This window comes from Netta rufina (genome assembly GCF_964035555.1).
Source record: "Netta rufina genome assembly, chromosome: 13".
NCBI classification, from domain to species: domain Eukaryota; kingdom Metazoa; phylum Chordata; class Aves; order Anseriformes; family Anatidae; genus Netta; species Netta rufina.
In genome coordinates this window covers 2,302,696-2,407,176 of record NC_140136.1, presented here as the reverse complement: position 1 = coordinate 2,407,176, position 104,481 = coordinate 2,302,696, and the positions used below count along the sequence as shown (strand labels likewise).

At 51.7% G+C, this 104,481-nt stretch overlaps 2 protein-coding genes across 2 annotated transcripts; one reads left to right on the top strand and one right to left on the bottom strand.

Moving 5' to 3' along the window:
* Positions 1–17,787: 17,787 nt before the first annotated feature.
* Positions 17,788–62,970, top strand: JPH3 (junctophilin 3; the record flags this gene model as incomplete). Its single annotated transcript, XM_084294551.1, has 5 exons — positions 17,788–18,169; positions 31,455–32,232; positions 50,050–50,174; positions 54,210–55,126; positions 62,890–62,970. 5 exons carry the CDS (start codon positions 17,788–17,790, stop codon positions 62,968–62,970), a joined length of 2,283 nt encoding a protein of 760 aa, XP_084150677.1.
* Positions 62,971–69,843: 6,873 nt separating this feature from the next.
* Positions 69,844–95,507, bottom strand: KLHDC4 (kelch domain containing 4). Its single transcript, XM_084294866.1, has 12 exons — positions 95,324–95,507; positions 94,501–94,592; positions 93,531–93,609; positions 92,346–92,444; positions 89,460–89,596; positions 82,711–82,803; positions 81,601–81,760; positions 75,252–75,333; positions 72,989–73,197; positions 71,447–71,852; positions 70,636–70,752; positions 69,844–70,357 (listed from the first exon to the last, which is right to left on the bottom strand). The coding sequence occupies exons 1-12, from the start codon at positions 95,420–95,422 to the stop codon at positions 70,182–70,184; spliced, it is 1,749 nt and encodes a 582-aa protein (XP_084150992.1). The 5' UTR covers positions 95,423–95,507; the 3' UTR covers positions 69,844–70,181.
* Between the last annotated feature and the right edge of the window lie 8,974 nt (positions 95,508–104,481).

Below are 104,481 nucleotides of genomic sequence, written 5' to 3'. Positions count from 1 at the left end.
ACATGCTCTTTTCCTGACACTTTCTGTCAAAAACCACTGATTTTGGCCATGAGGAGCCACAGCACCCTGTTTCCTCATCATCCTCTTTCACGATGTCAAAATTTGGCGCATGGGGGTGGCAGGGCCGGTGCCAAAACCCCAAAAAATTTTGGCACCAGCAGTTGCCTCGCCAAACCAAGCCACCTCCACAAAGCCAGTTTGGCAGTTGACTTCAGATTGTCTCTAAACACAGTATAGAAACAAAAGAGACCATAAAGCCCTCTTAAAATGGTAATTCTTTCCCCTGTTCCCACTCTTCCAGACCAGCTTTCTGGCTGGCGGCAGCATCAGTGCATACAATGCAAAATTTGAGGCAATTTACTGCCCTCGGAGCCGGATATGCCTACAGATTGCACGGGTGGCATCCAGCAGCCGGGAGGCAGATGCATAATTTCCTTTTTTTTTTTTTCCTTTTTGTTTTCTGTGGGATTCAGTTGTGGGCCTGTTGTAGCCCCGTGGCACAGCAGCGAGATGGGTGGGGATCTTCACGTGGAGAAGCCCAGGAATAACATCTAAACGCAGCCCCAGGCAGGCAACGGCTGCTTCTAGCCCTCAATTGCATAGATTGTAATCTTGGAGGAGGGACTGGGCCTTTTATTTAATGCAGAACAGACAAACAAACGAGCTAATGTCGATATTTCCTTAAGCTCCATTACCTTGTGTCTTGAGTTGAATGCCATTAACTTTATGGGATGGACATAACACATACACGAGGGCCGCTTGCTTTTGCATGAGTTGTGCGAACGCTCCTCTTGGTATAAGAGAAAAAGGCGTCTTCCTTTGGGCGAGGGTTTATTGCAAATCTCATTATACACCTTGCCAAGACGAATTGCAAAAAATTTCCAAATACGGGTAGCTTATCCTTTTTTTATTTCCCTTCGGAATATCGTGGACCATCGGCTGCGTTTATTGAGGTCCCGCTGACATGCAGGAGTAGGCAGCCGCAGGAGGCTTACTGGGGTTGCATAATGCCCTATATTGTACAGCTACACAACCCCGCTTCTGTGTGGCAGGCTCCTGCTGTGAGAGGGTCCTTGAAAATCCCCGAGCCTCTCCCTGTGTGCTCTCCTTGTAGCGATCCATCGGGCGGTGGAAACCATCTGCACTTCCTTTTCCTGCCGTGCCCGGTATTGTCCCTCGGAGGAAGGGATATGCAAGAAAGCAGAGGAAGCGCTCTCAGTCCCTTAGGAAAGGTTTGCATTGAATCGAAGCGCAGCCCAGGCTCTCGGCCTGAGGACGCCGAGTCCTCTGGTGGCCTTGCTGCTTGGATCGACGGCTTTATCCCGGCGTTAATCCCGAAAGCACTACGCTGTGCTCAAAGTCAGCTATCTGACCATCGCCTGGTCCGTGGCAAGTTGGAGGCTTCAACCTTTCTGCCAGGGAGCGAGGTCTAAGTCTGTGCCTGAGTGCGAGTTAGATGTGAATTTTGCTGTGGTTTACAGCCAGAGCAGAAATTGCCCATCCTGATGCCAGACACGAAGGCAAACTCGAATCTGAAGCGTGGCGCATGAACTGGGAGCCTTTCCTCTGATCAGAAGTGGCTTTGGACGAAGCCCTCGGGAACCCGAAGGAAGCCTGACATATAATTCTGTCACAAGCCACCAAGAATTCCTGGCTAGCCAGCGGCGGAGCAAGGAACCACCCTCAGCAAAATAAATCAACTTTGTGGGAGCTCATGTTACCGCCTGCTCCAGGCAGCGGGGTGCGAGTGAAGGTCGTGCTGGGGTCCCTGTGCAGCCTGCGTCCTGCACCAAACCCCTCCTGTTCCCTGCACCTTCTCTTTTGGGGCAAATTCCGCTTGTGCACGCTCGAGTCAAACAGCTGGGGAAGACACCTTGTAGGAATAATTAGTAAATAACGACTGAGAGTGTGGTTATTTCCTTCTTCTCAGGTTTTCAGCACAGGGAGAAGCTGTTACTGAATGTCCTGGTCAGGCAAGGGGAGAAGGTCCATTTTTTTTTTTTTTCCAACACTGGACGCGTCTGCTTTCGTCCTCACCTGCCAGCTTAAAGGTCTGAATTCTTGTACTCAGGTTTCCTCGATCCTGCTCCACCAAGGAGCCCGGCTGAAGAGCTTCTTTTCCTTTGGCTTCAACCTCAGCCAAATCCTCCGGGATTATTTCTTCTTCTTGTGTGTTTGACCCAATGCGACATTGCTGGAATATCCAAAAACATCTAAAAATTAACAAAAATTGTTTCGTGTGAGGGAGGTGACTACACCCTGCGTAGAAGAAGCTATTTCAGAGTTTTATCCATCCAGAGAGTTAACAGGGGAGGAGAATCTCTACCCATTGAAATGAGAGGGAGAACTTCATTTGGGAGGCTGCTGGTTAAAAGTGCTGCTGAGTTACCCCGAGCTGCCTCGTGTCCGCTGCTTCCAGCCCACAGGGCTCCTCCGTGGGGGTCTTTTAGTGCATTTGTGAATCAGCTTTTAAAATCTCTCTGGTTCCCTTAGGAGGCTGTTCAATGCTCGGCAGCACATGGGCAGAAATATTTGCATGTTTGGCATTTTTAGGCATCCTAAGCGTGGCTCGAATCTTGGCCCTTCTGCCAGAAATGCAACCTGGAAGTGTTTTTGCTAAGCCTTCTAGCAAAACGCCTCGCAGAGCCGCAGAGACCTCCCTGGGTATGAGCTCGCTGTGCTGGGCATCCTGCCCTCCAGAGCCAGCTCTCCTCCTTTTGAGGGCTGTCCCGGGACAATGTGCCAAAAGAAAGCCAACTTCTGTAGGTAGACATTCCCAAAACCTGGCAGGCCAACACCGTAAGATCCCCCCCGATCTCAGCTTCAGTGAATTTTTCTGATCCCCAAGCCCTCCCCTGAACTCCCCCATCATATTTTCAGCTGGGATGCAGCGAGTGACAGCAGCCACAGCGTTGCCTGCCGCCTGCTACACGGAGGGGGGAGATGAATATTGGTGCTGCACGTCCACTCCAGCCCTTCTGTGCCCACGGGTGATTTCCTGGAAGGTTTTGCACAGATGCTGGAGTCGGAGCTCTCCGTTTTGAAAAAGAAAAGAAAAAAAAAAAACAACCAAAACCAAACAAACCCCGGCTTTGAAGCGCATAGAAAAATATCACGTGGGCTTGGGGAAAAGGAAAAAAAAATTAAAAAATAATAAAAAAAATGAGGCCAGATGTCAGGCCTGCAGCATCCCTCGTGGCCAAACGCCTTCCGAGTCCTGAAATGAGAGCGCTGGGTTCAGCCAGGGGCTGCTGGAAGGCGGCTTTGCGGGGACTGCGGTGACAGCAGGGGGATGAGGGGCTGGCGGTGATGTGCAGGGTGTGTGGCTGTGCGGGTGTGCACGAGTGTGGAAGTGGCACTGCCCTCTGCCGGATAGATTGGCAGGCACACACGTCTTCCAACAAGGATTTTGTATTTATTTTATTTTATTTTTTCCTAAGGGCTCGCCTTCCCCTAAAAAAAGCTACCCCATCCGTTGTCACCCCGTCTCATCCGTCACCTTTCACAAGACAAAATACGAGCGAGCCCTGAGCTCCCCAAACCCTGGGTCCCTTCCCCTGGCACTTCTCTGCTTGGCCCCAGGAGCCGGGCAGACCTTCTGCCTTCACGTGGCTCCCCATGGGGTTTGCCTCAGCACGAGAACCCGCAGCCCCTGGCTGCCAAAACGCTTCCCCCGGCTTCCTTCCCTTCCCTTTCTCCTCGCATTCAGCTCACAAACCGCTGCAAAAGAAACATCCTGGGGTGTCTCTGCCCCTCTCTGCCCCTGCCTCCCTGTCCTGTGGGGCTGGAAGGACGGATGGCGATGGCTCAGCCCCTGCTGAAGCTCCTGCTGCCCTGGCCAGCCTCCCTCCTCCCCGCCGTCCCAATCACTGCTATTTCCTCTGGGCTCCTGCTCCGGATTCTTCTCCGCTTTCATCTCCCCCCAGGAAAGTCACATTCGGGTGACTCTTTACAAAACGAGGTTGTGTTTTGCAATCCTTTTCAGTTCCCTTTGCCTTGAGCCAGCGCAGCTGCTGGGCTGCCGTGGGGTCCAGGCTGCAGGAGCCCCGTGGGCAGGGGGATTTGGGGGCAGGGGGCTTCACAGGAGGGACGTGCAGCTCCCAGGGCATCCCCCTGCACGGGCTGATGCCAAATCTCAGCCGTTACCCCATGTGCACGAGCTCTTTGCTGCAGCCACATAGCTTTACAGCTGGAAAAGCAAATCTGGAAGTATTTACTTGGATATCCCAGTGACATTCCTCGGGGGGGTTTCGCATCGTGGCCCTCCTGTCTCTCTGCCTCTGGTCGGAATCGCGCTGTTTAAAACGCCCGAGGAAGAAAGGAGCGTGCACAAATATTTACCGAAAACGAATGTAAAGTTCAGCGCTTCCTGGCGACTTTTGAAAGTCCTGCCACGCCGCTCGGCTACAGAAATATCAGCTCGGGGAAGAGAGGGAACGTCCTCTGCCCTACCTGCCGGCCCCACGCTGCGAACACACCAAATATTGACACGGTGCCGGGCGCTGGGGGTTGTTTCCTGCAGAAGCCCACAAATAACTCCGGAACGACGAGCAAAATGGGAAAACTGGGATTGGTTCGCGGGCAATTCATGAATAGAAAAAGAGATGAAATTAGCTGAATGAACTGTTCATTATGCATTATTCAGCCAGCTGTACTAATTAGTGCCTTAAGGACTGTTCCTGTTCCCGCTGCAGCCAACTCCAGATCTCCTTTTGATTTTAGTGGGAGCAGGACAGAGCCCCCAGAGAGTGGGCCTGGTGCCTGCTTCCTCTGCAATTCTTTATTTATTAATTTTAAAAAATTATTTATTTTTACTATTGCTTATCAATTCCAGCTTTCGGTATTTTTTATTAAAAGGTCTAATTCCAAAATGTCTTGCATGAGGATCACTTAATTGCAGTAAAGAAAAGCAGCAGCAGTCCCATGTGTCTTGTGCCTGATGTGTTTTCTGAAGGTTTTTATGTCCTTGGCTTTGCTTTTACCCAGGCTAGGTGGTACTGAGGGGCACAAAATCTTGAAAACCCTTTGGAAATCACGAATCAACCCAGAAATGTCACTAGGGCAGGAGGTGCAGCAATTAAATATTTGCGTTCTGAGCCCAGAACTTGCAGCCAGCCATTTATTTTTTTATTTTTATTCATTTTTTCTGCACAAGGATAACGTTTGTGGTGTCGCTTTCCCACCAAAACCTTCTCCCGGTGCAGTTTTGCTCTGAATGCAGCACGTTTGGGTCCGAAGGGATGGCACCGAAGTGAATTTCCCCCATCCCATGTCCCCCCAGCCCCAGGCAGACGTGACTTCTCCGGGCAGAGAACTGCCACACATTTACACGCAGGCACGTGTAGGATCCCCTGGATTTTGCCCAAGCCCATATTTGTGCCAAAACACTTTTCCTCCCGGTCCTTCTGCTGAGTGAGCAGCAGCAGGGCAGCTCCTCGGGGCTGGAGGTGGGTTTCTGCCCCAGCCGAGGTGGAGCTGCTGCTGGGTTCCCTCCCAGCGATGCCCTAAAATCCCCTAGCGGGGAGGGAGCAGAGGATGCTCCACCAGCTCAGCCTGGAGGAATCTCCTCAGCCCCACTCCTTGGGCTTCTCTCCACAGACTGCCTAAAATGGATATGAAAGAGCCTCGGAGAGGAATTTATTTTCTTCCTAAGACCATCCTTAAAATAACAAACAGAAGAAAACTGGTGACATGCAGTACATCTGTTTGAATAACACGGACCTTCTGTCTGCAGCAGAGGAAACTCCAAATAACTCTTTGATTTGTGTTTCCTTTCTTCTCCTTCCTCATCTCCTCCTCCTCACTACTGTATACAAATCTGTTCCGCGAGCTCAAAGCCACCACTTCTTTCTCCCCTGACAAGCCTGTTTTTATGCCATGTGATAGTTATTTAATTTCCTCCCTGCTTCGAGCACAGCTAATATTTATCTTCCCTTGTGGGATTGTGTCTCTGCTCGGAGGCGGATGTCAGGGGGTAAGGACAGCCCTGCCTTGGATCCGAATTCCTGCCCTCTGACTGTGTCTCGGGGAATAGCATCGTCCCCTGCAGGCAGCGGGCCTGGTTCAGAGAAGGGAGTAGGATTTAGGTCTGTGTTTAAAGTTAGCAGGCGTAGAAACCCCTTTTTTAAATAGGGGCAGCACCTAAAACCAAGGCAGCGCAGCCGCTGGTGTGCCAGGCGACGTTCAACAGGGATAAGGCCATTGAGGTCTGGCCTTTTGCTGGCTGCTTTTTTGCTCCCCCAGAAGCAGCGAAACGATGGCTAGAGGCCACTTCTTGTTTTTAAGAAACCCATTTGGGGGGCAGAGGTGAAGCCCGAGTAAGGCAGAGATTGCAAGGCGCCGCTCCCACCAATTCTGAAACCACGCGAACAGGCAGGATCTCACCGCGTGGCTTTTCCTTTGTTCAAAGCTGCCGTGTGTGCCGAGCGAGGAGCCACATTTTCCTCATTAAATGTGCTTCCTTTCGGCACCGATCCTTTCCCTTCCTTACCACGAGGCGGTTTTTTTTTCAGGCCCTCAGAGCTAATATCACAACTATGGATCTGGGGTTTATTTATAGCCCTCGGCTCCGCGGAGCGCTGTGTGTCTTGTTGCTGTGGAAACTGGGATTCTCAAAGTAAAAGGCTTTTAAAGGGATTTTTCAGAAGCGACCTGCTGAATTCGAGTACTAGCTTTCACCTCCAGAGCTCTGTGTTCGACTGTGCCTCAAAGTTACCAGCAAAACACGTCCCGTGCGCTCCCCTGGGGACGCCAGTCCCCTGCTGCGCGCTCAGATCCGGCACTTGGCCCTGGTTTGTGCTCTCTGCTGTAAGGCAGATGTGCGAGGAGCCACGGGCACGTTAAAACCTGCTGCCAGCAATGGCACATTCACCAGGCTCGGGGCACTTTGCTTTTTTCTTTCCCTGTCGATGTTTTCCTGGAGCTTTTTTTGCCAAGAGAAATTCCGCCTTACGCGCGGCTACGTCTGTAAACCTCTCACAGCAAGCTTTGAGACCGCTGAGGGTTGGTGTTTCTTGGAAATTAGATTTTACTGCATTAAACAGTGATCTACCTTATATTATTTATCTCCGGGCATGGTGTGAAAAGGCTGCAGTCCTACTGATGCTCTGCATCCTCTCTCGGCAGGGCAGCAGCGCGCAGAGCTGCACTTGGCCAGGCTTTGCTGGGCAGGGCGCTGGCTGAGCGCTGAGATTAAAAAAAAATAAAGAAAATTCAAGCAGTAATTCTGTTTAGAGCCCAGTTCAACATGGGCAGAGATATGAGGTGCATCCAGGATGCCAAGCTTGGAAAACCAACCCCAAAAATGCCACCCTACTGATGCGGCGAGGGAAGGGGGGGGAAGACGGGAAGGCCGGGGCACGTGTCTTAAATTCACAAACCAGGCACAAAATGTCAGAGATGATCAGCTATCGCCTCGCATTTCCATAAGTAAAGCAGCAATCCCAATGTGTGCTGGCTGCCGGGGCTGGGGACTGGCACAGGGCAGCCTCTCCTTCCCCTGTGCAGCCCTGACATTTGCTCAGCACATCTTACGGGTCCGTGCTGCCGTGGGGTGCATCGAGCTCCCTAGGAGCTCTTACCGGGATATTCGATTAAAAATAGAAAGGCAGGAGCCAAGAATACTCACAGGCCGGAGGAATGGCAATTCAGTGACTTGTCTTTTCCATTAGAGGGTGCCAGGAACCTACTGTTGCTGCACACCCCAGAAATCATGGGGAACGTGACTTTGCCCTGTACATTGCGGGACCAGGCAAATCCGTGCCCTTTTTGGGACCCGCTCCTCGTGCTGCCCGGCCAGGCCAACTAAAGTAATTCAACTTCCAGGGTGAAATGCAGGCAGGGAACAGCTGATGGGACAGCTCTAATGTGAAATAAATGCAACAAGAAGCCCTTCTTGCACAGCCATGTGTGACTGGGGCATCAGGGGGGTCCTTAATGGGCTTCGTTTGGGGCTGGAAAAAATTGGTTGAAGTCCAGGAGGCCCCATTTAAGACTGTCCCTGTGTAGGAGAAAAGGATGGGGGTGCAAAGAGCTGGCTTTGCCCAGCCTGGAAATGAGGGGTCTTGCTGGAGCTGGAGATGGGCGGGAGGTGGAGGGTGTTCTGGGGAGCTGCGGGGGCTCTCCACCCTGCCCAGTGTGCGAAAGGGAAATCATTAAAATAATAAAATAAAATAAAATAAAATAAAATAAAATAAAATAAAATAAAATAAAATAAAATAAAATAAAATAAAATAAAATAAAATAAAATAAAATAAAATAAAATAAAATAAAATAAATAAAGTAAGAGGGGATTTTAATCTTGAGGTTTCAAAAAGGAGTGCTGACTTAGGGACAGAGCGCAGTAGGGATGGCTGAAAGACGCCTTTTTGGTTTTGAACCTGTTGAAACGTGATCCCAAGATCTGAATATTTGTGGAAAAAAAAAAAAAAAGTAAGAAAAGAAAGAAAAGAAAGAAAAAAAAAAAAAGAAAAAAAAAAAAAAAGAAAAAGATTTTGGTGAAACTATTCAGATCATTTGGTTACTTCCAGCAGCCTGGCACTGGGAGATGAGGCACCTTCATCCTCCACGTGCCTCTGCAGGGATTCGTGGTGTGGTGCTGGACACATCCGTCCCGTGGACAAGTTAACTGGGGGCTACCCGACCGGGGGTACCAACTTTGGGGTTGGTGGCTGGGAAATGATGGGAGCTGCGATGGGAAGGAAAGGCTGGTGTGGCTGGATCCCAAAGCCTGGTGTGGCTCGGCTCCGTGTCACACCCTGACAGCTTTTCCTGGGGATTTCTGCCAACATTTGGAGCCGCCTGGTCCTGTCCCAGCCCCAGTGGGCAGCTCGGAGCAGATGGGATGAGTGGCCAACCCTGGGCCCCATAAACAAGCCCGATTTCTGCTCTTTTTTCCCCAGCCCTGGGAGGAGGCTGGTCCTGCAGGACCTGTAAGCTGGTATCACATGCCAGGAATTATTTCTGGCCGACAGACGATGAAATGGGTGGTGGAAGAGCAAGTGACTTGTCTGAGACAGCGATTTTTCAGCAGAACCACACGTGGCTGAGGGCTGGTGCTTTATGAGGCCATGCGGTGATTTCCTCGGGGTCACAAGGGTGCAGCTGCCTGGCTGGGGTTTGTGCAGAGCCCCCGGTGGCTACGGTCCCGTGGTGGCCGAGGGGCAAGAAGAAACCTCCCATGTGGGGATGGGAGCATGGGGAAGGAGCTTGGCAGTGTGGGACAGGGGACAGGGAGGGAAAATCCCCACCACCTCGGACGAAACCAGAGGGTGCGCGGGCCGGCAGCGTGTGCTGTGCAGCGCTCGGCAAACCTGGGGCCTGGCCAAGAAAACAAACATAGGAAACACTCGAGACAGATGAAAGCCATGGGCAGCGTGCTCTGGTTTGCAGAGGTCTTTTTGGGACACCGGAACAGGCGCCTGTTGCTGGCAGAGCACCGAGCGTGATCCCAACCCTGCTCAAACCCAGGGCAAAGCCTTCACTGACCTCCGCTGTGCCCAGATTTTATTCCAGCTGGTTCAAGTTTTTCCCCAGATGGGATTTTTTACTGGGACGTGCCCCTCTGCTGCCCTCCCCGCGAGCTATTGCTGTTTTGGAGATTTGCACGTAGATTTAGGGATGGATCCTGTGTGGGGCCGAGCACCTCCAGCCCAGCAGGGGATGCAGAGGATGCTCTGCAGCATCCAGAGCCAAGGGCAGCATGTCGGATCAATGCTTTCAGAGCTGAAGACCAAAACCGAGTGCTCAGCAGCTCTGGAAATCGACTGGGGGGCCTGCAGGTGGCCTTAAAGCCAGTTTCCTCCAAATCTTCAATTTTAGGAAACAACTCCAAGGCTTTTCACTCCAGAGTTTGTCTTGAGCCCTCACTTTAAAAACCCAGACCCCTGCGTGGTCTTCGGTTCACTAAGAAAGGTGCCAGGCCTGGGATGTGGGAGATAAGGCAGGAATTGCATTTGTTTGGCACTAACTTTCAGTCTGAGACCCTTCTCCATCCAAAAGGCTCATGGAAATCCCCTAACCCCAAAGGGAGGCGAAGGGAAGGGAAGCTCCCAGCAGGGATTTCTCAGCACTTGGTGCTGACGGGATCCCCGGTGTCGGCAGGACCAAGGTGTGTGTTTGATCCCAGTGGAAAGTGAAACATCCTTTTCTTCTTCATCCATGCTCTTTGACAGTGACAGCCGCGTTAATCTGGTGTTTTCAGATTCTTGTGGCTTGATTTCTGCACGTCTCGCTGTTCTAGGGCGACGTTCCTTTATCCCTCGCCCTTTCTTTTCCTGGTGGATAATCCCACGTTGATAGGTACCGTGTAATACAGCCAGTTGTTAACTACTCCTGAATCCTGCGTGCTGATTCCTTAAGCAAACTTGAAACCCCACAAACCTGGCTTTGAGTTTTGTGGAAGTTTGTTTGTTTTTTAAACACAACTTATGAGGTATGTAGGGTAGCTTTTACTCCAGGTTTTTTGGAAAGCAAGGGAGTTTCGTGTATTTAGGCAGTCTAAATACACTAGTCCAGATTGCAAAGTGCAGGCTGCATCTGCTTAAATGCCCTAAAAAGGGGGATGTAAAAAAGAAACCTTGTTTGCGAAGTGACATCAAATATGGAACAAATCCCTACATAGCTGTTTATCTGCTCAGAAAAAAAAAAAAAAAAAAAAAAAAAAGGAAAAAAGAAAAAAAAAAGATCCTCAGACACTCTGGCATGACAGTATTTCATAAGAATAGAGTATGAGTTACGTCAGCTCTTCTACATTGCCGTGCCTTCGTGCTTCAATGAAAGACATTTCTCTTTGTTATGAATTATAAATCTCTGTTGCAAGAGTCCAAACAGTTCTGGGAAACTGCTGCCACTGGCTGTCTGAGCGCGGTGAAGTGCCCTGTCCTTACCGTTCCCGTTGCTCAAAGCGTTTCCAAACATTCATTATTCACATCGAAGTAAGCACATCAGCCTCTCCATTAAACCGAAAACCATCCCAGCTTTCTAATCAGGTGCCAAACTACCTCGGTGCTTGGTTGATTTCTGGGTGTCTGTGGTTTTTGGCCGCACGCTTGGATTTGCTGAGGAGGGCGAGGGGCAGGGAGGAGAGGAGAGCCCTGCCTAAAGCCCTGCATGTCCGAGCGGGGACAGATGCTGAAGGGGCAGAGCAGAGGACCAAGGGCTTCACCAATGTCCCTGCCTCAGTTTCCCCATCTGAAAAAATAGGTAATATTCTTTAGCCCACTGGAGCCTGGGAAAAAGAGGAAGACATTTGGAGAGAAAGCCAATGCATACAACCCTCAGCTCCTGAAGGCAGGGAGTTTAATGAGAGCTTTCAGAATTAAAAAAATAAAAAAATAAAAAAATGACTTTGTGTCTTTTGGTAAAAATAAGTTCTTTCCAGAAAACAGCCCCAAACAAAAAAATTCTCCAAGTTGTGTATTGTTTTAAAATCCCACACATGTTGAAGCCCTTCTCAGGACCGTGGTGGGACAGAGGGAGCGGGCACAGCTTTGGCCATTGGATTTGGGAAAGCCATGAGACACAAGGTGCCCCAGGTCCACGCTGGCTTCTTGGGCCACCACCGCCAGGCGGGAGCAGCCTGTGCACATTGCAGCGAGGAAGATGAAAAGCAGCACGCCAAGTCGTTTTCCGAAGCAGGTTTCTTCTCGTCACATTATGTCAGCCGCATTTCCTGACAAAACCAGCAGGAACGCGCGGGTGACAGATGTCCCGTAATTATCGGCAGCGCTCCCGCTCCTTGGTCTCCGACATCAAACCCAAAGGCTTGAAACGAAGGCCGTGATTTGTTTGGTTAAGGCCGGCTACTTTGCTTTTATTTACGAGCTGCTTTCAGCTCTGCAGAAAATTCATCGTCTTGAGGTTTCTGCCGTGCCAAGGTGGATGCCAGACCTCGGCGAGAACGGTGCGAGCGCCAGGCGGAATAGCGGGATGGGAAACACGGAGGGGAAGCCGAGTCCTGTGGGATAAATTATGCTGTTTTTTTTGGCTTGCAGAGGTTTTCTGCAGTGGGAAGGGCAAGGCAGGCTGGTCCTGCAAAGCGGGGACCACGAGAAGGGTCTGGGCTTGGTAGCGAACAAGCAGCTCGACGTATATTTGTAGTAGGGTGATATGGTGGCATAAAAGAGCGAACGAGACTTGTGGGCTTGAAAACAGGAGGGAAATCACACTTTTCTCTTCGCTTTATTTTTTGGCTCCCCAGCTCCCAGCTCTATGGCCTCCCCAGCTCCTTCCAGCACCGTGGCTGCCCGGTGGAGAGATTTGGCTGGCCGGGAGGAGGAAAGCCTGGCACCATGATTCGTGCTGCCGGCGCTGGGATTCCTCCCTCCCATGTGTTCGGTTGATCAGGATCAGCTTCTTTGCTGCCGTTTTTGTGCCTCTTGACTTCCACGCGGAAACTGGCTCTATTTTTACCCAGCTAAAGCTGATTAGATTTGCAGTAATTGGCAGGATAAACAGACACATACTGTATGCAGCAGGTTAATGCGATACATTCGGTGACCAGCAAATGCACTTAGCCCATGCCCAGCACAAAGAAGACAATCAAAGTAATTTATTGCCCACATGCCTGTAACATGCCCATTAGCCATCCCTGTCCTTCCTCTCTCGGCAAACCTATTTCCCCTGTGAGACGATGAGTGTTATTGCAGAATGCAAAACATTTCATCGTTTTCTCCTGAGCTCTTCGCAAACCCGTATTAAACCCAAGGACACGCAGGAGTTTCTCTTTCTGGTTAACCCAGGTCTTGACTTTTGTTGACCTGTGAGAGATGATTAGCACTGAAGCGGCCACATATTAAAAAAGAAAAATGCTACTTACAACTGGAAGGCTGACCCCCTTCAAGTAATGTAATTTCCAACCATTTCAATCACTTTTATAAGCTGCAACCTACCGGAAGATTAGCAACAGTCCTGCTTGCTGCAATATCATTCCGTTCTTTAATTGGTTTGGGGGTAATTTAGCTGGAGACTGAGTAGATAAGAGAAAATTTGGGGACAACTTCAGGTGACGGAATACTCCTGGAATTCAATTAACAGGAGGAGGAAATGAGCAGGAAGCAAAAATGAAAACCAAGCAAGTTCCCAAGGCTGCGTATTTCAACCCAGAGTCATCGGACCTTGGGAATACGGCTGCTTGGTCTGGGAGAGGTGGTGGCTGTGACCCATCCAAGCCAGGAGAGACATGCAGCAATCCTCAAAAAACTTGGGAGCCAAGGTGGGAGCCCCATCAGTTACGCAGTTTCAATCTATTTAATGCAGGCCCTGTTGATTTTGTGCCGCTTCCCAATCAGCCTGTTGTGTGGGACCGAGCCAAGGGCTGTGCAGAAGGCTGGCAGTACCTTGGGTACGATTATCTCTACCAAACAAACCTCTAACCTCATCAGCGAGCTTATCACCATCAATTTTCCCTAAGCTCCCCTTCACCATTCACCGTGTTGCTCTCTTTGAATTCTTCATCTACCAAGCTGTGTGGTAGCGCTTTCATTAATTGTCGGAGGTCCCTCCCGAGCTAAAAGCCCTAAAATCCTCCAGCATTTTCGGTGGCTGTTCCAAGACCTACTGAAAATCCCCTTTAACCCTCCGGACAGCTCTTTGTTCACCCCCTGTACTCCTTTAGTTACTACCAGTAGTTATTACTACTGAATAACCCCCTGAGTTATTCAGATCTGCTGGTTTAACAGCATCAAACTCGATGTTATGAATTTATTAGCACTTCTTTCAGCCAGATACCAGGAAGAAACTTGCACCAAACATTTCTGCCTTTTCTACGTTATTGATAAACCTCCCATTTCTGTGTAATATTGGCCCGATGCTACCGCAAGGCTCCTTTTCTAGGAATTTTTCCTTCTGTCTTTAATTTCCCCAGCATCTGAGGTTTATTAATTACTACCAGTTTCCCCTTTCTTCTTTTTCCATGTTTATGTTTTATGTGTTAGTCTTGGCGGCTCTTTCACTTCCTTTCCAAGCCATGTTGTTTCTCTTAACAAAGATTTCTGTCTGCGTTACTGCTTTGGGGGTTAAATATCCTTAAAGGCTTCTCCCTTTTCAACACATTTTTCATCTAAATTCTTTTCCCAAATTGATTTGACTTGTAATTATTTTCTGCTTTGTGAAACGGGACCTTTTAAAGTGCCAAGTATATATAAATATAACCGCTTTGAGCTTTGCTTCATTTGCACATAGCAAATATAATCAAGCCATGATTTTTGCGCCTCGTTCAGTGCGAAATTCATCTTCACCTGTCAGGGCAAGGTCTAACGGGGAATTCCCTCGTGTTGGAGGCAATATTTTTTGCATTAGGAAATTATATTTTTTTCCGAAATTCTAAGGACATTCTAATACCATCAGCTGGAGACCTCCCGTGCACATCGCTCCATCTGAAGTCCCTGGTGGTCACCAGGATTTTATTAGACACCACAGCCATGGCTGTTTAAAGAAGCAGATCTCATTGAGCCCCTGCTGCAGCACAGTCTGTTGCAGACACCCCTTGCCTTGTCCTTTCTCACCCATCATATTGATCCAGAAACGCTCCAGATCATTTATTTCCATGTCGCTCATGACTTGAGGCCAGCTTTCGGTGCCGCTTCCCCCCTGCTCTGCCAGGTTTGGCGTGGAGCATCCCTCCTGGCTCAGGGGGTGGCCTCGGAGATGGAGATGCCCTTGGAGGAGGAGATACCCTTGGGAGGAGATACCCTTGGAGAAGGAGGTCTGAGCCATTCAGAAATTCCCCCCTCTGCTGGGTCTTGTTGCTCTGCTGATGCAGATAATTCTCTTTGCATCCTTTGATTTAAAAAATATATATTTTATTTCAAAAAACTTGCCAGTCCTATTTAATGCTGCCTGTACCCTCCAGGGAAATGTCTCCAGAGCTCGGCAGAGGTACTGGGCGATTCCTGCTGCTGTGGCAGGGCAGCCTGGCCCCAGGCACAGCGGCTGCGGAGATGAATTTGGCACTTGCTGGTGGTCAGAGCATCTTTGAGAGGGAAAATCCTGCTGGTATTTGGGGCTGGTGTGAAATCTAACCTTGAATTTCCTCTCCCTTAGCCTCCGCACACCAGCGGCACACAGGAGATACTAACTGGTCTGGAAAGGACTCCCCAGGGCAGTAAAACTGCAGATAACGTGGCGAGAGATTTTATTTTAAACCGATTCCTGGCCTCTGGGTATATTCTGGGAAAACCAGATGTATTGGGGGGATAGGGTTGGAACCACAGCATGGCTGTGCCATATTCCACCACCATACCCTGGTGTCTGCACCCACCCACCCAGACCCTTCCCCTGGCATTCCCATGGCCTCCTTCTGTATTTGGCTGCCAGCAGGGCTATATATATATATTTTTTAAACCATGAACCATCCTGGTAGCCGCTGGTGATTTCTTTTTAGCAAAGCGCCATTAAACATCCTCGTGCCTTACACCCCTATTTCATTAGGAGCAGCCCCCGCACTGGTCAGGGATGGAGAGCACGTGGGCGAGTGCACCGGCACAGCCTCTGGTCTCTCTACCTTGTGCTCCACAGAAGGAATAGCTGGTTATTAATTAACATGCCAATTAACATGTAGAACTACTATAACCATGTAAAAAAATCAGTCCAACAAACAAAAGCAGAGAAAACAACAGAAAGGGGTTGGAAGTTCTTTTTTTTGCTCAGACAAAAATGTTATCTGCATTGAAGTAATTTCCCTGGTAGCGTTTTTCTTGGAGAGTTTGGAGGTTTCCACCCAGCGTCTTTCTTCATGAAAAAAATGGGAGTTTGCAGCTGTCAAAAAATGCAGTACCTGAAGTGTGGGATTTTGGGGAAAAAAAACAAAAACAAAAACAAAAACAAAAACAAACACAATATATACAGAGCACAGTTACTGCATTCATGAAGGACTCAGTGTAGTTTGAGAAGACATTTTCCACTGAAAAAAGGCTTCAGTGGGAGAATTTCCACCCACTCTGGTCGCATCCCTCCAGCTCTGGCAAAGCCTTTCCCCCAGACGAGGGAGGTTTTGTGCTTCAGCAACTGGACAAGGAAAAAGCATTGAGACAGAAAAACACCTGCGTGGGAGGCTGGAGCTGGAGAGGTCCCCGTAGGTGGGCACGGGAGGCAGGTGCCCACCCGGCCCCTTCTGCTGGGGGATTTTTGTGGGCTGAAATCCCACGGGGTTCATCGCCAGGGCTGTTTTCCTGGCCTTCTTGCCCAGCCAGGTCTCAAATCCGAGTCTGGGCTGAGAACTAGCACCAGGAACAGCAGTGGGGCTTGCAGGACGCAGCCACGAGCCGCTGCATGCGAGGCGGGGATATTTTTCCAGAAGCACCACGTTTTTGGACAAGTCACAGATTTCGCTTTGCCGGCGCGTGTGCGCGTCGGTTGAATTTCTGCCCAGCGCAGCTCCCCCCTTTCATCCCCGAGCCTCGCCGCACTCATGCGTTGATGCAAACACGCCGACACACGGACAAACTCGTGGCGTGCTCTGCCAGCAGCATGTGCGCTGCGGGACGGGGACCCCATGCGCCCCAGAAGCGCGAGGCGCGCTACACCTCCTGCCTCCTCCTCCTCCTCCTCCTCCTCCTCCCAGCCCCAAAAACACTCCTGGGATTTGACCACCGTGGGCTTTCTGCTGCCTCGCTCCTTCCAGCCCAAGGCCGGGGACCCTCGCGCGATGCCGCAGGGAGAGGGCAGCTGAATTAATTTGGGATCCGCGCTGCGGCGCGCACCGCCCCGGGGAGCCCCTGGCCCCACAGCGGGGTCCGGCCGCCCCCTTCGCGTCCCGGCCACGAGTGGGGAAGGCTCGGAGGGAGACGGGAGAGAGGAATAAAGCCGGGGGAGGGGGGAGAGGAGGGGGGCAGGAGGCTGTGGCGACGCAGCCGCTGTCTCTTTAAATCCACCCGGAGCCTGGCGATGAGGCAGAGCGGAGAGCCCAGGATCCCCGCTCGCTCCTAAGCAGGATTTAGCCCCGCGGGAGGGAAAGGAAGGGAAGGGAAGGCGAAGGAAGGAAGGGGGAGGCCGTGGGGCGAGCGGAGACCCTCTCCCCTTCCACCCCAAGCCCCCCGGGGGGGCGGCATGCGGGCTGGGCTGGGCTGGGCCAGCGGCCACCGCAGCAGCAGCAGCAGCAGAAGCAGCAGCAGCAGCAGCAGCAGCAATAGCAGCAGTAGCAGCAGTAGCAGCAGCAGCAGCAGCCGCAGCCAGGTTTGCCGGGGAGCGCAGGAGGCGCCGGGCTTTTAGGGGCGGGGGGCTGCGGTCGCCACCCCCGCAGTGCCGCTGCCAGCCGCCCGCGGGGCCCCCCCAGGCCGGGCCGGGGGGCGAGGGGGTCCCGGGGGGGGGCGGCCCTGCCCCGCGGGGGGCGCCGGGCTCCGCAGCCGGCCGGGGCATCAATTCGCTCTCTTGGCATTTGGCCTCTTTTTTTTTTATACATATATATATTTTTTTTTCCTTCCCCCCCCCCCTTTTTTTATTTTTTTTTTCCTGCCCCCACCCCCGTTCCCTGCCGTGGATGGTTTTTAGGTGGAGTCGTTTGCACCAAAACCCAATAGCTGCTGCTGTTCTTGCTGCTATTTTTTTTTAATGATCCTGTTTCCACAGCAGGGGAAGAGAGAACTGATCCCGAACATACTCCCAGAGAATGAATAATCACAAGAAACTGGCTTAAGCAGCTGCCTGGATCTGGTGCATGATTTCGATCTGATCTGATCTGATTTGAATATTTTTTATTTTTTTTTTCCAAGTCATCGTTCCCGTTTTATTTCCTGCATTCTTTTTTTTTTTTTTTCACCTTTTGGGGGATTTGCAAACCGAATTACATGCATGTCCAGTGGGGGAAGGTTTAATTTTGACGATGGAGGGTCGTACTGTGGAGGCTGGGAGGACGGAAAGGCTCATGGCCACGGAATCTGTACCGGCCCGAAGGGTCAAGGTGAATATTCGGGCTCCTGGAGTCACGGCTTTGAGGTGCTGGGGGTCTACACTTGGCCCAGCGGCAACACTTACCAGGGCACCTGGGCGCAGGGCAAGCGCCATGGCATTGGCATGGAGAGCAAGGGGAAGTGGGTGTACAAAGGCGAGTGGACCCATGGATTTAAGGGACGGTACGGGGTCCGAGAATGCACTGGAAACGGGGCCAAGTACGAAGGCACCTGGAGCAATGGATTACAGGATGGCTACGGGACAGAGACCTACTCGGATGGAGGTAGGTGATGCATTGGTCCTTTCCGAGCCGGGGCGGGATGTGGTGTGTGGGTACCGGCCCTTGGGAGTTTGCAGCCTGCCCTCCTGGAGCCAGGGGTGCTCGGATGCTCGCACCCCATGGGAGATGAGGAACCAGCCCCATGTGGCACCTCTTTGCCACAGGTAGCCCCAAATGTCCTCCGAGCACCAGGCCCTCTTCCCTGACGCTGGCGAGGCTTTTTTGGGGTGCTGGCCTTGGGGCACGGGGGATGCCCAGCCCTCGCCCATGGGGTGGGAGGATGGGGTGGGCCAAGCTGCTGGGAGACGACCCGAGTTGCACATGGGATTCGCAGTGATGACTGCACCACTGTAACCTGTAGGATTGGCATGGAGTGGTTGGAGCAAACCAGAGGGGACTGGAGCGAGCAGGGGGAGCAGCTCCTTTGCTGCAAATGCTTTTGGCGAGGGGTCGAGGTCGTTGCGTGCACCCCCTGCCTTGCAGCCCCTCCAAACGCAGCCCCCCAACTTAATAAATCATACCAGGCAAAAGACTTTAATTCAGACAAGAGTCTTACATTCCTAGTTTACGGCTTAATGCTTAGCGTAGGGGCTCAGAGGGATCACAAAAGCTATTCTCTGCCGTCAACACGGCTTAACGAGACGTGGAGGGGAAGCGAGGATTAAAGGAAAAACATGAAAACCCAATTGGAGTGATCAAAAATTGCTGGCCTAACAAGCTTTAAGGCCAAACTAGGAAAACCAGCTGGTGCTGTGCCGTAAGTGGCTGTATCATCCTCCCTGATGTTTTGTGGCTACTTCCATCTGAACTGCCTCCATAATACGAGCTGGGCCTACCTGCCGGCAGCCGGGGGCTCTCAGCAGTGCTGCCCCGTTGTTTTTTGGGTGAGCGTGTTCATCTAAAGCTGGCTCCTTTTTTTTTTATTTGTTTTTAAGGCGTTATCGTTTTCCAGGAGGGCCACGTTCAGGAAATTGCAGTGTTGCTGAGCTCCATCGCAGCCTTCCTGAAAGGTGCTGCAAGAGCTTTCTCTAGAAAACCCCAGTGTGCTGCTCGGTGCTGGTACAGGGAGGCGAGATTAAATGGCACCTGCAGCTGCCCTTTTCTGCTCCCTGAGGGAAAGGTGGAACGAGCTCTTTATTTTTAAGGATAATTTCGTACCGGTGGCTGCAACAGAGCCGCAACCTTTTGTTTCAGACGCCTGGAATAATGCTGGGGGTTTAGCTGGAAGCCGGTGGGTTTGTCTTTGCGAGTCATCTCGAAATCCTGGCAGCCCTTCGGCTGGGAAGAAAGCTCGCTGGGAGCACAGTCACGGTCTCTCGCCTTCGGCAGGGTCAGGAGGGGATATGGGGGATTTTCTGCGTGCCCTGAACTCGCGTGCCGCCTCGCTGCGCCCCCGCCGGCACCCAGCCCCTGCCAGGGACATTTGCAGGAAGGCGGGCAGGAGCTGCACGAACCACAGGTCTCCGAGGGCTGGCTGTCGCGGGGCTGGCCCCGTCCCCATGTCCCCACGCGCGCTCTTGTCCCCACCCAGGGCTCAGCCCTGCTCGCTCCTCGTCGGCCGCAGCACGGCAGCGATTTGGGAAGCCTGGGGAGCATCCCCAGCGTGGGGTGAACGAGCTGTTCCTGGTTTCTGAGAAGCTACCAGAAGCTAAGAGCTTCTTCCATCTTGTCAGGCCAGGCTGGCTTCTCCGCGGTTGGGACAGAAAATGTCTAGTGCACGCCTGTCATTTTAGGAGGAGGTGTAAGATCTGCAGGAGAAGAGGTCTGTAGCAAAATGCTGTCCCCTGAGGACTCTGCAAAGCAGTCTAGGATGAAGAGATGGTGGTGCTGGGGCAATTTGGAGCCGTGGTGCTTGTGCCCAGGCTGCTGGCACCAGGGATGGATGCTGCACACCCCGGCCGGGCTCCTGCTCGCCCCGATGCCCGCGGTCCCCACTTTTGTGCCAGCAGCCACCGCAGCGCAGCGGAGCCCGGCCGAGGATGCACTTTCATGAACTTGGTTGCAAGTAGCCAGGGAGCTTTCCTCAATTTTGGGTGGAAATCTCCAGCCTTTTGGACACCGAACCGTAATGAACTTTGTGCGTTTGGGTACAAGAAGCCGATGTGTGCAGCCAGGGCAACTGCATAGGGATTGCACAGAGGAGGCAACTATTGGGAAGGATGTTTCTCATTAATCTGCTCGAGTTATTACCTCCATCAAACTGAAGCATCCTAGAATCCTCGCCCCAGCATCTGTCACTTGCCACCCACAGATAAATATTCATCCCTTGCATTTTTATTTTTTTTTAGCACATCCACCAGGGCTAGGGGATGGGTCCCGAAATGCGCAGCACGGCTTAGGAAGCAAGATGCCATGGAATTTGTGGTTTTCACTCCAATTTTACCATTTCCTGCATGATAGTGGGTAAGGGCCAATCCCGAAACTCCACCAGCCATTGCCGGTGCTGTTGGGGAAACAATATTTGGCGTGCCCCATGCACACACGTCGACGCGTTTGGCTTGGCTATGGCAAGCGGTGTCCCCCCCGGCCACCCACCACCACCCAGGCTCCTCTGGCAGCCCCAGGCGCCGCCCCCCCACGCCGGGTGCTGGCGCCCGCACGCACGCTGCCCCCGCGTGCAGCTTGCCGAGCTCACACCTCCCACGCCGACACACTCATCGCCGTGCACGCACGCCTCTCCTCCCCACGCCGCGACGCCGCTTCGCCCCTCCGTGCGCGCACGTGCTCTGCCCAAAGCGCACCGCCGGGGCTCTCGGACCCCTGCCCGCCATCCGCCTGCCCCCAGCCATGTGGTTGCTTATGAACATAATGTACCGGGCATAAATAAAGCCCCTCTGCTCTTTTAGGAAGCCAGCTCTGTGCCAAATCTCCATGGCATCGCTGCACGCCCGACCTATGTCTGTGCACCTGTGGCACAGGCGTGCGCCGTCCTTTCCCATCCATGCAGCCTCGTTCTTCTGCCAAAAATGCCCAACGCCTCCTGCCCCATCCAGCAGCAGGCTGGTATTACATAAAACAGGCTTCTGAGGATTGCCTCGGCCGGGTGCTGGAGCTGCAAGGCTCGTTTGGTGGGCTGGATTCAGCCTGGCCACAGGTCGGCAGCTGCACGGGTCCCTTGATTCCGGCGACAGGGAGCAGGATGAGCAGCGATGGAGCTGGTGGTGGGGAAGCTCTCCGGAGCCAAGGTGTGGAGGCCTCCTGTTGGAGGCTCTCTCAGGAGACATCTCGGCTGGTTCTGGCCTCGTGATACCTTTCTGTAACTCCATGGCACTTTGGAAACACTCCGTGATTTTACCCTGGGGGAGAGCGAGAGGAACCTTGAAGGCATGGTTTGATTCTTGACCACAGGCTTGAAACAGAAATCCCTGAGAAAGCCTTGGGCCGTGCGTTGGGTGTGGGTTTAGCTGCTGAAACAGTGGTGGGGGAGTGGAAGAGATGGGGCTGAGGGTGAGGAGGAAGCCCCAAACCTGCTTTCACCCATTCCAGCCCTGACAAAGCCGTTGTCCCCTCCGTGCCCATCCCAGCTGAGCGTTTGGCATCCAGGACCGGGAGCAGCCCCTCTCCGGGGTCCCTGCTGCCTGCCAGCCCCTGGGGAGCAGATCCTTAGCCTGGAGGTGTCCTGGTTCATTGGGGCTGTGCCCCTTCTCCTCTCAGCCCACCCCACCCCATGGGCTCCGTGCAGCACCACTTTTCGGGAGGGCCACCCCGAAGGGACGGGCGGTCGCACCTCGGCGCTCGTCTTGTGTAATCCTGCGTGCCCACTCACCTCCATGAATCATCCCTTTGATAGGTGAGTGAAATATAATTAGTGTTTTCATTGTTAGCACCGTGTGAGTAGGCAAGTGGGTTTTCTTGGCCCGGGCTGGCAAATCTTCGTGCTTTGCAAGCGGTGGGGAGCGGGGAGCGGTGCGGTGGGAGCAGCCGGGCAGGAGCCGTGCTGGCTCTGTGCCCCGTGTCCCCCAGTGTCACCAGTGCCCCTGCAGCGGCACCAGTGACCCCTCCAGCCGCTCACAGCACTGGGAGCCACAAACTGAATGGTTTTCAAGTGGTTGATGGGATGAAAATATGAGTTTTTTCTGCAAAAGCAGGTGGCATAAAGGGCTGCTCAGGGGGGATGACCTGGGGATGCTGCAGGGTCACCTGCATGTCTGGGGAGGGGACACAGCCCCCTTGCCTTAGCCCAGAGGTCATTTTGGGCTGACCACCGCCCCCCGTACCGGGGTTTGTCACAGGTTTCTCTACAGCTGCAGGGAAGCAGCTAGCGAGGGCGAATTTCCACGCGATCTATTCATAGCGTGGATGTCAGAATTACCTTAAAAGTATCGGCTCTCGTCTTATTTTGCTGCTGGGAGCGAATTGTTGATGCGCTTCAAGTAGTGGGCGGCAGCAAGCAAATACAAATGTGCCCCGGTCCTCCATCCTCCGGGTTCCTGCAGAACCCAGACATGGACCTAGCCGGTCCTATTGACCCCCCAGGAGCTTGGTAATTAAAGGAAAGCTGTGCAATTCGTTTGTAAAGCATCCTGCCATCTGCATTTGGTACTGAGGATGCTCGCAAGGCAGCGGTGACACCAGGAGAGCAACGACTGAGACATCAGGACGTGCCGAATGTGGAGAAACGAATCGAAATGCTAAATGAAGCTCCTGACCGGCTTCATTAAAAATAAATGCTATGAACTCATGTTAATTACTTATCTCACTGGAACATGCTGCTTAGCTTCAGGTACAGCTCAGGACAGAAGAAGAAGGATTTTGACCCCAGGGAAATGTACAGGACATAAAAATTGCCAGGCGGGCTGAGACCCACGGTGGTATTTTGTCTGGCACGTGGTGCCCCGGGGACAACGTGGGACCCCCACCTTGGGGCACTGCCCCCCTTACCCATCTCTGCCCGGCTGCTAATGCTGAGTCCTGAAGCCCAATTCTAAAATCATTTCACAAATTTGTGTTCATGGTCTCTGACAACTCATGACAGCCAGATAAACTCTTGTTGCTTTTTTAATTCAGATTGCCCCGTAGGAACAATTCGGAAAATTCCCCATCTGAGTATTTCAGGCTGCTTGGGAACATTTTCCTCTCCTGTTAGCAAGAGGGCTTGACCTGAGCCAAAGGGCAGGGAAAATGCGAGGACCTTTTATTTGCTTGGTGGTGGTTTAGGGCCTCATCCTGCTCCAGTAGGGTCAGCGTGAGCCTTGCTGGGGATGGAGCTTCGTCACTGGGCTCCTTTGGGGGAAAGCTGAGGTCTCCTGGCCCCGCTGGATGTTGGCTCCAGGATGCAGAAACGGGGCACACCACCACCGTGGGGATGCTGTGTGGGTTTATTCAGGGTTCCTTGTGGCTGTTAAAGCAAATTGTGGGGTATTCGGATATACCAAGGGGGAGCAGACCTGACGTCCCATGGGGCTCCTCGTGGCTGTGGGACATCTGCTCCTGTAGCAGCACATTTCTTCCCTGAAGCTCCAGCTTGCGGGATCATGTGATTTTTGCAAGATTTTCAGCTTCAGTTTTTTGAAAGAAGGTTCCCACCCAGACTATTGCAGAAAAGTCATTCTTACAGGCTCGGGAGCCAGCAGACAGGAGCTAAAAATGCCTTCTGTTTAAAAAAGCCTCGATTTTAAAATTAACCTGATTAATTTTGAATGCCTTGAGTCAGGTAGCGCTGATGCAGGGGGATGATCTGTGTCACCGTAGGCATGAACGTGTAGAAGCCGGGCAGGATGGTGCTGGTGCTGGTCCTGTAGGGGACAGAGCTGGTCTGGGGTGAGATTTGGCAGCTTTTGGGGTCTGGCTGTGGCACTTTTTTGCCGCTCCAGTACGTTGTTTAAGATACAATCCGAGTATTTAACTTTTTTTTTTATGGAAAAGGAAAGGAATGGAAAATGTTTGTATTTTGGGGCTTAATACTGGCTTCTCCTCCCAGACTCTGGCCTTTGAATGAAAAGCCTTAAAAGTTGCAATCGATGCGTGATCATTCCCCTAGAACAGTCACTCCTTTCCTGGGATTATCCCCTGAAGAGCTTCCACTTGCTCCTCTCGCACAGCACAGCATCAGGAATATTCATGAATGAGCGAGCGGCGAGCACGGCACCTAAATTTGCCAATATTCACACAAAAACGATCGCAACAAGGACACGAGTCAATCAAACCGGACAGCTGGGATAAACCAAGGACCCTTTTTGTGCCCTGCCTTGCACGATGAGAAGTTGTTGAACAATTGTGGCATTTTGGGGATTCCTGGTGCACGTCCTGCTGCCCGACCCCGACAACAGCCCAGTGTTTGGCACAGACACAGATTTTTCCAATAAATTGCAACTTTTAGGATAATGGGCAGCTTCTTCCCCTGCCCTGCTGGGTCCCGCTCAGCATCTCCCGCACCTCGCAGGGATGCAGCCCCCAAAAAACCCCAGCACCAGCACGCAGCACCCATCCCGGGTGCCGAGGAATTAACCCTAACCCCTGCGAGCCCTGCTGAGAAATGGGGTGAGATCAGAGAGTTTGTGAGGAGGATTAGAGCGCCGGGGGATTAACGGGCTAAGCATTAGCCCGATTTCCCTCTGCTCTGTGAGAGGAGCACATTTGCTGCAATAAAGGTGCTGGGTGCGATGGTGGCGGGGTTGCCATCCCTCCTGCGACATCCAGCCCCGCTCAGGCCCCCGGAAAATAAATTCAGGTTGCAGCAGCCCCAGTGCCTCAATTTCCCAGCCACGAGTGCAGAAAGCAGCAGTCGGTGCTCCGTCACCGTGCGCATTAATGCTGCGAGGGGAGCAGCCTCATCCAGCCCATCTCTGAGCTGTTGGCAAAGGACCTTTGGGGTGGGTGAAGATAAAGGGCTGGCCAGGTTTTGGATGGGGCTGATAGCCTCAGATAATGCATTCCCACCACGTGAGGCTGCATTTCCGATGAATCTCCCAGTGGGCCCATTGAGCAGTCCCGTTCAGCGGGGTTTCAGCCAGAGTTGTCTCTGTTTGCATCCAGCAAGGAGGAGGCAGGCGCCCTTGCCTTTCCTTGCCTTCCCTACCCTTTCCTACTCTTCCCTACTCTTTTCTACCCTTCCCTGCCCTTCCTTACCCTTTTCTACCCTTCCCATCCCTCATCCCTTCCCATCTTATCCCCCATCCACCCCTCTCTCCCCCCAGACCTCCCTGCCCATGGTGCCTGCCTGCGTGCAGCCTGGCATTAGGCAGTGACTAACATCCATCACGTGTCTGTGCCTGCAGATCAGATTTGCATACTCAAAAATCCATACCTTGTATCCTCTCCCCTGTGTGAGCACTTACCAGAGCGTATTTTTGGCAAACAAGCGGCCAGGCTGCCCCAGCAGAAACATCTCCAGGTTTTCAGCAGGGCCTGGAGATGGCCAAGGCACGGGGACCCTCGGCAGGGCTGGGGGCAGGCAATTTGCAGGCGTTTCACGCATTCCCCACCCCTCAGCCCACCCTTCTCCACGGGCAATGCTGCTGGCAAGTCCTAGCCCTCTGTATGGTGCCTGTGGGATTTAGGTTGGTGTTTTGGGGGAGCAAAAACATTTCGGGATATGCAAGTCACCGCCGTGCGGCGCGGCGCCTTGTCCCTGCAGGACAGGCGGCTCTGGGGTGCGCTGGCAGCAAACGCACCCACGTGCGTGCTCAGGAGGAGCAGGCAGCACATTTTGGTTCCAGTTTTTCACCAGCAAGGCCCTTTGGTTGTTGAGGTGGCCAAAGAGGATGTCCCCATCACCACCCCACCGGTCCTGGGGCTGTGCCAACACAAGAGGAGAAGGGCGCGCGGCTGCCGGCGTCCTCCAGCCCTCTTTTCTTCCATGTTTCTGCAAGGCTCTTTGGGCAGCTTGCATGAATCCTGCCCCAGACCCAGCTCCCGGATATCTGTACAACCTGCTCCTGGTGTGGCAGTTCGGGATCGGCCTCATTATTGCCGTCGCATGTCTTTAATTAATGCGTGGCGGGGCTCAGCGATAAGCGAGGAGGTGAGCGTCGCAGGAAGGATCCTCCGCGAGATAAACCAGCAATTTGCAAGGCCTAATTGCTTCTGCTGGGTTGCGAACAGCAGACGGGTGCTTCGGACAGCTCAGACCTCATTTCCGAATTTTGCTGAGTTGCACGGGCAAGCTGGGAGTTTTGGATGGCTGCCTCTGCTGAACACGGCCACCACACCGAGCGGCACTGGCCGAGCTTCAAGGAAGGGGCAGAGGCTGCAGAGACACCTGCCTGCTGAAGCCTGCTGCTCCGTGGTCTGTGACCAACCACCCGGGCAGCCACATCTGATCCGAGCTCACCTGGAAATCCCCTGCACTGATCCTAACCCTATATTTCTTAACTCAGCCTTAAAGTCTGCCCCATGGTGCGTGAGCCTCCAAATTTCTTGGTGCAAGGAAGCGAAGCGGAGCAAGGCCAGGCGGATCCTCCCGTGTGCTGTGCCCCTGCCGGGGCTCTGTCCCATGGGACACCAAGCTGGCTACCGGGGTTAGGGACGAGCCGGGGAGCAGGCTTCAATCCCGACAGCTCCGACTTAATGATTTTCCTGGAGTGGAGCCAAAGGACTCAGCAGCAGCCTGCAAAATGCCAGCGCCTTGGATAGGGGGGAGGGAGAGAAGAAAATTCAGCCACTGCGGCCCCCAAAGTCCTGATGTCCTGCCCCCTTCTAGCACCGTTTTGGAGGCAGGACGTGTTTCTGTACAAGCTGCTGATCCCACCTTTGGCCAAGGGAAGCCCCATGGGTGCCACTGGGCTGCAGACAGCCCATCTTACCCCCTGCGTCCTTCAAAATCTCCCTGTTGGTCTGGTGTGCCCTAAGGAACCCCCTTATGCTGCACATTAGTCTAAAATTTGGACTCCCTTGGGTGTCCTCGTTGGTTTTCATGAGCTCACCATAAGCAGGATGGGTGGAAGGCAGCCCCTGGGCTCAGGGCAGCAAGCAGCAAAGCCACTTTCCACCCCATGAGGTTCCTCACCATCACCTGCTGGGTGCAGTGCTGTGGGTTGTCCCCATCTGGGCCAAAAAAAGGCCATTTTGGAGGCATTTTGGTTCTCTGTTCCCTCTCATGTCACCTTGCTAAAGGTACCTGGCACAAACTGCATCAATGAGGCGAGGTCCCAGGCTGGTGTGCTCTGCGTGGACAGACCGAGCCGTGCTCTGGTTGCCACTTCCCATCCTCAACCAGACCTCGTGCCAGCCCCCTCTGCGTCCCCACAGTCCTCAGCCCTCGGGCACCCACACAAACCCTGCTGCAGGAGGTGCAGGAGAGGAGGTGGAGACGGGGACGGGTCTCCTCCTCCAGCCAAAAACCCCAAAACTCCTTGGCAAAGCTGGGGAAGGGAGCGGAGACACGCCGTTCTTCCTGGTGTCTGCAGATCCTCGCTGTGCAAACAGGAGGTAATTACTGCCCGATTCCTGGCTGAGCTGCTGGAGTGCTGCTGCATGATCCCTGTTTCCAGCAGGGAACACAGAGGCTTTGCTCAGGGTCCTGCTCACCTCCCCAAAAGGCGCCCATCCTTCACCCCTGCCGTGGTGCAAACCCGCTGTCGGGGCTGGTGGCGTTATGGGGACAACGGGAGCGGCCCCGTGGGCTCCCTGCGCTCTTCCCAGAATGGATTTTCGCTTCCTGAGCCAAATGCTGAGAGAGCGCTGAATAGCTGCAACAAATTAGATTACCCTTCGGTGCTTGTCAGTTCTCAAGAACTTACAAGCTGCCCGAGACTTGGGGACGAGGCTTGGGAGCCGGCGACTTCTCCCTTCCTGCTTTTGGCCCTGCCAGCTCTGGCTGAGGACGGGGCTCTGCGTGGTCCTGAGGGCGATGGAAACTCCTGCAGGAGCTTGAAAAGCCATTTGAAAACCACCCAGCCCTGCTCCAACGGGAGGGAGCCAAAATAAATAAATAAATAGAGAAGGACAGGCTACAAACCACAAGTGGAAGTGGCCAGCAACGGCATCGCCCGTTTTCTTCTCCCCACGTTTCCATCCCCTCCTGACTTTCCTCGTCTTCCCTACAATCCCATTTCCTTTCTCATGCTCCATCTGCTGTTTTCTGGAAGTTTTCTTGCTGAGCAGTCATTCAGGAAAACTTGATTTGTGTTCCCCTAGGCTCAGGTTATCCCTTCCCCTCCTGTCCGGGCATGTGTGTGCCCGCACCCCAGCTTTTCTTGGCGTCACCTTGTTCTTGGCCAAATCCCTCTGGAGTGGTTACACCAGGAGGGCAGGATCCGTCCCTCTTTCCAGCAGGATGGTGGGGCTGAGATGTTTTACCTTGGCTGCTCAGCGCTCTCCTGTTGTGCTTCTGGTCCCATCTGCACCTTGCACCCAGCTCTTGGGATGCAGCACTTTCCCCACTGTGGCCCCACTTCACTTTGCAGCTCCCTGGCTCTGAAACAGCCACAGCCTGTCCATCGTGGGGCACGGAGAGTCATAAAATCCTGTTTCCTCTGCAGGGAGAAGGAGTCTCTGGGTTCCTTGCGAGATCAGGCCTTGTGCACAGATCTGCAAATGTGAGAGGGCAGAGGTTAAGCCGAGCAGTGCAAGGGGAGGAGGTGACGGTGCTTAGCAATGCAGATCAGATGGCTCGCAGTGCTTCCAGCACTCGTGGCCAAATCCTGGGCTATTTAGGGGTTTGATAAAGGTAACAAAGTCAGATGAAGGAAGGAATGCTGATAGGAGAGGGAGGAAGGGGGGAACTCCAAGAACTCAGCTCCTGGGAAGGAAGCACCTTCAGCTGGCGCTGCCCACGGAGGTGGCCAGATGTCCTGAAGGGTGCTGGGGAGGTGAGCTGGGGAAGTGCTCAGGAGAGCAAAAACGGCCACAGAAACAAAATCTGGGGCTTGGGAACGCTCCATGGGGAGCTGCTCCGTGGCCGGGAGAAGGATGGGGTGGCTCTCCTCGCATCTTGTGCTTAGAAAACTCCCCCTTGCCAAGCAGCTGCAGCACTTGCTGCTGGCAGCCGCGCAATCCTCAGAGTAGGTTGTGAGGCCGTGCAAAGACGGCAGCTTCCCCGGGCACCTCGGCCTTGCTGGGGAGGCACGCAGGCACTCGCTGCAGCTGGGACCTGCTGGGACCAATTTGCTGCCTCTGCTCCAGCTGCGCCGCGCTGTCGCGCCTGCTCCGAGCCGGCTTTGTTCTGCTCCCTGCCGCTGCCTCTGCTTTGCAGCACGGGGCCTTGCCTGTTTTACGATGCCTCCTTTTCCTCTGGTTCCCCAGCTGGGGATTTGCCCGGAGGTGGAGGGGTCCCAGGGCCTGCCCGGGGCTGGGGAGCAGGGCCAGGGGGTCACCGAGGAAAACTGGGGCAGGATTTGGTGAGGGCAGCTCCGACAGACCCCAAGCAGGGTTTTTTCTCGCTGCCCCCTTACCCACAGGCTCAATCCCAACCCGAGGACATGCCCAGCATCCCCTCTGTGCTCTCTGCTGTCCGTCCCACTGTCTGTCCCCCATCCTTCTCCCCATGGCCAAGCACCCTGCTCCTCGCCCTGCCCTGCTGGTGCCGCCGTAATCCCAACTGCTCCCTCCCCAGCACTAATCCTATAAACCCTCCGTAAATCCTGCCTGCCTGGCCCTGCCTCCCTTCTCCAGGGCAGTCTTTGCTTGGAGCCAGCATTTTTGGGGGTAGGCAGGGATAATATCAGAGCACGAGGAGTGGGTGCCTGAGCCTCTGGGTGCTGGTCCTTGGGGCCAGCTCACCACGGGGCCCTAGGAACCATAGTCAGCACTGGGGAAAACAGCAACCCTCATCTCTTTCTACCTCTCCCCATGTATAAATTGAGAGTGAAGCGCATTTAAACACACAGAAGGATGGTAAAAATTCCCATTTTGTTGGAAATGGCAAGCAGCAGTGAGTGATAACCCCTGCTAAGGGAGCCCTGGGGTAAGATGAGGGTGAGGAATTAAAAGGAGCATCGGGATGCCCCGGCTCCAGTGCTGGGGTCGCTCCTTGCAGTGGGTTTCTCCAGGGTGGCAATGTGGACAGCCAGCACTGCCCGTTTTATTAAACCTTTCTGCTGGGCTGTTGGAAATTGCCGGGAGGGAAATCGCTGCAGCAAGGCGGGGATGTCTCAGGGAACAATATTTTCGCTGCCAGAAGAGACAGCTCAGGTGGATCTGATGGGTGCTGATTGCTAAGGGCAAAGATCATCCCGTGCGGAGAAGGGCTGGAAAGTCGCTATCGGACTGAGCCAGAGGTGATCTGCTGGGCTGTTCTTATCAGGGCCGTCTCGGTCTGATTCACACGAGGTTCACTATTTTAAGACTGTTTAAGACTCCCTTGCCCTGACACTGCGTGGTGCTGGCAGCTTCCAGCCCTGCTCCAGCATCGCCCCGGGCTGGACTCAGAAGCACGGGCCAGGCAAGGAGCCTGCTTGGGGCTTGAAATCCTCCCTGCGAGGGCTCAGCCGGGCGGTGCATCACCGCATCGTGAGACAGCCCCTAAAAGATTAAGCTGACCTGAGAATACAAACGAGCTCCGCAGTTCAACTGCCTGAGATAAAATGACAAAGCGTGCCAATCGCCGTGCTGCGGGATGGGAAGGGATTATAAACCCGGGGCAGGGACAGCTGATTACCACCACGCATTTCGGTGGGCAGGGCAGGGATGGCTCCCGGGTCGTGTTTTCCCACCCGGACTGGTTTCTTCTGGCCCCATTTTCCAGCACGGCAGCTCTGGGGCAGGCACAGCCCTCGGCACGCCGGAGCAGCGGCGTCGCGGCGAGGAGCTGCGTGCGTCCCAGCCCGCTAACTGCCGGTTAAGTAACTCAGCGAGTGCCCACGCAAATGGAGGAGTTCAAGCAGGGGCACGTTTCTGAGGATAATAACCACATGGATGTCTCCCCGTGAGGCCTTTATTTCTATAGAGCCGCTCCCTCCTGCTACACGCTGGCTGAAAGGCGCTGTGTGTATAAATAAACGCACGGTAATATGCCATCCGTTCGGATCACTGCTGGCAGCCGACGGGGCTGGACTCTGCTCCTGGTTACAATTCCCATCTCCCTGCCTGATCCCTTTGCAAATTCAGGCTGGATCTAAGGGGCAGGCCCTTTAGGGAAGGCTCCGTGTGCCCCGGTGCCCTGGCTGGTTCCTAACATCCCTGTGCTGCAGCTGTGGTGTGTGCTGCAGTCCCACCCTGAGTTTCTTTTCCCCTCTTACAATGTGACATTACAACCACGGTGATGGGGTGGGATCTAGTGCTGCCGTTGGGACTCCAAATTCTCCCAATAATAATGGGTTTTGGGGGGATATTGGGGGGCTGATGCTTCTACCGACCCGCAGGATGCCTCGCCATGAACCCCCTCTTTGCTTTCGCCTCCTCTCCGCAGGGACATACCAGGGCCAGTGGGTCGGAGGGATGCGCCAGGGGTACGGCGTCCGGCAGAGCGTTCCCTACGGCATGGCTGCGGTCATCAGGTCACCCCTGAGGACGTCCATCAACTCCCTGCGCAGCGAGCACACCAACGGCACGGCGCTGCACCCCGACTCCTCGCCGGCGGTGGCCGGCAGCCCCGCCGTGTCCCGGGGCGGCTTTGTCCTCATGGCCCACAGCGACGCCGAGATCCTCAAGAGCAAGAAGAAGGGCATCTTCCGACGGTCGCTGCTGAGCGGGCTCAAGCTCCGTAAGTCCGAGTCCAAGAGCTCCTTGGCCAGCCAGCGGAGCAAGCAGAGCTCGTTCCGGAGCGAGGCCGGGATGAGCACGGTCAGCTCCACCGCCAGCGACATCAACTCCACCATCAGCCTGGGCGAAGGGGAGGCCGAGCTCTCCGTCATCGAGGACGACATCGACGCCACCACCACTGAGATCTACGTGGGCGAGTGGAAGAACGACAAGCGGTCGGGCTTCGGGGTGAGCCAGCGCTCGGACGGGCTGAAGTACGAGGGCGAGTGGGCCAACAACAAGCGCCACGGCTACGGCTGCATGACCTTCCCCGACGGCACCAAGGAGGAGGGCAAGTACAAGCAGAACGTCCTGGTCAGCGGCAAGAGGAAGAACCTCATCCCGCTGCGGGCCAGCAAGATCCGCGAGAAGGTGGATCGGGCCGTGGAGGCGGCCGAGCGGGCGGCCACCATCGCCAAGCAGAAAGCGGAGATCGCGGCCTCCAGGTAAGGTGGCAGCTGGGTCCCGATGGCTGCGGCTTTTGGGGAGGCGTGGTGTGTTGGAGGTGCTCGGGGGATGTTTGGTGGGAGCTGCTGGAGGCACACAGGTGTTGTGGTGGGGGTCTGCTGGTGGTCGGTGCGATGTGGACTGTGCCGTTGGGCTGCTTCTTGGAGCCATACATACTTTGCCTGGACCTGGTGGGTGTTGCTTAAAATGGGGTGAAGCATCCCTCCTGCTCACCTCAAGCAGGCTGCGGGTGCACAACCCTCCCAAAACAGCTGGCAAGGCAATGGAGGGGCGCCCAGAGCAGTGCGTGCGCTGGGGACTGTGCGTCAGGGTGGCTGCAGCGCGGTGGGATGGCACTTTGGGATCACCCTGTGGCACACGTGGTCACTTGTGATGTGCTGGGTTATTTACCTGTTATTCCCTAGCCTCTTTAATAGGCAGGACGATGCCCTAGGCAGAAAAGCTCCTGTGATGCTGTTTCCCCATAGCCTCTGTCTGACACAGCCCAAAGAAACCACCCCAAGTCCTGCACCGAGAGGATTCCCTGCCATTTCTGTTCCTGAAAGGGGTTTTGGGTGGGAAAGCAGTCAAATTGCTGGCTGCAGCTGATGCTTGGGGAGGATGTTCTGCTAGAAAGCAGCAGGTCCGAATGCCCCGACAATCCCTACAACCCCCAGGAAGCCCCCCAGTACCCCAGTACCCCACCAGATCCAGCTGAAAACCATCAGAAGAGGGAAAAAAAATAGGGTGATGTCTAATTTCAGTTGCAATAGGGTCCAACTCAAGTGCCTGGCTCCCAAACTGTGCCTGGAGCTTGGTGACCTGCAGTGAGTAACCAGAAGAGAGGTGAGCCAAAAAGGACAGGCTTTTTTGCTGAGATCAGGGCCCTTTGCATCACTTTTTGGGGATGGTTTGTTAAAGCAAGGCCTTTTCTTTTTGCTTTCTGAGCAAGCGCTATGTGGTTGGGGAAAAAGGGCTGGGGCTGGGGAAAAACTCAGGCAGCTCCTCAGCCTCCTGTGCCGGATTAATTGTTGGGTCTGGATCATTTGTATTCAGAGTCACACTTGAAATCTTTATCAGCATGTCTGCTGATGACTGATCTGCAATGTGAATGAGACTCCCAGGCCTGCTCTGGGAGGATATTTTGGCTTGATGATGTTTTCTAGCTGATGTTGTACCAAATTGTTGTCAAAGCTTTAAAAAAAAAAAAAAAAAAAAACACCCAAAAAAACCTCACTAGAATGCCAGGTAGGAAACAGACTGCAGAGCAGCAGAAAGAGCAGATATTTCCATGTGATATGGGGATGCAAACACCTCTGAATACCCTGGAAATGAGGAGCTCTAATGTGCTGTGGGATGCAGGCTCTGAGACCCTGAGCATCCGCCGTCCCCAGGCGGTACCGGTCCTGGAAAGCCACAGGAGCAGGAGCTGGAAGGGACATGACCCCCCTGCACTGGAAATGCTTTAATGAGCTCCTGGCATATAATGTTCCACCTCCTAATTATGAAAGAGGAGGAGAAGGGGAAAAAAAAATCAAATCTGACAGCAATGCCAGGGCACAAATACCTTGTGCCCCTGTAGCAGACAGGGAGGATGCAGCTGTGGCCATGGGCGTGCACAGGGAAAACAAAACAAAAAAACTAAAAATGGTATTTAATCATCAATGAAGATGCAAAGAAATAAGTGAATGGGAGCACAATGCTTCGAGGATGCTCCAGCAGAGACCGAGTGCTAGAGAAGCAGCCCAAGTTTAGCATCGCCCCGAGGGCTGCTGCCAGCAGATGCTTGTGAGCATCCTGCCCTGTGCATCCTGCAGCCCTGCTCCTCTCCGTCCAACCCTGGAATAGGCACACAGGGAAGGGAGACAGCTCAGCCACGCCAGGATTTGCTCTTTTCACGGCACAGACCTTGCCTCTGGTGCACGAGGGCTGCTGGTGGTGTGCTGAAAAGCCCCGTATCGATCCTCAGAGCAGTGCAGCCCTTGCTGGGCGAGCTGGGGACAGCCAGGCTCCAACGTGACGCACGCTGTGCATTAGCTGAACGAGCATCCGCGGGTGACACCCATCCCGGGAGGTTTTGCTGCCTGTGTTCATGGCTTATGTCGAAGCCCCAGCACTCAGCAGCAGAGAGCAAAGCCGTTGGGCTAAGTTCAGGCAGTGCTGCAGCGTGTAGGGTGTGCTGGAGACATGGGGACGGTGCAGGATCAGCCCCAAGGTCTGGGAGACTTTTGTGTTTGCAAAGGAGATGCCCAAGGACCTTGAAATGGAAAGTGGGGAGAGTGTCTGCAACCCACAGCCTTTCAGTTCAAGTTCTTCCCCATTGTTTATTTTATTTTATTTTATTTTATTTTATTTTATTTTATTTTATTTTATTTTTATTTTATTTTATTTTATTTTATTTTATTTTATTTTATTTTATTTTATTTTTAACATTTTTTTTTGCATGGACAGTCTCTCGGCTGCATCCCAGCACGCAGAAGCAGAAGACAGCAAGGTTTTACAAACCTACAACCAGCTCTCAAGGCCTTCACATAATTAATATGATTAATTTTAAAGCTTAACACTCTCCTGCAGTGCCCACACCAAGCTGCATCGTCCGAATTGAGACAAATGCAAAAAAAATAGGCAGTAGAGGCATCGACAGAGGAATCCTGATGCTCGTTTCATGCTTTGGGGCTCACAGGTGCAATGTCCCACATCTGAGACCAACAAGAGCCCTGGCTTACCAGCCACCGGGGGGTTTATGGCAGCCCTGTGTGTGTGTATTCTCTTCTGTCTAATAATATGGCTGAGTTCACTGTGCAGCCTTTCCCTTGGTGGGGGAAAATATGTGCCCACCCACGTATTTCATTAAATTTGTAAGAATTCAGTATTTTTGAAAACTCTGCTGCTCTGTCAAATTTGGTTGGAATTGGCCAACACGTTCAAAAGTTATTAGTGTGGGAGTGATGGCATATAGATATATAAACAGCACAATCACATAAGTAAGCCCCATTTCCTGAGGAAAGTAGGCTAAAAACACAGTGTACTGAAGACAAGTAAATTGGATTCTGGAAGTTGTTTTAGTCTGAACAAAGCACAATGCTATCTGTGGCACAGAAAGTAAGCTCATTTAAGAAGTAGTCTTTAGGTTTGGTAGGTGATTCTCCAAAATTTCCTTCGGTGCAATTAAAATGAAAAAATATTATCTCTCCTCTTACATCGCCCGCTCGCTGAAATTGTTCCTGTAAAACAAATGGGTGAGAAGAGCCGCAGATCAGGCCTGAAAAACAAATACTGGTATTAACCACCAGTTTTTAGAGACAGATTGGGAAGGAGCCTGGTTTTTCCCTGTTTAAAATGAACGTGCTGCGGGGTGCTGCGTTCCCAGCTCATGAGGCAAGAGCCCACCTGGAAGGGGAAGGATGCACTGAAGACACCAGATCCCATCTCAGTAGCAATAATAGTGATACCTAAATTGTCCCTAGGCACTGGAAATAATAATAATAATACCCAGCCAGGACAAGTGCCTTGATTTTTGGTACAGCTGCTGGGCAAGGATGGATACACGTGGCCGCAGAGGACTTCAGGGGTTTTAATACAAGGCAACGGGTCTGTCTGCTCTCACGGGTCAGGGTTTTGGGATCATGGATGGAAGGGCCATTGGTGATGCTATGGGTGTGATGGGTGGCGTTTGAGCTGCTCTCAGCTCTGCTCTCAGCACAGGGTTCATGGGTCCCGTCGTGAGCTGCCGGTCCCTTGCACCCCGGAGGGGATGCGGCTTTTGGGTTAGTCCTAAGTAACGCGCTTCCAGGCGTAATTATAGCTGAGCCATTCACCAACGATGAGAAAAATATAATTAAGCTCGATATTCTCAGGAGGAACCAGGCTGCAAATTAGCACGGTGTCATTTAACTTCTGGAAGAGAAACTGGAGAGAAAAAAAAAAAAGAGAGAGAGAGAGAAAGGGAAGGAAGGAAGGAAGGAAGGAAGGAAGGAAGGAAGGAAGGAAGGAAGGAAGGAAGGAAGGAAGGAAGGAAGGAAGGAAGGAAGGAAGGAAGGAAGGAAGGAAGGAAGGAAGGGAAGGAAGGGAAGGAAGGAAGGAAGGAAGGAAGGAAGGAAGGAAGGAAGGAAGGAAGGAAGGAAGGAAGGAAGGAAGGAAGGAAGGAAGGAAGGAAGGAAGGAAGGAAGGAAGGAAGGTGGGTGAATAAAGATGACTTGGCAGCAAGGCTGTGTAAAGGAACACGTTTTGAAGCTCCTTCAGGATGCTGCGGTGGGGGCGCAGCCGCCCTCCCCGCCTGGCACACAAAGGGAAGCAGGAAGGCAAGAAAAGCCCTGGAGAGCTGAACAGCAAAGTGCAAGAGGTTGTGTTTGAGCCAAGCAGGTATCTTCCTTCAGCAAATGGAAACGCAGCCCAGGCAGAAGCCACAGCAAAGAACAGACTCCGCAGTTCGGGTCCCAAAGATTTTGAGTTGCGGTAATGCCACTACCGGCAGTACGCCGAGCCAGCATAATGCTGCTTAATGCTCTCCCAGGCCTGTGCCTGCAGCGTTGTGATTGTACTTGGCTGCCTTTGATTTCAGGTTTCTGCTGCTGCGGGGGGTGGCCGCGGGGCGCCTGCATCCGTCTCCCCCCCTCGTGCCGCCGGCGGGGTTTTTGTTGCAGATGGAGCCAGGGAGGATGAGGGGTGTGGGGTAAGGGGAGCACTGCGGCCCCCCCGAGGGTTGTGTGTCCCCTTCCTCCAGGTGGGATATTGGGGATGAGCCAGCAGCTGAAACAGGGGGCAGTTGTGGGAAGGGGCTGCCTGGGAGAGGACATCACCACCACCCATTTATTTGGGACCGATGGGGTCACCGGTGGCATCTTGTGGTAGCCACCAGGACAGCGTGAACCCTCCATCCCTTATCTCCATCCTTTCCTTGAGGACATCACGACAGGGAGAAAAGCACAGAGGGAACGTTTTGGAGGCTGAGGGCAGCCTAAGCAGGGGTAAATCCCTTCACAGCAGGCTGGGTTTTCGCTTCCTCTGCCCCAAACAACCCCTGTGCCACACAGAGGGGGGCAAGCACAAGTGGCAGTGATCAGGATCAGGATCAGGATCAGGATCAGCTGCTGTTCCTCCCGCTGTCAGCCAGGACCACACGGGTACCTCTGACTCACTTCTGATCACAATTCCCACCTCGGGACCAGGGCATTCGAGGAACAGAGGAGCCCTGGAGCTTCCCGGAGCATCCCGTCCCTCCCAATTCCGGCTCGTGCGGGCCCTGCTGGCCGCAGCGTGAGTGTTGAAATAAGTCCTCCTGCAACGCCGATGTAATAACTTCCTGCTCAGACAGGACTTAGGGCGTTAAGCCCTTTTGTGGCCGTGTCAGAAGTCAGGACTAGCTGGCACGCTCGTGCAGGGCTGGCCCTGTGTGTCCCCAGCTGCCACCGCGCTGCCTGGGCAGAGGGATGCTGCATGGGGACACGGGCGGGATGGAAAGTTGGGTGCCTTTGGGGAAAGCAATGCTCTGAAAAATAATCCCATTTAAAAAAAAACTCAGCAGGGTCCTTCTGTGAGTCCAGCAGAGCAGCTTGCTGTGGGTTTTGCCAGCTGCCCTCTAATCGCTCCCAGTTTCGCCCAGTAACGTGGGCAGAGTGGTGATGAGGAGCCCAGCGGGTCAGCCACAGGCCCTGCAGGGGCTGCGATAGCCTGGGGGGAGCAGGAGAGGGGCTTGGGGGATGCAGGAGGAAGGAAACACCCCGGGATGGGAGAGATGGATGTGCTGGTGCCTTTACAGTGGGACCAGATGGAAAGGGGCCGGGACAAATGTGCGGCCAGCATCCCCAAGGAGCAGGGCAGGAAGCGGGGGGCAGCTGTGGGGAGCCCAAATTGGTGTCTGCCTCCTCCTCATCTTCCTCCTCCTCCTCCTCGTCCAGGCGCAGCAGCCCGGATCGTCTGCCCGGTTTCTAATCCAGGACTTTTACCAGCTTAGCTGGGCTGAGCTGCGGGGCAGAACCAGCCCAGTGCAGGGGGTTTTCAGCCTCCCCAGCAGCGTGTTAGGGGCAGGCAGGAGCTCCTGGGGCAGCGTGGGGCAGGCAGGAGCATCCTGCAGCTCGGGATGGGGGAAGGAGGAGAAGGGGAGGATGGTGAGGCCTCTTGGTGCTGATGTGGGGGGAGCAGGGTGCTGCCACCCCATAGGTGTGACAGGTGAAGCAGCCCTTCATAAGAGGGGGAAAAAAAAAAAAGAAAGAAAGAAAAAGCCAGCAACAAGGAAAAAAAAATAATAAAGAAACCCATCCTCTGCTTTTCCTTCCTGCTGCTTTGCCTATTCAACGAGCAGAAACTGCAGCGTTGCTGTTCTCCACGATCTTCAGGAGGGAAGGGAGGAATCCTCCCCCAGCCTGCGCAGCTGCCTGGCTCGCAGCCCCGTCGCCTTCCTCCCTCCTCATCCTCACCCCGGTAGCTGGTGGGGGCAGACAGAAACCTGCAGCAGGGCCCGAGCAGGGGATGCTGATGTAGCATCACCCCACCATCACCCCGCTGATGCTGCGCACCCAGGCTTTCAGGGGAAGGTTTGGGGTCCCTGTGCTGCACCAAGCCCTGGTGCTGCTTTCCCATCTCGTGAGAGGCCGCCTTGCTTTTTTTCCTCTCCCAGCTCCCATTTTCGGTTCCCTGGCATGCGCTCCTGCCGGCTGCGCTGCTCCCGCCCCAGCTTCCCACCCACCTCCTTCCCTGCAGCAACCACCCCAAAATCTCCGTGCGCCCGTCCCCCCCGGTCCTCCTTTCCTTCCCCTCTCTGGAGAGAGGCAAAAGCAGCATCGAGAGCACAACTGAGATGAAAATGCAGAGCTGGGTGAAAATATTGAATGTTTTCCTTGGTGTTGTTGAGCATCACTCTGCCAAGGCCAGAAATTTGGAGATGCTGATGGTGAGGGGACTGGCACTGCTGGGGGGGGTCACAGAGGCTGGGCTGGGGGCTCCTCGTCCCTTGGTGCTCTTGCAGAGAGTTTGGAAAGCCTTGAACAATGGGGTTTCTGTCACCTCCTCCGTGCAGGACAAATGACAAGCTGTCCTGGCTTCCTAATCCAGGAAATTAAAGGATTTGACCGCGTACCCTGCTAAGCGAATTCCCCCCTGAAAATCCCGGGGAGATTTAACCCCTGGATCCGACTGATTATCCCTTTAAAGTCGTGACTAAGGAAGGTCCCGATTCTTCGGGGTGCTGAGCACCCTAAAATCCCCTCGCAGCAGTGACACGGCCGTGCCCCGCGCTCTGCTGTGGTTTTGGCTTCGCCTCCACCCCACCTCCGCTGCCCCTTCCAGGGACGTGACCCTCACTGCAGCCACAGCCCAGATCGACCTCGTCCCATCCATGCCCCCACACAGCTCCTGTGGGTGCTCCACCCCATGGAGGCCCTTTCCCAAGGGGAGAGGGGCAGGGCAGGATTTGGGCAGGGGTCTGCAGCCCTCCAGCTCACCCGAATCCTACAAATGGCTTCTCTGGGGAAGGAGGCTGCAGCCTGCTCCCTGCTATCTGTCTGTCTGCTCTGTCTCTCATCACCATAGCACGGAGGTGAAGCATAAATAATTAAAACCCCAGATTCTCTCCTGGCAGAGCCGGGCTCTGAAATCCTTTCCCTGTTGTGCTGCTGGTTGCTTAAGTGGAAATTTTCACGGGCTCTGCCTCAGACCTGCAAACCTGGGGCTGCCTGCCATCCCCGGAGCACGCTGGACTTCGGGAACTGGAAAGGATTCCTGCTGGAGAGGCTGCATCCCATCCAGGGGATGCTGCAGGATGCTTGGGACGCACAGCACCCGCATCCGTGGAGCAAAGCCAGGAGCAGGCAGGCTTCGAGGCGCCTCGGGAGGAGTGGGGTTTTTGGGGGGCGCAGCTCCTCTGTGGGCTCCCAGCCTCTGCCCAGGCACCGGGGAGGAGGAACCCATGCGGGCAGCAGGGAAGCGGAGGTGAGGAAAGCATCTTCTGGGTGGGCTCTGAAGTTTGAGGCAGGCAGGAGCTGCTCGTTGCTGTGGCAACGCAGAAGATGTATTTTTTTTTTCTCCCACAGCCCTTGGGGCTGCAGCCAGCAGCGCTCACACTGCACGGGGGTCCGACCAGCAGGGCTTTGAACCCCAGTCCTTGTCCCTGCTTGGTGCCTTCCAGAATGGCATTAAGCATTTATTTTTTTTTGAGGGGGGGAGCATTTTTCCTCTAGGTTGGCATTTTTGTGTGTTTCCAGTTCTCTGGTACAACATGCATGGTGCCTGCCTGCACGGCCAGCGATGCAGGAGCTGGATGTGGCAGCAGGGATGGAGACAGCGCTGCCACATCCCACACAGGGCTGGCTCTGCCTTCCCCCAGCTCCGTCCCGGTGAGGCTGAACATGATAAAAGGCACCAGGAGCTGTGCCCGTGGCTGGTGCCTGACTCCAGGAGGAGGCAGGGAATCATCCAGTGCCTGGCTGCGTGGAGCAAGGCGCAAATTTTTGGTTTCTGCGCATCCCTTGCAGCCCTGCTGGCAGAAACGATGGTTTCCATCACCCAGAGGGCTGGACCGTCCAGCCCATCCCTTAGTCCCTTGTCCCACCACCCAGAAAGGAGCGGCTGGGGGCCACCACCCAGGGCTGGAGGTGGCTGAGGAATCCCAGAGGGTGAGGGTGGACATCTCACACTCCTCCAACAGCTGGAGAGCATCCGTCAGCGCTCTGAGGCCATGCCCTGGCCTGGCTCCAGGCCGTGCTGGAAATAAAATACTAAGCTCAGTTAAACAAGTCCCTCGCTGGCTCTGGACTAGTTTTATTTTTTTTCCAGTTTGTTCTGAAATGGGGATGGTGGTGGTGCTGGTGAGTGTTGGCGGGTTAAAGGTGTGTGTGGCCAGCGGCACGCCACGGATCACCCGTCTCCATCGGAGTTACCCTTCCTCATTCAGGCTTCTGTGGCTCCCAAAGCAGGAAAAAAAAAAAAAAAAAGTAAAAAAAAATTGCCTGGGAAGTTTGTTTGCCAAACGTCTGTTTTGCTTGAGGTGACCAAAACTTGTGAAACTGCCAGAACGTTGCAGCCAAAACACGAAAGGGGTGAAGGGTTAGGGAAAGAAAAAAGACTTTTCCCTGTGGTTCTGTTGTTTTGCTTCAGGATTCGGGTTGACTCATTCTTTTTTAGACATCGAAATGAAACTGAAATTAAACTGGTGGATCTGCCCTGCTTGCCTGCTTTCTTCACCTGGAGGTTTTTGGGGGAATTCCCCAAATTCCCTTACTCCAAGTGGTTCTCCCTCAGCTGTAGGGAAAGATCCCTCCATTTCCCAAAGGGCCAGGCTGTGCCTGGAGGAGGCTCCCCGGCTCCCTTCGCCCTGGTTGAGTTTCTCTCTGTGCTGTTTGGCACCCCTGGCATTGACATTTCCACCCCACACCATCCCATGCATGGCAGCCACCAGCTGAGGAGGTCGGTGTGGAAATTTGGGAGGAACGGGCTGTTTTGGGGAGCCCGATGGCTTTGGATGCTGATGGCCCACCAAACCCTCCAGCTTTGGTCCTGCAGCACGGGGCAGGCCCTGCCAAGCAAAGGCATCCTCCGGGTCTCACCAAACCAGGCTTTGCCCACCAGCCTCCACCCATCCCAAGAAGCTCGGCCCCAATTAGTGGCTGGGGGTGATCCCCATCAAACCCCTTCCCTCCTCCCCTTGGTAAATCGAGGTGGATGGATAGCGTCAGACAGGGCGATGCGATGGGGAAGCAGGATGCAGCCCGGAGCCATCTCAGGCAGCAGCGTGTACAGCCAAACCGAAGGCTCCACGTGTCCAAGCAGGCTGAGTTACGGCTGCTGTGGGAGCTGTAACTTGGCCTGTTGTGCATTTAAAAATCTCCACCCGCATGCGGCATTGATGGAGGGCTTTTCTGCCGTGCTGCTTTTGCTCTTAGTACAGGCGGTATAGATCTGCAGTGTGCAGAGCATCCAGCTCTGCCCAGGTTCCTTGGAGATTTTGTGCCTTCGTTTGCTTTTTCTTGGGCTTTTTCTTCTTCTCCTTTTTTTTTTTTTTTTTTTTTTTTTTTTTTTCCCCCAAAGGTTGTTGGAGATTTCTTCCAAACTGTTTTGCCTCCTGCCTGGAAGTGGCAGGATCGTTTGTAACGTGCTATTTTTTGCCCGGGGTTGGAGGAGCGTTTGTGGCGTGTTCGTGCCTTTGGGACGTGTGCGAGGAGGGCTGTCTGCTGGCGCCCGGCGAGCGCAGGGGATGGGGAGGGACGTCAGCGTTTCCCATTTCCTCTCGCACTCTCCAAATGGGCAGTCGCCTTTTCCGTTATGTACATGACAATTATCCAGCAAAAACATGGAAACCTGCCCCATCCAAACCACAGCAGCTGGAAAGAAGGAAGCATCTCCCTGCCCATTTCTTTCCCTCTCTTGGAGCTAACTCTTCCCACACTCCACTCCAAGTGGGTTCCTGCAGCTTTTGCATCACCAACCATCACTTTCCAGAAGCTAACGAAGCTCCCAGCATTGCTGCAATACCTCATCTGTTCCCGATTTATAGGAAAATGGGAAAATCCATCCCCAGAGCTGGAGTTTGTTCTCTCCATTGCTTGGTCGGTCTGGGGCAGCGGTGGGACCGTGGTCATCGTCGCTGCTGTCCTTCCTGCGAGGCAAAGCCCAGCTCCAGCACACGGCTCCGTGGCAGGGACCGAAGCACCGGGATGGGCAGGTGCTGCCTGGCATCACTCACCCGCATCCTCCGGAGCTTCATTACAAGTGACAGATGGCAGGAGATGAGCCTCCCTCTCCAGATGTTAATTATCTCACGAGCTGTAAATAACGTCTCGCGGCAGCTTGCGCACCGGCTCCGGTGTGAAAGACCCATCAGCTTTGCCCTTGCCAGGGGGCAAAAGGTGAAAAGGAAGGAGAGCCACGGGGAGGGGGATCCATGGGTCTGCCTGGCTCTGCACACCCCATCACCGGGGGGATGCTGGAGAACGTCCTGGCCAGCGGTGGCACATTTGCCTTTGGGTACCCAAATCATCCACCAGCCCCTTTAGGTCAGTTTGGTTGTGCTGGGCACATTTTGTTTAGCAATGATAGGGATAAAAATATAAATACAAGCATCCCCATGGCCAATTTGGGAGGATGGCAAGGAGAACACAAGAGGAAGGTGGTGTTACAGCCTTCAGGGGCTCTCGTCCCCCACCGGGGAGGACCCAGCTCAGGATCCCAGGCGCTGCATGGGCAAATGATGCCTCGGTGAATTCGCTCTCCATTCCTAAGCTCCAAAACCACAAGGGTAGAAGAGAGCTGGCGCGGGAGCCTGGAGCGAGAGGCTAAATGGGAGCTGGCCCCATCCCCATTCCCATGAATTTGGGAGAGCCCCAAGCTGGGGCACGGGCTCCCCACGATGCTGGGTGGGAACGGCTTCCCCACGCGGCGCTACATCCCCTGTGTCAAACCACAGGGAGGATCGGATCTGGGCTTTTGACCAAGGTATTTTCCACATCGGGCTGTATTTCTTGGGCAACATCAAACGGCTGCATCGAGTATTTTTTCAGGCTTCAGCAGCTCGAATATTTTTTTTTTTTTTTTTGAACTTTTCGCTTGAAATGTGATTTCGGGGCAGCTTTTCAGAGCCCTCAGGCTGGAGCACTTCGCTCCCTCACCCCAAATCGCCATCCTGGGGCCGGATCCAGGCTGCCTGGCCGTGGAGCAGGGCAGCCAGGCGCTCTCCTTGCTATGCACGGCACCTGCTCGCTGTCTGGCTGCACAGAGCAGACGTTTTTGGCTGCATTACGTCATGTCAGAGGTCACATTAGCTGCTTTCTGCCTCTTGATTAGGGATTCCAGCAAGAGGGGAGGGGTGGGAAAGGGAAAAGCAGACGGAGGAAGTGGGCAAGGGAAATATGCTGGCGATAAGCAGGTAAATGGGGATTTATGCACAGATAGCTAATTGGTGTGTCTAATATTCCACCCCCTGAGTGCCGGCACTGTATTACTGCCTTCACAAATCACTCAAGGCAAGCCTAGCGCAATAACAACCAAGCCAGGAGAGCCGTGAAAAGAGTCGAGCTGGAATTGAGAGTGGGTTTTATCAGGGCAATAAACGGCAGATAGGGAAAATAACAAACAGGTTGTTAATTGCTGCCATCTCCCAACTCCCCCAAGGAAGCGTCTAGACAGAGCCCAGCCCTGGGTGGCAGCTACCACGGGTATCGAGCCGGCCTTTTGGGGCCAGAAGGGTGCTGGCTGCGGGCTGGCATGCCTGTTGAAGGATGCTGAGCCGAAGCCCGGGGGCAGAGGGATGCAGGACGGGCTCTGCAGCCCTCCCCAGCAGCATCGCGCGGCCGCGCTCTGCCCTAAATCAGCGCTGCTCCCGCAGAGGTAGAAGCCAGACAGTCTGCAGCAGCTATTAATAATTCAGGCCCGGTTTGTCCCACCGAGGAGAGCAGGAAAAGCAGCCAAACCTCAGGGCTGGAGGCAGCCCCGGGGCTGGTCGCAGCCGTGGATCCCACGCAGGGGGTGCTATGGGGTGGCCATGGCAGGGGCTCGCACCAGCACTCGCCCTCTTCCCCTCAGCTCTGGGGTTTGCTTACCAGCATCGATCACTCGGGGACTTTTGCTTTATGTCCCTTGGTGCATCTCAGCTTGCTGCAATTAGGGCCAGATCCTGCTCCCAGCTGTGTTGGTGGGAGTGCAAAACAACCCTGGCCAAGTCAACGCAGCTGTGTGCATTGCGCTCACATGAGCCTGGTTTTTCACATGGGTGGCCGACCCCATTGTGGCCACCACGGCCACCGAGTGCCAAAAAGAGGTGGTCACCAGGGCCAGAGGGGCAAGCAAAGCCCCGAGACTTCAATGCCCGGAGGAATGCTCTCACTGAATTTTTTCCTGAAGTATTTTCTTGCGGCTAGCGTGTGTTAATTGGATTTTGCCATTTGAAAAATACATGACCCTCTGTAACGGAGGGAGAAAACATGCCTCCTGTAGGAAGATAAAGATGCATTTAGAGGGGAAAAAAAAAAAAAAGCCTGATTACATATTGACCTGAGAGACAAAGTGAATTCAATGGAGCCAGCCCGGCCCCTTAGGAGAACTCGAGGCCGTTTGTTGTGTCCTGGGATGAGCTCAGCGGGTGCTTAACTCCATCCTCACTGAGGATGCTGACAGGTGAGCAGTGCTGCTCTGCAGGGTCCCCAGATTGTGTCCCCAGTGAGGACCAGGACCCCTGGCACATCACCAAAGAGTGCATGTGAGGGGATTTGCAGTGATGGGTGCAGGATCCGGGCTGTCCTGCCACCCCTGGGTGCCAGAGCCAAACTCAGCCCATTTCTTGGCTTCTGTTACCCATAGCAATAATAATTTGGGTGCCCATCTCCGTGCGCCTGGATGTATAGGCTATTTTTCCCAAAAACACGGAAGGCAGGGTTTGCTCCTTTTTGCATTGCAAGGGGAGGTCTCGTTAAAAGAGAAAGCTGCACAGAAGAAGGCTTCGAGAGCCGTTTCAATCATCTTTTAATTAATCATTCCATTCAGCTGATCACTGCACCGTCGGATGTTGCGACAAAGCTGTGCTGGAGAGCCAGGCAGCGGAGGGGCTGCGGAGGGGACGCCGATGGGAGCTGAGCTCCCTCGCACGCAGTGAAATTGAGATTTCTGCCACGGGGGAATTTCTTGCAGAGCTTTGTGTCCCGAAGGAGCTTGGTTTCGGCTTCCTTCCTCCATTTCTAAGGGCTGGACACTTAGCTCGGGCTGTCTGCCCCTTCACCTGAGCCAAGCAAATGCAAAACAAGGGGGAGAAGCCAGGGGACTTAGGGGTCTCCAGTAGTTCCCAGTATGGGATGGGGGAGAGCTGGGGATCTCCATCCCCACAGCAGGATCCCAGCAAGCAGGAGCAGGAGAGCAGCAGTTTTGTAATTCCCTGGCAAGCCTGAATCCCACTGAGCAGGGGACACCTTCACTTGCGGAATGGAAATCCCCCAGCTAGAGCTGCCACATGAATTTTGGGAATCAGATCTCCTTGTCCAGAAATATTGCCTGTATCATGCTTTTTTTTTTTCTTTTTTCACATTTAAACCATGAATAATGCAAATTTCCCCCTGCTTCCAGCACTCAATTGCCTTTGGCCCAGGACATACATTTTCTCGAAAAGTCTGTTACTTATTTTTCTCGGGAAAAAAAAAAAAAAAAAGCCTGGTTTTCATCAAGAACATGAGAAAAAGGAGCAAGGAGGACGAGCCTCTTGTCAGCTCACCCTTCTTGTGACACCAGGTCACCACTACCCTGCAATTACAGGCATCACCTTTACCACTTCACCAGACCCGACTCCATTCCAGAAATATTCCCGATGGTCCACAAACTTGCTCTAATTTCCAGCCTAATTTTTTAAGCGTTGTAACCGTTTGTTCTCCTACCAAAGCTCTCTGTTAGCCCTGACCCCACTCGAGCCTCGCCTGGTCTCGATTTTACTGTGTTTTCCTCCTGAAACTGCTGGGGGCCACAAACGGTGCCATCGGTTTTGCAGCAAAAGCCCTTTGTGCACGCAAAGCCCGGCTGGCATTCCTGAAAAGCCAGCTCCTTCCTTTCCGATCACTTTATTCCAGCCTCGTATAGATTAGCCGGAGCTGATAAACTTGGCATTACGAGCCGCTCGCAGGTCTTATCCCTTCCCCTGTCGCTTCTGGCTGAATCGCAGGAGATCTGCAAAGGGTTGCAGAAATCTCCGCGCTTGCGGTTTCCCCCTGCCTTCTGCCAGTTCCTGCTGCCAGTTTGACCACTCGCCCGGCCGTCCTCGTGGCACAGTGAGTCAGCTTGGCACAAAAGGATGAAGGAAAATTGCCCAAACCAGCCGTGGACCGAACGGCACCGCGGGTTTGGTAGCTACAAACCACCCCCAGCATCGCCCCTCTTGCTCTTCCCAGCCCCGTCCTCACCAAAATGCCTCCAGTATGGGTCGGTTGGCGTGCTGAAATGGGATTTAGGGGTTGTAGCCATCCTCAGAAGTCCTTTTGCCTTTGTGTGCATGATTTGGGTGCTGCCCTATGGATGGTGGAGGAAACCCAGCAGAGCATCTTCCAGCACGACTTTCGGACAGCTAAAACGGGGCACAAAGGGCACCATGTCCCCACAGACAACAACAGCACTTGTCCAGTGGGCTCCCTACAGGATTGGAGACGCCTTGGGTAAAAAAATGGACAGCTTCAACCTCATTTTGACCCTGCGTTCTAGGATTTAGCTCCTCTGACCCGCTGTCCAGTTTCAGACTTGGCCAAAATCCCACAGAAATCCTCGTTTGTGACAGCGAAGCGCGAGTAGATCAGGGCTCTCTGTGTGCCGTGGAGAAAGACCCGCTTTACACCAAAAGAAAGTCAAGCAATTAGCTGGGGAATTAAGATTTAGTGCACGCCATGAGCAGCAGGCATATAGAAAGGAGACAGCTGTTAAATTTAGTATGTGACAAAGTCATGCGAGCACTAACTGGATTACTTGCATTTATTTGGGAATACTTATGTATTTTATTATGCAATGTATAGATCATCATAATTCTGCTTTTCACTCCAACGGCGCCTCTCCTGCAAGCATCTTAGAGAGCATTACAAACAATTAAGCCTGCCTGCGCCTCTGCGCCGTGCTCCGAGTTGTATCAGCTTTGTGGGCATTGAGAGCATCTCAGATCGGGGATGGTTTAATTCAGGGGGTTGGGTTTAACTCTGCCTGGGCCGAACCCCCAAACTGCTGCTTGTCCTGGGCTGATCCACGGGGATGAAGTCACCAGAATGAGTTTTCCGGAGATGGATATGCGTCTTCCCCAAAGGGATGGATTTTTTGGCCCATTTTGGTGGAGAAATGGGAATCCCCAGGTCCAGGAGAGGGGAGCGTGGTGAGGATGCTCCCCGTGTGCTCTTCCAGCGTGCCCTCCTGCCTCGCCTGTCCCCAGGTCTGCTCGCGGGCAGCACACGCTGCTTCCAGCCTGGAAGAAGTGACGGATCGCTGCCTCCAGCTGCCTCCCCAGGGAGGAGATTCGGGAGGCGGCGTGTAATCCTGCCTGCTGAGCTCGGTCCAGACACCACCAGACGTTATTAATCCTTCGGAGCAGGCCAGCGGGGACGGGCAGCCTGCCGTACGAATGTGCTGCGGCACGGGAGGGACGGGCCCTTCCCCAGCAGCTCCCAAACCGGGGAGAAAACAGAGGCAGAGATGGGTGGGGGATCATCAGGAGCCAACAGCCAGACCACTGGGAAGCCCCCACGGAAAAAAACAGGCCCTGTAGCAACCTCAGAGAGCCAGCATCCAAATTTCAAGCCTCAGCTGGCACTGCTCTTGGCTCTGGGGTGGTTTCATCGATGGGACTGGCACCCCAGCCTTTTGCACCGACCACATCCATGTCAAACACTTTGCATCCCCCCTCTTCCAGATGCTCAGAGCTCAAAGGGCTGATCTGGTGTATCTGCCAAGGGATGGGCCAGTGACATGCTCCTCCACCCCTCCATCCCTGCAGGAGCATGGAGAAGAGCTGGAAATGCCCTGGCTGTCCCCTCACAGCCCAGGTTTTGAACCATTTTCAACCAATTTTTCATTGCGTTGGTTGGGGAGACCTGCACCTCTGTGAGAAGGGGCTGTATGCATACCCAGCCACCGCAGAGCAGCCCATTTATATACATAAAACACTTCCCGGAGCAAAAACAACTTGCCAGCACTTAAAAACAAGGGACAGGGTGGCTCTGGGGGCAGGGGTTGATGGCATCCTGCCTGGGTTTGAAGAAGCGGCAGGGCACAGACGTGCACCTCCCCGGCTTGTGCGGCGCGGTGCGGCGCGAGGCACGTTGCTGGCCCCATTTTCCATTTATAGGAGCCTGTCAGAAATGGCACTCCTCTCCGAGCAGATGTTGAAAAATTAGAGGGAATTCAGAGAGCAGCAGAACGCAAAAAAAAAAAAAAAAAAAAAAAAAAATGATTAAAGGAGATGGAGGGCCTGCTTTTGGAGGGAAAAGAAATCAGCTGAGCTATTTATAACGCTGCCTGCACCGGGGCGGGTAGGAACAGGCAGTTTTTTAAAGTGCCTCGAGAGCTGAGTGAAGGGGAAGGGACAAACCTGCTCCGGGGGATGAGCACGGGAACGGTGCTGAGGGGCTGGGGGCGAGATTGGAGCCATCAGACACGGGCACCTGGGGGTCTGGGGGGGATGGATGAGGGCAGGGGGCAGCCGCTCGCCCCCAGCGAGGAGATCCCTGCTTGTATTTACACACTTGGCTTTACGCACAATATGTGCTGGCAGGGGTGGCAGTCTCCTTCACCCGAAAGTGAGCATTTGGGTTAAAAAATGCTGGCTGGAAATTGAGAAATTCAACCCCCGAGGCTGACGGGAGTGGCATGTTATAGAGGTAACATCACCTGTTCCCAAAGAAATCCTGCTCCCTGGGGTAGCTCCTCCACCACGGCCCTGTGGGGTTTTCTGGATGCCCTTTGGGTTACTCTGTGTTCGCTCTGACCCCTTTCTTCACCTTCAGACCATGGAGGGAGGCAGAGGTTTGGTTTAAGGCTCGGCCGAGTGATGCAGGGCGGTTTTCTTGGCAGGCTCCTTGTGCCGGGCTGCAGAAAGCCCACAGCGATGCTTGTGGATGCTTTGCAGCCCAAAGGCTTCACCATGCACCTAACACGGCCCTTTTTGCAACCACGGCACCAAAACCCCACTAAAAGTCTCCGCAATCCCTGTTCAGAGCTGAGCACCCAACGGGGCCACATGTGCCAACACCTCTGACACCCCCGGGCACAGCTCCACCAAAATCACCCTTTTTGGTGGGGATCTCTGGGGGGGGACCAGGGAAACCCCCAGGCACTGCCATGACCCCCCTTTCACACCTCCCTGTCTCTCTGTTGCCTTGCAGGACCTCCCACTCCCGGGCCAAGGCGGAGGCGGCCGTGACGGCGGCGCAGAAAGCCCAGGAGGAAGCGCGCATCGCCAGGATCACTGCCAAAGAGTTTTCGCCTTCCTTCCAGCACAGGGAAAACGGTCAGTGCACGATGCCACGCCGGCCGGCCCCACACAGCATCAGGGTTTGGAAATAATGATAAATTCTGTGATAAAACCGGCAAAGATGTGCCCGGCATGGTCTGGCTTGCAGGGGTCTATCGGCGGTCTTTCAATCCACCCTGTGCAGTCATGGCGTTGCAGGGATCTTGGTGTTTTGCACTGAAACAGCCCCATTTTTTTTTAATGTATAGGCTCTGATGGTTGCACAAAACAAACAAACAAACAAAAAAAACAACCCAAGAGCTTTGAAAGTGAAGTGCAAATACAAATGATCCTGAAGGCAGGCACAGTTTTACCCCCATGGCTTCCAGAGCCTGGTTTGTGCCTTCTGAAAGCCTGGGTTTTGTAAGTGTGCACTCTCTAATCCTTCACCTGGGTGTGCAAGCCTTCTGCACACACACAGAGGTGTCGGGGAATTCACATTCAGGGTTTGCCTGATGGCTTTTCATGCACTTGCATGTGCACAGAGCCAGGTTTGAAAGCATTTTCCTTCCCTCTGACACCTCCAAAATTTCTCTCTGGCTTGTTCAAAGCTTTTCTTCTCGAGGAACGAGGTTTTTCCCAGCTGCAGAGGAGCAGCCGGTGCCCAGAGGAGAGGTTTGGTGCCAGGACAGGCTCGGGGAGGACAAGCTGGGGAGGTGCAGCCCGGGGAGGATTTGCCCCACCAAGGCTGCACATAGCAAGGGGTAGGAGGGGAGAGATCCAAGTCCCCACGGCAATAATTAACATCGTAATTAATAAATGTGAATGGTTTTATTCAAAACTTTCCCTGCACCGATCCCTCATTAGGAGGCATCTATCATTATCCCCCCTCTCCACCTCATTAGCTGAACGTTGCTCATTCATCTTCATCTCTTGAGGGCTGCTGCTGGTGACTCGCGGCTGGGTGCTGGTCCCCGGCAGGAGCAGCGTGGCCAAGGCCGGGCAGGAGGGATGCCGAGGGATGCTGGCATCTTTTGCCAGCCCTGCACAGCCTGGTTTGGCCAGGAGAAAGTGCAGCCCTCTGCAAACACCCCTCGGCACTCCTCCCCCTGCAGACCTCCGATTTGTAGGTTGGAGATCTGAGCTCTTTCGCTGGGCTGCACGGTCCCTGGGGCTTCCTCGGCCCTGAGATATTCCTCATCTCCATTTCCTCTTTGCCGAGAGACTCGGCTGGTTTAAATCACCTCTTGAAAAAGATATTTTTAGGTGATGCATTTTTTACCAGCTGCTAGACGGGGACGCGGGGCTCGGCTTGCGGTGGGGCTCGCGTTGGCTGGGTGGGTCACGCCTGGGTGAGAGGGGGGAAGGAGCTTCCACTCAGAGCACATTAAAAAAAAAAAAAAACACTTCCATCCAAGATTTGGGAAAACCTGGGTCACTTGCTCGGCTTTGAAGGCTCCGTGGCCGGGCACGGCTGCCTCCATCCTGCTGGAAATCCAGATTTGGTGCTCCGCATCCTCCGTAGCGCTCTCACGGCGGTTCTTCCAGGAACATCACGTGTTCCCTGGCTAATTTTAGCCCGGAATAATTGTTGAACATCCTCGGGTGTCGAACGCCGGGAAGACAGCACCCTGCATCTGTCGTGTTCCTCCGCAAGGAACCGCCTGCACCCCCCTGGCGCTGCCACCCCTTGGCCCCAAGCCCCGTCTGGGGCTGCAAACCCCAGGGGATTAATTGGGTAGAGAAGGAGAGGCAGAAACAGCTCATTGCAGGTCTGGATGGGGAAGATTTAGGATGAGAGGATGCTTAATAATGCGATCTCCAGTGCAGGTCTCCAGGGTGAGGATGCTGGAGGACAGCAGGGCTTTGGGGCAGCCAGGGGATTTTGGGGTTGGTGCCAAGGGGAGGGAGCAAAGGTGGGGCCAGGCTGGGGGTGGCTGTGCCCTCAGAGGGTGGCTTTGGGGTGGTCGGAGCTGGTGGGAAGCTTTCAAGGCCCTGCACCTCCAGAGAGCCAAACAGGGGAAGATCAGTCAAAGCCTGGGATGAGCAGGGCGGCTCTGGGTGAGCCCCGTTCAGTAGCTGCCTTTATCTGAGCTATACGACCAGCTTTCTCCTCTGTAGCCATTTATTCCCTCCCTGCCTCAGTTTCCCACCTGTGAGCCAGGAGGACGGCAGGAGCAGGACCATCTCCACAACAGCCACAAGCCCACCTGTCTGTATTTTCCCCAGAAAGCTCCCAGAGAGTTATTCTGCTTGAAAACAGCGGGGCTGAGCTCCACCCTTCTCCTTCACTGCATTGTCCTACTGGTAATAGGAGTGCCCAGGGGCCCCAGATAAATCCTGGGAAATCCAGACACGCAGGGAACGAACAAGGGCCGAGCTATTTGAGCACCGTCCCAAAACACAGACAGGATTTCCCGTGGCAAATCATCCAAAAACACCTCGTCGGCCATTGGAAGCCCCTGTTTCCCATCGAGAAACTGCTTCGACGGGAAATTTCCAGGCAGCCTTGCTCCTTGTTCGCCTCCCCTGTGAGTGCCCCGATGGGGACATCCAGCCCCTCGCTGCCAGCACGTCCCAGCGGCTCCCCAAGAAGATGCACTAGAGAAAATTGCTCGGCAGAAGCGGAGAGATTAGAGCAGGCACTTCAGAGCATTTATTTTTAAACCACGGTGAGAAATTGAGTTCTTCCCTTTTTTTGAGACTCATTTCTTGTCTAGCCATAGCAATTGCAATTAGATGCATTTCAGGGGCATTAGGCAGTTAATATATTTATCAAATTATTCACATAATTTAGCATGGCTTTAGCTGGGAACAGCTATGCCTTGAGAGGGTGAAAAGAGACTTAACCAGTGGTAGCTTGCACCCCTTCAAAATAATTTGATGTCTCACGAAGGACTAATACAATGCAGATTTTTTAATTGTCCAGAGAACAATACGCCTCCCACTCATTGACCACCTCCAGCAGGAGACACTCAGCCTCTCTTCAAGTCCCCGTCCCTAAATCCCCGTCCCCCAGGGAGCAGCCCCCTGGTGTTCCCTGGGCTCAGAGAGGTCGGAGTACATTCAGTGAGGTGCACTAAGGGCTGATGGTGTTATTGGACTCGTGTCACCCCGAGCACACTGCCTCGCTCCTGTCCTCGCTCTTACCACCGTGCACACAGCCTGCAGGACCAGGATGGGCTCCACGGTGCCCAGCAAGGGGGGACATATCCATGCCCTGCTCAGCTGCACGGGGCAGGAAGGCTGTGCTGGCAAAAAGAACAAGCTGCCCATGCGTTGGCAGTCCTGCTTTAGTTGATGTGCTTTTTTTTCTTTCCTTAACTGGAGGAGCCACCAACGCAGCACATCTGCCCATGTGGGAGCATCCCCATGGGAAAACATGGAAAAAAAAATCCCCTTCTTCACCTCTTGTGCCTGAAAACTGAGCCGATGGAACAAGCTGATGGGAAAACCATCAGTGGACCCTCAGCATAACCCCTCAGCAGGACTGGAGTTAATGGGCTGTGCAAAGTGCAAGAATGGTGATCTGGGGTGCCAGGGAGTGACTGCACCATGCAAGCAGCTTCCCACCTCTCTGGGGCTGCTGGCCTGCTGTGAGTCCTTTTATTTGCAATGCCTGCACATGTCCGCAAGTGAGCAGGGATGGTGGATGGATGGAGGGCAGCAAGAGAGGCGAAAACTGTGGGTGCTAAAGGAGCAGGCATGGTTGAGCCTGCTTACATCAGCTGGAAACGGATAGTGGAGCCGGAGGGGTGTAAAAGGGTGAGAAGCACAACCCTAGTGCATAATGAAGCTGAAAAGAAGGCAAAGCCATCTCCCCCTCTCCAGAGGCTTTGCAATGCCTGCAGCCAAAGCCAAACCACTCTGCAGGTGTAAGTGGGTCTGGTGTAATGCTAGCAGTCTTTTCCCTTGGTCTGGTAGCAGGAGGATGTGCATAGCGAATGTCCTGCTCCAGCCTGCAGTTCCCCTGCCACCCAACACTCTCAGACCCCCTCTTTGACCCCAAAAACCTGGCGGGCACCCACGGAACAGAAATAATCCTCTTTCCCTTCTCTCTCTCTCTTTTCCCCCAACTCCTCCCCGAAAAAGGGCTCGAATGCCAGCGGCCCAAGCGCCAGAACTCGAGCGACGACATTGAGGTCCTCTCCACCGGCACGCCGCTGCAGCAAGAGAGCCCCGAGCTCTACAGGAAAGGGACGACGCCGTCCGACCTGACCCCCGAGGACAGCCCGCTGCAGAGCTTCCCCGCCAGCCCCTCGTCCACGCCGCCGCTGGGCTCCTGCAGGAACAAGAGCGCGCACTTCTCCCGGCAGGTCTCGGTGGACGAAGAGCGGGGTGGGGAGATCCAGATGCTGCTGGAGGGGCGCGGCGGGGACTACCTGCGCCCCAACAGCTGGGGCGAAGAGAAGGTCGGCGGGACGCGCGGCCTGCGAAGCGGGGCGCTGCGCAGCGGCCAGCTGGGGTCGGCCTCCGTCCCCGAAGACTACAGAGGCCGGAGCGGAGGACACAAACACTCGGCCTCCAACCACAAGCAAAGAGAGAGGTGGACAGATTCCCCGGCCACGGTTTCTTGGACTTCCCACCACAGGTCCCACAACCACAGCTCAGGGAGCTCCAAGCTGCTTGAGCTAGACGAGGAGAAGATGAGCAATTACGAGATGGAGATGAAGCCCCTCATGAGGATGGATTCTTATATGCAAGAGATTCACACCCAAAAAAGACACTATAGCAAAGGGGGACCCTGCAGGAGCATGGCTGATGACCACCGCGGGGAAGAGCGGGGCTTCGGGGTTCAGAGACTGAGGTCTAAGTCCCAGAACAAAGAGAATTTCAGGCCAGCTTCCTCCGCCGAGCCCACGGTGCAGAAACTGGAAAACCTGAGATTCGGGGACAAAGCTGAGCCTCGGCTACTAAGGTGGGACTTAACCTTCTCCCCGCCACAGAAATCCTTACCTGTTGCACTAGAATCTGAAGAAGACAATGGGGATGCGCTCAAATCCAGTACGGTAAGTAGGCAAAGCCGTGTGTGGAAAGCTGGCTGGGAAAACTGGTGCTGAGCTGTCGTGGGACCGCAGCGAGCGGAGAGGGAGGTGGCACTGCCAGCACAACTGAGCCCTAAAATGTCCCTGTCTGCACCTCGAGCCTCCCCTCCCTCCTCCCGTGGTGCATAGAAGTGTGTGCTGGGAGGAGATTTGGGGTGTCCTGCGCAGAGTGTCTTGGGGGAAACAGAGATTATCAGTGGGGGATTGGGGTGGAGGGCTTGGGGTGTTCGCCTGGGGGAAAGGTGGGAGCAGGCGAGGGGTTGGTGATGCTTCCTTGTGGCTGGGTGATGGCAACTGAGTGTCACGCTGGCCAGAGTGTGACAGGACCCAATATTGTGACATGACCCAGTATTGTGACTTGACCCCATAATGTGACACGACCCCATAATTCGACATGAGATCGCTGCTCAAACCCTGGCAGACAGGCATTGTGTCAACCTGTGGCATCTCCCCATCTCTCCACCTTTATGTGACTGATGCCGTGGCCTTGTCACCACCTTGTGCTGGGGACCTGAGCCACCTGGAGGAGGGTACCGTGGTCACGGAGCAGGGCACATTGCAAAGGGCTTAGGCTCAGCCTGCCTTCCTTCTTTTCCTTTGTGAAACGCAGAAGCAGGTGCAGGAGCACTCAGGGCTCCTCATTTCGGGAGAGGTGAGGGCTCGCTGGAGATTTACAGGAACAACAGGCTGCTGGGCAGAGCTGGAGTCGTTCAGGCTAGAGAAGAGGAGACAAAGCAATCTTCAAACGTGTAACACAGCTGCTGCAAAGTGGAAGGGAATAATCTGTTCTTGATGAAGGGAATTAATGGGCTTAAATTCGAGCATTAGAGGCAGTGGTTAGCTATTAGCCATCAGTGGAGAGCTGAGGGCTGGGATGAATTGCCTGGGAGGGAGGAGGTGGTGCAAAGACGGCGTGGACATCTGCAGCTCAGGTGCAACTCGAAGGGAGCTGACCCTGCCTCGGGAGGAGCCTGAGCTCCACGAATTTCCCAGCCCAGGCTGATGGTGATTGCAGGGTGCCTTGAGAGCAGCCCCCTCACCCCGTCAGGGTGGCAGAAGGAGATTTTGGCTGTTTGAGAGGGCTGATAAAAGGCGATATTCATCGGTCTCTCCAAAAGTTTGACCGTGGTGGTCTGCAGCGTCTGCTTGCTGTTTCCAGACCTCCAGCATCCCCCCCCTGCTGCCCACAGGGTAAAGGTGCTGGGTGCCTGCAGCCAGGGGGGGAGAAGCAGAAAAAGGGGGATGCAGCCGGGATGCAGGAAGGGCTCAGCTACCGAGCTGCCACAATTTCCCTGCTGTGGCTGTGGATAAATCACCCCCACACGCAGCCCTGTAGCTTGCTGGCTTCCTATTCATCCTGCAAGCTTCGGCGCAGGCTCGCAAGCACCCACACAGCATTTACCAAGCGCTGCACGCAGGGTGTCTGCTGGTGGACCAGCACCGCAGGACACATCTTGGTGGGGCGGAGAGAAACCAGAGCTCCGAGGGACCCCTGCACACATCAGCCAGCTGCAGCTTTGGAAAAACAGCCACTGAAGTGACGTCTCCTCGATGGCTACGTCCAGTGGGTGCCGGACACCACCAAACAGGCACGGGCTGCGTGTAAAAGCACCCAGAAAAGCCATTAGGCTGCACATCATCCTTTTAAGTGCTGTAGCGGCGAAGCAGCATGTTCAGTTTTCTCACATTCATAACCGAGGGTGGAACAGATGGCGAAGGTTTGGGAGGAAGCTAATGTAATACAGAGGAAGAGATAATATGTGGATTTAAATAACCTACAATGCCAGCAACAATTTGTTCTAGCAAGAGTTGCGCTGCGCTAGCAGGGGGCTGCTCCAGCGGCTGGGCGGGGAGGGGGCAGTGGCACCAGCAGGGCGAGGACCAGGAGGTGCCACCCAACGTGTCCCAGCCTCCTGCGCACCACCGTGACCTCCCCTGCACCTTCCACCCAGCACCTCTACCTCCAGGGAGTGCAGACACCCCTCTCCATGGGGGCTGCTCATCACTAACTGAAGACTCCTCTTACAAAGGTCATTTCTTGAGGCTGCTGCTCAATAACGCTGATGAAATTCAGTGCTGCTTGGTGCTCCTGTCAGGGGACGGTGGGGTTTCAGGGTCAGCAAGCCGGCGCTGCGGTCACACCAACGCTTTAAAACCACACTCGAGGGCACCTGATCTTTCCGTGTCTCCGTGTGCACTGACCCCTGTGCGCACAGAACAAACTCGCATCAATTGTCATCGCTTGGGCAGACGAAATCGGAAAGCAACGTGCCCGGACCAGTGTCGGTGTTGTTGGATTAAGGGACTCATGCGAACGTCACCGTCCTTTCTGGCCTTAAGGAACCACGAGGCAAAAAGCTCAAGCCTGTGTCTGAACACTTCACAGCCTCCTAGAGCCTTTGAGATGATCTAAAACAGGAAGGGAAAAAAGGAATTGTTGAGCCGCTGGAAGGGGAAAGAGGCTTTCTAAAATGCCAGCAGCCCTTTTATCCATCAACACGAAGCACGTCGTATTTTTAGGGTTGGGGATAAAAAGCATGTCGCCCCTTTCCTGCAGGTGCTGAACATCTGCAGTTCCCAAAAAGGAACAGAAGTGTTTCGGGCACACAGGTCCCCAGCATGCCTGAGAGAAAGGGCAGCGCTCAGGCACGCACGGAGCCTGATTCCTCTGCCTGCCCTCGTTTCAGGAGCAATCACAGGTATTCGGATGGAGACTCCTAGGGATGCTCTGTGGTCTCGCTAAAGGCAATGGGAAAACTCCCCGGGCACGCGAGCAGGCTCTGTACTCAGCTCTTTAAAATCCCCCTGTCTCATCCCACCGAGAAAGCCCGACAGCAGCCCAAAATCCCAGCCACCCCCGGCATTTTCTTCCATTGTCACATGCTGCCGGATAAAATCTCAGCGTTCTCAGCTGTTTGCTGCAAAGAACCAGAGGAAACAGCTGCGGGGTTGGGGTTGGCAATGAAGTTTGCAAGCCCTCTGCGGGGATAAGGGTGGCAGAGACCCCGCTGCGCCAGCCGGGGATGGCAGAGAGGGGCTCGGGGAGCTGCAGCATCTTCTCTCCTGCTGTCTGCGTGTTGGGTGTATTTTCCACCCAGAGATTCTGAGCAGGTTTCCCTGTCGCTGGGGAAAGCAAGGAGGAGGCAGCCAATCTGCAGCCAGCGCCGCGCTCTGCCAAGAGCCAGCCCCGGCACAGCCCCGGCACCGCAGCAGCGCAGCAAAGGAAGGGCTGGGCAGGGACCCCTGCCCCTCACCCCCATCCCATCCCCGAATTTCGGCTGGAATATAAGCTGCCCAGAGGGTCTGGAGTGCAGAAGTTCACCTGCATCTCGGGATGCTGTGTGCATGTCCTGTCTGCGTGTGGACCAGCCTGGGAAAGGTGCCTGGGGGTGCTTTTGTGGTTAGCATCCCTAGGACTAAACCCTGTGGTCCTCTCCGGCTTTCCCTTTCAGATTTTTCCTTTATTTCCCCATCAGGAGCCTTCCCCAGGTCTCCTAACACAGCTGTGCCTGGGTTTTCCTTGTTTCTCTCACCTCGTCTAAATAAACTCACAACAGGTTCACAACCCGATCCCGAGTGGCTGTGGCCCAGCACACACACACAAACAAGCTTAATTACAAGGGAATTAGGAGGAATATCAGCCCTGCCACCACCTGATCGCTGTCACCCCTTGGAGATGGGTGCCCTGCCCAGGGAGGCACCGGCACAGGGACCGCAGCGAGTGCAGGAGGAGCTGCCACGTGCACAAAGAGTTTTGGGGTCATTGCCTCTTAAATAATAACCAGAAACCGCTCTCCTTGATGTGCAGACATCTCGGCATTACTCGTAACAACACAAGGTAAATCATGCTCAGAGAGAAATGCAGGGCTGAGCTCGACAGCATCCTCTTCCAGCCCGTTTAATCTCAGGAGCCCTCTGATGTAGCAGCAGGGTGCCCCTCGCCAACTTTGTCATCCCGGATCCATTTTAGGGCTCTGAGCCCAGCCCCACGCCGCCGTCTAGCTTTGAGAAAGTTGGGCTCCATTGCCAGCTTTTGACCAAAAGAAAACCAAAACCTTAAAACCGTCGAACCCCGAGCAACACATCGGAGAAGGCGAGGCCAGTCCCTTCTGCTTCTCTTGATAAATGCTCCTTAACCGATTCGCAGCAGCCTGTTCCTGGCAATTGTGTGACAATTCAGCACAAATGTCGTGGAGCTGCGGAGTTTTCAGCACTTTCGTAGTGCTGAGCCTGGAAAACAATGCCTGTATACTTTTTGCTGATCCCAGTCCTTCGTAATTACACTTAATAGATCCCAGAGGGATTCCTAGGTAACCTGCACTCTGGTTTCCATGGCAGAGGCAGAGCTGCAGTAACAGGTAATAATGGATTGCTAATACTTAAATTAATTATGCCACAGTTTTATTTGTAAACCAGCTGTCCCCTGTATTCCCAGTCAGACTCAAGTTGCTACACAGCAGTTAAAGGAAAAAAAAAAAGAAAAGAAACACAAACAAACCAAACGGTGGGGCAGAGGTGGTGGTGCTCAGCTGCAGCCGCAGTCGGAGCTGCGAAAAGCGTGCCAGAAATGAGAGGCTGAAGGAAACCTTGGGAAAGCTCACACCGCTTCGCTGGGATGCTTCTCACTCGTTACTTCCACGGCGATGAGCACCGTTACTACTGCTGTGCCGTGACGAAGGCTTATTCACATTTTAGTGTCTCCACGGCTCTGGATCTGTGTTTCACCTCTTTCAACTTTGGAGGAAATCTTGGAGTCCTTGGAGGTTATCCCCATTTGTCCAGAAGCACCCCATCTCCTAGCGGGTACTGGTGTACCTTACCCATCCTGCAGAGGAGCCCTGGGAGCTTATTACAAAATAAACTAAAATCCCAGCCCAACCAAGCTGGGTTTAATTTTTCCTTTCCCCGAGCCAGGCTGGTCACCGTGCTGGGCGGAATTCGTCTCACGTCACTCTACAGACGGCCTCAAGGGTTAGCATAGCCTGGATATCTAAGGTTTAGAAGCTAAAATTGGGTGAGAGGACGCTACCTGCGGGCTGGGAAGGCAGGATCTGGCCCTGAAGGCTCTGTTTGGGAAATGGGCAGCATCTCGGTGCTGTGCTCCAGCTCCTGCATGGCACGCAGGGCTGGCTGAACAGCCCCCAGCAGCTCCTGGCTAAAAAAGGTGCTGTATCTTCAACAAAAACAATGAATGAAGGAGGAAGAAAGGAAAGTTTTGCAGGCTGCTTGCTGTCTGTGGCACACGAACTTCAGGTTGGGAAAAGGCGCTCAACCTCCAGCAGCCCAGAGCCTGTGATGCCGCTGGCCTCGGGGTTTTTTCTGGGCTCCTCTAGGGCTCAGAGAGGCCAAAGATGAGGTAAAGCACCCCTGAGCTATGAAAGCAGCGTGCAAAGTTGCAAATCAAGGGCGATTTCTCTCATTCCTGTATGTCGGTGGCTCATAGGTGGCATAGCATCGTAAGGGCTGCGAGGTCCAAAACGTTGGCTGCAGCTCCAGGAAAAGGCAGCTCACTGACCTCTTGCAGGGCTGGGATCAGCAGAAGCCCTCTGTCAAAGCAGAAAAGCAGAAGGGATTCGTCTTGTCACCAAGAAGTGCAGCAGGATTTGTAACTGGATCTAAACCAGAAGCTTCAGAGGCCCAAAGCTGTTTATGTGACCGGCTGCATGGGAACCCAGTTGCTGTGAGCGTGCGCACGGTGCTCGGTTTGTTGACTCCCCTATTTTTCTGGCTGAGGGCACAATTTTGGCGTATAAATCGGTGTATAAATCCCACCCCATCACCATCCACAGGTACCAAAGGGTTGTGATCTTGGTCAGGCCTGCAGGTCCATCCCAAAGCGTCCGTGTTTGTGAGGGCAAAGCTCAAACGCCAGGGAGTTATGGGGCAGCCAGCCCGGTTACAACCTCCAGAGCATCCCAGGCTCGTGCCAGCTGGTGGATAAGTTTGTGTGCTGCTTGTTACTGAGACCATTAAGTGTCAGAGCAGAGCAAGGGCAGAAATGGTCACTGCCTCTTGGGCAGGGGAAATCAAGCTGCGAGTGGACCGAGGCTGATGGAAAGACGAGAGCAGCTCCGTCCTCCCCTGGCTGCGAGGTGGAAGGAACCAAACGCCTTTTGTGCCTCGGCGGTGCCCTGCCAACAGAAACAATGACAGCGATAATCGCTCGCAATCTGGTATTGCATTAACACGGGCTCAAAAATCGTAAAACCCGCTAATCTTCTGAAATGAAGCTAAAACCCCCCCCGAAAGTAAATAACAGAGCGCATCGCAGCGCTTGGCAACCCTGGGGCTGGGGAGGAGGGGAGGAGTGGCAGCAGGGGGGTGCTTTCTGCCTTGGAAAGGCTTGGCGTGGTGCAGGCGGAGAGGTTTGCTGGAAGCAGCCAGGCGTGGATACCTGGCTGCCAGGAGCAGCTCCCTGCAATCCCCGCATTTGGTTGGCTTCCCCTGACCCTGTTGCTAAGCTACAAATATGCCTTGCCAGCAAGCTCCAGCATCCGCGCTCCCACCCACTCCCAAATGCGAACTGAATCAGCCTGCTCAGAGCAGAAACCAGCCCCGGCCAGCAAGGATCCCTTCTTTTTTATTTTTATTTTTTTAATTTCCAGCAGCGCTGCAGGCTGGCGCAAGGACTGGCTCGCAAAGATCACCCACCCTGCTACCCCCCAAAAAAAAAAAGCAAGAGGCGCAGGGCAGGAGCGAGGTGCTGAGCACCATTGCAGTGGGTTAAGGCTGGCACAGCTCCATGGCAGGGGGAATAGCCGAGGATCCCAGCTGCGCCGAGAAATAGCTGCCACCTACCTGCACGCTCACCCCGCCGCGAGCCACGTCGACGCTTTAGGACAGCAAATGTTTTAGGGCAGGGTGGGTGTTTTCTGCAATCCTGGCGCTGCGTGGTGGTTTCCATCATTCCTGGGGTGCTCAGGGGGTCTGGCACATCCTCATCAGCTGCGATGGGAGCTCAGGGAAGCAGCCCACAGGGAACTGGATAATATTGGGTGAGATAATGCCAGGGCAGAAAGGTATCACAAGCTTGGCGATGTGGTTTAGGGGAGGTTTAGTGTTAGGTCAGAGGTTGGACTAGGCGATCCTGGAGGTCTTTTCCAACCTAGGTGATTCTGTGTCCGCCAGAGGCAGGTGCTCCCACACCGACGCCTTGCTGGGATGTTTCCTATGTAGACCCCAAGAGTGGAATTTGGTCCATATCAACCTCAGAAAAAGTTATAAAATATCCTGCAATGTACTAAAACGTTGCCTTATAGGGGACCACCAGTGGCCTGCCCTTTGCCATCAGCAGGTTACCTGCTCAATCAATCACATTTATTGGAAAGGGTCCTTTGGGGCCACCTCCAAACCATCCCCAAGGAACCATCAAATCCCATATTATTATTACTTTTTCTTTTCGTTGACCACCTCGGCTAAGCAAGCGATTTTGGCCATTAATTAAGGCCAGATTTCCCATGTGCACGACATGGGGGCCTCCATGAGCTGTCTCACTGGATGGATGCGGTGGGTGTAGGTCTGGGGGTCTGCCTGGCAGGCAGGGGGTCCGGAGCTCACATGGGGACCCCCACCCCACTTTGGCTAATGCGTGGCACCAGCGTCTGCCCCAGTAGTGGCCCTGAGGCCCTGCAGGTGCTTTGGGGTCAGGCGCTATGGGGTGCACATCCCCGGCCGTGGGCAGACCTTCGGGGCACCTCCTAACTCGTCTCCTTCTCTTTCTCTTGCAGGGCTCAGCTCCCATTCTGGTAGTCATGGTGATCTTACTAAATATCGGAGTCGCCATTTTGTTTATTAACTTTTTCATCTAACTCAAGACTGTCTTGTTTGCAAAAATAACAGTTACATGTATGAATGGGGGAAAAAAAACAACAAAAAAAAACCATAAAACCAAACAACAACAACAACAACAAAAAAGGGAAAAAAATCATAACTCGAACTGTCCTACGACGATTTCCAAGTCTTTTCACAGAAGAACAACAAACGATCGAGTCTCACTCACAGTTTGCCTTTTTTCCTGGGTAATGTTTTTTGGATTTTAGCCAAAATTCTTTGCTTGTATAACACTATGCTGTGTGGCATGGCAAAATGCTATCAACACTCTGCCCCCCCAACACTGGAAAGGATGAGAAGGAATCCCAACAAAATAAAACCTCATTTCCCTTCCCCTCACCCCCCCAAAAAAAAAAAATGATAATAATATATTTGTAACAACGGCAACCAACCCAAAACGGAGACTAGACGAGGGGACCGTGGGGAGATTTCGTGTCACGTGTGTACGGGTCCTGGGATGCTCCAGGCTGAGCGTCCCAGGGAAATCCACAACAGCTTTAACGATTAAAGTAAATGGGAGAGAAAAGCAAAATCAGGCAGCCGGTGCTTTTCTTCCCTCCTCCCGTCACGAATGGAGAAGAGTCGGTGGAAGAAGGAGGCGAGAAGGAGCGCGGGGAAGGCACGAGCCCTGCCTGGATGTGATGGACGGGAGGAGGGCGCCCGGCCCCATTTTATTTGTTTTTAAAACCAAGCCGCGAGGGGTGTTCTGCAAAACCCCATGGGGCAGGGGGGGAATGGGGGAAGGTGCAAGCGGCGGCCCCACCACCCTCCTGCCTTCAATCCTCCTCCCGGGCTGCTCCCCCTCACAGCAGGGCTGGAAAACCACCCCAGGCTGCTTTCTGTTCACTTTTTCCTGGGTCAGAATTTGTGCCCAGATCCCCCCCAACCCCGAGCCCACGCCGACCCGCGAGGAGCAGCACAGCTCCGCGCTGAGCATCCCATCCCAAAACACGTCCACGCACAGAGGTGCCAGGGAGCAGGTTGGCGGGGAGAGAGGGCTCGATTCCGACCCACCTAGTATAACGTAAAACGAAGCGAAATAAGATTTAAAAATAATAAATTAAAAAAAAAAAGTTTTTCAAAAGGCATCTGGGGAGGAGCACTGGAGCATGTCCCAGAGAGGAGGGAGAGGGTGGTGGGTTTGTCTCTTACATCTTGCTGTGGACTGTTTCAGACATCATGCTTGGGCTCTGAGCATGTAGTATTTTGCACTTTGTAATGCAGGATGTATATTCCAGCTTCCAACATGTCCCTGTAAAAAAAAAAAAAAAAAAAAAAAAGAAAAAAAAAGAAAAAAAGAGGAAAAAAAAAAAGGAAAAACAAAAAACAAACGTCATTGGCAATGGCAGCCTCTAAGGATGTATTCTTTTCTTTTTTTTTTTTTTTTTCTATGTCACTTAATTTGTTCGTTTCTACCATCTTTGTAATATGCCTGCCTTGATTTTCTCCTCTCCCCTGTCTCCCCCCTGATAATATGCATACTCATTAAAGATGCCGTATCCCTGTTCTGAGCTGTTCTGGTCCCAATCACCGGGGCGCCTACGGCCGGCGTCCCGGCGCCTTCCCAACCCTCCCGCAGGGTTTTCTCCCCTGCCCTGGCACCACGAGCGCCGTCTCGCCCTGCCTGGGAGCTCGGCGAGCTGCTCCCTTCGTGTTGGGGACCAAATTCCCCCCGGGTGTCCCCGCCGGGGGTCCGCAGCAGGACGCAGCCCCTGCACAGCGGGGTGGGCTGTGGGGGGGACCCTGCCCGGCATTTCCCACCCAGAGCTGTGGGATCAGCCCTGAACGCGGCCTCAGCTTTGCTTTGCTTCTGTTTTAGCTGTTTCTCTGCTACCTTTTCAGCAGATTTCTTATTACACTGCACTGGATTGCTATATTTTTAACCAGAAATAAACTAAGGATTAGAGCATGTGCCAGTTAAATTCAGTTCTTTGCCTTACATGGTCTTTCTCCCTCCCTGTCGCAGTTTTTCTTCCTTCCCCTTGCAGGCAGAGGGCGATGGGTGGACAGGGCAGATGACACCGATGTACCTCCTGTCACTCCATGATAAGTCTCCATCCTCTTGGTACCTCATTGATTTTTTTTGGTGTTTCTGTTTTGGTCCTCAGTCACCTTTTTATGCTCTCGAATGGTTGCTGCGTGCCTGAGATGAACCCAATAATGCCACAGTGGGGCTGCAGCCCCAGGAACTCTGCAATGTGTTCTGTAATTTTGGTCTCAGGTCTTCATTACGACTCTGAAGAAGGATTTTTGTGCATTTTGGTTGACTGCATGACACAACAGTCCTGCCAGGAGCAGGTTGAATAGCTACATGCAAACATGGTATGATATTTAGATGTGTCTCATTATCAATTATCAACGCCTCTCGTTATCAATCAAGGACAGGTACTGGGGATTTCACGGCTAGCTTCTTCACACTGGTGGCCAACTAGTTACTCCTGCTCTTGCCCACGTACCAGCAGTTATGTGCAGACACAGCACAGCAAACGCAACTCAGATTTTTCATCTCTTTATTCCTTGGGATAAATCGTTGGTCGAGCTGAGGCCTGTTCAGCATGAGAGATAGCCGAAGACTAATATTAATTGGCTCCCACATCATGTGTTTAAAAATAACAGCACCTTTATTAATCACGGGGAGCCGAGCAATTTATCTTAGTCCTGGGTTTTTCACATTTGCCCAAGGCCAGAAATATTCTTGAGAAGTAGCCCGGGGAGAGAGGTAATTCAGCATATTTCCCTGTCTTATGAGCCCCGGACTCACGCATATCTACCTAAGGCACATTAAAACATCCGTCACTGTGGCGTATAAATCTGTGCAAAGTGTCCATCCCTGCTGTTTTATGTCCATGCCGGCAGATGCACGGGAACAGCTGAAGGTTTATCTCCTCTTGTAGGCTGCAGCGGTGATTTTATGCTCCTGCAGCGGAGGGGCTGGAGGAAGCAGCCCACCAGCCGCTCCTCCTGCCCTGTGCTGAGTGCAGGAGCTGACACGAGGGCTGCACGTCCCTCGTGGGGACCCTCCAGCCAGGACACCCCTGTGAACAAGCTGGTTTGACACCACAGCTTTGGGGAAAGCAAGAAGGGAGGAACAAAGCCCCTCTGCCCACCTGCACGTTGGTTTCTCACCAGCCCATCTGGCGTCTGCTTCGCTTGCACCCGAGCCCTGGCTGCTGCGAGCGGTGAGCCTCCTGGGCCTGATCTTGCAGAAATAGCGAGCTGTTGCTGCAGCTAGTTCTCTTGTGCTGAGTTATAAAGCCTTGGTACTGCTAAAAAAAATAAGTAACTCGAGGCTGCGACAGAAAGAGAGAGGAAAAATAATGTTGTATTGATGATGAAGGGCTTAACTGAAACCCACAGACTATTGGGATGTCCTGATAGGCTTTGGCAAGTTAAACGAGGAAAAGTAGGAATTTTTTAGAACTGTCTTTGGCTGTCATCTGCCTTCCAGCCCCAGTTTGGGTACCCTGTTAACAGCACTGAGCCTAGCAGGACTCAGGCTCCCTGCCAGGCTCACTTCTTTTAACAGGGCGAGGACCCCAACACCCCAGCCCCTTCCTTCCTGCAGAAAAGCAGCCGCCACCCGCCCCAGCAGCAGCTGCATTTTGGTGTCAGGTCCCAGGTCTTGTCAGAAGGGCAAGCTGTGAGAATTACCTGTTTAAGCTGCAGCACTGCTCCTCAGCCCCTTCAGCACAGACCACGACCCCAAGCTCTTTTCTTGGTCGCCCATCACACGAAGTCACCCTGGGTTCCTGGTGAAGGATGCTGCAGCTGTTGGCCCAACAGCTGGTTCCCAGCAGAAGCAAAATTTCTTGCAGTGTTCCCTGTCCCACTTCGCACCTACAAAGAGCATTCTCACCTTTGGGCCAGCCCAGTTACCCTGGCTGCTCCCTGGCACACGCCACAGCAAGGTTCATGTGCTTCCACACCCACACTGATGTGGGGAGAAGCAATCCCATGTGCTGCGAGCTGAGCTTGAGCTAGACGTGAAACCACTCACCTTCTCCTGCAGCCTTTGCTTCTCCTGCAGCTCCTGAAGTAAAATGCATTCCAGCTGGCACTCTCCCTGTTCTCGTTTCTCCTTTCTAGCTGTGCATGTAAATGGGATAGAAAAATCTGATTTCACTGTGTCACTTACAATGCAGTTACAGGATGCGTGTGGCCCAAAAGAAAAGGAATTACTGAATAGTTTCCTCAAAAAGGTAAAAAAAAATAACTTTCAGCCTTCTTTTGGCTGAAAAAAAAAAATGTTTTCAGATATAATAAATTGAGATCTCTTTTTGCTATGTAAATGTTTACATCTTCACCCCTTTACAACAAGGCGGGCAAATGTAATGCTCTGAAGGATGCCAAAGGAATAATTGAATTTTATCTGGGTGTTCATACATTTATAAAAAAAAAAAAAAAAAGCACAAGCTGTTCTTTGCACATATCAGACAAGAATAACTATTCCTATGACAGACACTGCTGGAGTTTCTCAGCTCCTCGTTTTCCACCAAGTTCTAGGCCCAGCCCTTCCCTTGGGTATCATTTTAGGCAAGTCATTTCACTGATGCTCGCCTGCAGAATACTTCCCTCCTTCTTTAAGGTACCTTTGGTCCTAATATATGAAAACTTACTGGCTATCTGACCCAGCAACAGGCTTCGGTGGACTTTCAGTCAATGTCCAGAAGACCAAAGTACCATTACAGCTTGGTATCAAAGCATCATAGCTTAAATTTAAGTCCAGGGCAGAGCCTCCCCTGTAGGCACTTAGGATGGTAGTAATAATCAGGTTTCCCTGCTTAGCTTTCCACCACGGAAGTCTTTTACCTTTTATCAGAGGTTTTATTTGCTGAATCAACACGTGACAGCTTCCAAGGCTTCCACGGTTACACCAGCACGAGATGGGCCAGCGCGCCCAGACATCTTGCGGCTGTCGCTGGCTGCACGGCTCCAAGGGAGTGCTGCATTTGTCTCGTCTGTTCTGCTGAGCAGTGGCTGCAGATGCACCAGAATTAATTTCTGTCTCAAGTCCAACGGCTGCAAATGCTCCAGAGAGAGCGGACGCTGTGTGGGATTCAGTCCCCACGCAGGCTGTTCCAATTACGGCGCTACAGGCTCATTTTGTCAGAAATGACAACTGAGCCTCAATTTTCAGGCCGGGCCAGCATCCTCCCGTCACGCAGCCTAAGGATGGCCACCAGCACCTCCTGCACCAGGCTGTATGACCAACCTCCACCTGTGCTGGCTCACCCAAAACCCCAGAACCAGGAGAAACTGAACCCAACTTCACTCCTGGGTCAGTCCAATCTCACTGCTCAGCCACGACAGCCCCAGGAAGCCAACATCTCCTCTCCAAACCACCCCAAAGCCTCCTCTCCTTGTGCTCTGCGAGGCCAGTGGTGTGCAGGGAGCAGGACAGCTGGCCCAACCTGCCTCCTGTTCCTCGGGAGCCTGTCACTTCCACTCTGTGCCTTCCCCAGTCATCCTTAGCTTGGCACTGAGCACAACCAGGACTATGTTCCAGAGCCCTTGAGCGAAAGATGAAAGGAAAAACCTCAGACTATCGCTGCACAGACTGCAGCTCGTCTGATGCATCTGCTTCCCTCATCCAACTCTCTGTACTGGAGAAGGGCGGAGGGAGAATTTTTTCCCCGTGGCTGCAGTAGCAGTAGCAGTGTTCAGAACTATTCTTCAGCCCTGGCACAGCGCTACCAGGTTTCAGCGAAGGGGAAAAATTCTTTCCAGGCATGTATCTGTATTAGAAATAATCAAAAGGGGAAAAAAAAATTATAAAGTAGATCTGGCAAAAAGTGCACATTCCTTTCTCTGGTGGGGCCTTTGGACTGGAGCCCTGTGCGCAGATGCTGTGATTTTAAACCCACTAGTTTCAAACAAGAGAGGAAAGGAAAAAAGTCAAATGCAACTCAGTGGCAGATTCCCCAAAACTTTGCACAGAAACCCATGGATGTCACACACACAAAGATGCTGTCAGCCAAGTGAGCACTACAGAGTCTTTCTTAAGTTATAAATTAGTTGTTTGCACCTCTCCCATTATTTTTTCATGCAAGGCTCCTCCCTATCAAACATGTTTTTACCTTGACAATTAAATCACATGGCAGCCTGCTCTACTTAGTCTTTATTACATTCTAATTAGCCATGTAGGACCTAGTACTGCTCTCCTGAGAGCTGGCTCCCTGGTGATGCCCCTGCTAAAAGAATACCCATGGCACCCTGGATTTCTCTGCACAAGGACAGCCAGTGCCTTCTGGTGTCAACTTAAGTCATCACTTGCCTGCTGCAACAGACACGCTCGTATCCCATCTGGTGTCTCTATGGGCGAATGGCACAGCTCTGCTGCAAAGAAAGAGATGCTTTGAGAAGGGCTGAGTCAAGGAAGAAGGGATGAAAAAATCCGTGGAGTGTGAGCCCACTTCCTCCTGGCCTCAAAATGCCATCAGGTCTCAAGGCAGGACGTTTCACTGGTCATAAAGGGTTTACTTGTAGGACAACTGCTTCTTGGCTAACGTGAGAAACTGAAGTGGGGGATTCCACAAGCAAAAGAAAAACCTGTTACAGCTAATGCTAGAAAGCAAGACACTTCTGTAATTTCTATCAGGATTTACAGTGGCTCTCATACAGACAACCTATGGAAGGATTCCCAGGTTTCTCCAGACGGTGCAGCCACACCTCAGGGCTGCTGGCGCATCTTATTACCACTACCTGCATATTTCACAGAGGAGGCAGCAATCCCTCTTCCACAAGCTGGCAGAAAGGAGAAAAAAAAATAGATGGGACTGAGAAAACCAAGTTGGTGTAACAAACCAAAGAAGTTTATTATAAACATCCTTGGGGACAAGTTCTGGCCCCAGTAAGGGGTGGGAATTTGGGACTAGAGAACCATTGTAACGTGCAGTTTGTCTTCACAGCCTCCAAACAACTTTTGAACAAATGATGACAGTATTATATACCCCAGTCTCAGAAGAACAAGTGCTTGGACAGCAATCCTGTTCCTCAAGATCCTCCCATAACTTCCAGGGGCATAACAGCACATTGACCATTAACCAACCAGGCATATTGAGACAAAGCCCTGAGGAGTTCCAGGGAGCCTTCTGGATACGCTGCCTGCCTGCCACATCGGGCTGATCTCAGTGAGGCTAACCACTGCTCCCAGCACGTTTCTGCACTCACAGAACAGCCTCAACACCGTCTAGACTGAATCTTCATAGAATGTCTTTGCCATGGCGTGTGCCACTTTCACCACCTTCTTCTCCTTGGCATCTGGGCCCATGTTGCTCCGGGCTAGCTTAATCCAATACTGCTCCGTCCTGGACAGATAGTCTGCGTGCTTCTCATCAGGCTGAACAGATGGGTGCTGCTCCTCTCCTGGTACACAACGGGAGGAAGAGAGAAAGAGAGGTCACAAACAGCTAATGAAGTCAATCTGCTCTCCCATGTGCCAACCCGTCCGAGGCTACGCTTCAGTTTACGTGTTTAAATGTAATAACCTAAAAACCTCTCAGTAGCCAAAGAAACTTCTCCTATCCCCTTTGAGAACTATGTACTATGAAAACTTTGCTGAAAATCTGACCTGGATGCCAGCAAGTTTTGTACCAAAACACGCTTTATGTTAGTATGAAGTAAACATTCATCTTAATCATTACCTTCCTCATCTTCACTCTCTTCTTCAGAGCTCTCTTCTTCCTCTTCCCCGCCTTCTGCACCTTCCGTATCATCCTCCTCTTCATCCGACTCTGACTCCTCCAGCCATTCTTGTGCTTCTTTGTTTAGAAAGAAAAGAGAAGAAATAAATAACAACCTGCTTCCTACACCCAGAAATGTCACGGAGGGAGCCAGGGCAAGGTCAGACATGCTCCTTAAGAGTCCTGCTGTATTCATTTCCCTTGCAGACCCACACACTGTACAGGGCCTGGATCTGACAGGCAGCAGGGGACGGCAGGAAGAAACCTAATAGAGTCAGGAAGAATTAAACAGCACAGGACAGCTGCAGAAAACAAGCTGGTTAATGCCAATGCTGACAAGAGTCAAGTCTCCTCCCAAGCACTTTACAGGTCCACAATTACGAGATTCCTTCCTTTCTGCCCTTTGCCTGCTACACACATGTGGACTGCGAGCTTCCAGGGCAGGGAGAAGGTTAGAACTTGCCCCCAGTGAACAAAGATGCTCTGTTTACATGCCCTGGTTTTCAAAGCAGACAGACCAGAGCTCACTCTCTGAAGTCATTGCAAATCTCTGGACAAGACAGGTTTCTGCAGTGGTACTAATTATAAGACACTGCATATCCTGTAATTCCAAGCTATTTCTTATCTAGAAAGAACCACTGTTCATATCTCATCACCATCCCTTAAGGAAACTCCACAGGTCCTTTTTTTTCTAAAATACAGCACTGCCGGAAACCACACCCTGGGCTTTGCTACACTAAAGGCATACAGACATCCCACCACCAGAGCTTACTTGGATCCATCTCCACTAGCACTTTCCATTCTTCCATCTTGTGCAGGTCGATGCTGTAGAGGTCACTGAGGGTGAACTGGCGATCGCCCACCTCAAACATTCCCCCGTACACATAGAGAACCCCGTGCTTCACCGCCAGCATGGCATTCGAACGTGGGCACGGCTCTACTTGTGGGCTCAAGGCTCCATCTTCCTCCTCCTCCTCCTCCGATTCAGACCTCTCCTTCTCTCCTGCAGGCCCAGAGATCACCTGCTTGATCGTCATGACAGTCCCATCTTCTGCCACCACTTCTTTGACTATCTCCACTGGGCCTTGCGGGGCTTGCTTCTCCACTTCTTCATCTCCAGCTCCCTCTGCCTCAGCTTGTCTGCCACGTCTTCGCTTCCTCTTCTCTGACTTGGGTCCCTGTTAATAGGAACAAGGAGCAGAGGGAGACTGCACGTGAACTGTGTGCAGCTAACAGCTCATACAGCAGTTAATACAACACTGTGGATGCTGTTGGGAGGGAGGGGGGTGAATTCAATTATTTTTCACTAGAACTGTAAGTCTCAGGTGAGAGTTACAACCTTCCACTCAGCATGAACTTCTACCAGCCATAAAACAAACAGCAGTGAAACCCCTGGAGAACCCATGGCGTGGAGTTGCTGCTTCTATCAACAGCAGCACTGCTAGAAAGAGGGAAAACAACATTTTTGCTCTCTCTCTTGCAGCTGGGCACACACGTGCACGTGCACACACACAGTCCACTGTTCTATGACAGGAGCAAGAGAAAATAAGCCACCATTTTGTGAAATCGAAACAATTGCTGGGTGCTAAATTACAGTGCATTATCAGGAAGCACTCCAGGTCTTCAAAGTACCGTACGAAAAGGCTAGAAAACAGTCAGCTAGGAAAGCAGAAGCAAACATCTGAGTGGATGTTTGCCTGTTATTATGTGATTGACTTCTCCTTTTTGAGGACAAAGCCAGAAACAGTGGGGGTGGATAGAAAGAAGTTCAACCACGTCGTTTGCACCTTGCTTCCCCCCTGAGAGTGGTTCAAACAAAGCTGAAGATCTGAGGGCCGCATTTCTGAAGTACCTATGAGCCAAGGGTTAATATTCCATCCCTTTCGGCAGCTCATCAACAATGGAGAAAAGGGGGAGGCCATTATCTCAGTGCAGCACAAGATCTTTTCAGAATAGCTTTTACTGAACTAGCTCGCGTCAGACTTACACACGTGACTGGGAGCCGGCCTCTAGTAAAACACTGGAACTATGTTTTCATGCTGCTTTGCTTCATTTTGCATTACACAACAAGAGGGCACATGCAGCCTGACTCTCAGAGGAACAGGGCTGCCTCCTGAACCACTCTCACTCACAGCACAAGCATCAGGGCTCACCGGTTCCCTCTGTCCCCAGAAGTGTGAAAGCAGGGCATGGAAAACCCAAGGGGCTATGTGGTGGGGAAGGACTGCGAGGAAGTTGCATGGGGCCAAAAAAGATGCTACAAATGATGGAGGAGAAAGAACTGAAGACATCTGTATTATTTTTAAAACAAGACCTTTAGCTGTCCAGGAAACCAGCGGTTTTTCCCAATGTCATAGAAATAAATATCATTGAAGAAGTCCCCTTCAATGCTCTCCTCCTCTTCCTCATCGTGCACACCTCCAAACAGGAGGGAGCGGTTATTGGGACCCACTGCCACGGAGAAGCCAGACCTGGGAGTGGGTTTCACTCCAGACGGGTTGAGCCGACTCCATGCCCACTTCTCTGGTAACAGATAAAAACAAACATGAGCATCAGTAAATGGAGAAACACGACCATTTTCACATCTTTGGAGACCCTTCAGTTCTCCAGCAATCTTTGCAAGCATCTCCCTGATCCATTTCAGACACTCAGAACCGCACTGTGCATGCTCAACAATAACGTTAATCAGAACACCACTTGCATTTCCACTTCAATCACCCAACTAATCCTCACTTTTCTCCTACTCTTAAGAAGTAGTTATGTTTCCAATAAAAGCAAGCTCAGAGAGCTATCTTTACGGTGCGCTTCTGGAATAAAGGGGCTATTGAAAGGCATGTACACCTTTACAGGAAGGTGGACTTCAAACCAGGATTGATTAGAGCCCTGGATACCAAGGAAAGGTACCTCAGTTACCCCATGGGGATCACATCACACCAATTTTTTCCACAGGCCCCTTCTACTACAGTACCTTACCTGCCAACTTGCATCACTGCTCCCCAAGAACAAGCACAGTTCATTGTAAGGAGACCCAAAGTTTAAAAAAAGTACTCAGAAGAAGGCTTGTGCTCCAAGCCCTTTGCTTTTGCTCCAATCCTTTCTACCGTGGATTTAGAGTAAATCCCTAAAATGCAGGCTGGCAGAAGCATATGCACTGGCTAGGCACTGCATTTCTGAAGGAACCACAATTTCAAAAAGCTAAACTATAAATAGGACATAATGCAAGCAGGGTCTGGAATCCAGACAATATATGTGACCAACCTGCCTCCCCGAGTCCCACTTCAAGCTGGTTGGGTTTACAAAAATCAGCCACAGCTTTAACATTTTAGAAAATCAGCCCAAAGAAGATTGTTCTACTCCTTTAGCCTAGGACAGAATACTCCCTCTCCTAAGGGAAATTATGGAATTCCTATTTCTGAGCACACTCACAGATAGATGGGAGAAAACCACCAACCAACCAAGCACTACCCTTGGTGGTACGAGTATCCCTGTACTCAGTAATCTCACGAGATCATATCCTAATCTTCTTTCTTAAGAGTTTATAGATGGCCCATAACTACTAAGAAGAGCTTCTCAAAAGCAGGAATTTCCAGTGGGAAAAGTTCTGGAATTCCACGGATTTTCTGCCGAGAAACAGAAGAGCAGTGTTCAAAATGTCCCAGAGAACAAGAATTTCAAAATGTTGTTTTAATTCCCTCCCACACGCAAACCAAAAAAAGTCCCTAAAATATCTTTCCTTGTAGTTTTTCCTGAAGCTGCCTGTGCAGGCCAGAGCTTCTCACATCGTTACGCAAGGAGCCTGGAGACCCTCCAGTCCATCTCAGACTATTCCGGGGCCAATTGGGAAATGTCAACACAGACGATGCTGCGAGCTAGAAGTGATTCTCCAAGCAAAAGTACACCCCAACCTCCCTCCGCTAACTCTGCCAGTTCCTCACAGAAGTTTCTCAAGCAGCTCCAATCCCCGAGCTGTTGCACAGTGCCAGTGCTCCCATTTACATCAGCTCTGGAACCAAGTCACCTGGAGATGAGAACCGTGACTCCCTGCAGCCTTCGGTCAGCCAGCAAGCTTTGCTCAGCAGAGACAACACAGCCTCATCTTTTCAGGCTGTAAAACGGACTGGGAGAAGGGGACAGAAGAGTTGCGTGGCCTGCAGTCTGCAGAGGAATGAGGGGATCTCCCATTTCCCTCTGCAGAGCACAGTGGTGGGGAATGGCAGCCTGTATGTGTGATGGCCCACCCTCCTTCTGCAGCACACATGCAAAAAAGGAGGATGTAACTTCTCTAAACTCTCTCAGTAACTCCCGTTTCTTCCACTCTAGCTCTTCTTTTTTAAGCTAGAGTCACGGTATATAAATGCACTTAACTACTCCTGGGAAAAAAGAAATACTTAAATCAACTCATCTGCTGTGTTTAGCCCCAAAGCAAATACTGGGGCATAGTGCTCTTAATTAAAAGGGAAATTTTGTCCTGGGTTTGGGGCTTTTGGCCTCTTATTCAACGGAAGAGAGAGAATTTGCATTCACAGTCCTGCAGCATCACTTCCAGCACAGCCCTCCTAGCTGGAGCAGCAGCTTACCTTCCTCCTTGCCTGAACCTTCAGCCTTCAGCAGGAACATATCTGTATGCAGGGTGCCTTTGTCAACATCTTTCTTAATTCTCTGCAGAGAAGGGAAAGACAGGGACGTTCAGCAAAACAATTTCAATGCCCAAAACCGCAGAAGGCCCAACTCTTCAAGGCCTGGACAGTCACACAAATCAGGACTTGCCTTTCTGAGCTCACCACCCCACAGAAAAGCCCAAACACAGCCTGAATTTGTGTGTTCCTATATATCCCCACACTGACAAAGCACACATTGTGATAGGGTCAACGAGAAGCCACACAGGTAGTCACGCTGTGCCTCCAGAGCTCACAGCTTTAGCATTCAAACCAGGGCTACTTTCTGTGATGAGCAGCAGCAATGTGAATGCCTCAGGAGGGAAGGGAGGCAGGCAGAAGGGACAAACGGAGGCTGGTGTCTCATGACTTCAAGCACGCCTCACTCAGTCCCATCCTACAAGCAAGCAGTGGGAGACGTGTAACAAACCACAGGCACCTCCTGCCTGTGCCAACCGGAGCCTCCCTCTGCTCTGTGCTCACCAGGCTGCGACACATCCTGGGGTCTGTGGGCTCAAAGTCTGCAGGATGCGATGTGAGGGCAGGAATTTGGGCACCCAGGAAAATAATTATCACAGGGGATGATTTTACAGAAGAAAGGAAGGATGGGCAGCACCAAGGAAACCCGAGATCCTGCCTTTTACTCTGCCGCAGCCAGCATCAGGTGCTCTCGAGGGAGTAATTTAACATCTGTGCCTCTGCTCCTCTAGCTGTAAGGGAGAGCAGATACCTGCTCCAAAGTGCCACACACAACTTGCAGCAGGGCTCGTAGGCCCTCTGGGATGCTGAGCAAGAAGCTCCGAGCGTTTGTGCCACATCATTTGCACACTGAAGTTTAAGAACAGATCTGTGACCAGCAGAGCCCAGTATCCATCCCACTCCAACAAGAGGTGACAGCTCTGCCCCACAGCACGACTGCTGCTGTCATTAACAGTATTTGAGGCAGAAAAAGAAAAAGAAGCCCCACTTCCAGCCCTACTACAGGCAACACCAGCCAGAGCAGGATCAAGCCCCAGGTGAAGTAATTAAAGGCATCATTTAAAATGCAGCTTTCCCTTGCTCCTCTCACTGGAAGCCCCTGCACTCCAGTGCTCATACCAACGTGCACCATTTGAAAGCAGCGCTGTGCAACACCACCCTAGGAGGTAATTTCATAACGTCATTACCCACCCATCCTTCATGCACAGCTCCTGCCTCCTTGTCATTCCCTTCCTCCTGGGGGCGATGGCATTGCTGGGCTGGATGCAGGCAGCGGATCCTGGCAGAAGCTGGGAGGGTTGAGACCAGTGCTCCAGAAGGAGCAGAGCTTTGGGTGCATGCCACGGTGTCATCTTGTTCGTGCTGTACCCAACCCAGCGCCCTGCACTCAGCAGGTTTTGTTACTGCAGGCTACGTTGTGCTGTTATTACACAGCCCCCTGCTCCAGAAAGCACACCCTGAAGAAGGCTCTTAGGAACAGCATTCGGTTCTTAGAAAGGCAGAGAGGGAAGGGGAACAAAGTGTGTTTGAGGCACTGCACAGCAACGCTGTAACTCGGGTGATGTTGAAAAGCCCTGGGGAAGGCTGATAACGAAGCGCTGTGAGAAACAGAACGCTACTCACAGCGCAGCAAAAGGGAAGCTTCACTTAAACTCAAGCACCAGGGTCTGTCAGGGGAAATTTGTTGGGTCTTCTTGCTCTCTGCGTGCACATAAGCATCCCATCAGCACGCTGAAAGACTCAGTCTCCACGACAGGGTATCTGTGCTGGAGAGATCCTCTTCTCTGCAGTCACATCAATGAAGTCAACAACTGCTCTGTTCTGCCTCCCATCCCGCAGCCACAGAACACCAGGCACACCAGGGACAGGAAGCCTGCAGGATGAAGCATCAGTGACAGGCCTGTTTTCTGAGGAAGGACACACACAGTGACAACTCCTGCTGCTGCTGCCACTTTTTTAGCACATGGAAAACAAGCAAGGCAAGGTTTTGCATTGGTCAGTAGTCCTGATGCATCCCTAGAGGAGCTGGGGACACAGCTGGAGGGGCTCAGAGCCACCCACTTTGAGCAAAACCTTGAGAGCAGGCTGCCAGGGCAAGAAGGCATTAAAACACCTTCCAGGAACAGTGCTCTACGTACACCAATTTCACGGACTGGCAGTGCATGAATTGTGGCATCTACAGTAGTAGTTCTCAAGTTCCAGGGGCTGTGAGTCACTGCACAGAGCAGACACCAGGCTCTGACAATGTCACAGCTTTGCTGTCTCCGTCACGCAGGTCTTGAGCGGCAGAAGTCACCAGCGAGCTGCAGGCTGTGGACAGCTGAGCTACAGCAACCTTTTTAGTCTGACCCTTGCTTAAACACCTTTCCAAGCCTCACCTGAGCAAAGAGCTGTGAGAGATGGGTGGAAGGAGGAGAGGAGAAGGGAGAGATGGGCAGAGGGGCTCACAGCTTGCAGCACTGAAGCACAGCACAGCGACTGCGAAGTGCATGTCTGCTAACAGGCACGGAAATGGCCTTTTTTGTCTATTCCAATCCCAAGTAGGCTGCTGTTTGTCCTCAAATACGAAGCACAGATCAAGTTCTCATGTGTAGGGGCCACACAGGCTGAGGGGTGTAGATGCACAGCTGTCAAGCACAGCAAGATGAGCACTGCCTGCACGGAAGAAGGGGAAACAACATCTATTGAGAGAGCTGTTGGCTTCACTATCCTACAGGCTGCGCAGGAAAACTGCATCATTTTTCTCCCGAAAACCACACGGCTCCCTGTAGTAAACACACTGCGTATGCAACATGACAAAGCTTCTTGGGCTGAGAAAACCCCAATGAGGTGGAGTGGGAGTTAGTTATTTGTTGTCAAAGCGATGCCTGTTCTCCCCAGCTCACACTGGCTCCAAAGCAGACGCTCCAGCAGCAAGCAGTACGCTGCTACTGGAGAGATCAATCCCCTCGCAACCAGGACACCCACTTGTTTGCACATACAGGTAAATTAGCAAGTTAAAAGAGCTTTATGGGCTTTAGCTAAAAACCTCCACCTCCCGTAACAGCAAGAGCCATGCCTATCCCCCTTCAAAGAGCAGGGAAACTGAAGCACGGAGAGATGTTCGTGAGCAGACTGGGACTTGGGATTCCCCGTGTATAACCTGCTAAACATGGCTAATAAAAAGAGATCAACGGTGGCAAAATACATCCAATTAAGAGAAGCCCTTAGCAGGCAGAACTGCAGAGGGAACGCTTCCCACAAGACCTTGCCGTTCAGTCTCCAGCCCTGCCACGAGCAATCTCCCAGCAGAATCCACTTCAGCTTTGCAGAGCTCACCACTAAAAGAAGAAAAAAAACACATACTAGCCTACTTTGGCATCCAAAAGCCCTGCACACACGCAGTGCCAGCCCCCCCGTGGCTCGTAGGCTGCTTCCACCTGCAAGGTAGAGCAGCGTTAGCCTCCACCACCTCCCGGCTGCATTCGCCGTGCCAGTCAGGCACAGTGTGCTCACGTTGCCTAGCAATAGAGAGGTCTCGCTGCTTTATTCAGCCAAAAATGCAGCTTGCTGCAGCAAGCCCCGTTCCCAGCAAGGGAAACAGGCGAGGACATCTTTAAGATCAGCAGACGAGCGAGGCTGAGCATCTCAGGGGCTTCTGGGGTACGTTTCGGCAGGGCTGCCACCACCTTCAGCAATCCTGTAAGTGACCACAGGAGTTGTCTTTAATATTCAGTCTAGAAGTGATAAACATGAACACAAGGACACCGTTGTGCTAAGGATGGTGTTCTGAAAGTCTCAGGCGTGCTCTCGTTCAATTTGTGCACCAACATCTCACCTCAGCAGCACTCAGGGTTGCCCAGCTCGCATTTCCTTTTTCCCCACTTGCGCCCTGGATATTCACTGTTTGAACATTCAAGGACAGCAAAATCGAGTGGCTGGCACAGGCAAACATGTCTGGGTACCAGGGCTCTTGTCCTGCCTCTGTCCACGAGTACCAGAGTGCCTCACACACACCCCGTTTGATCTTTTCTGCTTCCATTTCCCCAGCCAGGGATGATTCAGGTCACATCACGGGAATTTAGCAACACAGTAATGCCAGTAAAAGGCATTACTGAAAACCAACCCTCCGTGGTCAGTTCTTTGACCAATTCCAGCATAGGAAGGCATGGACCAAACCTCTCTGCTTTTCCCTTCCTAGCTCACAGCGCCTGCTGCCCTGACTGAAGATGGGCAGATTGATGACTTGACCGGGGAAACATTCTGGGCTGCAAGCCAACAGTGGTTCTCGGGCTTTATAGGGCCCTGACAGCCAGCCTGGTACACAGATACCTACAATTCCACCCATAACTACGAATCTCCTGGGCTTACGTCTCTTTTTGTTTTGGCAACACGCATTATTCCCCACCACACAGCTATTTTGGTACAGCACTTCAAAGCAGATTTACAAGGGCTAATGGGACCACGGGATATAGTGCACCAGAACTGCCCACCGCAGTTTGGTGCCTTTGCATCTCAAGAAAGCTACAGAGAAAATTCTGTCCAGTGCTTGGGTCGGTCTGTAGCTTGGCTGCACCGTTCCTGCCCCAAAATTCACCTGGGCTGCAGAAGACACAAGCAAAGTCTTTGTTAGGAATGGCACGGCAGAGAGCAGCAGACTCAGCTCGCTACATTACAAAGGAAGGAGATGCATAACGAGTGCTTGTTATCATCTAAAAGCTGTTCTCCAAGCTGGAGAGGAACTGCATCCAGCTCTTATCCTCGCACAGTGCCCTGCATAAAGGCTGAGTGCTTATTTGTCACAGCAAAAGGCTGAGGGCAGCTCTGCACTCCCCTATCCCTTCTACTTCATTTTTATAAGCTCAGAACTACCCAGAGCTGTGCAACAGAGCCCACCCTCGTAAAGCAGAGCAGAACCGCAAACATGCGTCAACTTTTGTGTTTCCACAGGGCTCGGTATGCACCTGAAACCCAGCTACTGCCAGGAGCCGTAAGAGATCCACACCTGGCAGAGCATGCAAGCTTCCCCCAGCCTCGAGAGTGAGGGAACGAGTCAGAGACAGGAAGCAGACAAAGCCCTTTTGGGTAGAAAATGCCTTCGTATTGTTACTGCTATTTAATCAAATGCGCCTCTGAGGAGTTAGAGCCCTAAGCGCAGGCCGTGAGGAGGCACAAATGCTTCTAAATATACAGACAGACTACTCTCCTCTTCCCCTGCTTTTCTTCTTTGTTCATTTATTCACATCAGAAGAACAACGCGTCCTCCTCCCCCAGCGATGCACTGCTGGAAGCGATGCCTTTCCACGGAGACAGCAGCAGCAGGATCCGGGTCTTCAGTCTGCGTTCCTAACATTAAAAGCTTTCGCAGGAGCCTTTTGCTCAATGAAATATTTACTTCCTCCATCCCAGCATGGAGACAGGGATACTTGGTCAATGAGGACATATGGTCTAAAGGCCTACCCGGTATAAATTACCGTGATTAACAAAGCAAGAAGCAGAGCAGAGGAAGCCTGGTGCTCATCAAAAGTCTTCTTTGGCTTATTGAGTTTGCTAACTAGTGCTGCAGCCTTAACTCTTTCCCTGATCCAAGAAAATGCGAGGCTCCTGCAGTGCTGCCACACAGATGAGTACTGCCCAAGAATGCCTTAAGTTGGCAATAACCACTACCATTGTCAAAAAATGCTGTTTCTTCCAGTTGCTTATTCCTACCTCCGTAACATCACCTCCTCATGCTGGATTAGATTAGAAGGAAAACTATGTTAGTTTTAATCAAGGTCGGCTCCTCGGTCAGGACAACTGAATGAACAAAGGGACAGTTAGAAGACAAGAGGCCACTTTTGGTAGCAGTACTGGCTCACAACAGCCTGAACAACCCTGTGTATGAACACTGCAAGGGCACAATTGCACAATTGCTCCAAGCTGGCACACCCACAGGCTAACTTGCACTAATTACCAGTGGTTTTTGGACATCTGGCAGCTGCCTAAGGAAATATCATCAGCCAAAGCAGCAGCAAGTTATGCAATGTGATCACCAAACCTTGCACTGGAGACAACACTTGTGAAACAGAGCAGAGGGAAGAAGCAGAAGAGATTTGAATTCCACTCTCCCACACGCTAAGCCCACTGCTCTCTCCTAGCACTCAAAGCACAGAACCCTGCAACCACCACAGGTCAAGACCATCGCTTTGGCCCTAATTAGGCAATTTGAATTTGTCACATTTCAGTTTTCATTTTAGCCCTTTAGCTTTTCCACCAACTGTTCTGTTTGGTGTTTGGGAAGCGCTGCACTGCCTTACCACAAAGTCCCTCCTACCTGTTTGGAGTAGCCTCCGTAGATGATGACGCTGCCCTCAGGAGTGGTAGCCATTTGACATCCCGATCTAGGAGCAGGCGCAATCCCTGATGGAGACAGCTTGCTCCAGGTGAAGGAGTCCAAGTTGAAGGCATATACATCATTATAATAGATGTAGTCTCTGCAGAGGGCAAATTGGCACACCGTGAGGTTTTGCAATAGCCATCATTTAGGACAGGATAAAACATCACTTCAGGAACAGCACCAGGAACCTCTGAAGAGGTGCAACACCTTATTCAATTCTTTGCATTTATGGCTTTTTCTCCTGCTGTAGCCATGGCAATACACAGAAGATTTGTTCAGTTGAAGGTTACTATTTCAGTGCAACAATACGCGTTTAACAAAGCTCCTTTAAGCAAGACCTCTCTGGGTTCTTTTTTTACCTATGTTATTCCTTACTACAACAGAGCTTTCATCAACTCTTTCCAGGAAACACAAACCAAGGTGACTTAAACCAGAACACAAAAAGATCAAAACAGATTAATGCTATGTCTGTCTAGGGGGTGAGGGAAACAGTAAATATGTATATACACACACACACACGCTCTCTTTCAACTAGCCAACTCACATACTGCTAGTGGAAAATGCCCTGCACCAGTTAAACTGCCAAGCACTTAGCCAAATCTAGGATAGGCTTTACAACTTGTGCTGTGCTCCCAGGGACTGCACTTATGCAGCTTAGCATCTCTGAGAAAATATGTAGCTCAGCTCTCTTCCCAGTCCCCATGACAGAGTAGCTGTGACCTCACACGGTATGCTAGAGCTTACTGGGGAAGATGCTTCTAGGAAGAGAAGGCTCTTTGATGGGAGGCAGAGGCCAAAAGGGATGTACTCAGCTTTAGTTACGAGGATGAGGAGTTACTTCAGTGATTATCTAAGTGACACAGTGGTTTCTCCAACACTTGAACGTTTTAAAAACAAGATCACTTCTCTTTCTAACATAACAATACAGTTTGCTAACTATTGCTAAGGAAAATCCTTGTATTAAAGCCCAGCTTCCCGTTGCGTGTGAAATTCTGTTGTTTCTGTTGCAGAGGATTCAGTACTTCCAATCATCCCGCAGTAACCCACCTTGCACTCTCATGGAAACCTCCAAAGAGGATCAGCTGTCTTTTGCAAGCAACCATTCGATGCCCACTTCTTCCAGAGGGACCTCCTGATGCCCTGAAAGACAAAGAAATTCCACTCATCAGCAGAGTTCCCTTTCCTCTTAGTGGGCCCGTCCAACCATGGGGGAACTTCGCTGCCTTAACACAGATGCATGCTTTTTTCCAGAACAGTACGTGTGCTCTGCCTCTAACACTTGGTATTTGCCACACAGGCATTCTGCAGTAACAGCTTTATTCCTAGGGATAAGCCATCTAGTCTCTAACAGTACCCAAGATTTGAAGTCTTTTCTGCTATGACTCAGGAGGTAATTTTTCAGGAGAGTTTAATGATTAGCAGTTAACTCCCACAACTGCAAGAACAGCACTCCAGACAGAGATGTTTTCTCTAAGTACCAGGTAAGAGCCAGAAACTGGCTCTGACATCCACTCTCCTTCAGTGTCATAGGAAATGACCTATCCACACCATCTTCACTCACCTACCTGCAGCTAGGATATACCATCAAGCCAGTGAGAAGAGTGTAAATCACTTCAATTTCCTCAAGAACAAAGGCACTGCAGCCAAACAAGTTATCGTTATTATCTTCCTTATTACAGGAGCATCGCTGCTCTGCTCTATTCAAGGCTGCATGACCTTTCAGTTAAATATGCCACTTCCATTTCCAGGAACAAGCAACATCACCCCATCTGTCACATCCAAAAGCTTCTGGCAAAGCCAGGCAGCTGGCAAAGGCATTCCTGAGAGGCAATGAAGATGCACCTTCCTTCATGTTCATCCACAGGCAGAGCTTCACAGGAAACAGAGAACAAAGAAGCCTTCAAGATCTCTCAGAACAAAGGAAACTTCAGGCCAAACACAGAGAAAAAAGGGTTTTTGCTTTGTGTGTTCTCTGCCCCAGGGATTAATCTGTCACATTTTCAGCCTCGCTGAGGAGCCTCCCAAAGCACTCACAGTTAGCACCACCTAACCCAAAAAGATTTCTCGATAGGCAGCATCAACACGTGTTAAATGGTTCCAGGAGCAGGGCCTAGAAGCCTGCTCTGCACTGAAAACAACAAAACCTAAACCCCCAACCCTACTGCTCTGCTTTTAACTGGCAGCGGGTAGCTGTAAAGAGCAGTGATAGATTTCTGTGGAGAGAGAAAATGAGAGCCCTTATTCACCATCAGAAATGACAATCTCACACCAGCCCTAATGAAGAGCTCCAAGCAGAACAGCAGCATTCGGGTACGCCTGAATTAATATTGATTGCTTGGACTCTTCATTCTAACAGAGAGTAGGGTTTTCTAGGCAGTTACTGGATTTTTAAGTACCACCCTGCAGAACATCACCTCTTGTATTAATTTCATCAAGATCTGAAATCATTTTCTCTTCTATAACAAAGCTTCCATGTTATTATTCCAGAGGATGGCACCTTTTAAAATCTGCTTTTTTTTTTTTTTCTTTTTTTTTAAAGGAAAGAAGGAATCAGAAATCTACATTAACAATAAAACCTTGTTCTCAGAGAACATCTTCTGCCTTGCTTCTCAAACACATTTCCTGCAAGTCAAAAATCAATTCTGAATGGTAAAACGTTTATTCACTGATGCATGTGTTTTAATAAACAAGTTCCCACAAGCATACAATTAACTCTAAGTCACAAACAAAAACATCCAGGCTGGGGCCTGATCCGAATTCAGAGAAGTCTCACTGGCACCAGCATCAATTGCTCTCAATTATAAGGCACTTCTCCACTTTCCTTAGGCAAGCAATACGAGCTACAAGAGCAGATGCTGAAACAATTTCAGAAGGCCTCATCCTGCGCTCTAATTTGCCATCTCAGCTTCCTTGGCTTCACCATTACACACCGTACAGGAATCAGCTATAAAGGCCTGTTTATACACTTTGATTTAAGGAGGTGCCCTCTACACTAGCAACAACTGCTCTTAGAAAGTATTTTTACATAGACCAGTTCATACAGGTCCTTCTTCCCCAAACACAGCGCTGTAAAAACGCATGACACAGCCAAGCAAGAGTGGCAGCAGCAAACAGCCACGCTGCCACTCCACAAGGAGCCTGCTGCTAGCTTGAAGCCTTGATTCCCGAACGCAGACTGTCTCTTTTTACCTGTGTCACTGCTCATGGCCCAAAACAAACATTCTGGAAATGGCTTCGCTGACTTTATGATTAATAGTCTACTTCTTGGGGTTGACACCAGAAAGCAGACATGTGGGAGGGAGCTGTAAATTCTCCAGACTTTTTTTAAAAATAGATCAAAAGATAAGTCTGGATAAGGACTGGCTCTACACATGTAAGCAGAAGTCTGATCAAAACTGCTCCATAAGGAATTTGCTTTTGCTTGTGGAGTTACTCTGGGGCTTATAGTAATGTTACAGACCTGAATTCAGCCCCCAGATTCAAGAATTAATGACTTGTATGTCACAGTGTCTACAGGCTGCGTGAGTGAGCTACCTTTTAATTCATTCCTCCATCCAAAGGAAGTTCAGAAGAATCCCCATACCTTTCCATTGGAAAAAATAAAATAAAATGATGATGATGCACAGAACATCCCAGTAAATGGGCAATTCAGTACAAGGCATTTTTATTCTCCAGTACACAAGGCAGCTGAAACCCAGGACTTCAGTGTTCTGTATTTTATGGTTGTAAATGCAAACGACAAGTATTCTGTTCATTGGCACGCAGACATTACACCCATATGTTTGTATACTTATTTAGGAGGTACACAAGTGAAAACACAATTGCCATAAGGCACGGAACCCCCAAACCAAATCCTTTGCAAAGTCAATCAACAGTCATACATTTGGATCTTCATCTACCAACGAATAAGCTCACAAGCTCAATTCTGGACTGCCAGAGGAAGTCTGCACCAAATTACCCGTTTCTTCTTTATGCACCAAAGCACCTTTCTACCTTGTGCTGCAGGATCTGATCTTCCTGGTGACAAAGAGCACACGAGCAAGAACAGTCATCAGTCATAAACAAACCTGTGCTGAAAGGCATCCTGCACTGCAGCGACTGCTCCACTTCTCTCTGTAAACAGCGTTAAACATACGCTTGTGAAATGCTACCCTGAAATATTTATAGCACCACATCTCACCAAACTGTGAAGTATCATCAGCATTCCAGAATTAAAGGCAAGGGAGCTATCCAGGTTCATAAGCAAGACAAAGAACTACACAGAGGAGGGATCCGCCAGTTCCCAAGTACAACCCCAACGTGTGACACTCCCCATCTCTCTTCGAGGGAGTGCACGCAGAGCTAACAGAGATGTTCTCTCTAGGAAGGAATGAGGCAATTAGGTTAAAATATTGCTTAGCTCTAAGGCAGAGTAACAAACTTGTGCATTGACGCAACCTCATGGATCACAAACATGATAAGGTGGTCCCAAAGTCAGTTACTGGCACGTCTTCTAACCGGCTGGGATTTGTTGCATTTGGGCCATCTTCATGCACACAAAATGCAAGTGAATATAGCTGCCTGCAGTTTTTAACGGTCGAGCTGACTGACAGGACTGTGGCTCTGCTCTAGGAGATACTGGAGATCCATTTCCCCAGCAGCCTTTGTGTAGACATGGAACAGGGGTGAGTTACTCAAAGTTTTCTCTTCAAAAAGTGTTTTACAGTCAAGCTTCTTACGGCACCAGGACGGTCTCTGGCACAAACCGTGGGCCAGGAAGGACAACATGGTTGTCTAAAATCTAAGGTGTGGGGATGGAATATCTAGAACGAAGTGCAATGCAGTATATGTTAAAAATCAAGGGTTTCAAAAGCACAAAAAATCCCTCACTCAACTCAACAATCATCTCTGTCCTTTCTTCTTCCCCTCCCCAAGCTGACTGTCATCATGATGCTGTATGGAAAAACAGAGAGGCAGCAGAAACTTGATTTTCACACTCAGCCAGGTTAGCATTAAAACAAAGACATCCTCTCACAGCCTCCTCCACCAGATCCCTAATTAATGCAGCTCTTGGAGCTCTGCCCGAGGACGGGGAGGAGATGCACTTTGTTTTATTCGAACACTGGAACCAGGGCATGAGTGTTTTCAAAATTATGGCAAGGCTGAAAGACAGCTGTCCACCCAAATGCCCCAGGAAGTTCAAACGGAGTTGATCCTGCACGGGGCAGAGAGGAAGGAAAGATCACCTCCCCAGGGCACTTTCACTCATAGGATTTACGATGCTCACTTCAGAAATGTCAACCCATTTACCTACTAAGAGACAGCAAAGCATCACTGTCTCCAAATGCATCCTTCCACTGTGTCACGGCAGCCAACGTGATGTGACCACCAGCACCCAGGGACGGAAGGCAGCTCTGGGTGGCTGGAAAAGCACAGCACCTAGAACTTGCTTCTGCTTATCACAGGGGTAGGAGCTCACCTCACCAACCTGTTTCCCTCCTCACTAACCATAATAACCCATCACAAGCTCCGAACAAGTTCTCTTGCCATGGTTTAGTCCACCTGGGGCCAGGGACTGCTGGCGGTGTCCTGCAACTTGCAGCACGTGCAAACTTCATGCCCTGCTCCAGGGTGGGAGCAGAGGCTCTTGCAGTACACCCAGCATCCCTGAGGCTATTGTACCACATGAGATAAGATGCAGGCTGAGCTGAGCCTTGTAACTACCTGATTTCATCTTTCCAAGCAGGTCAGGCACTGCAGCATTTGGTTCAGGAGTGGATAACCCTAAATCAGCTCTACAGCAACGCATCTGCGAATGCACAGGAGAACAATTTGTGCCATGGCTGGTGGAACTAACGAAGCCTCATCTGGATTCTCTGATGGCTCACAAGAAACAATCTCCCGCCCTCGCTCTCCCTGCAGCTGGGTATTAACACTGCTCTCTGGTGAGGATTTTTTTCAGCCCAGAGTTTGGTTGAAATGTCAACCCTTTCTCTCAGCAGGGACTCGATGGGGATCATCACTTCCTCTCCCCCGCCCGCGTTCACGAAGCTGGTAGGGCCGTAATACATTCGAGCTCCATCCCCTTTATTTGGCTGAGGCTGAGCAAGGGATTCAGAAGTTATTTTGGGGGAGCCGAGAGGGGTACAGTCACTGTCATTCCGTCAGCTTCTGCCTCACAACAACAGGCAGAGCAGCCTGCACGCTGACAGCTCTTTTTAAGCCTTGCACCTCTTACAGAGCCCTCCATCATCCTGGAGAGTTGCTCTCACCCCCACTTCTCAAAGCCAAGCAGGGCTCACTAGAGTAAACCCGGCTTCCTGTAACATGACAAATTACAGCTGCTATTAGATTAACGCTGCCAGGTCTGGAGCCAAGAATCACACTGACAGACAGGAACCAGCCGCTGAGGAGCAGAGCAGTTTTCCCTCAGCCTCCCAGAGGTACTCAAAAGGATGATCCCCAGACTCTCGCAGAGCTACTGCTGCCAGGATACTGCGCTGTGGAGCATCCTTTCAACCCTGCATGGTTTGGACTCCTTGGGATTTTTCACTCTTTGGCTCCCTACACCTTCCACGCCAGAGCCCCTTCCGTGCTACGTTAACATTAGCAAAATTAAACCTCCCAATTCCCCTCGTCAGGCAATCCCAGTGCTCCCATTTTACAGGGGGGTGAAAGGCAGACAGGCACCAGGCACGATGAGTCACTGCGTGGCCTCAGGCATGTGCCAAGGCAGAGCCAGGGTATCCATTTCTGCATAGCTCAGCCCTGAACCACCCTCTCGATTACCGCACGAGAAGAGACAGGGCACAGATGACAGGCACCTGCACTTTGTAAGCAGGGCAAGAATTGATCAGCCCAGGCAGATTTAGGGCTTTCCATCAGAAGCAAGAACAAGGAGTTCACGCTCAGGAGCTTGAAGGGTCAAACAGCAGATGAGTAAACATTTAAAAGCTGCTGCTTTCCCCAGTGGCACCTCAAGGGTCAGCTGTGCAGGAGCTTCAGCCTAGCCAAGGCTGCGTTCTGGCTAATTCTGCAGCCAAGACAATCCCAAAGCCCAAAAGAAAGTCTGAGTCAAAGTCAGAACTAGAGCCACATCTCTTGCCTCTCAGTTTTACCAGGTGACCCACCAGAACTCTTCCTCTCATGTGTAAATATGAGTGAGCAGAAAAACCTAGAAGCCAAAGGTTAAGGAAACATTATCAGACTTTGGGCCAGATCCACAGAAGATATTTAGGTGCCTTTACTCCTGTCAAACGTTCCCAGGGCTTCTGGCACATACTTACCCTGATGGGTCTAAATTACTGGTTCATCCCAAGGAATCTTTAGACAGAAAATGCCAGTTATCAGGAGTGAACTTGGCTTTATGGAGAAGACAAGCTGTCTTCTCAAGCAATGGTAAGACTGGGTGAGATCCTTTAAGGTCTAGTACAGCCCAGCCACGAGCACAGGCCCCGATGGAGCCCAAATGGAGCAATCACTCGTGTTTTCAAGTTGGATACCTACACTCAGCATGGCTAGGAAGACACAGTGCTGTTCAGGATACTTCCTTCCTTCAGCTACATAACACCCAAACACACCCACGTTCCAAAAGTCACTTAATAAATTAAATGGCTTTTGTCCTCAGTGGGCTTGGAGCACATCTCCCATTTGCACTTCTTTCTGGAGGTTGTCCTCTCCACTGTTTCCAGCATGGGCACCTCTGTACTCGAGGGACAGATGGGAGATCACAGCACCACAGCAGGAACCAAGTTCAGACCATGCTGACACAGTTCCTCATGAGGTCAACACCGTTGACTCGAGAGCACACCACTTACTTGATCTGCTCCCAGGTCTTGGTAGCCAAATGCAGGACCCAGAGATCCTTGTAATGGTAGAACTGCTCCCCATTGGGAGATGCAAACTCCCCGCCGAACACCCAGAGCTGCCCACCAGCTGTGGGCACCACCGCTGCCTGTCAGGAGAAGAAGGAAGAACAGGATCAGACTAGAGTGCAGGAACCAGAGACAGGAGAACATTATCGGTCAGAGGCACAGTTGCCATCAAATACCAAGGAGTAAACAAGTACTTGGCAAAAGCAGCTTGCTGGGACTGAATGAAGGGGAATTTTAAATGTAAGCTCCTCGTTGTGTGGCACACCTTCCCCATGGCACAGGAAGGTGAGCCAAGGAACTCACTTTCAAGCTTCTCTAAGAAGTATCTTGGGATTTGGTTTAAGAACATAGTTCAAATCTTTCTGTTCAGCAAGGGAAATCTCTCCACTGCTAAGGTTCAGCAACATTTCACCCATCCTTTAGTCATGTGAAAAGCATCGTGCAGTAGCCATACTGGTGGATGATGAACCCCAAGCCATCAGGGGAACAGGGGCGCTTCCTGAGTCTAAAGCGCATGTAACATCCCAACACTGGGCAGGCACAGTAAGGCAGGGAGAAGTCTTTTGGAAAAGGCCATGAAGTGCATAAACGCCCTTTACACACCACCATTTTTTGTAGATTATGAAACAAAAAACAGTTCAGAAGCCAAGCTGCAGTGCAAGTCCAAACCTGACGCTTTCCAAGACCTGAAAGGCATTACTGCTCTTATCTGAAGGAAGAAAATAAACACAGAAGGAAGTGTGCAGTATTTGAACAAAAGGAGACTGTTACTGCTTTGACTGAGGCAAGCAGCAGAGAGAAGAGTATCAAAGGGATTTGTTTTATTATTTTTGCACAGAGCAGCATCAAAACACCCTGTTGCCACACAAGCTGACAGTTACGAGGCAGGAAGCAGAGAGCAAGACTCCACTTAGCTGGAATTATCCGCATAGGGACTACGCAGCAAAAGGCAGGAATCCCAAAAAGGAATCTAAGCTTTTTTCCGCACTTTTTTTTTCCAGGGTACCCTCACGAATCAATATTGTTATCCCAATTTATTTTGAAGGGCTTCATTACCTGCCTGTCTTTTCCAGCAAGCAGCAAAGATTTCTAGCATTAAACGTATGACCATGCCCTGACACAAACCAGCCCGTACATGCTACAATTAAACCTGACACAACACTGGGTGTGTTTGCAAGCAGGGTTTGTGGGAACATGAAGTTACCTAAGCAAAGGGGATGCACGCCTGATTTTCAAGGGTATCTAGTGATTACAAACTTAAGTGAAGGTACAGACAACAGCCTGCTCATACTTGTGTGTGACCTTGTGAAGAGCTGGCTCTGAATTCATTACACAGCCAGACCTTTTCCTCAAACAGCTCAAACTGACAGCAGCCATCCATGGCTATTCTCCTGTTCTGTTGAGCTGATGTAATGAAGCCAGCTTAAGTCAGAGGACTGTGTGTCAGAGACCAGAGATGACAAATAAGACTGAAAACATGCATAGACATACTCCTATTTACCTTTAAGCTAATGCAGAAAACGTGTTAAAAATAAAGTCACAGGGAAGACAACAAGCCATTCAGCTGAAGAGGCTGAACTGTCTCCTGTGTGACTGTAATTAATTATCAGACAGAAAACTTATTGCTGAAGCACGACTCCTCTGGTATGTTTCTCATTTTATATCTGCTGTAATCCAGTTGCAGCTCCCTGATGCACAGCCTGCTCGCTCAGCTCTGATCCAGCTTCTAGACAGCCACCTGCTGGCTACCAACACACAAACAAGAGCCTCTCAACTCCACACCCACCAGGCAACCTCCTTCCTTTTCACCTCAGAGAATGAGTATTTGAATTTCTGGCCTTCTTGTGGAGTTTGGCCACCGAAATCAAGATTTTAAGCACCACAAGGTTGCCCAAATATCAAGTCAAAGACTTTCTTTTTAAAGAAAGCACACGCAGCTCAGAGCAAGACTTTCATTTAGGCACAGAGTGACAAAGGTATATGAACCTATCCAGGGTATGGGATCTTACCAGGAAGTTCTAAAGAGCTTTGGCCACAGGTAGGAAAATAACATTCGCATCCTGTATGGCAGCTTTTCAAATGTACCAGTCACTGTACCAGTCACCCACTTGCTGCAACAGGCAAGATAATCTATCTGACAGCTGGCGAGGGCCAAAGACCTGCAAAAAATACAAGTCTCTGATCCAGTTTCTGTGTGCAGGTGTTCACATAAAGCAAACAGAAACAAATCCTTCCACATCACAACCAGCCAGCAATGCTCATCACAGAGTCATCAAAGAGGTAAGGTCTAGGGGAGTTTCATGATATCCCAGAGAAAATTCAGACAATTTTGTCTGAATTTGCAGACACCGAAGAAAAATGGCCCACGTACCATGGAAAAAATAATCACAAGCCAAAGGCAGGAGACATCACAGAGCATCTGGGACACTTGGCAAAGCCCAACTGCTACGTGCTAGCAGGGATACCTGACACTGATGGGTCTTTCACACTGCTGGAGTGGTGGGATCTGTAGTGCCCAGAGAGGCAGGCCTGTCGACACTAATCATGCACAGCCACTCATAGCACTGTGGCCAAATTCTAAGTTACACCTGACCAGCGTTTTGAAAATCCAATGCTATCCTGGAATTTTGGATGGTTGAGCTGGTTCCCATGTAGTGCAGCACAACAGCCCATCTTCAGAAGAGCCTCAGCACAAGAGAAATGACACCACTGGCAGCCCATTACAAAGGGAATGCAGAGAGGCCAGAAAGAAATCCTTGGTAAGAAAAATAAGTCTTTAGGACAACATTAAAACAATTCCAGCTGCTGCTTTGGCACCCTGCACCTTACCTGGTGAGCACATCGTCTTGGGGGTGGGTTGGGGATCTCTAGTTTAGTCCAGCTGTTCTTCCTGATGTTGTAAACATACAGTTCATTATAGAGGTAGGTCTGTTAGAGAGGAAAAGAAAAATAGAGATCACCACAGCTCTCTGTTGGACAGGATCAGTTTGTCCAAGCATAGGCACCCCGAGGGTTATCTGTGAGTTAGGCAGAGAAGGTACGCAGCTCCAGCTTCCCATTCAGATTTGTGGAATCACAGCATGATTTAGGTTGGAAGGGACCTTATCAATCATCTACTTCCAAGCCCCCTGCCATGGGCCAGGACACATTCCACTAGATCAGGTTGCTCCAAGCCCCATCCAACCTGGTCTTGAAAAGCAACAGCTCACCAGCCTCCATCAGGCAGGGAAGGAGGGCAACAACCTCCTCCACTAGGCTGGACTGTTCCTTCCCAAACCCTTGGTTAAGGCTCTGACAGCTTCAGGTATCAGTGCTTAAAAAGCTGGAGCTTAATACAGCTCCGCAGGTTAAAGTTGTCCAAACTGCTGCTCAACTCCAGAGACAGTAACAGCTTAAGGTAGTGAAGCAAACAGAATTAGTTTAGCACATCACATGGGATGATCCTCAGGGGGCAAATAACACTGGGAGGCTTGAGTTTTCTAACTACAGTCTGCACTTCTCAGGACTGAAAAGGCCAATGTGTCTCCAGGAGCACAATAAACACGTGCAACTTGCAGAAATTCAGTAAAGCATTCCCACTTGCAATTATTTGCTGCTGTACACATCTCCAAGACAAGCAAACCCTTGCCAGCTGCAAAACTGCAGAATTATCTCGCTTTGGAAGGTGGAAGGCTGAGATTCTTCAACAGTTATCAAAAATGAGGGTCAGAGATGGCTACTATTAAGTCTGGAGAAATTATGAAGCCCTGAAATATTGATGCCGAGACAATCACTCTGACTCCTTAATGGGTTCTAGCATGTCTCCTTCCTGCCAACTGTTCAGGCATGAGACAGTATCACAGCAGAATTAAAAGGCTATTTTGCTCTCATTCAGGGACGAATACATATTTTATGACAGCTGCTTTGAATCTTCGCTTCAAATGAGACCCATGCAAATTACAGTAAAAGGCAGGGGGAGTGCAGAGGAAAAAAAAAAAAAAAAAAAGAAGAAGAAAAAATTGAAGTATACATTACTTTTTGGCCATTGAAATATTCACCTCCAAAAAGGATCAATTCGTCTTTCTCAGGGTGAGCAGACAGGGAGCCATTCAGCCTGCAAACAAAAGAAGGATGACCAAAAGAGTAGATGTTAAGACTTGTAAAACTCAGAAGCTTGCAGCCTTTAACTCAGCTAGCATTAGCACCTCAGCCCTCTAGACACAAAAGTCTCTCCATCAGCTGCCAAATTAGTAGGCTGTGATATTCACCCCAGGGTGAAAAACTCCCCAAAGAAATTAACTTCTTAAAAACTTTCAGCAAGATTAATTTGACACTGTCTGAAACCTTCTCCTATTTTAGGAGCACACGTTACACTGTCATTTAACATGCCTTCTGACGTGAGCTCTTGAATTTTAATGTTGGCGTGTCGAGAACAAAAATTAGTTTTATGAGGGTACATAACTAAGTAGAACTGAGCTGTCTCACATCAACTTATCTGCATCATTCTTCTGCAGCCACCACTGCTCACCACTCATCCCACCAAAGTACTATTCACTGTTTGGAGACTGACTTGTCCCTCCATATGGGGAGGAAAAAGATATCACACAGAGGGGTTTTTAACAAGCTACATCAAACAGACATACAGAACCTAGCACCACCCAGGCCTACAGATCAAGTGTCTTGTCCCTCACAGCATATCCTTGTGAATCCTTTCAGCTTCCTAGCCCAAATCCAAAGGTTCCTCTTAACTCTCATTTTGCAAAGCCCTTGAACTTACTAGTGTTTTGTCTCCTTAGCTGTACTGGTGGGATGATTAAAAAGGGTTTTTAAGACTAAAAAAAATGTGTTTGGTCACATTCTTAACTCAGGGATTCAGTATACCATGTATTTTATAACTCCAGGTATCAGCCAAGCCAGACATCATGCTCTCAGCAAGTAACTTTACATAAATAGATTTCATCAATAGCTGTATAACTGATGGCCAAAGTCCCACACAACCTCTTACCTGGGTGAGGGCGGTGGGCAGGCTGTCTCAATTACTTGGGTCTTTTTAGCATCTAAACTCTGGAATTCTGCTATCAGGGCTTCAAGATCCTCCTGAAAATAAAAACAGACATAAGTTCCTTCATAAGCACAGAACCACTTGCACACCATACAAAACCAGTGTTCGCTCCCTCAAATATATGCTACAACCCAACTTGTCATCTTCTTTGTCTGCAATGGAAAACTGCCCAAAATGCATGGAAAACTCTTGTCTACTGCCAGTTTATACTTTAGCTGGAGTGAAACCTACACGTATTTTTACTTCCTTCCAGGAAATATTTCCTTCCAGGAAATAAAAATTAGATTTAAATCTGCCTCCAAAGTTGCAGACACACCGAGCATTGAGGGCACAAGCAGGCCGGCAGCTAGGGGGAGTTTCTGATCCAAAGTCTCTCCGACAGCCCCGTGCTCACCACCTCCATCAGCCAACCCCTCCCTGGCAGCAGCTGCATCCCAGCAAACTTCCAAAATCTGGGGATTTCTTTCCCCCCTGCAGCCTGGCAGCAGCTCTCCCTGCAGCCAGCACAGGCACAGCGCCGGCGCCTTCCCTGCCTGCAGCTGTGCACAAGGCTACACTCACGCAGGGAGCACTGAAACATTTTCCTTTGCTTTTAAGGCCCCGAGAAAAGGCTAGGGGAAGATGGAAGGCAATTTAAATCACCATTTCTCGTTCTCGCACCCTCCTTTTTCCCGAGGTGCCCTCAGCCACGCGCCCCTCCACTTTAGCCCTCCCTTCCAAGGCAGCAGTGCCCACAAAACCCCCCAAGCCCCTCAGCGCCCCTCACCTCCTCCTTCCTGGCTCTGCGGGACACCTTCCTCTCCATCTTGGCCGCCGTCTTCTCAGCCCCTTTCCCCTTCTTCTCCCTCTTCCCCTTCTTCCCCATGGCGCTAGGCCGCGCGGGGAGCACCGCGCTCGCCTCGCCGCCCTCGCCGCCCTGGGTGCACCGCGGGGCGGGCAGCGCCGCCGGCCTCGGCCCGCTGCTTCCAGGCCCCGGCCCGCCTCCTGCCCGAGCCGCGGGGGCCCTCTGCAGGCCCGGCTGGCTCAGCTGGGCTCGCCTCGGCTCCTGGTGGCCCCGCTGCCTTTCCTCAAGCAGCTCCGGGTTGGGGCTGAGGGAGGGCAGCGAGCTTGTGCTGCCTTGTCCCGGTTCTGTGAGCCCCGCTGCGCCGGGTAGAGGTTTTAACCCAGCTCCTCACACTACCTATAAACCACCCGCACGAGTCTGAGCCCCTTTTTGTGTTATTTTTTTGTGTTCCTCCCCTGAGGAGAGGCAGTTGAACCCACAAAATGGCCCCCTCCCTCACACAAAATGGAAGCAGAGGGGCTGTGGGTGGCCCCAGGGTTCAGTCTTGGGGGGGATGCACTGGATAAAAATAAAAGTAAAATGTGGGATGGAAGTGTTGGGGGGTTGGGGGCTGCACGAGTGTTTTCGTTCTCAGCAGCAGTTGTGGAAAGAGAGTTTGTCATGTTGGTGAGCCGAAAGAAACAGCGGGTGCTGCAAAATGATGCTGGGCAGCTGCTGGTTAGTGATCCCTCGATGATGGAGAAGAAGAACAATTCATATTTTTATGTGGTATTTCATGTAGATGCTGAGCCCGGGTAGAATTTCTGGGAAAACACCGACTTTGAACACGTAACCAGCGCATACACTGTAAACATGATTCAAGTTCAAATACATCTTTGAGCTGGAAGTTTCCTTCATCCCACCGTGCTTTACAATTACTTTTGTTATTGTTTCTCACTTGCAGAGGAGTACAATTACATTTTTCACTGAATTCCCACAAAAGCCTGAATTGCCTAGAGGCAGGGTGGTTTTCATTACTGTTCAACCCACTGCCTAACCCAAAACCATCATGGATATCCACTGAAAGTACCGCTCAATGCTCACAGGTTAACCGAAACATAAAGTATGTGCCATGGAAATTGCAGTAAAATTCCCGTGCTTTCAACATCTGCCTACACTTGAACCTCACATCTTGGAAACAACCCGAAGCATGAAGGGAGAAGGGAAGAGCTGGGAAAATGTTTTGAGGTTGCGGACAATGTACATCTTCACCAGGATTTTGTTTCTCTGGTCATTCTGAAAACATTGTGGTTACAATTAAAGCTGCAGCCTGTCAAATGTTTATACCCAGGAAGTGAACAGAAAGCCACGAAGAGACCAGGTCAAGAGAACGGGGCAGTTTCTCAGCCAACAAGTTAGAAGCGCTCTGCTGAGTTCCCTGGCTCTATGCACAGTCTAGGAAGTCCCCCTGCTGTTTCTTGGTCTTTAACCTCAAAAAGAAACCAGTGTGTGAAAACATGTCCCCTCTTGATGTCTCCAGGAATTTGGTCACTGGATCCCCTTGGGGCCAAATCTTCGAACTCTTTTTTTGGGAGACTTTGAAACGGAAAAGGCTACCTCTTCACCAAACGTGCTCTATAAGCGAGCATGCAGATCCTCAGCTCTGTGAGCTCAAATTCCACTCTCAAAACTTTATTTTCCGTATTTGTGATTGTCAGATGCTCAGGGTCATTTGGAGCTAGTCACCACATGGGGAACTACGTGGGGCAGAACAGTCTTGGTGTGAGCTCTCTGATCTCTTGAACTATACTGTCTGGTTTCTCATGGTTTGTGTGGAAACAAAGAGGATGAAAGGACAAACAAAACTTTGCACTGCGCTGTGAAAATGTAAAGCACAATATAAGCATGAACCATGGCGTGAACCTCTCAGGGATAAATATTCCCCAGAGCCACCATGGTATAAATGTTAAGAGATGTGTCTTCCTCGAAAAGATCTAAAGGACACTTGGCTGTGTAGAGGAGATTAAAGACAGTGAGGTGAGAGTACAGATGCCCCAAGACTTGAAGCTACGTCTCCAGAAGTGACTTAGGTGAGTTCTTTCCCCAAGTTTCCCATCACCCTGAGCAAACCGCATTCCCACACGGCATGCGCGGATGTACGCCTACACATTCACACAAACATCCTCACCCAGCTGGAGGGCAGATGTGTGCTCCCAAACATGGCTGAGCCCAGGCGCACACGCACAGGCTGCCAAGCACAGATGTCCACACACTCTGATTTCCGTCTCGGTTTTTGTTTCTGCTTTGTTTGGGGGTTTTGAACTGAGTGCTGATAAGGAACATGGCATAAGCTTGACTCTGCCAGTGTTTGCACATTTCATTCTGTTGCTATGAAGTGTTCTGTGCTGTTATATCTGGCAACCCACATCCAGTTTTGACCTATACAAAGAACACGTGGGTTTACTTTTTTTTTTTTTAATAGTCTGGAATATGCTCATTCAACAGGATGGTAAATCCAGCTGTATCAGCAAAGTAAAGAATAACAGGCATGAAAGCTTCAGAAAAGACTCCAAAGCTTTTTCCCACAAGTCTTCTTTGTGCTCTAATACTTGATTTATTTTTCCCTTGTTAATGCTTTCTGAAGCCAGTAGCAAGGAAGGAATTAACGACACAGATTAAACAGGAGGACATGCTGACAGCACAGTAACTAAAACAACCAAAAACGCATTGCAATTTTAGGAAGAGCCTGTGTTAAGAGTATCCTGACACTGATCTTATAGAAAGATGAGGGCAGAGATAAGCCCAGTGAACAGAGAGAACCGTGGTGCTGCTTGTACTCCAGGAATGCCAGGATACCCAGGAAAAAGTATTTTTTTTATATATATACACCACAATAGTGTGTGGTAACAGATCAAAAAACAGGTTCTTCAGTCTTCTCCAGGTTTGAGCTGCAAATTTTCTGCTCTGAACATGTAAAATAGGGAGGAAGGGAAAAAAAAAAAGAATCACATTAAAAAATGCCTTCACAGATTCTGGTGAAAGCATTTCAAAGCCACACATCTCTAAAAGCAAATACGGCTGAGGGTCAAGGGCATGTGCCTACTCAAGGCCCACCTTGAAGAAAATCCCTGCCATCAGGAAGCCTGGGTTTTATCCTGGCTGTGCTCACAGTCCAGCAGAGGCCCCTCGGCCCCTGCTGATGTGCACATCACCTGGGACTGGATTCAGCCCAAGCAGGCAGCTGCTGCAAGTCCACGACAGTGCTTTGCTCCATTCAGGCTTATTTATAACCAGAAGCTGATAATATCTCATTCAATGGGCTTCCCGTATTTTCTGTTTTGAAATTGGTGCTTTTATGTCTTGGAAACAGAGGAAGCAGAGGAAGGCAGAGCCTTCCCTGGAGGGGCGTACAAAGAGTAGCTTTATTCAGGTACGGATCCCAGGGGATATCAAGCTAAATCCATCAGCAAATTGTCACACTTGAAGCTACAAATTTCCAGTGAATCTGAATAGGCCCTTTCTCTTGCCATTCCAGTGGGACTTCATTGGCTTTCTGTGTATTTGAAAAGAAGCCTGCAGAGAAAGAATTAAAAGGCAAGACAGAGCGGGAGAGTTGTTTAGAAATTCCCATTTTTGTTCGATAATTATGATGCAGCAATCTTGCACATTCTAGACGGGGATAGTCAACAAATCTGGTGTTAGAGCACTAATTATTAGCACCAGTGCAGCAATAAAGAAGATTTAAACACCAAAATGAGCACCTAATACCTAAAATTTGGGCTAAAGTTTGGTTTTAGTGTCAAGGTGAACCCCTCCAGACCATATCTGCACACGTGAAGCTTGCCCAGCCTGGCTGTACTTGACTCATTTTTAACGAATGTACTCACAGTGAAAGCACCAGGATGAGAGGCATGGTAGATACTGGACAGTAAGTATTAATATGTATTTCCTGCTGCATTTTTTCACTCTTCAGCGTCACACCATGCTCATTTGTGGGAGATGGCTCTGCATCTCAGGACAAGGTCATTTTGCACAAGCACTGGTTCCAGCCTTGAAGGTGGATGGGACAGAGGAGCAGCAAAACATTCAGCACAGCAAGAAGACTGATCAGTGTTTTAAGAGTGGCCATGTACTGGGAGGATTAAAAACCTCCTGATTTGTGTAAAACAGCTGAAACTGCCTGCAAGGGGGAGGCGTGAATGCTGATTGCCTTGCAGTGCCAAGGGTTCCTGGTCGTAGGGCACGCACCTTTTCCTCTAGTGAGCAGCACCAGACTGCTAAATTATTTCAGCTGTTCACCCTGAGCAGCTGCCATGTGCTAAGTGCCCTCTCGCGCCGTTTCCTGAGCATGGCTTTCACATTTTTCAACCGATAAGCGCCACAATCCAGAAAGTGTTTTCAAAGAAAGGCTTTGCAAATTTAACTTAAACACACGTGGCTGCAAACGTATGCATGTCAGCACAGGAGGTCGGGATTTTTGGAGGAGCTAAGGTTTTAATGATCGTCAAAATCAGCCTTTGCAAACTTCCTTGTAGAGAGAAGAATTCCTCTGCACGTGTCACTGCTTTCTTTTGCTTGTCCTTTTTCAAACATCCTATCACACAAATTGCTACAGGGACTGGTCTTTGCCTTCGCTGGTCCATCAGAGCAGCTCTGGTGGTGGTATTTCAAGTGTGAGGGTGTCTGCAGTGTCGCTGAGCCATGGCAGCGTTTACCAGCCCAGCCCTGAAGCTGCTCCTGATTAAAATGCTCCGGCAGCTGCACAGACGGTCTGTGTCCAGCTATTGTCACGTCTTTCTGCGACATTGCACCCCATCAATCTGCTCAAGTCAGTGTGCCAATTCCCAGGGCAGTGATGAGAAAGCAGAAATCTTAGTCTGCCTCTACGTCTGCCCTGGATCTTCATTAATTAGGCTAGTGAGCCATTAATTAGGCTACCTATGCTTCTTTAGAGATGCTTAATGGTCCCTGTGTAAGGCACTAGGGTTCGCAGTATCAGGGATGGAGTCTGGCTGTTATCAGCTGGAACTCTTTTTCCTCACCTGTCATCAAGGTCGCTTTGCTGTATTCCTGTTTTATTTATGAGCACGTTTAGATACAGTTCCACTCATTTACGTACAAAGATGACACAGAGCACTCCTCTTAAATGCCAATGTCCTTGCACAGGTCCTGGCTCACCTCATCCTGGGCTCGGGGTTTTGTAGGAAGATTGGGTCCAGCCGCATAGTTTCGGGCTCAGCCCCATCCGTGGCACCCCAGAGATTGAATTCTCACTGCCATTTCTAAAGAGAAGCTTAAATAATTAGGTGAACGAGGTAGAAAAAAGTGAGTAAAAGGAAACCAGAGAAGGCCTGGGGTGAGAAGTGAGTTCTGGACAGCAATGGTCATGTTGCTCATAGGAGCAAAGTAGCTAAAAACACCATCAAACCTCCAGCCCTTGTGTACACAACCAATTTTTCCCCTCGTTATTCAAGTTCCGAGTCTGATGCAACCCGGAGTGGAATGTAGTAAGCCTTGCAATGGCTTTCCTGTCCCAGCAGATGTCAGCTCCTTTGCAGAGAAGGGCCCCGAGCCGGCTCCCACTGCTCCATGCTGCAAGAATTGCTGAGACGTTGCATCAGCTGCGGCTCTTCCTGGAGCAAACGGGCAGCCCAGCCCTGCAGGATGCGAGGAGGGAAGCAGCACAACGTGCTCAGGTTCTCAAAGGTTGCTTTTTTGGCGAGGAAATCGCCTTTCAGATTCTCCAGGTTTGGGGTAGCCCCTACCTCTTCTGAAATGCTCGCTGGTGGCAAAGGAAGTGGCTCCAGTGGGGACTCGATGCAATGTTTTTTCCTGCCCCAAGGACAAGCCCGAGCTCATTTGTTTCACCCAGCCAGGTTTGTTGTGCCATGGCACCTGGAGCACCCCGGCAGCTGCTCACACACACACTGCCTCCAGGGATGTCTTGGACACAGAGCATCAGCTAGTGGGTACTTTTTTGGAGGAGAGGAGCATTTTCTTTAACGGAGAAGGAACCACCAGCATCACGAGGCAAACGACAGCCCTGGTAATATGCCGGCTGCCAGGGGCAGAGCAGGATTTAGTGTCTAGCCTGGCTTTTGTTGCAGTCACCATACAATGCTCCCACTCAGGTGCTCCCAGGCCCCATTTTTCCTCCCTCGGTAGGGAAGGGGAGACGTCAGCCCCCCCTCCATCCCCTTCCTTGCTCCCAAGGGGGGAGACCTCAGTTATCTCATGACAAGTAGGCAGAGGAGGCTTATTGTATATTAGCCTAGAAAGGGTTAGTTTGGATGTGAGACAACCAAGTGCCAGGCCAGAGACATGAGGAGACTGTCTGGGGTGCCTGTGAGGTTTCCAAAGACGTTTTTAAGACCCGTTTTGTGCCACAGTTGCTTGTAGCCCACTCCGTGAGCTGGGCTTGCCTCATTTCTCACCTTTCTCCCGTGCCTAACTTCTGCATTTTTGTACAGCTGAGGAGGTCACGGACAGGGAGTGACCCTTAGTGCTTGTTTTTCACCTACCTGGATCCTGATAACAGCCACGTTGATTAAATTAATTCCATTGCTGATTAAATTAATTCTGTTTTGTCTTCACAAAAAGCCACTGCTGGGTGATCAGCTCTTTCCACAACTGCCTGGCAATTGCTTTGCCTGATAGTGCTTTGGCAGCAGGGTCAGATTATCTGTTGAGTGGCATAGCTGTCTCCTTGCTCCGACGGGGCTTTTCCAGCCTGAGCAATGCACGTCGCAGGGCTTTGGTTTCTCCCACTCCAGTTCAGTCTGGTTTTGCTGGCCCCTCCATAAAGATAGCTCCACGCACCCCTTATCACGCCAAACGTTTGCCCTCGGGAATGGATGACCCTGGCGAAATTCCTCGTGGTTTCGCAAAAGAAAAGAAAATATTTATCCGTTCTCCCTGGCTTAGGGAGGTAAGCCTGGGTGTGTTAACCACTCACCCCTGGGCAGAAATGTTCTCCTCAAGGATTAGGCTGCACGGAGAGGGAGCTGCTGGGATGTGCTCGGGGCTTTGCTGTGGTCTCGGTGGTTGTGGTGGGTGCAAGGAGCCCTGCACGGAGCAGGGCACACGAGGCGCACGCTCCATGTGGCTGCAGTGACACCGAGCTGCTCCCCTGTGAGCCCCCAAAACACAGACATCCCTCTAGGGCCAGTTAGCAATGTAGGGATCATGAAATGTAGATAAAACTCTTTCTTTTCTTCGAGCACGGTGTCTCATTTACAAAGCCCACCGTTAGCATGAACCTGTTCTCCTGCAGTGAGCGTCTGGCTGGGTTCAAACCCCAGCAATTAATGTGATTTAGTTTTTCAAGGATGGCATCACGTCCGCTTCTGAACACGTTTCAGGGTGTTTTTACAGACACGGTATAATGGGTGATGGTTCCATATCTATCTATCTGCCACTGACTCATTTTTTCAAAGGAAAGGTTTGATTTTAACCTCAAGCTGCAGTCCTGCTGAAACTCACACCCGTGAGCAGGGTTTCTTTCACTGAATGAGTACTGCTCTCTCTCGGAAATAACCGTCACGGTTTCCTCACCCACCGTCCCATTGCTCTTACCAGAAAACAAAAAAAAAAAAGACAAAAGCCACGGAAGGAGATGAAAAAAACACGTCACGGCGATACCGTAACGTCAGGCTGGTTCCTGCGCTGTCCAAATGGAAAGCACAGGGTTTTTTTGGAGACAGCCGCGTGGGCAGCAGCCTGACACCCCGCACACGATCGCTGCTGATGAAGCAAAGGGGAATCGGGTCGCGCTGCAAAGCCAATATTTGCTCTGCTATCTATCTGCTGCTTGCTCCTCGGCACTATCTGGCGAGGATCGCAGGCGTAAGCGGGGTTTCTATGGAGGCTGTTGACACTCGGGCCAGCTTCGTGTTTTCCCACAAGATAAAACTGTCACGCTGCAGGGCTGGGGCGAGGAGCAGCTCAGCCGTGCGGGGACGGTCGGCTGCTGCGGGATGCCCGATTAATTACAGATTTATCAGTGGGAATGGGTACAAACCAGGGAAATGCGGAGCAAAGGGATCCGGCAGAGCTCTGAAGCGCGGAGCTGCTACGGGGAGATGCTGGCGGCCCTCCCCACACACGGGCTTGCCTGGCAAGGGGCTCAGCTCCCGCTGGGGTTCCTCGTTCCTACCAAATCCCTCACCTTTCCCCGCTGCACCTGGAGGCCGGCGGGGTTTGCACAATCCAGTGGTTAGCTGCTGGGGAGAGGCAACGAGCCGAGCATGGGGATAATCCTCAAACCCCGAGCATCAGTCTGCCTGGCTGGGGTTAACCAGCCTGCAGACTCCTTCTGCCCTTTCATCTCGTTTTCTCGGTTTTCCCCACAGCCATCGCACTCAGGGGTGAGGATGCTGTGGGTCAGTCCTGCCCTCATGATGATGCTCAGAGCAAACAGCCCCAAATCACCAGCACAGTGCTTGCCCCACCGCAGGAGCAGGGGAGACCGTGGCACGCAACGGAGGCCGCGCAGCTCCACCAAAGGGCTGGAATTTGGTTAATAAAGGCAAGAAAAACCAAATGAAAGCATCCTTCCCCACCTAACCCCTGCGTGAATCAACAGAGCTGGCTCCAGTCTCCAAATTCTCCCAGGATGAAGGATTTACCCCACCGCCCGGGTGGGGAACAGGCTACGGCAAGCCTTAAATCATTGGAAATCTTGTTGCTGCAGGAGATCCCCTTCTGGAGCCCGTTTCTGTGACACCATTACAGCTCTGCCCTGCGCGGCCTCTCGGGTAAAAGGCTCCTTTCCTGCAAAATAAATAAAAAAAAGAGCCTCCTGCAGGGATAAGCCAGAGGTTTTGGGGGAAGCATTTCCCCACGACCCCAGCTGGCCACGAAATGGCTCCCGTGGTCTTCTCCTGCTGCAACAGCTCCTGGGGGGGCGTGAGAGCGGTTTTCAGGCTCACTTTGCTGTGAGCATTGCGTGCTGTGGTATCGGGCCCACGCAGCCAGGAGAAAATCCCATTGGGGATGTTTGGAAAGCTTTGGGGTTTAGCTCATCTGACCGGGGTACGGGAGGTGCTCTCAGGTTTGGGTTACAAAACCTGGTCAACCTTTGCTCAGCAGTGAGAGCACCCGCTGAGAAACTCCACGGGGTACTGGAAAAAAAAAAAAAAAAAGTCTTATTTTTGCTTAAG

What these genes read in the sequence shown, in the direction of transcription:
- KLHDC4 (XM_084294866.1), bottom strand. Translation starts at nt 95,422, where the DNA reads ATGGGGAAGAAGGGGAAGAGGGAGAAGAAGGGGAAAGGGGCTGAGAAG. An exon ending in GCAGAGCCAGGAAGGAGGAG is followed by an intron (nt 94,593 to 95,323) that starts GTGAGGGGCGCT and finishes TTTTATTTTCAG; the next exon opens with GAGGATCTTGAAGCCCTGAT. An exon ending in ACGGAGGCTACTCCAAACAG is followed by an intron (nt 75,334 to 81,600) that starts GTAGGAGGGACT and finishes CCTTCTCTGCAG; the next exon opens with AGAATTAAGAAAGATGTTGA.